The sequence below is a fragment of the Protomyctophum bolini genome (genome assembly GCF_963924005.1).
Source record: "Protomyctophum bolini genome assembly, chromosome: 16".
Classification (NCBI taxonomy): Eukaryota; Metazoa; Chordata; class Actinopteri; order Myctophiformes; family Myctophidae; genus Protomyctophum; species Protomyctophum bolini.
This window is the reverse complement of record NC_137877.1, coordinates 30,770,536-30,876,530: the sequence shown is the minus strand read 5'-3', so window position 1 is coordinate 30,876,530 and position 105,995 is coordinate 30,770,536. Positions and strand designations below refer to the sequence as shown.

The following is a 105,995-nucleotide window of genomic DNA, read 5'->3' as shown; positions in this document are numbered from 1 at the left end:
AGTGAAGATGCCAAAAGTGATTGGCTGGAATGGCATTTGTGATGATTTGATTGGCTGAGCACGGAATGTGATGTATAATGATAAGATCAACCCTCACTTCACACAAGTGTTATTTTTAAGTGTCTAATTTGGTTGCCACTCATAAGTATAATGCTTGCTCAAAACATCACATAAGGCAGACAGACAAGTACTATAGACGAATAATTGGGGGCATGACGGAACGTGTCCGCAGATATTGTGCGCTGTGATTGGCTGGAAGTTGCGTCATTCTGCGCTGTGATTGGCTGCGCATTGCGTAACGGGTGCTATGAAAACTTTAAAAACCTGTCAGTCATTCGGTCGGTTACGCCTCCTTATACTGTATGGTTGCCAGTCCATTACGCCTTGTGACGTCATGCCTACAATCCCAGTTATGCCCATATATGGAGATCCCTCAAGTTCAATATTAAGCCTATATATGGCCATATTGTGACAGTCATAACCAGTGTGGTTGCCGTGACGCGAGTCACACTTGCAAATTAACAAAGTTGGTAAAACACATGGATCTCCATATATGGAGCTGACTATCATCACCTGGATCTCCATATATGACGATCACATCACTAAACTCATCAAACCCTGGATAGCCATAAATGGTTTGAAATACTAGATCTGCATATATGGAGCCGGCCAACTTTACATCTGATCTCACTGACACCACATTAATAGTTTAACTTCCGCATCTTAACTGTGCCGTATTAAGAAGCTCTGTTGTTTTAGCGCGACCTTGCACCTTGCCCTTAGGGCGTCTTACTGGTATACAAGTGGGAGATAGAGGGGGGAGAGACAGAAGGGGGAGAGAAGGGAGGAGAGCGACGGCAGCCAAGAGAGAGAAGGGGGAGAGAGAGAAGGAGCTGAGATTGGACTACAGTTGAAGAGTTGGATTTTCGATATGGCGGTCTATTAAAATATGCAAAATAAAATACAATAAAATCGGCTAATAAAAAAGCCTAAAACGGACAAAACATTTACAGGTCGGATACCAAATTCATACAGTCAGGAGGGAGAATTGATACAGGATAAAGAATAAACAAGTGAAATGGCAGACAAATTTAGAACCGCACACAGCAATATATTGAAACTGAAAATGGGTTCTCTCTCCTGACTGGATGAAACCGGCAACCCACCTGAAAATGTATTAATTTAAAGCGCAAATAACATGCATTTTAAAACTGCTTTTAATATTTAATATCATATTGTCTATGTCCCTCAAAGTTATTTCTAATGGTTTGAGCCTCAATCACCACTCTGATATAACCAGTCCTCGTCATTTCTTTCTGGACTTTGAAAGCAGTTTTAGCTCCAGTACCACAATGTCCTGAGGTGGTGGGGGTGCTGCTATGCAGATTTAATATTTGAGTCATTATAATACTGATGCTAGATAAAACCAGGCTTGTTTCCATTCCATGCCAGCTTGGAAAATCATCAATGGTGGACATTGTAAACAAAGTGGAAATGCAAATTTGGAACTGAAGACTGAAGAAGGAGGAATTATACAAAGTAGGGTGACATTGATGACATCACGATGACAAAAACAGTCGAGCTGTTCCTGATAGCAATTTCCATTAAAGCACCTATATGATATGAAAGCCTGATTGTTCAAAATGGGTTATTTGTGGAGATAGAAAACACATAAGTCCCAAAATAAATTGAAAAAGTTGAATTTTATGTTATAGGTCCTTTAAAAAAAATGGTTCAGTAGAGCACTCGACACATAGACATTCCTTCATATTATAGCATATATTAGAGACTTGACTCACTCGTCTCCATAAAGCTGGTGACTGTACTCTGGGTGGAATGTCGTGCCTTCATCCTCCACATCCTCTGGAAAGCGAACTGAGGGGAAGAGAATTACAAATAAAATTCTACAACAAGCTGTAATCAATCGGGGGCGTATAGCACATAAGCGCATGCCTGACAGTGTCGTGAAAAATGAAAAAGCTGAAATAGCAGATGTACAAGCTTACGTGATACGTAAGATTGCAGATCTGCTATTTTTTATAGTATGAATGAATGAAGATGAATGAATGAGAGTCATTTGTGTATTTGTCATCTGTCCTGTGCATTCTTCATCACGAGACCAACAGACCATTTTTGTATTCATATATTCCAATGTTCAATGCCAAAAGCACTATTAAATCATTGATTAGAGATGCTCCGATAATCGGCCACCGATCGGAGATGGGCCATCTCGGCCGATATTCACTCTGATCGGTGAACGGCAATTTACCCTATATGTGATCGGCAAGTTACCCTATCTATAGAAACGGATCTTTTACACTATTTAAGTGGTATAAATGTCATTCAGATATTTAGTGTAATATCATTTTGCATTTTTGCGACAGGCCTAAACATTCTCCCTTGTGTGGGGAGGAACAGTTTAGACGTGGGATTATAATTATAATAATTTTGGAAATATTCAAATTTGCCTCTTACGCACAAGATCGGTATCGGCCATATCGGTATCGTGCGATCATGAGAAAAACTATCTGTGATCGGCCCCAAAAAACCTGATCGGAGCATCCCTATCATTAATCACAATTATTAGTGTGAGACCAAATCATGGATGCACCTGGGACGTATCCTCAGTGAAGTATCCCAAGGTCATCAGGGTTCAGGTCTCACAACATACCCCTCACTCAGGTGAGCCAGCCGGGGTGATCAAGTCCCGACTTACATCCCAGTAGCTACCCACGATCAGTCCCATTAGGGAAAGGCCAGGGCCACACAATCCGCCGCTCCATGAACTACTCTGCCGGGACTGGGAGGTCTGGCACGTGGAAGGACTACTAGGCTCTGTGAGTTGACTCCTGTCCGGACCCCATCTACGTCTCAACAGGTCCACTCCTGCTCTCACCAGGTGCAGCCAGGACCTCCCAGCACCAGACACTTCATTCAGGAGCGGCAGATTCTTGAGTGGTTCCGCAGGCTCCACCAGCAGTGCCAATTAATCATCAACTTAAATGTGTAATCATGACAGCCCTACATCTCTCACACACATTGATTGAATACATTATTAACAGTTTGCAAAAAAAAGCTGATTTAAATCCAAGAAAGCCTATTGGCTTGTTTCCATTGGGGTCCTTCTTACACACACACACACACACACACACACACACACCTGTTGGTATATAGTACAATTTAAGTAATACCATAACCATGATATTTTGTTCTTTATGGCTTCATTTTCTCATACCTAGCTTTAGACAGATAGCTTCATTGGTGTCACACTTGTACTCGGCAAGTTTCTTCTCCATCGCGTTCATCCCATTCCCTATGGACAAAACAAAATACAAACATGAGCCTGAATAGTCCTGACTTTTCCCCCTTTTGGGGGGGGGGCGGGGGGAGACACCGTATGACATTTCAGGGCTTCGTTTATAACTTATATTTGGATGGATAAATGTGGCCAATACATTTGTCAACCCCAAACAGTGTGACGATGCTGTTGCTCTTCGTAGAGAAGCTTAGAGAACAATTCTATATGGCGCCCCCATGGTTCTACACACACACACACACACACACACACACAACCATTAGCTAGCCGACTATCAACACATTCAAACATAAAAGACGTTTTAAGCACAGGTCAAATTAATATAAAGGTACCTGGGGTCTACGGCCAGCTAGCATACTATTGACATTAGCCGATTATTGGGCCCGTTGAGCTTTTGAGTGTCTTGCTTGCGACTGTAGTAACGACAGCAGCTACTTAGCCTAGCTTAGCTTGCCGATAGAAAATGATCCCAACCCAGTTGTTTTGTTTGACAGTAAGGCTAACTTCGCACTATCAACAAGCCCGACAGGTAAAAGCAGCATCTATGATACATTGCCATTTGCCAATGACCTAAACGACTGTAACAGCGTTGTTAAATGTACACGTTTACCCCGACTTACCCGCCATTTCGGCACACAGTCAGTAGTAGTATACTGTATATGTTGAAATGTGTTGTGGTTGTGGTGCTCGCTGCTGCTCACTTGTCCTAAAAGACCCGCGGAATCGCTAGGGCTTCCGTATGTGTTTCCGCCGCTTGTTGCTGTGTTGTGTGGCCGGCTGGCCGCATGTGTGACGTGACGTGACTGAGGGCTTTCTCCTGTCCAATATTCTGAACTTTGACAACTTCAGTTCAGAATTATATATATTTATATATATCGTAGATATACTATTACTAATATAGACTTTAACAATCACAGGGGATCTCAACACCAGGCAGGCACTGAACTGAAGATCATAACATACTGTATACTGTATACTGTATTTATTTTAAACACGCCAAAGGTTGCTAAGGGATTCAAACAGGATGATAGGTGGGCATCTGGGCATCATCTTTTTTGGGAAGACTGAAAACTGGGCGCTAGGAAGAGTGGGCAGCATAGAGCTATAAGGGCAGCAGTGGGGTGAGGAAGAGGGTAACAACTCACCCTTTTTCCACCTCCGTCAAGAGTGGGCACTACATATTTGTACGTCTCTAAATGTTATGATGAATTGAAAACAGTAGACCCTCTTGTAAACAAGTGTAATGTTTTATGGTGTCGTCCACTCACAGTTAACAGTTTTTGTATTGAGTTGTGCTTGAAATGTACTGTAATTAATAAATCAATCAATCAATGAAATTAGAGACAGCTGGGCTGGGCACCAGGAAGACAGGGCACAGAGGGCAGAGATAGCTCTGGTGCATATCTGGCCAAAACCTCTACAGGATTGTCACATATAAACGCACAATTTACCCAGGGTTGCCAACATTGGACTGTCAGAATTCAGGAGATTTATGGTAGCCACGCCCCCAGCACCCTCACACAACCCACACACAACCCACACCCAATGAGGTGGCTGGCATCTCCCTTAGAGATAGGGTGAGAAGTTCAGTCACACGAGAGAGACTCGTAGTAGAACCGCTGCTCCTTCGTCTGGAATGGAGCCAGCTTAGGTGGTTCGGGCATCTGGTTAGGATGCCTCTCGGGCGTCTCCCTAGGGAGGTCCTTGACGCACGTCCCACTGGGAGGAGACCCCGGGGCAGGCCAAGGCGCAGTTGGAGGAAACACATCGACTCACTGGCTTTGGAAAGTCTAGGAATCCCTCAGGAGGAAGTCACAAATGTTGCTCTGGAGAGAGAAGTCTGGAGCACTCTGGTGGAGGTGTTGCCCCCGTGACCCGACTACGGATAAGCGGTTGAAGATGGATGGATGGATGGATGTGCACACGCACTGGCCTCGCCTTGTGCTATGGGGGGGGGCCCTAAAAAATTACTGGCCCATGGGGGCCCATGTGGGGGTTAATCCGTCCCTGATCAATAATAGGATCTATATTACATTGCTGTACCCACGCTGTACATAATTTGGCGTTCATATATTTGAATGGGTAAGGACTAGTATAAAAAAAATACAGGCAAGACTTTGATTAGGCAAACCCCAGTATGAGGCCCCTGTGTCGGGAGTCTTACCATTTATTTACTTGACTATACAATTACAGCATTTGACAGATTTAGTTTATTCTTACTTTGCAGATTTTACTAAATTCTTTGGCTATTCTAAAAAAGCAGATCTAATGTGACGGGTTATGAGCTTTTTCTGAAAATGTGAGTACCGGTACTTTAATTTGGTAATAAATAAAACATTTGTACCTCCCACACCACATGACATACAGCCTTGGGGCAAGGATGAAGGCTTAGGGCCGATTCATACTCCTATTTTACCGCAGAAATTTTCAGTAGCACGACTTTCACCCCCCCCCACACACACACACACACACACACACACAATTCAGGTGCCCAGTCATCATGGTGCCCAGTCTCCCTGGTGCCCAGATTTCCCTAGTGCCCACTCTTCTCCACTCTTAAGTGCCCACTCTTCCAGGTGCCAACACTTCCCTAGTGCCCACTCTTTCAAGGGGCCCAGTTTTCTGTGTGTGCCAAGAATGTTTTGGTGCCCACCTTTCCTGTTACCTGCTATTGTTACCAGTGATTGATTGATTGATTGATTTATTGATAAAGATGATGGTCATGCCCTTGGTAACATATGGTTGACAAACTTGACACCTGTTGGTGCCATGATCAAAATGCTGTGTTAATTGTGTTGAGTGAGTTGAGTGAGTGTCATGCTCGAAAAAGTCAGTTGAATTACCTTAGGCCTATAGTGTTTTTCTGCATGTGCAATGTGATTAGTCAGCCTATACTACTTCATGACGTTTTTTTGTGTGTGAAAAAGTCAAATCATCATTGAGTGTTTGCTCTGCAGGCTAATGGTACATAATTACTATATGCCCCTCCGTCCCTTAATATGGATGGATATTTCACAATAACAAGTAGGTCTCTAGACCGTCTAGCAGGCAGCTAGACTCTAGCTGATATAATTATTTCATTTCATGCATAATGCATTTGCTATAGCTATGCAAATGTTTTGCTTACAATGTGGTTATGTGGCTTCAAGCAGTAGATTCCGGTTTGGTTATACTTGTACAACGCGTGAGTAAAAACTCTGTAGGCTACAGAGCAGACACAATAGCGATAGTCCACGATCACAGTAGCCTATACAAGTGAGTCGTGACTGTGACATCATCCTCATCATACTGTCTGCTTCTGATTCAGATTCCTTTATGTCAACAGTCAAGCGCCTGCGCTAGTCTGTATGTGACGTCACACCCAGCATGGCGGTCAAGGTGACTCCGTCAATATTTCTTATCGGATATTTATTTTTTTATCGACAGTAACGTTGCTTATTGCTGTTGGATACGGAGGACAGCTTATCGCGGTGGTTGTTGCCTTTATTTTAACATCGTTACGAATTGCATCGTGGTCTTTGAGCATCTTTACATGTGCAGTTTGTGTACATCTCTGCTGGCCCATGGGAGACAACTGTGATGTTTACTCATTGTATCGGCTAATTGATCATTCATGTTTGATGTTCTCCTAAAAGGATGTTCCACGGTTAATTTAACATTCCGTTTTGTTCGTTTGGTGGACGCGTACCGTTACTATCGTATAACTATAACTGATCCTGCAGACACAGACTGAATGCTTAAAGTCTGAATCTATACAGCCCGGTGTTTTACTTATGAATAACCGGCAGAGATTATGTTTGACACTAGTGCCAAACTATAAAGTGTCTGTCTTGGTTGACAACCATTTATGTCATATTTCTACATTTCTGTTATAGGTGCAAGCAACCAAAAGAGCCGACCCTCACGACTTGAGGGCTATATTTCTGAAGGTAAGGTTACTCTACTGTGTGTGTGACGCATAGCTATTCATTGAGTTATACTTTATAAATTGAATGGATAATGGCCACTTCAAACGTACAAATGCATATTTATGCACACACATGAAGGGTTGAGTCGAGTGGGGTCATATTTGTGTATAGCTATAGCCTATAGTCTGTCTTTTGTGTCCAGACTCCAGTGGGGTACAAAGTAAGGAAGGTCATACAAATGCTTGACTACGGTATCCAAATGTGATGCAACAAAGAATCCCCCTTGCCATAACTTGATGACAATTAGCTAATTTGATTATCACCAGATATAAAAGTGTTATATATAATGCACTTTGAGCAAAGTCATAAGTCCTTGACATTGTGTGCACATTTGTTTATCCAATGCACACTATTGTTTGGACTACAGGCTACACACTTGTTGCTGGAAACAGAACTTCTACAGTCCTTCTACAGTTCCTCTGCACCATAAAGATGATGTTGTAATATCTAAATATACAGTTGGCATACAGGTGTTGCTATTAATGATGATCATTCTGTCCTCTTGCATATAACATCAACAACTAGCCTATAAAGCTTACTGCAAGAGGGTGAATGGACATACAATTATGTGACAGTAGAATGTGCTAATACATTGGTTGGAATTACAATTAATTTAAAATGTCAATTTAGGAGTGTGCATTGTAGTTTTAAAATATATGTGGTGTGGAGACCCACCCCCTACCCACCCACACATACATACACATCTATAGATATCTTTTGCTCTCAAACTGACCAGGGCTGGATTCTGAATGCCTGGCCTTTCTGTTAGTGGTTCATGCAGAAGAGCTATCTCTGTGCCAGAGCTATCTCTGTGCCAATTTGAAACCCAACCTAGACTCTAAAAATGACCTTTCGTCTTAGGGCCTATTTGAGGACTCAAGTTTAGCACCACAGTGTGTTGGTTCCATGACTTTCACAATACAGTTAATTTCTACAATGAAGAGTAGTGGTAGCCTACTTTTTGGGCAATGGATATACAATTGGCATAATTCAAATATGTATTGTATGTATTACAATGTATTGCATGACATCCATAATTTAAACCAGGGGTTTTCAACTGATTGTGAATGAGGAACCATGCACCACCCTGACTTAGAATCAACCTGGGGTGGGGATATGGGATATATAGTGCTTTTGTAACACTTGCTATGCATTCCATTTGCATTCCACTGTTTCTCAACCAATGGTCCATTGACTAATAATTTCCTAATAATAATGACTCAACCAGACATTCCAGTGCACTTCCCACTTCAGTTCACTGTTGGAAGGAAAATAAAAACTACATTACATTACTAAATGCATGGTCCACAGACCACCTGTTGAAAACACCCTGATTTAAACCATTAAGTAAGCAATTACGCTGTATTGTTTATTCAAGTTATTAAGTAAATTAACTGATTTAAGTTCAAACTCTAATTATCTATCTGAGCACAATACTAAGAACACCAAAAACATAATCATTGCTAGTGTGTGTGTGTGTGTGTGTGTGTGTGTGTGTGTGTGTGTGTGTGTGTGTGTGTGTGTGTGTGTGTGTGTGTGTGTGTGTGTGTGTGTGTGTGTGTGTGTGTGTGTGTGTGTGTCAGTAGCAAGGGCCTCTCTGTCTCTCCAGCACTTTAATAAACAGAAAATGCATGTTGGGATACCAATTTTATGATTTTCTGTATATTATAAAGCTTGAGAGAAGAGGAGACCCCTGTTACTGAACAAACACTATAAAGCAGGGGTCTTTACCAGGCCAAGGACCCCTTCGCTGAGAGAGAGAGAGAGAGAGAGAGAGAGAGAGAGAGAGAGAGAGAGAGATGATACAGGGATCCCCACTACTACATATTGTATAAAAATGGTGTTGCAGATTTAGCTTAAGTTGTTTGACACCAGGGTGTTTATTTGTTTACACATGATTTGTTCTATTATTATGTTGGATTGGATTCATCTGTTCAATAAAAGCAAAACTCTTAGTAACTCTGAGGATCCCCTAGGGGCCTAGGCCTATAGGGAACCCGGAACCCCCGTTGAAGACCCATGCTATAGAGTGTTTGTTCATTTCTACAGTCTATAATGATTACTGATGATTGGTAATGATTACTATCAGAATAGAGCTTGAACCTTTTAACAAAAAGGTTTCCCCCAAAAGTTATACTTACAATACCTTTAATATTCAATGCACTGTACATGCATCCTTAGCAGTGCGCACATATAGCTTTAAATCATCATACATTACGTTTTAGAGATTTCTGTTTGAACAAATGCATTGATCTCAACTGTATGTTTGTCTATATGCAGTATGCGAGCGTGGTGGAGGATGGGGAAAATTACATGACCCCCAAGGACTTTGTACAGAATTACCTGGGTCTGCATAAACAACCTCAGCACAATCCCAAAACTGTGCAGCTCATTGCTGGAGTGGCCGATACCACTAAAGATGGGTGAGTAACTCTAGTGATTATGACATTTTCGGAGTAATTCTTGAGTTCCTCTAAAACCATTAATCATGTTTTAGGTTCCCCCATTTTATGGAACTGATAATATTGGCACTAGGAATCAGGTTTTCTTAGTGTTATTCTTAACATGCATTTCAGCCAAATAAAATATTCTAGGTAAGATGAAAAACCTTGCTGTGTTATATGAAGATGATATATATATATCACACACACACACACACACACACGCACACGCACGCACACGCGCGCACACACACACACACACACACACACACACACACACACACACACACACACACACACACACACACACTGGCTCTCACCTGAAGAGACACTTACCTGTTAATCAGGATTACCTTTTACCCTTACATATGCATTTTTACACTGTACAGTATGTTTATATTATGTACCACTTTCTCCTTTCATGCTCTAGTACCCCTTGTACTCTGTATAAGAGTTTTAATTGTTGCTTAAATGAGCTACTGTTTCAGTGGGTGCTGTAAACTAGTGAACAGTAAACTCCAGGAGAGTCAGTTAATGATTTATTACAATGATGTTTACTTAGAGTCAATTGCCATCTTTATCAGTCAGTGTTACACTTGAATGATAAGATAAGATCCCAATTTAACTTTTTAGTGTAGTTGCTGTATGCAACACACTATTGTTCTCGGTCAGAGATGTGTTTTGCCAGCAAGGTGAACCTGCTTTTTGTTAAGAGAAAAGTGAAGCTTTTGGTCATGCTTCACACACTGTTGTCATGCCTCACATGACATCTCAATATATAATATAAATGGTAAGACAGAATTCAGTTTCCAGTGGATTCCTCGCAACTTGTAAATACAATAATTCACTGTACATGTGTTCACGTTGCTGCCTCAGATGTGTAATATTAGCATTTAGGTTTTCAACTTGTTAGTTTAGCAGCATTAAGGTTGTCCATTTTTGTCCTTTTTTCTTTCAGACTGATCTCTTTCCAGGAGTTTCAGGCCTTTGAGTCTGTTCTGTGTGCCCCGGATGCCCTGTTCATAGTTGCCTTTCAGTTGTTTGACAAGACTGGCACGGGGGACATCTCATTTGGTATGTGCGTGAAGATGGACATCACCACACTGGTGTAGGAGTGCACTTACATTAGCGTACAGCTTATTTACAGTGGACATATCATTTAGTTATAACCGAATAGAGCCTACATATTATGCATGATTCCAAATGAGTGTAATTGGTGTTAACATTCGATTTGTTTAGGAAATAAATGTGTATCACCCGGGAATTGATAGAAATAGAAAAGCATGCGATGGATTGAATGGTACAATTAGGAATTAGTGTCATCGGGTCTCCCCAGAAAAGTAGGTAAATGGTAAATGCACTGCATTTATATTTAGCTTCTCTCCAAAATGCTTTACATTACAATGTACTTCACATCCACCCATTCACAAACCGATGGCGGAGGAAACCATGCAAGGCACTAACCTGCTCATTGGGAGTGTTTAGCGATTCAATGTCTTGCTCAAGGATACTTAGACACTTTTGCCAGGAGCAGCCGGGAATCGAACGTGGAACCTTCGGATTCCAGAACAACCGCTCTTCATCCTGAGCCACTGCCGCCCCAGGTGGCTGTGAACACTGATTGGACACTTTTGTATACTATTTTCTATCTACTGTATGCTGGGACAGAACAATAATAGAAACTAAATCCAAAAGAAAGTACGCACTCATCTCTATCTCATCTAGCATCTCTAAAAAAACATTCAGGTGCTGAACAAAAAGATACATACAGGAGAAGGAGATGTTTTGTTTTCCTGTGGGAGCTACTAAACAGTGTGCAGACTACATCTCCTTCTACAGAACAATAATTGTACAGTATAGTCCCAGTGATGATGGCTCTGGAATGTACGTGTAGGCGTGTTTCAGTAAGCATTATACAGTATATAGATGACTCTGGGTTTCAGGTCGTTCCGTAGCATCTGCAGCCAATGAAGAATGCGGTAGACTGTTTGTCTTTCCTGGGCGTCTGGTGCCCAGTGAGCGGTGCAGAGGCCAGCTCCTTGTGTTCCTAGGCTATGATAGTGGGCAAGCGGTGGGGAACACCACATTATAACCACTTACATCTGACGAGACTGCATGAATCCAGCATGTCACCAAAACTGAGGGCCACAGAGGAGGAAAAAAGTGAAATGCTACGTATAATTGGAAATTGGTCTATCAGGCAGCCTTAAAGCTGCTATAAGCAATAATATCAACATTTTAATGACCTTTCTTTTTTTGTCTTTTTTGGTACAGCCAGCAATGGGTAGAACGCAATCTGCATTCAAAGATTCTCCTAGAAGCTTTGTCATTGGTTGATTTGCATGTCTACTTCCTGATTAGTTAATCATTGCGACCGGGTTTTCTTCGACCAATGACAAAGCTTCTAGGAACATCTTAATGCAGATTGCGGCCCCTAGATGTGTCACAGAGACTACATTTTTGGGAGCGTTCTACCCATTGCTGGCTGTTTGACTACAAAAAAAAAGGTAATTACAATTTTGACATATTATTGCTTATAGCATCTTTAAATCCCACACAGACTCCCTTAATTCCATATTATGACTGTTTCTTCAACTTGAGCCCACAAATGACACACGGATGAGGCAGGCTTATAAAATCTGTGTATCTTGCATGATTTTCCATCAGTTATCTGTTGTTATTATTCATTCATTTCTCATTTCACCAGAAAATGTGCGTGATATCTTCAGCCAAACCACAGTCCACCACCACATCCCCTTCAACTGGGACTGCGATTTCATCAGGCTTCACTTTGGCCATGAAAGGAAGAGGCACCTCAGCTATGCAGAGTTCACCCAGTTTCTGCAGGTAACAGGGACACAATATAGACCCATGTTTTCTGGAAAGATTGTTGTCTATATTTGATATTTCATGTCTTCTATGTTCAGCAGTGGTGGACCACCACTGCAATACTATAATTTTGCCCCAAAAACAAAACAAAAAGTGTTTTCCTTTACAGTCTTAGTATTAAATCTTGCATGAAGTTCAAATTGGGACCAAAACCATGGAACCAAAACCAGAATGACCACAAACTATCCCTGTTATGAAAAATGATAGTGTACTACAGTCTACAGATGGTGTGACCTACAGGCCACACCATCATATAATGTGTCATATTGTGCAGTCCCTCCAAGATTTCACAAAACAATAACAACACTATTATTAGTTACTATAAAACCCACAAACAATTGGCACCTATGAATGTTCACAGGAAAATTACCTCAGCAAACAAGGAATACAAAGTATATTGTAATTGAGTGTAATGAGAATTTCACTGGCTTATGTTCGATCAACCAGTTAGATTATAGCTAACGCGCCGACAAACATTCTGAGTGATGACCTGAAGAAAGTGCTCTCTTCGAGGATCACATGGTTCTCATTCACAGGACACAAATGATGACCAAATTATCTGATGGAGCTAAAACTCATGTTAACCGTATGTCACTGCTCAATCTCAGTGACCAGAACTAAACGTCAAATGACAGACCTTCTCTGTGTCTCTCCACCACCACATTCCTGGTATCTCAGTCGCTGAGTTTCAGTCAGATACTCTTGACTATGAATTTGGGTATTCAAACTGTTTAAGGGAGTTTTTTCCCTTTAACGGGAGCTGATTGTACGTCACTGAAACGTCCACCTTGTGTGTAGGTTTTCATTTAGCTCAGCAGTCAGCTCTGTAAAGGTATAAGCTCTATGACCCAGGTGTTTGGTTGGAAATGGATGTATGTGGGCCTCAGAGTAATGCTGGGTGGTCTCTGTCTGGGTGAGAGTAGTTGGACAGACTAAAACCCTTGCTCCGCCATGAGTGTGGGATCCCTCAGAGCACTTTGTGGTTTATCATAGTTGACTAGGGCTTCCCACCGCTACACCAAGGACCCTTGTGTGTGCAAGTTTGAATTTAGATCGATCAATATTATTTCCTTTCCTCTGTCATGTTGCACCCGATTCCATTTAGTTCCTCTGATGGCAATTGGTTTAAGTTTCTTCCTTCAGCAACAATCCTGAAAATATTCTTGAAACATTTCTTGAGTCCAGTCTCCAGTGGCTAGATTTGGTATCATGTACATATTTCAAACACACTTTGCCCTGCCACCTTGTGGTTATTCTATTATTGCTGCAACTGACCGGCCAAGTTGCATTTCAAATCTGCATGACATAATAAACAAGGATCTGATATTTGTGTGTTGGACTTAATGACGACAGTTTAGTGACCAACTAATGAACAGTATAATATTCAGATGAAGAAAAGCACTGCAGCTGACCTCTCCTGTTATAGGGTGACTTATGCAGATGCGAGCAGAGATCTCCTGGTTGTATGCGATGAGCTTTGACAGCAGACTTGACCCTGGGTCAGTCTTCATCTGCATCCCCTCCTGATTGCACGGCTGTCATATTGAATCACTCTCCTTCTGGACACACTTGCCGCCCATCCCGACTTTCACAAGCTCTGCTCGGCTCTGGCCCGAGATCAGTCTATGCTGGACATGGTTTCCATTAGTCTCCAGAGAGACAGTGGTGATTACAAGAGGCCAGTGTCGTAACACTGTCACATCTGATGACTTCCACTTCGCTAAAAGCAATGTCTAACGCTGATATCGTTAGACTTGCTTTCTCCAAATGTTCTATCTCACCGCTGTTCTGTAATGCAACGCTCCTCACCACAGGAACCCCCCGCCCCCCTTTTTGCTTACTTTGTTAGCTGACAGATTCACCATTTCTCTCTCTCTCTCTCTCTCTCTCTCTCTCTCTCTCAAACAGGAGCTGCAGTTTGAGCACACTCGCCAGGCTTTTATACTGAAAGACAAAAGCAAGAGTGGCTCCATCACTGCCATGGACTTCAGTGACATCATGGCCACCATCAGACACCACATGCTGACCCCGTTTGTTGAGGAGAACTTGGTCTCGGTGAGTTCCAGAAAGCAGCACACCTGTCGTTTCAGTGTGAAGGATACAGGGCCCAATGTAAAACCACAAATTATGATTCACATCCATGTTAATAGTTTTGTATGTTGACATGTTGAAGCTGTTCATTACATGCATGGGTGATTTTAGTGGAGATAATTAAAGTTGTCGCCAAAGCCAAATCCATAAGTGATCATGCACCGGAAATAACAGGTGTTCAACAAATGAACGCAATGTTCTCATTAGTTGCGGGATTCGTTGTGGATTTAGGTTTTTCACACCCTTTGACTGAAATTTGCAGTTGTGTCTGCTAGCGGGGTTTTTAATCCCTTTCGTTTTGTAAGTAGGAAATCAGTCATCTTCAGCAAGTGGTTGTATGACAAAGTATGAAAGATGGAATTAGCCCTGAATGACAGCAACCTTGGATCTTCCCGCCAGGCCGCCGGTGGCAGCACATCCCACGTGGTGAGCTTCTCCTACTTTAGTGCCTTCAACGCGCTCCTCAACAACATGGAGCTGGTTCGCAAGGTGTACGGCACCCTCGCTGGAACACAACGAGACACACCGGTCACCAAAGGTATTACTGCCCTGGCCTGAACGAGTTGCTGCTGCACAACACACATGTATACGGCTGTCACGATTACACATTTAAGTTGATGATTCATTGTTACACAAATAATTGTGATTTATTTGTGTTCATTTGCATTGGAACGTTGGAACAAGTTGTATTTCCGCTTGTCTTTTAGGCTTCGTAATCACAAACTGCACAGGGCAGATATGACAATTAAGTTAAATTGACAAAGAAATCACTGACTGACACATTTAACATTAAAAAAACCTTTCCAAAAAAATGTACAAAATAGTTGATCTACAAGCTTGTAGACCTGCTATTTCTGTTATTTTTGAAAAGAATGTAATGACATTTTTCAACAAGCAAACGATTGACGATTATGGGAAAAAAAATGCGATTATCTCAAATAGTGACTGGCCTACCGATGTATCAGTAACAGGAGTTATAAGCGTGTGCATTCCATTATGTTGTATGCAAGATGCTACATTTCATGATGTTTTATGAAATGTCATCTGTTGTGTGAAATGTGGCTTTGCGGTCATGCTTCAACTCTTTTGACAGAGTGGTGTCAGGGAACACAGGGAACATTATACCGTAGCACTAAATTCATAAGGTAAATAAACATCATAATGTGATAAATTGGTTCATCCCTCCCTTATGCTGTATGTAGATCTGTGGAAGTGGTAGTGAACTGTTAATCACGTCTCCTCCTGCCCCATCTTTCCCATTGAGATGTATACTTTACCCTGCTTCTGTGCTAGCTGTCTCTTCATTGTCCCCTGCAATCTCTCAGTTTCCCTCATGTAGGACAGACTTGGGTCAAATAGTCAGTCAATTATTCTTTATTTCAGTTTGCTGGGTTATATTGCATTTCAGCATGAGGTGGCCTAAAGCAGTGGTTCCCAAACTCTTTCATGTCAAGGACCCCCAAATTGACACCAATTATCCCACGGACCCCCATTTGAAAAGATATGCTAGGGACCCCTATAAGAGAAGATTTGCAGTGATTCTCAAACCGTTTAATTTCAAGGACCCCCAGTTTGACATGCATTAGTCTACAGACCCCCATTTAATGGCATTTCTATTCCTGAGATCCCAATGAGAGTGTACAAATGGAACCTTATGGGTCTGTAACTCTGAGATTGTACAAATAGAACCAAATGGACCCGTAAGGGTATCATTTAGGGGGAGACCCCCTGGAACTCCCTCAAGGACTCCTGACCCCACTTTTGGAACCACTGGCCTTGAGCAAGGCACTGAGACTGAACCCCCAACTGCCCAGTGAGCAACAGTTCCCAAGTGTGTGAGTGTGAGTGTGAGTGTGAGTGAGTGTGTGTGTGTGTGCCAAGGCTGTACCCTAGCCATTATTTTAGGACTCGAACTTCGGCAGGAATTTTCGAGTGAACATTCGGACCAATCATGACATACACAATTAATTTTTCGGGCCAAACAAAGAATTAGAAAGTAGATAAAACGGCAGGTTACAACACGTTTGGTTCTTCTTTGTAATTATTTGGTCCAAAATATTGTGTGTGTTGTCATGATTTGTCACGATAAGAGTTGGCTTCGTACGACGCTTAAAGGTCTTTAAATAAATAAGTTTTGAAATGCCTATGGAGAAAATGAAATGGAGAATTTCCTGGGCCACTAGTCGTTCTGAAAGGGGGAGGGACTGCGACGCTCTATTGTGCAAAAGGATGCCTGTTTAACAGATGAAATGTAAGCAGGGCACAGCAGGGAATCGAACCCCATCCCAGTAAACCAGGAGCTCCATGCCTGTGCCAAAGTGCTTAGTTTGCGACGCAACGCAAAACACCTACTCTAGTAGGAGCCCTACCCTACCAGCCCTACCCTACCAGCAGCAAAGAATACAAAAACAGATACTTACCGTGAACCATCACGTTCTTCTGCAGATGACAGGCAGTGTCCACAAGTTAGGTGAAATGAGGTGAAATGACAGAACCGGCCGAAATTGTGGCAGTCGACGCAAAAGACGCAACGCAAACGAGTGCAACAGCAGGCAGCCCGACACGACGCAAACGCAGCAACGCAAACGCAAACGAGAGCAACACCATCAGTACCCTGCACACCCAACACCAGCGACAGCAAAGGACAATAAACAAGATTTGTACTCACTGTGCAGCAAGCAGCTCTTCCCAGCAGCAGCTATAGCATACAGTTCCTACCTCAATGTCTTGTGCAGGGAGGGGGGCATCGGTCTGGGACACTTCACATGGGCTCCAGGGTGGGGGTCCTCGGGAAGCCTAAATTGGTGGGGCTGTGGGGCCCACGGACATGGCTCGTCTCAGGGTCCAGGGCTTGGTGCTGCCTACACCACTGGTGCAGTGACTCTTCATATTCTGGAATTACATGAAGAGAAAAGATAAGCGTCATGCAGGCATACATCACATTAGAAACACATGTGGCTGTATAGCCTTGTCAGCCCCCACAACCCATATTTTACAACTTATCATCCCTCCCCCATTATTTTATAATATATATAATTATATAACATGACATATATATTATAATAGAATACATCAATATTAATTATTAAACCAAAAGTTCAAACATAAATCAAATGCTTTCAAAATAAACAAACAGTTAACCAGTTGATCCAAGTTAATGACACCAAGCCTATATGACTCACCGAAGAGTAACCGGGATTGTCACAGTGAACAGGGACCTGCTGCCATGCTGCTGCCAAACATTTCAGCCATCTTGCATAGGTGGGAGTGGGAGTGGGGAGTGTAGGAACTGATGTCACCTTTATACTGCCTTGATTGACAGTTGACATGGGTTGCCATTTGCGGGTTGCCATGTTGGCTGGGTTACACTTACATTTTTAATATATACATTTTCCCCCAACTTTTGAAATATGTTTTCCCTTCAGCTTTGAATGAAGTTTAAGCCCAACATTGTATTGTGCGTTTGTGACAATACCAATTTTATATTGAAGATGAAGTGTTAGCATGTTTAACCAAAGTGGGTGTGTGTGTGGGTGTGTGTTTGTTGCTGATTGGCTGCAGGCCCATCACCAAATTAATGTGCACAGGGGATTTTGGAGAGGGACAGCACAAGGAGATAGACATAACTTCTGACAGGAATGCACGAGAAACTTACTTTTTAACATATATAACATTCTCGCCGAGATATATTTTCGAGTTAATAAAAAATGATTTTTTTTAATTTATTTTTTTTATTAAAAAAAAGAAAAAGAAAAAACGAATGGTTCGAACCCATTAATTAAGATTTGAGTGCCAACCCTAACGAGCGAACATTCGAACCTTGAATGTTTGGGGACAGCCTTAGTGTGTACGTGTGCATGTGCGTGTGCGTGCGTGCGTGCGTGCGTGCGTGAGTGCGTGCGTGACATTAACCTCACCCATCTTGCCCCGAGGTGGGTTAGACAAAACCACCAGATATTTTCACTCTTTGACCCAGGTCGGAATAATATTTATAATTAATAAGTCTGTATTCCCCCTGTATGGAGAATTAATGTGTTTTCCATGGCTTTCCTTGAATAAGAACCTGTTTTAACTGTGCATGACACCATTTCCTCTTGTCGTCATTTTCATACAGAGGAGTTTGTTCGTGCGGCCAATAGGTTTGGCCAGATTACACCAATGGAGATTGACATCCTGTACCAACTTGCTGGTCTGCACTCCCACTCTGGGTAAGGTTCAGAATCACTCTGTCCTTGAGTACACATTAAGTATGTTTTCTTTACTACTGTCCCTGCAGCCCTCATCATTCAGTGTGTGTGTGTGTGTGTGTGTGTGTGTGTGTGTGTGTGTGTGTGTGTGTGTGTGTGTATATATATATATATATATATATACAGTTCCATTTCTGATTATCCCTTGAATGTGATAAAAATGTTACAGCCTCATTTATTGGATGTAAATTCTAAATTATTGCCCATTCTGTTTAACAACAGTGGCTCCACTGGTTGCTTTACAAGACAAACATAAAACATGGATGCAGACTTTATGATGCATCAGGCCAGTGGGGAACATTTGCCTCTTTGACGCGAATGGTAACAGAACACTATGGTTTTACTTGTTGGATTGCGGGCGCCTATCCAGTTGTGTTTGTCTGTTGTTTATATAAACTCACGTTAAAGAGGCAATAAATTAGAAGTTATAAGGCCATAAAGGGTCTGTGGAAAATGTTACATCACCTGCTTGTGATAGACACAGGGCTATGGCTTATTTCCTGGCGTAACGTAACCATTCTCCCATGTTCAGACGGCTGATCTATACGGACATCGAGAGGATAGCGCCGTTGGAGGAAGGAGCGATGCCATATCACCTGGCGGAGGCCCAGAAACAGGTATCTCTCAATACCCCTCACCAGAAACAGGTAGACTGTGGCTGACATCTCTCCATACCCCTCACCAGAAACAGGTAGACTGTGGCTGACATCTCTCAATACCCCTCACCAGAGACAGGTAGACTGTGGCTGACATCTCTCAATACCCCTCACCAGAAACAGGTAGACTGTGGCTGACATCTCTCAATACCCCTCACCAGAGACAGGTAGACTGTGGCTGACATCTCTCAATACCCCTCACCAGAGACAGGTAGACTGGCTCTCAATACCCCTCACCAGAGACAGGTAGACTGTGGCTCTCAATACCCCTCACCAGAGACCGGTAGACTGTGGCTCTCAATACCCCTCACCAGAGACAGGTAGACTGGCTCTCAATACCCCTCACCAGAGACAGGTAGACTGTGGCTGACATCTCTCAATACCCCTCACCAGAGACAGGTAGACTGTGGCTGACATCTCTCAATACCCCTCACCAGAGACAGGTAGACTGTGGCTGACATCTCTCAATACCCCTCACCAGAGACAGGTAGACTGTGGCTGACATCTCTCAATACCCCTCACCAGAGACAGGTAGACTGTGGCTGACATCTCTCAATACCCCTCACCAGAGACAGGTAGACTGTGGCTGACATCTCTCAATACCCCTCAACAGAGACAGGTAGACTGTGGCTGACATCTCTCAATACCCCTCACCAGAGACAGGTAGACTGTGGCTGACATCTCTCAATACCCCTCACCAGAGACAGGTAGACTGTGGCTCTCAATACCCCTCACCAGAGACAGGTAGACTGTGGCTCTCAATACCCCTCACCAGAGACAGGTAGACTGTGGCTCTCAATACCCCTCACCAGAGACAGGTAGACTGTGGCTCTCAATACCCCTCACCAGAGACAGGTAGACTGTGGCTCTCAATACCCCTCACCAGAGACAGGTAGACTGTGGCTCTCAATACCCCTCACCAGAGACAGGTAGACTGTGGCTGACATCTCTCAATACCCCTCACACAGTACTCACATTTTGTACTTTGTAAAAGTATCAATACGGCAATGTAGAAGTACGCTATTCAAAATTGACTTGAGTAAAGGTACAACAGTATTGGCATCAAAATGTACTTAAAGTACCATAAGTAAAAGTAGATTTTCAAGGTTTAAAATATCCAAAAATCTTCTGAAAATAGTAGTAAGATATTACTCAAAATCTACAAAGTAACTAGTAACTAAAGTTTAATTGTAGTGGAGTAAAAGTACAATATTTACCTATGAAATTTAGTGGAGTAGAAGTGAGAGTACTGGAAATTGGAAATATGCATAACAAATACCTCAAAATTGTACTTACGTATAGTACTTAAGTAAATGTACTTAGTTACTTTCCACCACTGCCCCTCACCCACTTTTTTATCTGGGCCCTGTACTCCTTTAGCCTGTAACCCTCTCCGAGAGAGGAGTGAGGAGACTGCTCAGTGACTGAATTAGCAGAGTGCCCGTGTTTCTTCTCCCCCTTGTGAAGTGCATTAGTAAAACTCCCAGATAAAAGTCTACCAATTATAGGTATAAAAAGAGGCATGGATTGTTTGCGATACTGCTATCCCTGAAAGGATTTTATTCAGCGGTGCTTAGACGAACACATCACACGCTATCATACATCTGAGGAGCTAATAGGATGCTTTTATCAGTGTGGGTCTTCGGGAGTCTTAGCCTTCGGCAAAGTCTGTTTGGAGTGAGAGCAGAGTGCAGGGGTGGTGGGTGAGTAGGGGGCGGGGGGGTGAGGGCTGGAGGCGCGGGGTGGGGGTGATCTGGATCTGGGAGAATGAAATGGTTCCTGCCTCAAACCGGATGACACGGTCCTCCGTATCAGGCTGTGGTCAGACCTCTCAGGCCACTCGTGCACCCAAGAGTTCTGCTCAGCGTTCTGGAATTTCATTCCGGCAAGGGTGGCGGGGGGGGGGGTCTGGGGAAGGACGGACGTGGACATGTTGCAATTCTCAGGTCTGCCCCCCCAGTAGGAAGAGGGATAATCGTTTCAAACCTTTTGATCAAGACCTCAATCTCGTTAGCATGCAAGTCTCAGTGGAAGCAGCTGGGGGAGACGGAAGTAGCCTGATCTGCTCTCCGCTCCTCTTAAACTCCCCCTGGCCTGGGCATGCATACTATGACTCTGAGTCTTACTCTAGCCGTGTTATATTCATGTAGATACTTATCTGTACATGGAAAGGCTTGTGGGACTAATCTGTTCCTCTGCACCACAGGGAAAACAAAAGGGCTCCACTCACGACATCAAACACCAGAACAGAGATCAAGTAGATAGGGGAGAAATTATGCTTTGTTGTAAAAAAATAAATAACATAAGACCTTTAGCCACTATAGCCCCTTGCTAGCCTCATACTAATCAATTGTCATCCCTGGAAAACTGTGAGGAGTCCACGACCATACACACTCATTTACTGTATCCAAAAGCTGGACTGTCTGTGATATATAATACTGGCTGGTGAATTCGACGTTAGAGCCTGACAGCTCTGCATTCCATTGCTCTCCTCCTTTTTTGAGTAGCTCCGTCGCATTTTTCCTCTCTCCACAATGTATCTGGTTCACTATAATTTAATAGTCAGCCGATTCATGGTTAGTGTCGTGATCCCTCGTCTTTCTCCAGATTCATTTGACCGCCGGTGTCTTTTCTCCTCATACAGCACGGTCACGATGCGCCTCGGGCCGTCTGGCTCCAGGCGGCTGAGTCTGCCTACAGGTTCATGCTGGGCTCAATCGCCGGAGGTGAGTGACATGTCTGCCGTGGAGCCCCCCGGGCCGCCGAGGGGTAACCCTAGCTGGGCTAGACTGGAGCGTTGAGGCCCCCCGGGGCTGGCTATTGTGCTGTAGGGAGAGGGGCTCTGATCTGAGACTCCTGCATTGTGGTGCTGTGCCACTGGTGGCTCCAGGCTGTCTTTAGGGTCTGAGCCTTGGAATGACACAAATCTTCCGGAACCGTACTCTGGAATCTCTCGTCTAATTACACTGGAAGGAACTGATACAAGGAACCTCTGACATACAGTAACTGCCCCTGAGATAGGAACATAATTGGTCTTTCTGTGTGCGTTTGCATACAGTAATGTGCCTAAGCGTGTGCATGCGTGTGCACATATGCTCATGACTGCAGTCTGCAGTATATCAATCCTAATTGACCTTTGGCACTCAAAGTTGTGCATTCAGGTGTTGGAGGGGCATCACAAAATGGACAGTGAAACCTCCATCTCTTTATAGTTATAAATAATCAACCTTTTCTCACACTTTGTGCTGATGAACGATGCCAGCAGTTTTTGCATGTTTGAGCAAAGTCATTACTTTGATGTCAGACAAGACATGGCAAGCCAGTGTGTCTGAAAACAGGATTTAGTGCAACCTGCTGTAGCTCTGCCTCCTATACAGTATACTCCCTCCCTACTGTCTGACCTGAATGGCTGTGTTCATGTACGTTATACACACACAAACATGCACGCACACACACACACACACGCACACACAATTTTTAGCACCTGTGTAGCAACACGCACACACTATTTTTAGCACCTGTGTAGCAATAACTCTCTGCCACTACTACATTCTTACTCATGTGACTTGTTATGTGACTACATATGTATTATTGTACATTATTGATGTATTTCACAGTGTCTCAGGAAAACACACAGAATATATCACATTTGTAATCATAGTGTGTGCAGAGTGTCTATTAGATGGTCTAGAAATGAGGATGAAATCAGAAACAAAATGTATATCTTGCAACTTAATATCGATTGTCACCAGGATACGGCAGGTGTGATGATTAATCCATAATAATGTCTTTTAGCCACCGGTGCGACGGCCGTGTACCCCATAGACCTGGTGAAAACCCGCATGCAGAACCAGCGCTCCACAAGCTCCTTTGTAGGAGAACTGATGTACAAGAGCAGCTTCGACTGCGCTAAGAAAGTGCTGCGATACGAAGGCTTCTTTGGCTTCTACAGAGGTAATAACACACTTATGTTACAGAACCTATAGAATCAGAGTGTACATATTGTATATGGGGGTGTTCTGGTGGGAAAGCATCATGAGTTGTCAGTGTGCTAATAATATCAGCGGCGTGGTTTGCTAATTGATACCAGAAACATTTGCCCCCTCCCTATTCAGCGTGTAATAAAGCAACAACACCCAGGGGTCACGTTTTCATTATCTCTGTACTGAGGGGGAGCTCCCAGAGGGTTCATGTAGTAGCACTGTCTGATCTAGCTCCGCCAGCACGGTGATAGTGCTGTTGAAGGCTTGTGATATACAACACTACCCTCAGCCCTGGAGCCATTCAAATGAGGGAAGTCAAGACTGCCATCTACTGCTGTGTCCACTACGGCGGCTCTTTGTTGCTCTGCAACTACTGCCCCCACCCCGGCCGCCTGATGTGCGCACGCACACACGCACGCACGCACGCACGCACGCACGCACGCACGCACGCACGCACGCACGCACACACGCACGCACGCACGCACGCACGCACGCACACACACACACACACACACACACACACACACCCTTCCTCTATCTCTTCCACACGATGAGAGAGTGATTGACTGAGAGACAGACACGCTTGGCTGTTTTTTGGCTGCATACCAGCAGTGGTCACTCAGCAGCTCCTTCAGAAGTTTATCTGCGGCCGATGAGGGACAGACGGTGAAACAGTATGGTGGTTATCGCCGCTGTAGACCCACCCACCCACCCTCACTCCACTCTGCTCACCCCTGGCCACACAGCTCTCTCTGTTCCCCCACCACAGTGGGATCAGGCCTTGACAATGCTGATCCCGCAACACACCAGTAGTGTCATATTTTGGGCTTTTGTTTGTTGTCAATGGGGTCTTTGTGCTTAGATTGGGGTGCATCAGATGTATGAGCCATATCTGTAAATATTTATGGGGTTGTTTTACCTGCACAAGAATCACACAGATTATATTGTACCAACTGTCAATGGATATATTCATCTCAAGCCAGAGTTGCTGTGTCTACCTGTCGGGTATTGTAATGGTGTCTGTGAATAATATTTTGCAGGTCTCATACCGCAGCTCATTGGCGTGGCCCCGGAAAAAGCTATCAAACTTACGGCAAGTCTTTCAATGTTTAGCTCAGAATGCCCTGGGAGAAAAAAAACGAAACAAAATGTTTGTAATGAACAGCTATGAATGATAAATAAATAGTGCATTGCAGAAATACACTATTCAAATTCAGGATGTGGCTGCAATCATAAGTTCACATTAAAATGCTGTGCTATCAAGATTGTGTCTCAAAACCTTTTTTTTTCCTTTTTCTTCAGATGAACGACTTTGTAAGAGACAAGTTCACCACAGAGGATGGAACCATCCCTCTGTTTGCAGAGGTTCTGGCTGGTGCAACTGTAAGCAGCCTAATGATATTTTCAATTCTATCTATGGAAACAAAGTCGTATGCACACCTGATCGGCGCAGAGACGGGTGCGTAGACAGGGATCAACGTAGGTCACTTTATTCAAATTCTATCTATGAGAATACCCAAAAGAGAGGTTTCTCGCTTAAACTTAATACATCTAGCCTAAGAGAAAGAAAAGCATTTTATTATTTTGTTGGATTATAATATTGCTTTGAAAAGTTTTCTTCAGGATCCCCATTAGCTTCCACAAAGTGGTCGCTAGTCTTCCTGGGGTCCACACAAAAATGTATACAGTACAAACGATAATAAAAAATTAAAGCAGACAAAATCTACTTACCAGCAAAAACAGTGAAGTCGCTCTGCATTTAACAACTACCAATAGTCACAAATACAGTGTTTACACAAAATACAAAAAAATGATGAAAACAATTACATCAATTTATGTTTAAGAAAATGTGCTTCTGGTGTGTGTGATTTATGGGGAGCATATTCCAAGCTGAAAAAGCTCTATGAAGAACAGTTCTCATCATACTATTTTGGTTGTGGTTTGGCACCACCGAGCTCACTTGACGAGTGTAATGTTCAGGACATAATCACGAATAATTTCGTGTACGCTCCTTGTTTTCAGTTTATACCAATATTGAGTAATTCCATTAAATCAGCGTGTGACTGATTGCAATAATGCAATAATAACAGATTGACATCCCAAATTCGTTATCTGAAGAGGTAAGGTTGGCTCGGGTTCCTGAACCCTGCTAATTGTGCACCATTTAAGAAATTATGCCTGTGTGAACGGGCTATTTTTACCTTTGCTAATTTGCCCCCGCTGTAACATATTCCAAGTACATCATTGGATTAAGGCAGTAATTCCCTGGTTCTCCCCACGCCACTGACTGGGCTGCTGTGAAGTGAAACAGGCTCTCCACGGAGCCGAGCCCGCAGGTTGCTTGGCGGAGGAGCAGGGTCTGCGGGGTTGCGACCTCTGTCAGTGTGTAATTGGAGGAAGGGGCCCTGGAGGGCCTTGGATGGAGTTGGCTCTAGATCAGTGTGATTGAGTTTGACAACATGGCACATACCTGAGGCTTGGTCTGCCACAGGCCTGCGGACGCCGCGCAAGGACACGTCTTCACACAAGGACAGCACCGAGGATGCTTCCACCACCCACTGTTGAGCACTTGAAATAGAAAGGGATACGTCTTGTACACGTCCTGCCCCCTTTTGACCCCTGAGATTTCTGTATAGAGAAGCTTTTTTCGTAGGAACTGTTCCACCTCCTGACGTGAAGCGCAAAAGTTAAATGTCACATGAATCTGAAGGGATGGCATGTTAAGTTATCTTACCCGGCAGAATGAGGAAGATAAAGTGATGGCCACAAGGGGGATGAGTGCAATAAATCAGAGTAGCGGATATTCCCCTTCCACTTTGACTAAATGTGCAAAAGGCTTTTTTTAGATCATTGCTCGGATGTTTACAGATAGGACCCCTGCTCTGAATGTCACCAGCAGCCATCCAGGGGCCTGATTGAATTTGGGGTGGGTGATAAATGTGCCTGAGTCAGAGCGGGCCGTGCCTCGGGGGCCCTGCTGCCTGGACCATGATGGACCCGGGTGATTCCACAGTCCCCCTTGGGAGCGGGGTGAATTGGGGAAGTGTGCGGGCCGAGGCCAGGCCAGGCCACTCACCCCTCCACAGGAGACGCCTCGGGGGAAAGGGAAGGGGGCAGAGGGCTGGGTGCCGGGGTCAGAGCCTTCCAACCATCAGCCAGGGCTTCTCTTCACCCCGGTGCCTATTTCAACCTGACCCGACTGGCTCCTCTATCAATGCCTGCCTTTTTCTCCCCCTGTCAAGGCCATTCTTCTGATAACATGGGATCAGATCGAGAAATAAAGTATCTTTTGTGCATCAGGTTTACCGAGATGATTTAAAAAACTATTTATCAGGGTGAAATGCTTACACATCACAGATCATTATCGCCCTCACCCGAGCTTGACCCCTCAGATGTGGTTAAAGTGGTAACCTCGCATAATTACGCCAGTTTCACAGTGGGTTGACCGACTCACTCACACACACACACACACACACACACACACACACACACACACACACCGCACCGTTACCGTTAACAGCAAACGCATATGAACACAGTTGTTGTTTCCTACAGGCCGGAGGCTCGCAGGTCATATTCACCAATCCCTTGGAGATTGTAAAGATCCGTCTGCAGGTGGCTGGAGAGATCACCACAGGTCCCAAGGTCAAGGCCCTGAGTGTAGTGAGAGACCTGGGCTTTTTCGGCCTCTACAAGGTAAGGTCAGCAGGTCTCCATCTGCAGAATCCATAAGCATGCATGTATTCTGTAGCCCTGTCAAGCGCCAGACATTGGCAATGGAAGTTGCCCGTTCATAACACAAAGTTACACTGTCTGCAATTCACTGATGTCCATGTGTTGTTAATACCAACGCATTGATTGTATTAAACACTATGACATAGCATTGAATGTATACATTGAAAATGTTACGGTAGCTCAGTTTATATACCATCATTGCAGTTTACTCATTGTTTCCTAACACGGCATATACCAAGTGTTGTGTATACAAATTCATAGTGTACCGTGTACTGTAGGCATAATTGAGTTCAGAATCTGGAATTGAGGATTACACAACCCTCTGACTCTTGCAATTTTCCAAAACAGTGTTTAACATGCAAAGTACACAGCAGCCAACAACCAACAGCAAATTAGGGAGGGATTATGCTCTGCTACTGCTCCCCTCCAGATCCTTGTGGGTTTTCTTACATCTTGAATCATGTGTTCATAGTCCATATTTTAATGAGTAGCAGACAGTGTGGGGCTTGTTAAAAGACTTCCTCTCAGTAGATGGAGCCAGCAGTCCCAGGCCCATGGTAAATCTGTGTGTGTGTGTGTGTGTGTGTGTGTGTGTGTGTGTGTGTGTGTGTGTGTGTGTGTGTGTGTGTGTGCGCGCGCGCGCGCGCGCGCGCGCGCGCGCGCGTGTACATGAGTTATGGGGGCCTAAAGGGCCACAGCTCTGCCTGGGGGCCTTTGGCTCCTACTGTGACCACCACAGCTCCCTGTGGGTTGGCTCAGACAGCTCCCAGGCCAGATAATTCCCAAGGCGAAACCACACACGCCTCAACCGCTGCCTGTACCCCTTTAAGTAGGACCACAGTCCACTCATGTTTTATATCAGGGAACATACAGTAAGACAGGAGGAAGGTCTGCAGCTGCACTTTAGAGAGCACAGCATGAAAGCTTAGAAGACTGGGCTTTATGAAGGTATGCATGGGAATAAGAAGAGAAGATGCCCCACATTGTGCTTCACTGTGCCGTCTCTGCCACTCACGCCAAAATAACCTGTACAATGTACTGCTTTCTGAAGAGCACTATGCATGATTACCATTCTCAGGCGTAAACGGGAGCATAGTGTTGTTTCTTTGTCACTCTGTCTCTCTCTAGTCAGGTGTTAACCCATTTTGACCTGAGATCAGGTTCTAAAAATGTCCTGACAGTTTTCTGAAAAAGCTGTTTCTATGTCAGTCGTTCTTCGATTTTTCAAAAATAGCAGACCTACAAGCTCTTAGCACGGCACTCGGTGCCGCGCTATGAGCTTGTAGATCTGCTATTTTTCAGTAGCTAAAGAATAACATAATGCTAACACCAAAAGGGGTTCCCGCCCAAAATGGGTAGTGTTCACACAGGTGTTGTTGTCTCTGGTTATGCAGTTGTACAAAGGAATACTTTTGTGTGTTTGTGGCAGGGAGCGAAAGCGTGCTTTCTGCGCGACATCCCCTTCTCCGCCATCTTCTTCCCTGTGTACGCCCACTCCAAGGCGAAGCTGGCGGATGAAGATGGCAGGTTGGGGCCACTGCAGTTGCTCTGCGCTGGAGCTGTTGCAGGTAACAAATACATCTGGAATGCTCTGCCCGCTGACATTCAAAGTCTTAGCGTTAGTATACTATATGAATGCAAACAAACGTGACTTTGTTTTTCCATGTGATGTATGTCCATATTTTAGTATATGAATCATATGTAATATATCAATATTGTGTTATTACAATAGGTGTTATTATTATTGGTGTTTTTCACTGGCTGACACTGTAGTCCGGCAGCCGGGGGTGTGGAGTGGGAAATATAGTTTTTGTTATTGGCCTAAAATATTGTCTATATACATATATTCATGAATCCACTTGCTGATCGGTATTGAGCAATTGTTTTTTTATAGGGGTTTATATGTGACCATACCATTAACAACCTATATAAGGCAAAATTGTCAACATTTCATTATGCTTTAAGTAATATGTGACATGTCAAACTAGGGTTTTTCATGATTCTGAATCCATTCCACCTTTCAAGCATAAGTTTTGCACAAAAAACACTCCTTGGGATAAAAACGGCCATAGCAGTCATAACAAATGTGATGAGGTCCGCACATTTTGGGCACATTTGGGCTAAAACGGCCATAGCCACTTGCGTTTGTGTTTTTTTGTGCAAAACTAATGTTTGGAATGGATTCAGAATCATGAAAACCCCGTAGTTTGACATGTCACATGCTACATAAAGCAAATTTAAAATCTTGCCTTATATAGGTTAATGGTATTCTCACATACTGTATATCCCGCTCCATAAAAACAATTTCTCAATAGCAAGTGGATTCATGAATGCATGTATGGACAATATACATACATACAGTATTGTCCATACATACATTACATACATACATTAGGTGATAAGCATTATTTAGAAATAGCAGATCTACAAGCTCATAGCGCGCCACCAAGTGACGCGCTACAAGCTTGTAGGTCTGCTATTTTTTGAAAAATCGTGAAAATGTGCCACAAATCTTTGAATATATATTCTTTCAGAAGACCTTTTATTTATTTCGACGTCAGGCCTAAATGGTTTAAACAAAAGAAGCTGGTTGGCTGCCGTACTACTGGGTGATTACGCCTGCCTTGGAATACGTTATCATGTCCCCGATTGGGGTTGCCCACTGATATGTACTATAGATCAATCTCAAGTGTGCAATTTCTCCTTTATACGGTGTGCACGTGTGTGTAATATATGTACAGACAGTATACACACCCACACAGTATGTCGCTTCATAAAACTGTACTATAGCACTGCAGCGGGTTGTCAGGATGCCATACTATTTATGCATAATACTGTATACTGTAGCGAGTCTATAGTGACAGTGCCTCATTATGTCGGTTGGTGAAATATCTCATAAAGGAATACCGGCTGCTTCGCTGGTGACCCCTGCTGATGTCATCAAGACCAGGCTCCAGGTGGCAGCCCGCGCGGGCCAGACGTCGTACAGCGGAGTCATCGACTGCTTCAGGAAGATCCTCCACGAGGAAGGCTTCAGGGCGTTCTGGAAGGGAGCAGGAGGTAAGGAAGGCTTCAGGGCGTTCTGGAAGGGAGCAGGAGGTAAGGAAGGCTTCAGGGCGTTCTGGAAGGGAGAAGGAGTTAAGGAAGGCTTCAGGGCGTTCTGGAAGGGAGCAGGAGTTAAGGAAGGCTTCAGGGCGTTCTGGAAGGGAGCAGGAGTTAAGGAAGGCTTCAGGGCGTTCTGGAAGGGAGCAGGAGGTACCGACTCACGCATGCATAATGCACCACAGACAGTCCAACAAGTGGTTTCATGACTAGGAAATGAGGTCGCATACTGGGAGTGGGGACACTGTTTATCAAGTCATTCGAGAAATATCAAACCCTACAAAGTGTAATTTTCAGACTTTCCCTTCCATCAGCCCGTGTCTGCAGGTCTTCGCCACAGTTTGGCGTGACCCTGGTGACCTATGAAATGCTGCAAAGATGGTTTGAGGTCGACTTTGGAGGACAGTAAGTCCACTTTAACCTTAGCGCACCCACATTATATTATTAGTGTTGTTCACCCATATCATGATTTCGCCATGACCTTGACCTTAAACCTCTCCTCCGCAGTCGTCCTACTGGTTCTGACAGACCCACACCCAAGTCCAGGATTGAGGATCTTCCAGCTCTGTCGGCAGACCATGTTGGAGGCTATCGCCTTGCTGCTGCTACATTTGCCGGCATAGAAAGCAAGTTTGGTTTGCACCTTCCCAAGTTCAAGCCCTCTGGAGCCGTGACAGCCGAACCAGCTGAGCACAAAAATGAGCCGCAGGCCTCGTAAAGCCCAAGTTATGCTTTGTCGCACGGCAGTGTTGCTCGCTGTAAATAACTGCTTTTAGTGACAAAACGAAGATGCGTTGTGTTTGGTGCGTACAAATCTATTTTAGGCGAGCGATGCACATTTATCACTTTAAAGTCACTTATGTATGGAGAGCGACACCATCTGAAACAATGTATTTAGCCAACGCACATTTATATGCCGACAAGCGAGGGCTGCATGCTCCTGAAGTCCAAAGTCCCAAAACATTTCCCAGCCTTTATCCCTCGAAATTGGTTGTATTGAAAATGGAACACCACTGCCCTTTCATTTATATGCAATTGAATAGTTGTAATAATACTTTGAATGCTGCATGAATATGGCTTTCATAATTTACTTTGCATAGCTTGCACAAGTTTATTGTACATATTGTACTTCTCTGTGAAGGGACATTATGGCATTATGGACGACTGTTATTGTGTTTCTCTATGCGAAGCTTTGGTGTTCATGTGTGAAACAGAGTTACATTTCAGTGACTTGAGAGAATGTACAGATGTTTTCAAAGTGTTTATTTTGAAATCATAAACTGGGTCTTGGGAAATAATTTAAATGTATTTATTGTATTTTGTTGAAATAAATCGTTTAAAAAAATTGTTCTGACTGTGTGAAAAGTACATTCTCAAATTTGATGTTTGGAGATTCTTTAGGACACAAATATGAGACTTGTATGCCGAGAACGGCACGTCATACTGTACAGTAGAAATGGAATTAATTCAGAAAATACAGCATACACAGTATAATTGTCTTATCGAGTATACATACATCTCAAAAGGTATTCCAGCCCAATTATGGAAAACCTGTTTTAAGCTCTATGTAGAAGTAAAAACACATTCAACTGAGGACAAGAGGCATTTCAGTGTTTTATGAACCGTTAGCTGCTTAAGTAATCTTTTAGGATAATTAAAGGACCAATGAAAAGAGAATGAATTATGGTTCCAACATGTTTACATTCTTGGGTGTAGTAATGATGTGATAGATTTACTACAGCTTAAGTGGAAAGACTAATGAGTAGTACAACACATTGATATTTGGAGTAAGCCCATTGATAAATGGATTATGACACTGAACCTACACAATCCCACATCATTGGCCCATACAATACACTTACAACAGATAGTGGACCTTTAAGGCACCTGGTTGAATCTCCGAACAAAGGTTTGTATTTGGGAGTATGGCTTCATCTCTGGTACTGTCTGAGGTGCAGGTGGTTCCTCAGCTGTATCCCAAGGAAGGCTGGTGACGAACCAACCAATAAAGAAGGCAAGAGTTTACAAAATAAAAACAGCAGTGACAAATCTAATTGCAACACTTTCAACCGTATACGACAACAACTGTGAACATTGTTGCAATAATTGAATATATGACATCTCCTTCCATCACAATGGGGCTAATATTCAAACCCATTCCCCTGGTCCCTATAATGACATGTCCATAGCAACGACATCAGGCAGCCAGGCGCTGAGCGGCCAGTTCTTCTGCGTCGTCTCTGTTCTCGTTGATCTCTGCCAGTGTCATAACAAAACGAGTCCACTCGTCATTCCGTGGAACAGCGGTTTGCTGGGGACACAACAACAAAGAGACATGACTCAAATTCCAAACGCATCCCTCACCGGGGGCATGGGATCACGGGCAATCTCACAACTGACGCCGAGACCTAACCCCGCTCTCGCAGATCAGGGTAGAGAGAGCGGCTCTCTATTTGTAAGCCTATAGGCTCACATACTCAAAGAAACGTTAAGTCCTCAGGGAGCTGCGCTCTTACAACAGTTTGATTGTTGTCTACATACAATAGACAGGCCTGATTTACACTTAGTTGCACGCTGAAAATAGCTGATCTACAAACTCATAGTGCAGCACCGAGTGCCGCGCTACGAGCTGGTAGATCGGCTATTTCTGGTGTGTGACACTCCTGCACAACTATCGGTAAAACAGACTTAAGTCTACAATACAACTAAGATCACTTTATTGAAATCCAACTTGGGTAACAGCCAACGCATAGGCAGTTTTAATGATTACTGCCAATCATAACTACAACAAAGGTCATACGTGTGTTAAAACACTGGTTCGCATACATGACAACTATACGTTGTTTATACACTGCTCTGACAATATCCTAAATGGTCAAATAAGTGATTGATAGTAACACAAATACCCATAAAACTGTCAGTTCTCACCTCTCCTACATCATAGACACGAATTTGTCCATCAGAGTCTCCCACTGCAATCTCTTTGCCAGAGTGAGACCACCTGAGTCTGTTCAGAGCAGGGTTTCCTGGTACTGTGACGCTGGCTGTTGGGACCTGAAACGATACCACCCAGTTCATTAAGACCTGAGACCAGATGTCAGTGTTTCTCAAACGTCTTCATGTCAAGGAGCCCCACAGTTACAGTATATGGATTCTGCCGCATCTGAAAACATTTTGTTCCAGGGGACCCCCCGGAAGCAAATATTTGAGTTATAAACGTTTGCTGTGAAAGAATATATATATAAAGATTTGAACACATTTTCACGATGTTTCAAAAACAGCAAGTCTGCAAGTTCGTAGCTTTTTATCCAACAGATAAAGTTTAAAATAATGGTTAAAGTGGTTACAAGCTAAGGTGACACACATCCGCTCCAGGTCTTAATGGGTTAAGTACGATGCCTAGACAGGGCTGTGCAGCTGTTGTATGGGACAGGCTAACATTCAAATGTTCATCATATGATTTGCATATGGACGGCATATATATTATACAGAGTTCTCGTCTGCTCTAGAAAGGGATCAAATATAGTCCGATACATTACATGTGTGTGTCTAGCGGAGTCCCAGTACCTCTGTGTCATTGTTGAGGTTCCACAGGTCAAGATGGCCAACCCCATCCACGCAAGCAAACAGAGCAGGGTGAGTGGGGGACCACATGACATCATAGACGTAATCCGAATTATCTTCAAATGAGTACAATGGCTTGTTATTCTGCAAACAAATGTTAAAACATAATTGGAAAAAATCTATACAAACTTCACTTTCTCCTCCTATATGCACAATATATAATAAATAAATATATGATGCCAGTTACAGCTCAATACATACAGCTTTATGGAGCTTCTCTGTATCCAATGAATAAATAGCTCAATTGGCTCATACCTTGGTGCTCCACAGCTTGACTGTCCAATCGAAGGAAGACGTAACAAAGAGGTGGGAGAAGTCCATGGGTCCTGCTGCTGTGTGGCAGTCGATCCCAGTGATGGGTCCATGGTGGCCTTCAAACATCTCACTGATGCCTGCTTTGCTGTGGGCCACAACAAACAATTAATGGCAAGATCAGACCAAATCATTGCGTTATTTTCTTCTAATTTCTCACGCTACAACACAGAACTCCTTTACCCTTCAAGATCAGACTATACTAAATTAGCCAGATTTTGACATAATCATGCCATTGCAGATGAACGTACAGCAGTAGTGCAATTTCTTTAATGTTGGTAACGCAAGAATAATTGTAATAATTTATTTGACCAGGTATTCACTTGATATTCATGATGTGGCCAAAATAGCAGTATTTAAAGGTCAAAGACACAAACACAGACAAGAACATAAAAGGAAATGCAACGCAAGGGGATACAGTTGAGCTGAAGGGGACAAGGAGGAAGGTGAGGCTTTGCAGGAGGTTGCTGGGTAGAGAAAATCACATTAAGGAATATAAATATAATACATATTATACAGTGAAACAATAACATTATCCCATCCCATTTTATTTTATTGTCAATGTTGTGTAACGTGGTTATACACAGCTGGTCGAGAGTTATTACCAACTGTGCTCAATTATTGGGAAAGACAACATGGGTAGATTTCGCAAGTTAAAATGTATCAACATTCTGAATGCCTAGTCTAACATGGTGATCGCTGCTAAATTCCAAACTGTTGCATAGTCTTTGCTCGCCATAAAATTACATAAACCGATAACAAGCCCTCATACGTGCACTTTTGATGCACGCTGAGTAAGATGCCACATAATTAGTCAGGCTCACAATATTTGAACATAATACCCTGTGCATTGTACAAGAACAACCGTCAATTATAGGATGAATAAAACCCCCAAGTGGAAGTATTTCACATTACATTATTCTTGTGAGTCAATTGGGCATGAGGGAACGCAACAGGCTCAGACGGACCTCTGTCGGACGTATTCACATTAAATCATTTTATCTCTATCAAGCCATTACCAGTAGCGCAGCAAGAAAGGCACTGCCTATGGCCTCTCATCCACATGTTGCAGAGCTGTTACCAGACTATGGCTCTGATAATTACGCAGAGAGGTAAATACTCAGCATGAGTGATGCTTATGCGTTATTAACTGGGATGAGAGTATCATACCATTGTAAATGAGGTGGAAAATGATTCCCTCAATTACAGAGGTGATTCTGCTATGCAAAGCCTAGCAACCATCCCCTCTCTGTGGTTTCGGTGTATACTGCAGGACTTGTCACACGTCGGCAGTGCTGATTGGAGCCATGCATCTCTTTAACAGTGGACCTGGGGTTTGCTGAAGCCCAACTCTTTCTCGAATGACGGCACCGTGGGACAAACCTCAGTTTTCGAGTCTCCCCGGGACAACCAACTGTAAACAACCTCCCTTACTCTGAGAAGAAATCCTCAAAAGAGAGAAGAAGAAAAAAGAAAGGGGGGAAAAAATGATTTGTTTCCCCCTGCATGTGCGCTGTGTTTATGTTGAACGACCTTTACAAACACCACTGACAGGCGGAAAAGAAAAACAGGATGGCTGGGCAGGAGTGAAACCTCAAACAGCCAGATCAAGTGCTGGATTCACGTTGGCGTTGGGGAAGTGAGTGGGGTATATTTATTTGACACACTGTTGGGGCCTGGGTGGGGCCTAACAAACCACCTCAGTTTCCTGGCGGTGTACAACGGGGGGGAGTGGGGCGCCGGGGACGGTTGTGAGAGCGTACCTTCCATGACGACATGACATGTAGACAGAGCCGTCCTCACTGCCCACCACAAAGTTGTTGACATCTCCGAGGGGGAAGGACATGGAGGTGACAGCTACGGTCTTGGACTGCTTGAAAACCAGCTCCATGCTGTCCTGTAGGAGGGAACATGGAATAACATCCGTTAGCCTTAATGGTAACACACACACATACAATGCCAACCACAACCTATAAAAATCACATGACAGCTTGTTAATGCATAATCCAAATTCAACTAGCACTATATAAAATATTAACATCTGACATTGCGGAGGCTTGGTGGCAGAGTTGGAATGGCATAGCCAGCAAAGTTGTATTGACTGAAGTTTTAAAAAGTGAGGTTCTAAGGGAATACCAAGGTGGACGGCTAAAATGCATGGGTCTAGTGAAAACATTTGAGATTTAACATGTGTAGGTGAGACAGGAAGTGTAACTAAAGTTCCCGATGAGGAAAAGTCACTATGCAATGTTTCTGGAACATTCAGTGACCCAAAAAAAGACGGTGGCTGTACCTGGGGCTGAGACAGCATGTCCAGGCTCCAGGAGCAAATCTTGCCATCGGTGGAGATGCTGATGAGGTTGTGGGCGTTTTGGGTGCCAACCACATTCACACAATATACTGGGTGCTGTACAGAGAGCGGGCAGAAACAAAGATTTTGTACTGGGCATAAGACAAACACAAGACCAAGAAAGAATATATCATATCAGCTGTTCATAACGAGCTGGCTGAACAGCAGCTGGACCTATAACCAGTACCCATGCTGTTTTTTGTTCTCTTACTTCATCTAGTACGTTGAAATTGCATGAATGCATTTATTATTGTCTCTGCCAGACAATAGCATGGGGAAGACTATGTTTAGTCCCCTGTCCGTCCGTGTGTCTGTCTGTTACCAGCTAATCTCCGGCACCGTTGTCCCGGACTCCCGGTCGCTACGATGCCAATTCTGAACCGCTGCCCCAAATTCATGAACGCAGCGTGCAATTTACGTGAAAGTTTTGCACATTCCTAGTACTGCTAGACAGAGGAATAAATCCCACCATTTTCACATTGGCCTGTGAAAGCGCCACCAGCAAGTGTATTTTTTGCAAAACACATTTTTTTTAACAAAATGCCTCAAATCATGAAATTGCACCCTTTTCACATTGGCCTATTATAGTGCCACCAGGAGGCCACAATAACCTACCTGACCTGGCAGAGACCTGTGCTCCAGGGAGCACCTTTTCTAGTTTGTTATATATTTTCTGTAGGTCTCTGCTACCACCCCCGCCCCCTCTCCTCCTCCTCAACACATGGTACTCAGTATATACACACATTTACACTCAAAGGACCACAATGGGAATAATCTCTAAAACATTTTTATGCTTTTGACAGATATGTACCAATATATGGCCATGTATAAGCATTTTTGTCAACAAAAACACTGAGCTTCTTAGTGTACCGTATGGGCTGCTGCTGACAGGGGAGTCCTCTGCACTGGGGTCCTCTTGTTACTCCGGTTGTCCCACAGCACGATCTGTCCTGAATATGTGCCCCCCACCACAACATTAGGGTGGAACTTGGCGAAGGCAGCGGACATAACAGCAGACTGAAAAATAAAAAGCAATTCAAATGAATTAAGGGGGGAGGGGTTGCATCAGGTTGAGTCTGTCCTGAGACAACCCAGTGACAAGTCTGCAGCAATATACCACTGTGTCACTTCCAATCAAAAGAAATGCTACAGAGAGAAACTCTCTATTTCAGGATGACTAGTAATGTCTTAACCCATTCTGACCTGAGATCAGATTCATACGAGGTTTCCACTGGAAACACACTGGTCTGATGAACCCATTCTGACCTGAGATCAGATTCTAAAAATGTCAGTCGTTCTTCGAATTTTTCAAAAATAGCAGACCTACAAGCTCGTATCGCGCCACTCGGTGGCGCGATATGAGCTTGTAGATCTGCTATTTTTCAATAGGTAAAGCATAACATGATGCTAAACACCAAAATGGGTGCCCGGTCAGAATGGGTTAATATAGCTCAGCCTCCAGCATTGGCCAAGCTGAGGTACAGCACACTGCTTATTTTCATTTAGCTTCAACAAATCTTGTGTTTTCCATGACTCACACCTCAATACTGACAGCACCAAGCAGGAACCGCAATCCCTGGGCCGTCCATCAGGATATATTGTGCATGGATTATGCTGACAATATTCATGCCACTTTATTCTGAATGAGTCCTTGCGGTCACTAGGTGGCCTATGACCTTCTGCAGCTCTGTCCATCTTAACCCACCCCATAATAGAGGAACGTGACACATGGGTGAAGAAAATTTAATTTCAAGCCCACTTGGAGGCATGGAGAAAAATGCGTTCACACTTCTGTTCAGTTTTATTCCTCTGAGCAATGTGCCTGCCTCTACATCCGCTCTGGAGGGAGCAACATGTGGTTCTACTCAACTTGTCTTGGGCTAGGAACCTCGGGGCACGCAGTGTAAAAAGGCCGGCCAGCAGAGGGGCTCTACCGCCTCTCCTCACTAGCCCGTCTGAACACAGGGCCCTTGTTTAGATGCACACGATAACCACCCCGGTTCCACACACTTAATCCTACTGCAGCACTCAGGAGTCATCTAGCCCCAGCACTACAGGTCTTCTCTGGCGCCTCACTAAACATGTGTTTGTGGACAGATGTGGAGGTGGTGGATGCCAACCTGGTGAACTCACAATGTGGATGAAGAGAGAATGAGGGGCAGGGGATGTATAAGGTGAGAGACGAAAGGGGAGAGGAAGAGCGGGTGGGTGGGGGGAGTTGGCAGGGTTCCACACTTGTCAGAGAGAGGGAGCCACCCATGATGACTGTGTGTGGAGAGAGGGAGGGCAGGTTTTGAAGACATGAGGCTACATTTTGCTTGTGTACCTGACAATGGAAGACATACTCTGGCGTTGGTTTCTTGTACTTCATGTTCCATACCAAGGCAACGCCGTCCGGCTCATGAGGGGCTTCTTCGTTGTTATTGTATGAGGCAACCAGGAGTTCAGGATACTGGTGACAGAAAAATCAACCCAAATTAATGTCAAGAGGAAGTAGACATGCCCCCCAGGCTTGGCTCCATGTGAACAAGACTATAGCAGTCCTCAGTGAATGAGTAAGCACCCCTTCTTCGAGATTTATGGCCTGGTAAACAAAATCCCCCACCCCTCGTACTCTGGTAAATAAAGTTTATATTCCAGCTCATAAGTTTGCCCTTAAAACTACATTTCTGTAAGTACAGAAACACGGTCATTAACTTCACCACAGCAGGTTGTAGATCAGTGTTGGAACTGAAGTCGTCAGTGAATTCTAAAGTACACTGGCTGAAATGGCTGAGGAAAGAATGGTTAGAAAAGCCTTCGAAACACTACCCAGATGTAAACAAACCATTAACCTCTGCTGCCTCTCATATTCAAACTATTGAGCTTTACAGTTTGTGAATACACAATTTCAATTCACAAGGGTATGCATATCGCTCTGAGCGAGCAATGTTGTGAACAAAGGGTTGGTGTTCAATCAATGTCAAGATTCATTGTGGAACAGAGAATTAAATGAATACAGACACAGGAGGAAACAAATCGTTATGGCCTCCAACTAAGTGACAATTTGTGCGTGACATAACTTCCAGTTCCTGAGGGACTTGTGGCTTAACGTAAACTGTCAAATTCAAGCTATGTAATCATAAAGAATTAGTGCTCTGACGAGGTAACTTATTTCAACAACTAATTAGCACTGTCTACGCATATTCCACTTTAACAGAAAACCAAAGAACTCCCACAAAGATGAAAAAATAGTCACCGTGATCATTAATGTATTGACGCTTAAAGGGCCAATTATTTCTCTGGGAGAATTTGTTCTGCCAATGATCAAGTTATATTCAAGAGTTTTAACACATTCACCTGAGGGGACCAGTCCAGGCAGGTGACAACACGGTGTTTAGACCAGTGTTCATCCATGAAGGTCCTGTTTAGAGACAGCTTGCATCCAGCCAGGATTTCCCTGATGAAAAAATAATTATCAACCAATCAATACCTCTTCTCAAGAGAACAAAATGAGAAGACAAAACTTTATTTTGGGTAACATACCCTTCTTTCTCCTCCAGGTCACGGCCGCTGTAGTCAAAGAAGACATCCACGTGCTCAGACAAAGCTCTTTCCACGATGCGAGTGGTGTGGTCAAAGAATGTTATGAACTCCTCAGAGTGCAGAATCTGCAACTTTTCCTCCTCTGTCAGCTCATGTGGCGGAGCTTTACAGACAGATGCACAAACAGAATCAATTGATTATTAAATGCAGTCCAGTTTATTTCCAGACACGACTGAAAACACACTGCTTCCCCAGACTGTAATACTTATACTGGTATTATACAAAAGCAACTGTAGGCTTCCCAAGTAGACATGATACGGTTCAATAAGTCTTAGTTCAGCCAGTAAGGGTGGTTTCTGAATAAATCATAGTATGCTACGGTACTTTCTCAGACGCGGTAGCCTACCTTCCTCCTCTTCATCATTGACTGGTTTCTCAGTCTGGGTCTCAAGCACTGGTTGTGGTGGAGCAACTTCCTCCTCTTCCTCTAACTCTGTTGAAGAAAAGGTGAACTTGGGTTTAATCACTGGATCAAGAAATGAGCCATGTAAACAGACTATCTAATCTGACATTTAGCTCTGCAGAGATTCAAGTTTTGTGCATAAATAGTAAATAATAATTGAATTGAAAGTGGAAGGAAGAACAGACAGATTAATAATCATGACAATTATCATGTAAATTGGTGTCCACATAAAAAGATTTAATTCCTTTTAAGCACCAGCAGCTTCAACCATTTCCTTCTTTCATAAAGCTCCACTCTGTGATTACTGTTATGGCAAGTAGAAATGGACCAATTCTGTATCTCTGCCTAGCATTTGTTTGGTTTGCCAGAACAATGTCGCCTTTCAGAGAGAACCTGTCCCTCTATAGTAAGAAAGTTTGTCACTTGTGTAGGAGGGTGGCGACACCACGGGTGTCTTGTCGTCATAGGGACACCCGTCCCCCACCTCCTCCCAATCTCAGTTAATGAGATCCAGCCATTCAACAGGGAGTGCAGTTGTGTGTGCAGTGAAGCCATCTCCACCGTGTCCTGGTAACAAGTTGCCCCCCACTAGGCCAAGGGGCAGCAGGGCAGAGGGTGTGGAGCAGCTGCCCGGGGCCCATCCTATTGGGTCTGACCAGCTGACGGCATGGTGCAAAAGCAGATGGTGGCGCAGGGAATTGTCTTGTTTCTCCCTCAGAGGTGGCATGAGGATGGCACAGAGGTTGTTCCGCCTGGCTGACCCCAGACAAGCTTCTCCCTGAACGGCAAGCTCATGCAATTACCATCCCAGCAGGGGGCTTCCTTCGGTTGCTATTCAGCCACAGAGAATGTACAAAAATACATCTTGTAGGGCTGACCAGCTGTCAAACTGAACACCGGCTTCATAACGGATGCTTTTACAAGCAAACATCTTTCAGTGGTCATAAATAGGATACACCTGGATATGTAAAAAAAAAAAAAAAAAAAGGAGAAATATTTGTCTGGTTCCTTTATAGTTAGCTGTATAGTTCATCTCTGGCGACAGTGCTACATTTCTTGCACACTGAAAAAAACGAAATGATAATGTCATCTGTCACTTTGACCATAATGTGACGTGATGCGACGTGATGACAACACCCCCCCCCCCCCCCCCCTCCCACACACGCACACACACACACACACACACACACACACACACACACACACACACACAAACGGTACTGGGGAAATAGGTTATTGGGGTGTTCTGATGAGTTTACAGAACTGGGTTGATGACACACAGGCCATTTCAATGAACGGCCATACTCTGGAACCAACAGGAGAAGGTTAAAATCTTTCCTTTCAAGGGCCTCAATCAGGCTTAAAGGAAAACAGTAATCACTGTCTTTCAGCCAGTCCTGGCCGTGCTCGTCAGTGCCTTTCCCCGGCGAGGCAGCCAGAGCAATCAACCTGCCAGACATTAGGAGCGGACAGACAATCTGAAAATAAAGGGTATAATGCACCTGCCAGCCAAAATTGCCATTTGGAGAAAAGCTAGTGATCCTGGTGACCCCCTTTGGGGGTAGTGGTGGGGGTGTGGTAGCATGTAGGGGACGGGGACGGGTGGTTTGGGGATGGGGGGGGCACACAGAATTCACCCGGATCACTGATGTCCTATACACTGACACCTCCTCTCAAAGCAGGCCCAATTATGGCTTTTGTACCACTTAAGGAATAAAAGCTTTTTTTTGGTGAGTTGGTGTGTGTGTGTGTGTGTGTGTGTGTGTGAGAGGTGGGGGTAATCACTGGTCTTTGTCAATGGACAATATATATTAATGTAATGCAAACACGACGTGCATCCAACTGAGTTTTAAGTACAAAACTAAATGACCTTTACTCGCTGCTGCAGGTGTCTCCTTCCATCTATAGATTGACACAGGACAACAAAGAGGTCTAATTTCCACAGTTAAAGAACATTGCAGGATGCTAAATGACTTCCCAGCACACAGTTCCAAAAAACACAGCGATGCATTATTTTCTTTCCTGAAATACAGTAGTTCTATGGAAATATATTCTTATTAGGGATAATAAAAAACAGCTCAATAACAGTGGCTGCAGCAAATTAAAATAGTTAACCTTAGAATAAAACATTATTACGTTATTACTACTGTAGCACTACAAATTGAACGGAAAGATGTCAGCTTGTCAAAGATGCCGGTCATTCTGAAGAGCAGACCGATCAGATTCAGTCATCTGCAAAATGACAGTTTTGCTTTTTCCACTTTTCCATCGCAGGTTAGTGATCTCTGCAGGCACATAAGATTCGAAGACAAACGCCAGAATAACCAGGAAATCCAAACCTGGTACTCTACACGTAAAGAAAGAAAAGCAGGTGCGCTTCCTCTGAAAACTGCCCTTGGTTGAGGCAGTGGTTGCTCAGCTTTGAAAATAACTGAACTCATAAACCAACTAAGTGGAAAAAGCGGCACTCCAAAATAAAAGATGCAAGACTGGCTCAGATGCAATTTCTCATGTTTATTTGAGAACGCTGGTGCGTTTCAGCAAAGCCTTCTTCAGAGCAAGCTGAAGAAGCTCTGAAATAGAACGCCGACGCGTTTCGGCACTGAAGAGCTCTGAAAGAAATTACCTCTGAGCCAGTCTTCCATCTTTTATTTTGGAGTGCCGCTTTTTCCACTTAGCTGGTACTCTACAGTTAAGGCGTATTAAAAAAAAAACATTTCACCTCATGACATGTCCAAAATAGGGAGGCCAGGGTTAAAGAAGAAAGAGGAGAAATGGAAGCACACACACAGACAACAATCATCTAAATTGTACTAATCATAGTACTAATCATCAGATGCATAAAAGGTTAACACAAGAATAGCGCTTGAAACAAGGGGGCCATTAGGTTCCTTTGTGATTAAGTTTCGTCCTGCAATGAATCTTGAATTTACTGAAATACTCCACTCCCTCATATCGAGAAGCCTTTTTAAATACAGCTCCAGGCAGACCAATCGATGAATACCCCACATATCTTTCTTCATAATGAGAAGTAAGCCTCAGTTTAACGAGTGCTTGCCTGCACTGCATTATTATCCACAAGTGCATTATGTAGCACTGAGGCAGACATTAAATGATCTACAAGCTTGACTCAAGGCATACTGGTAGAAAAGGAGTTTGGAGGTCTTCACGGGTCTAGCAAGATAATATCCATACGGGTTTTCGGTTTCATGTTTTATTATGAGAGTGGTCACAGATTGGCAGTTCCAGTGGAGTCTGTATTTCATGGGAAGTTGGAAAAGAAAAATAAAATAAATAAAAGTCCACTGTAAACTATTGATCTTTATGCTGTTTATGAAGAGGGGGGGGGGGTGTTTTAACTGGACAAGTGGCAATAATAACTTAGTGTTACTCCCCTCTATAGGGGGTTTCCAGCAGACAGGGAAAGGCAGCGGCTCCCTCTCATGCCACCGCCCGCTGACCTTGAGAGTGTCGTGCCGCCACCTCCTCTCGACAACACGCTGAATCGCTCAATCAGAGCGCTGGTCTCGACGCCACAGCGCATATCAAATGTGTGTGGAGGGGAGCGAGCAGGGACGGGGATGCTGTCTCATCGAGTGCCAGGAGTGATGGCGTGAACACGCACAATGTCACTGAGTGCGTTTTGTTATGTTGCCTGTTCGGCGAAGGGAGAAGACAGGGAAGTGAGGGAGTTGATGAAATGATTACATAGTGGCAGATAGAGGAAGGGGGCCCTGGTGTTGAACAGTCGGCAGAAACGGTCCTCATTTAACATGGACATGGTTTTACACTGCCCTGGAGAGTGTGTGCCACCAGAAAACAGACAAGAGGTTTCAGTCTTTATCTCTGCACAGATATTTCCCACAAAAGTATTTTACACGCTCTATATACTTTGTCAAATGACGAATAGCGAAAACAGCCGATCTAGAAGCTCACCTCCGGATGTGACATGTTGTGAGCTTAAAACTTTTGCAACTATTTTAAACTTTTGACAATATAATGACATAATGACCCCTGAAAATGACCTGACGACAAGTACCTAAGCCAGATAACTATAACTATATACATTTAAGAGAAGAGTGTTACCTGGCTGCCAATAAATTGGAAGAAATTAAAAAGGCACATACCGTATGGCACTCACTAAGGCAGTAGTAGCCAACAGTGTAACGGAAAAAGGGCCTGGCTTAAGGCCCATAATGCATTATTCACTACATGTCATCACACTGTGCAACAAGGAGGAACGGCGGCACATTCAGAAATATTACATATTCCATGCCACATGTGGTCAACATGTGGATCTTTGTAGTACAGTAGTTCAAATATTCCCTTCTTTCTCAAAGAGAACAGACAGCCACATTAAAGCTCCTGTGTGCAGCAATTACATACATATTGACATGCTTCAGATGCAGTGGGCAGATGTATAAACAGTCCTTTATATCTGCCCCTCAATCTCAGTTATCTTTCCTGTATTGGCCTTCTCGTCCTGCACATTAATTGTAGCAGAGGCCTATTGGTATAGAGAGAATGTGGGGTCCAGAAGAGCAGGCCTTGTGAATTTAATCTCCCCTTTGACTTCTTATGTTTCCCGGCCCCTACAATTTTCCCTGACTTTCATCTCTGAGCTTGGTGAGGCAAAGATCATTTCTACTGCTTGCTCACTTCCTGTACCCTCTCGTATGATCATACAAGGCAGGCTTCTGGCCACAACATACAAGCCCAAATGCAGGCAGAGGGACAGACTCCCCCATCATCTCCGCTAACTCTCTCACACGCGTACACACACACTCTGATGTTATGAGTCAATATTATCTTTGAAAGGTACTGGCTTTGTATTGGTATAAACTACTTACAGTGCTTTAAAGGGCCACTTCACCCCTTTTGCAACCAGAGCTTATTTTAATGTTTAGGACACAAGAAACAATTTCCTGGGGTTTTTATGTGTGTAATGTGTTGGTTTTTTTTAAATATTTTAGTCATGACGGCATGTTTATGACCAAAAACCTTGTATGTCTTAAAAGTGATCAAAAACTGCGAATTAAACAATGAAAAGTTGAAAACATAACTTGTGTAACTCGTGTTTGGGAGGGAAAGAGGTCTTTAGGTCACACACACACACACACACACACACACACACACACACACACACACACACACACACACACACACACACACACACACCCCTTGGGATTGCATTAATGGACAAACTTAAACAATCTCATAGATGTATCACCTTCTTTTGGCTGGGTCATCACAGGTGTCTGGGTCTCTTTGGTGTAGGACACAGTTTCACGTGGAGGGAAGTCCACTTGAGTGATCTTGGTCATTCCCAGTGTGACTTTTAGAGGTGCACGCCTAAAAGCAAACCAGAACTCAAACAATGCACAAACCCAAAACAAACAGAGGCCACGGGAGACTTTCAACAGGCCACCGTAAATGCACACAGAATACAAAACAAATACTCACACCTTGTGAGATAAGATGATCTAGGCACAAGCATTGATTGAATCAAGCCGTTTGTGTGGAGGAAAAGTGCCATTAGGTTTGGCCAACACCAAATAACGTATAGTCTGAGTCTGAGGCATACTGGCGCATGCATGACTTGACTGTCTATGTTCTCTAGTCTGTATTAACATGATGAGGTACGGTAACCATGCTGTAGATAGAGAGAAGGGGAAATGACCAGGAAAGGAGAGAAGATAGTGTCCAGTACCCCAGCTCAGAATCAGAGTGAAGTTGAAGAGTGGACGGATCAGAATCCCAGTGCAGTGTCCTGGTTAGTGTCACAGCAACAAGGCGGCATTAGTGAGCGAAACAGGAAGGCAGGCATAAACCAAGAGAGGACATAAATTAGAGTTTAGGCACACAACATGCTGATTGGACCAGAGATCACAAAGCAAATGTACTTTTAATCTAGTGTCTAATCTAGGTGTAAATTAACTCTGAAGACCTGCTAAAAATGCATGGACACACAAACCTACTGAGTGGGATGACATCGGGTGTAATGCGCAGCCTGAGGGGCTGATACAGCCTTAACTATGTCACACCAAAGGCTCTAAGTCTTGTGTAGATTGAGAGGGAGAGACAGAGAGAGAGGACCCTTAGGGAGAAAACATGACCTCCATGTGCGTAGGAAATGGCCATGCTGGTGAGGGAAATGAGTCAACACGTAGGGGAAAGAACTCCCTGGGCTTGATGGGACACTGGGGGGGCTAAGGTTTCAGTCCAGGGAAGGGTCTGTAATTGCGGGTTAAGAAGTCCCTCAGGCATCGCATGATCGCAGGAGCCTGCTGTTTCATTGTTCATTTAGGATTCTCCTAATATAACAGCACAAATTAAATAAACATGCACACCCTTGGCATAAACAAGTCATCATTCAGTGTAATAACATTAAGCTCTGTGCCAAGTTTTGCCCTGGGTGCTGGTATTGTACACAAGCTTTATAATTGTGTGTGTTTGGATTATGATGCAGTACTATGCAATGCTTACAAAGCAAAAGGCTAATGGAAGGTGATATGCTGCTCAAATAATGTTTCTCTACATCCTGGGTAGATGAATTGTTGGTCAAATATATGCCAATGAGTTGTTGTATGACGTATGTATGACGCAAGAGCGTAAACCAGATTACAAAGTCCTCACATAAATACAAATCTGTAAAAAACACTAACCCTGGAAAAAACATTCATGTTTTGCCTAAGGTGTAGTGAGTCCCTAGTTCGTGACACAATTAATAGCCTTGGCATCACTCCCACACTGTGGTGTGCTAAGCAGATGAAGGCTCCATGCTGGAAGAAAGCAAAGCATTTTTACCATTAAAGCATTATGATGAGGTGTGCATACCTGGGTCCCACAGCCCCATCAGAGTCTTGGCTTCCTGTTTCGCTTGGCGTGCCCACCGATTTGGAAGTGGGAGACATGGGAGGAGGGCCTATATATAGAAAGAGGCAAATTGGTCTAAGTCTGATAGTGTATAATAATTAAAAGGAAAAATAATGCTTAAAAATATGTATTGCTTTAAAAAGCTCTTAAATAACTCAAGCAGTAAAAAAAAAAAAACTAAAACACTGACACTGTGCTAGATTAAATCTATGATGAAATAGTTATTTAATTCCACTGCCAAATTATTATTTTTTTAATTCCTGACCCATCAGTTCTAAACAATTTGACAGAGCCATTTGCTGCCACCATTGAAGGCTTCATAATGATTCTTTAATGGACCTTTTCTGCCACCTGCTGTTGGCAATGTGAAATGTCCTTTCTGGTCATGAGGGTTGTCTGTTTTACAAAAAAACAGTCGCTTACACCGGACACAGGCGGCAACTTGCTGTTCAACTTGCCATCACAGTTAGTACCAATGGCATCAAAAGCAAAAAGTATTGTCAGCAAACTTTGATTATATAATGTTGCCTAAGTAGTAAGTACCTAAATCCGGCCAGACGCCCACACAAAGAAAGAACATGCCATGCCAAGCCATGCCATGTCATTACATTAATAATACTAAATACTTTACTGTGAAAACGGCACACAACCACACAAACCAACTCAACATCAATGGGTAAAGAGAGATGGACAATCACAACAAACAGTAGCCTAATCAGTAATCATCGTGTTACACCAATATACATACTACCGGTAACCGATAAAATCAATAATAACTAAACCGATAAATCAACAAATGGACAACATACAACACTAAGCCCCACAACATAATCCCCAAAGTGCATTCCCATATTCAAATGACATAAACAACAATAAACACACTTGTGCCCAGGGGCATACTGGGAAATGTCATTCCTCCTTCTAACCAACCATCCGTCTGGGACACTACATCATGGTTAACATACAATAGAATAGATATCAATGTATTCGTGATTATTTGTTACAAACCTGACAGCCCCAAACTAAATCTGAGGTTTTGCCATGCTCATTTCTATCATTTCTATATATATTCTATTTAAATCATAGTAGTCCCGAGTACAGACTGGTACAACTCTTGGCTGCGCAGTGAAAGGACAGCGGCAAGAGGGGTCAAAGCTGAATTTGGTTCAACTTTGAACGGGGCGTCAGAAGGTGGGAAACCTGCTGGACACCAGAGCACAAGTCTGACAAGCCACAAGCCACTCCTTATAGAAGTCAATGGGACTTGCCGCAGGTCGGTGTCCTGTGTGAACGGCCTGTTACTGTATACCATGTTTTCCTGCTTCAGGACATATTCTGGGTATTATAATATCCACTCCTGGATATTATTTTGTGCTATTATTCTTTCATCAAGGGCAAGGGGGCTCTGCTCCTGTTGGGATATAGTGGAGACAGTAAACACACTTCAACTCAGGTGACTCACTATTATTGTGAAATCATTTACAATTTGTGCCTGCTTTTGAGTTTACTTTTAAAGTAAAGTAATTTCCCTGCGAGACAACAAAATAAGCATCCAACCTGGGGCAGAATATCGATCTTCTCTCTGTTCTGTATAAGTGGTACAATCTCTGAAACCACCAATACAGAAAATCACTGCTTTCAAATCTGTGAGTAGAGCCCAACCATATATTGGTCTGGATGATATTTAGGAGGTCTAAAGAATTACATGAACTTTAGTTTACGTGTATTTTAAATCTCTGCTTGTATAATTCACTTTTCATAATACTAACTAAAGTTGTATACTTATTTGTTTTATTTTTGTTATTTATTTTTAGTTGTTTGTTGTTTTGTAACACTAAATATTTAGTAATTATGATGGACTAGGACTCTCCAATATCGGGATCAGACATCGACTTGTTGATACGCATGGCAATAACACCAAGTACTGAGAAAAGTAGATTCAAGTTTTATGAGGTTTTTCAGATCTCACACCTCAATGTAAATCGGCAATTGCCATGATCATTCTGAAGGGGAGAAACTTACCAACAGTAACATCTGGATTTATGCCCATGCTCTGCAGGATGGTGTCAGCTTCACGCCTCTTCTTCTCCAGGTCAGACTCATCAGTGAGTGCCTGAGCGACATCTTTCTTCTGGTCAGCCTGGGAACATGCTGCTATGTTAGCGTCTCTACTTGAGAATACAAGCCTTCGATCTGAATTTATTACAGCGGATTGTGGGTAATAGAAAGGGAAAATGTGAGCTTCACAAAATTGTACAGAAAGAAATAGATGACAAGTCTTAAACGTTTTTCATCCCAAGGACTCCTTAACGGAGACATGAAGCAGGGATTCCCACACTACATATTGTAGAAAATTGTGTTGCAGATTAAACTTTTCCATAGATGGCTTCATAGACTTGTTTGACAGCACTGTCATCAGTGTATGTTGGATTCATGTTAATGTGTATTTTCACAGCAGTAGCAGTGCTACAAGCTGACAAAGCAGGTTAGGATTAGCGTTAGAGGCATTGTGAGCTATTTTTGACCAAAGTTCTCCTCAGAATAGGGATGCTTAGGGTTCAAGTGGTTCATGTAAAAAAATAAGTATCCTATCACACAAAGATTTGGCGGCCCACCTGTAGTAACTCTGAGGACACCCTAGGGGTCCCGGACCCCCTGCTGAAGACCCCTGGTCTATGATATAAGAATAGTGTCAACTCTTTTTGTTTTTGTCACCTTGATAAAGCAAAGTAAAAGTTAGGTTTAATAATGTTACCTCCTTCTTCTTGCGTTCCTCCTCCTTCCTCTTCTTCTCCTCTCTGATCTGTGCCAAACGTTGTTTCTTCCTCTCTAGCTCCGCTTTCAGCTCACTTTTGTCCGACATGATGCCCAAGAGCTCTATACAAACAAAACATTCATTTTGGTCATCACCTTCTTTGGCCTTCTCAATTGAGCAGCAATCCATACGTTATATGTCCTACGCGGGTTTTGAACCCAGGTCTCCAAAATGAGACCACATTTCTACCGCTCAGCTAGCCCCTTTCGGGACCCTTGTTTATCTTTCCTGTATTTACTGACATTCAAAATACAGAAACGGTAAACACAGGTCCCGAAAGGGGCTACCACTCAGCCACCATCCCCGGGAAAGTTTCAGGCAGTGAGTACTTGAGTAGTATTTGTCAAACATTTACCCAACATTTAAATGTCTCAGTGGAAAAGTATAGTGTGACTGAGCAGACCATTGCAAATGCAGATGTTAGTTAAATTGTATTAACATGTGCTCTGATTGATTGATTGATTGATAGTTATTAACAGTTTGTAGAATGGGTACAGTTCAACAAAAGACCAGGTCAATACAAAATTTGCCACGAGGATAATCATAAAACCAGAAAAAGCACTAAGACTTGTTTACATGAACAGAGTCTTCCATTTTCAATTAATCAGAACATTTAAAGACAAATATACAGTTATACACTTAGATACAAACAAATAAAAAATCACACAGGTAAAAGAAAAATAGGAGGTGGGGCCCGGGGGACAAAGTCTTTCACAGGGGCCAGTTTCGAATTGCAGCCACCCGTAAGTGCTGTTTGAGAGCGATTTTGAATGGGATTCACATTCCTTAACGGCTGTTGGTAGGGCGTTCTACATTTTTGTGGCAAAGGAGCTATTAAAATGAATTTAACCATATTATTATCATACAGGTTATCCTAATATAACATTGTATGTGTGGTTTAAAATAAGTTCCGGATTGCAGCTTTAAGAAGATATTCGTCTCATTGTCAACTTATTAAGTAGAATTTTCTAGTCCGAGCATCACCTAGCCCCTTTCGGCACCCTCGGTTACCTTGGGTCCAGAAAGGGGCTAAGCATCACCTGACAACTTCAGCTGAGCATTCTAATGACTACAATGCCTACAGCCTCAGTCAGGAGTCAGGACGGAGTCAGGAGTCGGACCACCATGCATAGCATAGCAGTGGTTAGCCCTACAAGCTAACGATAGGTGATAGCCAGACTGGAGTACACGTGAATGGATGGATGAACACATGACATTTTGCTGTTGCGGACTGATCTCTGACCATCCTTATCAGCATGCACTATTGATGGAATCAAATAATTAGCTTGTGTGGCAGTTCCAACATGTCAGAGCCCCACCCTGTATGGTAGCAGAAACCACAAAGGTTAGCCTAGCTTTATAACTTATTTCATTCCGATGTGATCAAAATCTAACGTGACACATCACATGACAACATGTGAATATTTCATTTAAACTAATTTGACCCAAAACAGATCCAGAAAATATGTAAATTATACGTTGGCTAAGCTACGGCCACATTCAATTTATCTTCAACGCTGGTCGTTGAAAACTGGCTAAAGTTAGCTAGATTATCTATTATCTATACCAACAATCACACAATGTTGGATTTAGCGATTTGAAATGATCAGTTGTGGTGGGTAATGTTAGATAGTCAACACAAACCTTGGATTCCGTTTTCAGGTTGACAATGACAACAAATCTTTTTCCTGAAACACAGTCAAACACCATCCGATGTGGCTACGGACCAGGAGGAGGGACAAACAGAATCATTTCGCGTACACAGGCTGTACTGCAGCTCTGCCAGCAGGGAGCAAACCTGCCCCAAAGATGGTTCAACATACACAGTCATCTGAGGACAATCACTACCAGTGCAAACATGGATTGAATCACATTAGTGCTTTAGTTTATTTTCCCCATTTCGAAATATACACACACAGAAGGAAGACATGGCAGTGTATCCCAATCCGTGCATATCCACGGCTTCCCAAGCCGTGGATATGCACAAGTTGCGTCTCTCTCTCTCTCTCTCTCTCTCTCACACACACGCACACGCACACGCACACACACACACACACACACACACACACACACACACACACACACACACACACACACACACACACACACACACACACACACACACACACACACACACACACACACACACACACACACACACACCTCAGCATCTCCATAAAGCCTGTCAACATAAAGAAACACAGTGCTCTAAAATCTGATCCTGCAGGACTTGGCACCTGCCCACAATGCCAAAACTACTAGTAACTGGTGTACTGTCCATGGTATTACTATGATTGACTGATGAGCCAACTGGCCTGAATACAACATCTGAATCTGTTGTATTGGCCACAGGATGATCACCTCAATGCCATGCCCAAGTTGTTCAATAGTAAGTATAGTAGTAGTCCAGACCAATTATTGCATGCACAAATTAACATAGGATGGATGGATGGATAAATTTCTTGTATAATAAATACTTTAGTGGTTTTATGTAATACTAATTTTTAAATATGGATTTTTGATTTCCATGACCTGTATTGTATACAATAATAATCCAGATTAAAACATAAAAGTTTTGAAACATTTCCCTTAATGCGCAATATCACTTTTTGGATTATATTACGGAATAAAATTCAGGTAGGCTACTTTAAGGTAAACAGTGGACACCTTTCAAACAGCTCCCATGCAGTGAACACCTTTTAAACAGCTCCCATGCAGTGACAAGTCAATATTTTATTGGGATATGGAATGTAGAGAAATACAGAAAATGATAATGCCATCATGGTATTAGACCACAGCTTATTCTTTTATGAAAATAGTATATTTCAAGCAGTAGCATTCAGTATAACAAGAAATAAGAGACGCAATGCCAAAAGTATTTACGTTGCATTCAGAGACAAAGCAGCATTTAAGGTGCTATTTAGAGACAAAGCCATTTAGCAAGAATGATATCTGCCTTTTCTTTGACTTTCACTAAACCTTGTAGACGGATTGAGCTGATGGGTTTGCGGTGCATCACTTGTCCTGATCAAAATCATCAGGTTTATTACTCCTTCTCCTGACTTCCCCACATGTCTCTGGGTCTACGAGTTCAGAATCTTCAGACAGGGCTGGTCCGACTTTAGTGTTGGCTTCCCCTCCCCCAGTGGTATGTAGAGAGTCCAGGGACTCCAGGATCTTCTGGTCACTTGGCCGTTTCCAAGACGCTCGAGTGGCAATCCAGAGGACGAGTGCTCCAAACACCAGAATAAGAATGCCCAGAATGTTCACAAAAGTTGCCTCTGGAGGGGAGTCCTTATACTTTGGGCCAGTCCTTAATAATAGAGACCCCCCCCAAAAAAAGGTGTCAGTTTCATAATAAGACTGCATACTAATATAGATGGAGTTCTGTTATTCAAGAAAATGTATTTTTATACTGTCAATGTCAATACTTACAGTCCAAAAATAAGTTTCTCTGTGATGCCCATTAAAGCAGTTGCTAGAACACTGGCAAAGATGAAAAGGCCACTGTAGATGTGAAGGGGCATAAATGTTGCTCTCACGGCCGCAGGAGTAATAGGTATCAAGTATATCCCTATACCTAGAACAAGCTGCTCATGGAGGGAGCGAAAACAAATATTCACAAATGATGTGAGTTAGTAAGGTCCACTATTTGATAGAATAGGCCTACTATGATGTAGCTACTGTACCTGTAGAGAGTATAAGATGACAGCGGCCAGTCCCACCCAACTATGTAGGCTGTACATATTGGGGATCTTTGCAGCATTGTGGAAGTCAAATACTGCTACTAGGGCTACCACGGTCAATATGAAGGCTAATGAGTGTAAGCCAGCATGGGTAAACTTCATCACTAGTTTACTGTACTTCCACGTCCATGGGAGTCTGTACACGATAATGGCTGAAAGAGAACAAATCTGATCATTTGTCATATTATTATTCCAAAAGTAGCCTAAATTCCTAAAGAAGAAAAGCCTACATTTAAGGATTGATTGTGGCATTTAAAAAAAACTAACGTTAATAACTTAATATAGCCTACACGAATGATTATTTTTAGGCTCTCGACCGTAGGTATTATACCGGTATAGTGACTAGTCTGAACAAGTTTGTTTGATCTTAAGTCACCTTTAGCCTAAAGGTGACTTAAGATCAAACAAACTTGTTCAGACTAGGTAAACCATTATTCCGTTTATTAAATTGGTGAAAACGTCACATTACATTCGTGAATTTGGGGTAAGAAATATTCCTTTTCACAAAAAAGATAAATAAGGTCTCACCAATTCCCTGCAAAAATATCAATCCGATAACGATTAAGACCGGATGCCAGTTGAATTCGGCCAGTCCTCCATCCCATGCTAATCCTTCTTTAAAGTTGAACACCCAGATGAACACAAATGTTATACAGGCAAAACCAATAAACGCAGCCGCAGAGATGAGGAACACGAACTGCGTAAAAGCCTCCATCGTCACCATCAACAGATTCAACATACGACACTACGCTACTACACGTTTAGTACACACTAAACACAGGAACGCAAAACATCCAGCTGGAGGAACTGCCTGCTGCTCGATCACAACATTCTACAAGTCCAGCTACTACACTACTACTGTCAGCGGGTTGGGTCTTGCTGGTCACGTGACAGAAGTTATGAAAATGTTCGTATTAGTTTGCATTTATGATGACGCGAGGTAAACCTCCAGGTGGAACTTGAATTATGTTTCTGTACTTTTGAATGTTAAATGCTTCTATATAAGCTCGCTTATTTGCTCAATTCAGGTGGATAATTAATGTACATGTAACAACTGAGATTCCTGTATATAAATCTCTTGAGCATCGTTGAAGACCAAGACCAAGGTACAGTTTTGCTGTGTTGTCAAAGTAGGACTTTGTAAGCTAAACAACAATGTACAAAAGCAGTGCCAGGAATTTACAGTGCAGATATCTTAAGGCAGGACAACCATGCAGATAATGTAGGCAGATTGGGTAACATGTTCATTGATAAATCATCAACTAACATAAGCAATTACAGTACATAATTTCATCATGTCTTTATAACTTGAGCCGCATTCCTGTCACAACCCAGCAGTTGCAATGTTTCGTAACATTTGTGGCGGTTACAATAAATTACACAATAGGATGTCATGTGCAAGATTTAAATTAAGCCACACACTTAATTTGTGTGTATAATGTCTGTGTGTAATTTTTTATGTGCAGCACGTTGCTGAAAATGAGCACTTGTGCTCAGCTACTACCCTGGGTAAAACTAAAATATAAATAAAAAGCCATTTCAACAAACTGACCCAACTGACCAGTACAGTACACAATTTAAATATACGTGCACGTCGCGCACACATCCACTCATTTGAGGCTCGCACAAACACACACACCCTATGCTACTTAAAACAGACCCAAGTTGAAATGTACTTGGTGTGTTCCTTTTTGACCTACACTAAGGGCTATATCTTGCGCCACCCCTTAATCCTTATCCCTAAACTTATTTGCCATTTCTTACTATTAAAAAAAACCTTTTAAAATAGTTCAAATAGCTGATCTACAAGCTCACGTGTAGTAGATCGGCTAGTTGAACTATTTTAAAATGGTTTTCAAAATAGTAACAAATGGGTGGCGCAAGATGGAGACGTAAATCTCCTCTCCAAAAATAGCCGATCTACAAGTTCACAATGCATGCGAGCTTGTACATCAGCTATTTTTGGCAAATGTTCCACCCAGAATAGGGATGCTGCATGGGGTTCAAGTGGTTAAATATGAAGTAAGTTGTTTATCTCTCCAAATCGGTAAATCTTGGGACAAACTGTATCTTAGGGGGAAAGATTTACATATTTGCCTACCATAATATGACATAAATGTGAGGTGCACTAACTTAACAATGTATAATTCAGGGGTGACCTGAGCCAAAAAGTTTGAGAAGCACTTACAAGATACACAGATACACTGACAAGATACTGTACATCAATCTTCTATAAGTAAAATGTTTGTACAATATATCTTGTTAGTTTGGCTTTTTTGAGTGGCAATATTAGCCTTTTGCAGCATTCATACAGTAATGTATATAAAATAAAAGCCACTCTCCCAACGATCAAAACCAAACAATTTTGTTTTAATCTCACTCGGACAGTGTACAAAAACTACAAATGTGACCAAAACTGTACTTCCAATCTGTACTTCAGTTTGCAATGCAACAAGAAATGTACAGAATTTATTTGTATTAACATTTGCTGCTGTACATTGGATAGCCAAAACATACTATTAACAGTGATTAACATAAATGCTGTAATGAGAAAGGCAGCTCCAAATGTAATTGACAACAAAGTTGAGTAAAAAACACTCTTCAGAAAAAATATCTGCAATATAAACATCTGCAACATCCTAATGATACAGTAGAAGTCCATTGTAATTTTTACATTCAATTCCAACAATTTTCACTAAAGCATTACGATCCATTAGGGTGGAGTTTGTAGACATGGCAGCAGAAGTGATTGTTCTTTTGTTCAATATGAACAAGTGTATCTCTGTCAAAGTACAACTCATGTTGGTAGGTCTGGAACAATAAAAATGTGGGCAAAATATACGTAAATGAACAAATACACAACAGACTTAGAAATTAAAATTTCTTTGCAGAAGGCTGGGAAGACGTCAGCCACTCACCTCATCCCAAGGTTCCTCAAGAGAAATTGTTCGTAGTAATTCCCCACTCTTGTTGTCATGAAGCCTCATACTGGCTCTTCCTTCACCCCCTTCGTCAGTCACTGCAACTACTGCAAGAAGGTCCAGCTCATCCTCATACTCCAACATACGGAAGGTCTGTTAAGTATAAGATATTTTTAGGGGACTATAATTTCTTTCAAAGTTTGCAGGAGTCGCTAGTTTGCTTTTAGCAAAAAATGCCACAAATAAAATCATCTGTGAAACTTTGCATGCACACTCACTTTAGGGCAGCCAAGGAAGAACCTCCACCAAAATATTTTGACACCATAAACAAACCCCATGAGCCCCTATATAGGCAGGACCACGGCCACGTCACTGACTCAGACATATACATAAACAAAACCGATACTAAGGCTGTACCCTAGCCCTATTTTTAGGACTCGAACTTCGGCAGGAATTTTCGAGCGAACAACCAAACCATTAGTTTCTAATTATTTAAAAAAATAACCTTCGAGCTCCGAACCTCCGATTGCTTTTTAACCTGCTTTTAATGACTCAAATATTAAATAATCTGCATATCAGCACCCCCACCAACTCAGGACATTGTGGCATTGCAGCTAAAACTGCTTTCAAAGTCCAGAAAGAAATGACAAGGCCTGGTTATATCAGAGTGGTGATTGAGGCTTAAACCATTAGAAATAAGTTTGATGGCCATAGAAAATATGATATAAAATATTAAAAACAGTTTTAAAATGCATGTTATTTCTGCTTTAAATGTTGCAATAATATGTGTGTTATGCAATTAAAAGGCTTGGCTTTGTACTTAATATTATTATACTTAAAATATTATTTTTGGTCCTCCAGTATCAGAAGAATACGGATACCTCTTGTGCTGGGTCATCATCCAGTTGATGAAATCTCCTCTTCACAGTGCGGCCAGAGGAGGTGACAGTGACTGTTGAGGTAGCCTACAGCAGGTGGAGAGCAGGTGAAATGAGCAATTTCACATACAGTAGTATGGACAAATACAGTAACTTAGTAAAGCACTCACATTGTTATTTCGAGAAGCAGTAATGGAGAAGTCTTCGGCTACCTCACATGGTAAACCACTGTTGAGCTCATGTCGAATTTTTAGCATGCTTAAAAGAAAAATACAATGTTATTTGTTGTACATTATTATCAAAACTGTTATAATTACAGATGAACTTCCAAATTAAAGCAACATTATTACAACTGAATTAAAGCGTTTTAAGTTTAGTTGGGTCACCTTTCTTTTGATGAGTAACTGCACAATATGAAGACTTTTTATTTATTTATTTTTACATAAGCCCAAATGGACATTGCTCACTTTGCTCAATTGAAGGCAGGTCTGTTTGGTACTCACTTAATGTTGCTAGGGCCGAAATGAAGGACTCTGCCTGAGAGATCTGTGTGGAAGTATATTGCATCACTCTCAATGGAATACCCTTCCATTTCTTGTATTCCATTGATTGCCTAATTACACAAAAATAAAAACTCTGGTGAATAAAATATAACAAAATATGTACAGTAGTCAACAGTAATAATACAGGATATTAACAAACGTGTGTGTGTGTGTGTGTGTGTGTGTGTGTGTGTGTGTGTGCGTGCGTGCCTATTCTACAAATATATAGTAGCTATTCCTACACAATTGATTTATTTCCATTAGATATATTTGGTATTATCATGTTATAGATGGTATTGTGTTAGCACTATCTCTGCGGAACATGTCCGAACAACATTTTGCTGCTTGTATGAGTAGGTTGCAAATACATCCTTCTTGATTCTTCATTTTCATTTGTCTATAGATTTCGGACAGGCTTTTGATGCTACGCCACACTGTTGAATACAATGAATGTCAAAGACATCTGTGGCCCTTAAGGCCAAACTGCACAAATGCAACTGCCTATTGGGGATAACGGTTGTAAGCAGTTGCATGGCGAATCATTGGTGTGGAGTGGGCTTTAAACAAATGTGATGTGGAAAAGTCTCTGACCAACTCTCAAACAAAGGAAAGGGGAAGCTTGTTTTTGAGTATACTCAGAATGTATGATGAATGTGAATTATAATAATTTATATAAAGAATACCAGAGTGTCATCTGCCAATGAGCAGATGTGGTGGGTCCCCTCGTATTTCTTCTGAGGTGGTGTATATATGTAGTGCCATGGGAAACCTCCAAACTCCACCATGCCATCTCCACCATATTGTAGCTCAAAAAGCACTGGAAGACTTTCTGTGCAATAATGAGGAAGCAATCTATTGTGAATATTATATTATAGATATTAAAGATTCAAGAGATCATCATTTCCTTCAATTGAACTCCCTTTGACAAAAGCTAAATTTGCATAATTGGATTCTGAAATGATGTTATCTCTTGCTCGTTCACAAACTTAACTTGAGATGTTTTCTTTTTATCATCTCATGTCTAGGATTTTAAAGACACCAAAATCATGATACATGCTCTTATTTCTTCACACGATTGCAATGCTGTCTTAACCTTCAACCTTATTTGGGGTAATTTTTGTCTACTCAGGCTTTTGGGAGCACCCTGGACAGTTTTTAAGTTGCTTGATTCAGTATGATTTTCATTTGATCACGCACGCTTCCTACCCATTGTAACTTCAGACTCTATTTTACAACAAAAACAATAATACAATGAATGAAAAAAGTAATCAACGGCCCGTCACATATTAGGAGAGCAGTATGAGTCACCAGAACCAAGGACAGATGTTTGTTTTTGATGACAATTATGGTTAAAATGGAGTTTGAAGTTACAATGCGTTTGTATTGTATATTTATGTGTTTTCATAAGTTAGTGCCCTATTGTGTCTTATGACAGTGTCACACGAAAAGTAAAAGTGGTTGATCATGTATAGATATATACTGTACATACGCCATAAGCTTTTATACATATTGAACCAATGAAAAGTATTAAGAGGCTGTGATTAATTGGAAGTTTGTAACAATGTACTTACACCGACACACACCGACAGTGGCAATAAATACTTTAATATATTACAGGATATCGTAAAATACACTGAAGGAAAGAATAAATAAGAAACATTGTCCTACCTTTTATTTGGATATTCACCGGAATACCACAAGGAGCATTTCCTACTATTCCCCCCCCATTACAAGGGCTCTGCTCTCCAAGTGTCAATTTATTTGTCATGTACTAGGAAAAGGAAAAACATTAAATAATATACAGTACATCAGATAGGGTGGGTAGCCAAAAATTGCTAAAGAAAGGACAGGTATCATATATCTTTTGATGTAATAAAAAACTAATGTCTAAGAAAATCATGTTTCAGTCAGTCATAAATGTACAGTATGTCATTGGCTTTAAAAAGATTACAAATGAAGTATGTACCTTATTTATGAGGTTTTCAAAGCTATACAGCTTCACTGACTTGTTGTAAGAGACAGCAAGGATACCTTCAGACAGATGAACTTCAGTAACACCGTTCCCAAATACCTGAAAACAAAAACATTGTAAGTCAAATATAACTCTCATAAATACACGGGGAGGTAAAACAAAACGGGGAAAAAGTGCATACCGTTTTGTTGATCTCCATAATGCCCACAATTTGTAAGGGGAAAATATGGAAGATGGCAAAGTGCAACAGCGTATTTTGACTGATACCTGCCTGTAAAATGTAGAGATGAAAAGATAAAATCACATTGATTGTCATGAAATGTTTCACATCACAGTTACTTGTGTGAGAACTTAATACAATTTGAGTGATTGTACCCCTCCAAACTGGGGGGAGTGGGCTTACTGTGAGTGTGTGGGTCGTGCAGAGTCACTTGGGCTTACTGTGAGTGTGTGTGTGTGTGTGTGTGTGTGTGTGTGTGTGTGTGTGTGTGTGTGTGTGTGTGTGTGTGTGTGTGTGTGCATGCATGTGAGTGCATGCGACAAACAAATAAATGAAATGACCTGTTGTGACCAAGCCACTGTGTGTGTATGTGAGTGAGAGCCTCAGCAGGGCCGACGTGACCCAAAATAAGTGGGCAGATGTGTTATTTTATTGTCATCATTGACTAGTTTGTCTTCTAAATGTTAATTTCACTGTATGTGCTAGAGTAAAGCAGAAGTTACATTGAATAAAAAATATATATAGATATTTACCAGTCGTGCTAAAGGTGTTGGTTTATTCAACACTGACTTCACATAAAATCTCTCTTGAGGAAGATCCCATGCTAGGTACCTGACAGAAACAGTAAGGTTGCAAAGTTTACATTACAGGCAAAGGCAAGATTATTTGCACATTTCAACAAGGCAACTCAATATACTTTACTTTAAAACTTTACTTTACTCAGCAAAAGAAACACAATATGAAAAGACAAAGTAAAACTGAATTTAACTTCCAATAAAGGAATTAGGAATACAAAACTCAATAGTATGAAGAGATACCTAAACTTGTAGTCTGGTGAGAGGTAAACTTTCTGGATGACTTCTCCAGTTTCAGATGAAAGACGACACAGCCAACTATTGGCTGTCAAAGTCAGGAGGCAGGGTTTATGGTCAGAGGGACTGGGCAATGTATTTTCCTATGGGAAAATGGTAAATGGTAAATGGTGCATTTATATAGCCCCTTTATCCCTTGATCCAAGGCGCTTTACATAGATTGTGAATTACACTCACCCATTCACACACACACATTCACACACCAATGGCGGCGGAAACCATGCAAGGTACCAACCAGCACATCGGGAGCAATTTGGGGTTCAGTGTCTTGCCCAAGGACACTTCGACATGTAGACAGGAGGAGCCGGGATTCGAACCACCGACCCATGTATCATTGGACGACCTACTCTACCTCTTGAGCAACAGTCGCCCCCTGGCCATTGGCATGGTCAGACAGGTAGTAACTAACTATAATTTGCAACAGACATGGTCATTTAATACAATATCAGAGGCAGAGCAAAACTTGTGGGAATCAAAGGAATATTCAAAAGTAATGTGCAATTTCACTTACAAGTGGGCTCTGACACAATAAAGCATCTTCAATTTTCTCTGATTTGGAAGACGGTTTGGACAGCTTGTACAGCACCTGAGGCACTGAATCAATACTTTAAAAGAAAAACAGAAGATTTTTGTCTGTCAAAATCTAAATATTGTCCAGTTATTTACCAACTATAACAACCAGAAGAGAAAACACCCAAACATATTCTTACCAACTGTAACAACTTTGGAAATTTTCAAAGTACAGTTTTCCAAGCTCATAGCGTACAGGAGATTTTGAGGTTTTGCTCCAAACTTTGATGAAGTTTTTGTTGTCCTGCAATACAAAATAGACATATAATTCAACATTATCAAAATTAAAATAATTAAAATAGCACAATTTATAATGTGTGTCCATTACCTGGAGGACAAGACTTCTCATAAGTTTCACATTTTGTGTTGCTAAAGTTGCAGCATCAAAGACCCCTCTGGACCTTAGGTCCAATAGCTCAGTGATACTCATCTTCTTTCTTCGTTTTTGTGCTGGCAGCACTAGGGGGCATTTAGAGCGGGCGGAGTGCTCATGAGAATCCATGTGTGCGAGTGACAAAACGCAGCTATAGAACAACCGAAGAAGAAGGAACTAAACAAAACTCTGGTAAGCACATTCTGAGATAGCCCCTTCAATAGTAATGTCCATCTTTACACTTTTAATAGGATCGTTCAAAAACTATGCGGTGTGGATGGTTTAATTCTAACTAAAATGTTAAATGTATGTTAACTGCGATTACTGACTGTTACTGAGTCTGAGCAACATACCGGTTGCTCTTTTATTACGCTTGCTTGCAAATGTGTCACTTAAAGGCAACAACACGTGTTAGCGACAGATTAGGGTAACTAGATTTAAAAAAGCAATTGGCAAAACAACGTTATATTTGATAATGTCCAGTTGTCCACTCCACTGAGCCTCGATAGCAGCTAGCTAGCTAATTTAATAATAATAGTGGTAGACCTGAGACCACACTTCCGCTCAATTTCTGTAGTCCATTTCTTCTTCTTATTCTAGTTTCCGCCAAACTGGATGCCTTCCGGCATATTGCTGCCCTCCACAGGTTGGAATTAATATATCCCCCCCCCCTTCAGCACTGATGTCTTCCACCTTCAAAAACCTCCTTGCTGCGTCCAGCACCATCTTTATCCTCTCTGATTTCCATTTGATTTCAGCTGCATAGTTCACAAACTCCATAGCTATAAAAGCCCCAAAACTAATTTTGTCCATGTACATATTCCTCTCATCTCCATTCTCCACTCCTCCCCCCCTCTGGTTCCTTTTGCTCTGCCACATGTTTCTCCCCCTCCAGTCTCTTGACAGCATCGGCATAATGACAGTCCCCTTTCTTTCCTCCAAATCCTACTCACTGCCACTTCCTTCACTCTTTTAGGGCATTGCACTGCTCCTGAATGATGGTCTGGGGCTCCGTAGTTTACACACTTTGGGCCACATGCCCATATTTGTCTCCACCAGGCCGAAGGCATGGGGAGAGAGTATGTTTTGCACGTGTGTCCGTCTGTCCTTCTGTTACCAGCTAATCTCCGGCACCGTTGGCCCGATCCATGCCAAACTTTGCACACACACTCCCTGAAGGCCATTGACGAACCTCTGCCCCAAATATAATAGTAATTTATCAATATAGAATCGATAAAATACATACAAAAGTCTAAATCTTAGGCTAGTATGGGTGGTTTCCAAGTCAGTTTGTCATAATTTTACACCAATAAATTAAAGATTTAAGCCATTTGGGTATTTCATTTATTTGTTTATTACTAAACTTAAATTATTATTTAGAAGTAATTCTGTATGCTTGCTTGTGTATTGTACTTGTCCTAAATTCATTTACCCGCTTTGTACATTTACAGATTAAATGCATATATTTCAGAGGCTCTGTTTTGCCTCAGTGGCTAAAGATATATGCAGATTCCCCATGAGATATTATAGCACTGGAGGCAGACCGACTGCTCCCCTGGGAACAAGGATTTTGACCAACCCAGAAGACACCTTCAAGCACAACATGTGGTTAGTATTGCAGTTCAGGATAAAGGCAGTGGGATAACAATATACCTTACTTTTCTGTGGGTGTATAATTGTACGTTGCAGTTTATGCAAACCATTGGAATCTTGGATCTCTTGGATCTTGATTATGGTATGAGTGCCGGTTCTAGGCCTTTTGTGGCCCCAAGCGACATATTTTTATGACCCCAGGGGGGGTGCTAGCCCCCCCTGGGGTCCAGAAAAAATTGTAAATTTGCCATGAAAATGCTTCAATCTGGTGCACACATAAAAAAGAAAAAATCTTCTCCCTGTGACAAAGGCCCCCTCAGTGGTTGAGGCCCCAAGCGACCGCTTCGCCCCGAGTATAGATATACAGTAGGACTGCTATATTTATTTTATTTTGTTTTACCAGTGGTGCTTGTTATGTATTGGGCTAATGCATCATGATCAATGTTACTGTTATAGCAAATTAGATGTAGTTTATAGCCCAAATGCTAGTTTATGTGGGCTTTGGGAAATAATAATAAAAACATTTATATAAAACACAACTGGTAGATTAAGAACTGTTCGCCACAATAATTGGGAGATAATTTGCCTTAATGAAATATACAGTATATTATGTTATAGGGATCATGTCAAGTGGACCGATGAGGAGAGGCAAAATGCTTGTCAAAAGGCAGAAGCAAATTCTAGTGTAAAAATTCCTCTAGAAGATCAAGGTAACAAACTTTTTTTTCTCACAGCATTTGAGTTACATGATAAATAAATAAAAAAATAAAAATAAATACCTACATCACTTTAAAATTGCATCACATTACCCCCACAGGTATATATGACACAGAAGCTTATCAATACTGGGATAGATTTTATCAGCTGCATCAGGACAAGTTCTTCAAAGATCGCAAATGGCTGTTTTTAGAATTCCCAGAACTTCTTCCTTTGGAGAAGGGGTGTCAGGGTGGGCCTCAGACATTATGCCTACAGCCAAGTGGGTCTGGCAGGGACACGGAGACCATGTACGAACAGCATAAAGTTCCAACTGAATATGAAGGTGCCATACGAACAACCTCTTTCCCTGGACAACATGCCACGTTTCGAATCTTGGAGGTTTATATTAATCTTTATTTACCTTGATTTATGTTTCTAATGATACACAGGAATGATACAATACTGAAGATTGTGTATGAATGATTTAACCTTTATCTTTGCAGGTTGGATGTGGGGTTGGCAACAGTGTTTTTCCTATTGTTAGTTCAATTAAGTGAGTATATTTTTGTTCATATTTGGGGAATATACTATAGACTACAACTGTTCGGCACGGGATTGGACTCCTGTTTTATAAACATTGGGCCACAAAAAAAAGTTTATATAAAATGTGTGCTTTTTTGGAAGAAGAAATTTCAACTATTATTTTGACTAACTCTAATCCAACTTTCCTAGCTTCAAAATAAGTTAGTGAGCATGTTTTGTGCTTTTTATAGATGTAATTGTTCAAATATGAAATAAATTATTTGAACTGTCTTGGTGTGTGCGACCCACTACCGTTATTTTGATATGTTTTGAACAGGTAGCGCACCTATAGTCAGAGCGTGTTGGTCATGTGAAGAGTAATCTATAGATGTAAATACTAAATATTCAATTTTTCAGATTTTCTTTTATTTATTTTTTTCTGGTTCCAAAATGCTTTTATAGCATGTCAAAGTGAAATAAATAGTGTTGGGTCTTATAGCTGAGGTGGTTTAGAAAAAAAAAAGATACCAAGCATTGGTAGGTAAACACTTTGTAATTGTGATTTATAAAGGAAAAATCTAAATATTGACAAATCAATCAATCGTCAGGAATGATCTCGCCCCTCCTGCTAGATTGTGTACATTTGTAAACCCATTTCCTGTAGCCTGTTGCTACTCATGGTGTTAATTACTTTCGTTTTTTTAGTGGTGCAACAACCAGAAGCTAAAGTTGTACCGCTCTCTTTCACAGACAAACTGGGGCATTTGTATACTGTTGTGACTTTTCTCCTCGAGCCATTCAGCTGGTCAAGGTATGTTTTTGAGGTATAAAGTAGCTATACAGTATACTGTACCATCATCAACCTCATTATCTTCGCCACACCGGGAGGCAATGATTAGTTTCGCCGTCTGTCCGTGTGTCTGTGTGTGACGGTGAGTCTGTGACTAAACTGTGAATAATCAGCGACAACCTGTTTGGAAATAATGCAAGTAGGTCATGAATGACAATTATTGCGAACGCAGTGAGCACTTACTATGAGACCTAGCAGATCATGTCTGTCTGTGTGTGTGTCTGTCTGTCTGTGTGTGTGTCTGTCCCGCTATACGTCCAAATATGGAGTGTGTTGCATCAGCAATCACTCAGCTCCATATATGGGCACAAAAGGGGCCAGGTCCACATATACAGTAACAGCGGGACAGACACGTCACACAGACAGACAGACAGACATCTGCAGGGTCTCAGCTGCGTTCGCTTCCCGCGTTTGCGTGTCTTACTGGTTAATATATTAAAATTGTCCCATCTTACCTCCCCATGAGTTCAGTGCAATTGTTGTGTAGGCCTACATAGATTGACGAGCAAACATAAATATACCATTAACTACTAACTACCCTAACCCAAGTCTATCAGTGTTTATATCTTCATGCAGTTCAGTTACAACTTCAACATCCTTCTCCAAATGTACTCCTCATTCCTCCTTTGCACATCTCCGTCTCAACCGTGCCTCTCTTTTTATGATCTATTTTTGGGCGTTTTATGTCTTTATTGATAGTACAGTAGGTAGACAGAAAATGGGGAGTGACACTCAACAAAGGCCGTCGGGATCGGGACTTGAACTCGCAACGGGCTGTCAGGCTACATTGGAGTCTAGGTGCCCGGACAGCTAGGCCAACCGTGCCTTTCTTGCTTTGTCCCCAAACCTAGGCAGATCCTCGAGTCTAATCTAATGTAGTAATTTTGGGGCTTTTCTGCCTTCATTTGCTGCCATGTCACTCGTAATGAGAATCGTAGCATCCTCAATTCTGCCACCCACAGCTCCGCCTCCTGTCTTTTCATCAGTGCTACCATTTCCAAGCTGTGTAAAGCATGGCTGGTATCACTACCGCACTACACTACTGTACATCTTCACTTACTCCTCTCACTCTCTTCTTCACCTCTCTTCCGCACACTTCATTACTTTAGTACTTTAGTTTACCACAAGGATTGAAACTCCTTAACCTTTACCACCACTTCTACTTCTTGCATGGTCATGTATATGCATTTTTGTCAAAATCAGTCAATCAACAAGTCCTAACAACATTTTGCTACTTGTACCTGTATTAGTGACAAATACAGATCCCTCTTGATTCTTCAAATCACCTGCCTTTACTAGTATGTGGTTTAAGTATTCCACCAGTTTAAGGACATTCTAATTGAGTAATATATGTGTTTTTTGCTCCTATAGAACCATCCAGAATATGATAAATCTGCTTGTCATGCATTTGTTCATGACATTTGTGAAGAGATTGCCTCCTTTCCCTTCCCACCACAGAGCCTGGATGTTATTCTGATGGTCTTTGTGCTCTCTTCCATTCATCCAGATCGGTAGGTGAAGGTTAGAACTAGAAGACAAAGATAGGAACGACTAATGTCATTTATCGCCTGTCAGACCCCAGAACACCGCAGCCCCCACTCAAATAAGCAACTCCTCACACCATCCCCACCCCCTTTCCTTTGGCTTTGTCTGAATTTCAACACTAAACCCGCAAAATCCCTGGTCCTATATTACACACTGTTCATTTGCACTAGCTTCATATTAATTTAAAAATATAAAATCTCTCTCTAGTTTGTGTGTCATCAGCCTGCTTGAATACTGGTGCATTTCTTTTCAGTTTATATTTGATCCAGCTTTATATAGGCTGACCAACTTTAAATCTTACCAATATTATCTGGAACTGTAGTCAGTGAGGGAAACTAATTAAGCCTCCACTTAAGCCTAATTTATACTTTTTGCATGAGAAATAACCGATAATTGCTCACCAGAAATAACTGATTAGCTGATATTTGACACCTTAAATAATACACTATCCTACGAAGAAACATATTTACAAATTGTAGGCCAACCAAAACCATGCAGCAGCATACTTATACTGAATTTTGCCACTATTTCCTTTTCCTTACAGAATGCAAGGAATTGTGACCAGACTATCTCGATACCTCAAACATGGAGGTACATTCCTCTTCCGTGATTACGGCAGATATGACCTTTCACAACTTAGGTTTAAGAAAGGTGAGTCTCCAAAGATACACGTCACACACACACACACACACACACACACACACTCTGTTGCCAAGCTGAACATATTGCAATGTTTGTCTCTGAAATTATATGACTATTCTATTTCTATTATGTATTCATATGGGTGTACCTTTGGTACTGTATAGCATGATATATTGTGAAATTTACAGTGAATATTTCCTCTTCTCATCAGGACAGTGCCTATCAGAGAATTTCTACACACGTAGAGATGGAACATGTGTTTATTTTTTCACAAAAGGTGTTTTAAAACTCCTTAATTCTGAAGGATGCTACATTTTACCCATAAAGTTATAACATGTTTATATAATATAAAAATATTTATACAATATTTGTTTTTGCAGATGAGGTTCATAGATTATTTTCTAATGCTGGACTGGAACAAACTCAGAATCTAGAGGATAGAAGACTCAAAGTGAACAGAAAAAAGAAAGTACTAATGCATCGAGTCTGGATACAGAGCAAGTACAGGAAGTTACATCCACCTGCACTGTGTTAGTCCCCAAAGAGAAGGGATCAGTCCAATGATCCAGAGCCTGTCTGCAAACGAATCGCTACAATTTAAGAAGAGTCTGACACTCACACAACCTGTGAGTCACACAGAAAGGCACCAGATGTCGTTCCTCCAAAGAGCATACAAGCGTTTACCAGAAGTAATAAACTTGTTTGATATGTTTTGCTGTTTGATGATTTTTCTTTTATGTTATCTCAAAGCGGTCCTCTTGAATTGTAAGAAACATTCATTATGCAATGATGTTTTCTAATAAAACTTGTACTTTACTCACCCACAGTATGGAACCTTATCTTTTCTATTTTACTATTTTGAAGTTTGGAGCTCTGGTGGAGGCTGGAGCTGTTGCCCCCGCGACCCGACTGTCTGGGGGGGGGGGGGGGGGGGGGGTGTAAATATGCTATGTAATATTGCAATTTGCCAATTAGAGCTCACAGAATTTGTCAGAGCACTTTTCTCAAAGGTGCTACACAGATTTACGAGGTGAATTGTAAAACAAATACAGACTATTAGTTTAAGGCCCTGTTATTTCAAAAATAGTAATTTAAAAGGCAAAAAAACATCCTCGCGATAAAACTTTGCACACGATGTTGGTGACGTTTCAGGTCAGTTCACTGCTCACCATTGAGCTACTGCTCACAGCAGAGTAGGTAAGTCCATATACTTCGTCGTGCGACTGTTTCGCGCGCTGAAAATAGCCACTCTACAAGCTCACAGGTGTCGTGGATGCGACTCGTTGTGGGCTTATAAATCGTCTCTTTTCTGTGCGCGACACCGTCGTACGGCGGAGCATAAAGTAGGCAGTAGAGGTAGCCCGGGAGGGATCTAGGACGCACTGCTGAGGTGTGAAGAGGTTTGTGGCGAAATAAAGGATACATTAGTTAATCCGACTTGAAGCTAGCAGCTGTACCAATACACGACTAATGCCACTGGTCAATTAGTTGGTTCCATACGTACTGAGAAGCATATTAGCGAGTCAAGCAAAAAAATCTATACAAAAAAGTACCTTGATGAGTGTCAAAAGTAGTGGAAGTTTGGAGGGGACGCCATCTTTGGTCCCAGCGCTCCACGTCCCCAACACGGATTGTTTTTTCATCAACATATCACGGCAGTGGTGAAGGCCAAAAGGAAGGTATAGTGAAACACCACTAGGCGCATGAGTAGTTTCTTTAATTTTGCATTGAAATAAAAATTGGAATATATAAATAAGAGGGTGTTAAAATGACGAGCTGGTGGTCCAGCAGGCTAGCTGGCGAGTGTGTTGTAGCTAGCTATATGAAGGCTAACGTTAATTTATACCTGCTCGCGTAACTCGCTCGACAAAGAAATACACATTTTTAACTTGTGGAAGTGTCGACGTTCTTCGCGTCGACACTTCGCAGTTTTATGTGACCTCGTTTCTATCGAGCGGCATAGTTGCGCGACTCGTATAAACTAGGCAATGTTCCACTATCACGTCAGCTACAAAGTCCATATTAAAGCCTATTGGCTAGCAGCTAGTAGCAGTGAAGCTATGAAGTACTGTCACTGTGGTCAGGCCAGTGTAATCATATAGACAATGTGCATAAAGAACTGACAGGTTACTGCCATAACCACTGCATTCAGGCATTGCGATGCCATGGCTTGATCTTAATGGTGTTAAGCAATTTCGCATGGTGGTTGACGTTTTCATTGGCATGGTAGCTAACTAACCAAAATAAATAGCCTTGCCATTACCTCAGATCTAGACTTATACTAGGTTAACTGTGCTGTTTTCTTGCCTATCTTTAATAATACAATGTAGATACCGGTTGTGTGAGAGAGAACTCTCAACGCCGAGAGCTGGAGAGCACAGGGGGATGTGTGTTGCCTTGAACATGAACAGTCAGCTACTGCTGCTGCTGTGCACTGCTGGCAGCTGTAATCAGTGTCTGTCTTAATTTGACACGTAGGGATAAGTAGCTGTCTGAACTCTAGAGTCTAGATTCCCCCCACCAAAAGTCAGGTCACATACATTGGATCCGTGCTGGATGCCCTATTCTTTGTGTTTTGCGCTGGCTGTGCTATTGTGTGCCATCATGCCATGCATGTGCCATCTCTACGCAAGCACCACGAAGTGATGTTGCCGTTTAGTAGTGCAATTGTTGAATTAAATTATCCTTAACAAGTATTTTATACAAGAACAACTTTACCGTTTAAAATATCAAGATGGCGAACTTCTACGATCATGATGCTACTTGATAGACCCTACTCCCTAGCTATATTCCTTCGCATTTATCATCCATGCATTGATAGATTTAAATCAATAGAGACTGTCTATGACACAGTGAAATCAATTACCTGATTGGCCAACATATTTGAGAACATGACTTTCTTTTCGTTGCATGATTGGTGTTTTTGTTTTGATCACATTCTGCTGGCTCATGCCCAAGAGATTTGAATGACTTTCCAAGTGTCTGTCATAAACAGGTGGTCACTGCCGAACAGCATGGAGTTAAAATGACATCGACAGCGAGAGTCCTAAGGGTTCAACCGCTTGCTTCTGCAGGGGCTTGATGATAGTTGTGAATATGTTATTCCCAATTCATGTTTGAAACACTGTCATCCTCCTGGCCAGTAAACTTGGGGGCTGTGTATTGTATTTCAGACATAAATAAGTGAAATGATCATAGACTCTGGTCTGGCACTTATGTGCGGAATTGGGAATGCATTGTTAATTGTTTTATTTTTTTGTATTAATGAATTACAGTTGTACACTACAGTTATGCTGGCGTTAATACAATAAATGCATATTGAGTTGCACCTATTTTTGTATACCGGTATTCATTTCACAGATTGCTATATCATATTTGCTAAAACTTAAGGCTTAGTTGGTGGGACAACTTAGCTGGTAACTTGGCTCATAGAACAAAAAGTATTATGATTTTTGAGCTTTTGTTTTTCTTCTAAATTGGAGGCTGAGGCTATTAATGACGTAGTGGAACATAGTTTGATTGCTGAAATATTTATTAACAGTTTGCAGAATTACAGTACATTTTAAGCACAACTCAATACAAAGACTAACTGTGAGTGGACGACCCAATAAAGCATTACACTTGTATTACACAGAGGGTCCACCTTGTTCAATTCATCAAAACATTTAGAGACGTACAAATAGACACTTCTATATAGCCAAAGAACAGAACAGGAATTCATCATAAAGGAGGTAAAAAGGGAAAAGAAATGTATACAGTGAGGGGAAAGGGGGGGGGGGGGATGTGGGTGTGGACTTCGTTATCATTAAGGAAGTATTTAGACAGGTACATGGGTATCTTGGTGGTGTATCGAATCTTGTGGACCAGACCCATTGCAAGATGCTGTACTCTGTCGTCGACCCTAAGCCATTCCAGCCTGCCATTCCAGCCTGTCGAGGTGGGTTCGGGGGGTGAGGCCAAGTAGGAGCCTGACCAGTTTGTTTTGGGAAGTCTGGAGCCTTGTTTTAAAGGCCTTTGAAGTGCTGTGGTACCAAGAGGTGCATGCATAGTCGAAGAAACCTTGTACGAGGGCTCTCGTTGGGGTCTTCAAGGTGTTTTTATTGACCAGTGAGGAGATCCTGTAGAGGAATCTTGTTATTTGTTTGACTTTTTTGATTACGTTGGTGGGCATCTTATCACCGGAAAGATTAGCCTCCAGGATGGAACCTGTAGTCCAATGGGGACCTAGTGCTTGCATTGTCAACGTAAGGTGCACTTGTTGGTTGAAAGTAGAGGACGACTAATATCAACAATGACATTATGACAATCAGAGGTGGCCTCTGAAAAGTTTTTGATTTATTTTGCATTACTGTGATTGTTGATGTTGAACTTCTAGTGATGGCAGGAGAATAAGATAGGGCTAGATGCTGTATTTGTACCATGGCTTTGTAAAATGGAGGGGGTCCATCAAATTAATTTTATTTATAACAAAGAGCACATTTTGGGTAGACCTACAATTTTCTTCAGATTTGTTTGGATGAGTAGTTTATTTATAAATGTATAAATGAGAAAAAGAGGTTGCGCATCAGCAATGGTTTTCAGTTGAGTGCCAAACCCAAATCCAGTATACATCAAAAAATAGGAATTTAAAAAAATCCAAAAAGGTAGCACATCCAAAAATTAAACAAGCGGTGGACAAAGTACTCACATTTCCATTTCTCGTAAGCGTGTGTGCCAATAACGAAATGGAAATGTGAGTACTTGCTTAGTACAGCTTGATTAATTTTTGGATGTGCTACCTTTTTTTAATTTTTTTTAATTCCTTTTTTATTTATTTATAAATTGCCAACCATAAGTCATGTATGACGGCAAGGCATGCAAGCATTATGCTAGTTCGCTGCTCATGGTCATTTTGGGAATAATATAGAATCTCCATTTCAGTTCATAGATTGTGTTCCATTTCCTGTTAGAGTGAAAAAGCTTTTTAATTGATTAAGTGTGTGTGTGTGTGTGTGTGTGTGTGTGGTGTGTGTGTGTGTGTGTGTGTGTGTGTGTGTGTGTGTGTGTGAGATGAATGCTTGATCATTAAGGTCGCATTCTCACCAGAGAGCTTTGCTGCGATTAAAACGAATCCTGCTGCGCATTTTCAGAAAGTGCGCTTCGTTTGGCAGGTGTGAAGGCTCTTTCGAATCCTAATGCGCAACAAAGAACCGCATTTTACTCCGAGCAAAAACGGGGGTTTCGCTTCGCTTCCAATCGCGCTTGACTACGATTCGGTGCAGGTGTGAATGCAATCCGCAGCAAATACAGGAAATGAAGCAAACATACGTCAGGCGGGTGAGGAGCTGAACACAGTTGGAGACGGAGAAGGCATATTTTACGCAGCGCAAAGATGTCCCGTTACCGTGGATAGACGTGGTCGAATGAGGAGAGTGGAGACTGAAGCCCTGATCGAAATGAGGACGAGTACATTAATCAATTGCTTAAGAAAACACTGCAGTGCAGTGTAATAGTATTATAGCCTACAGAATATTCTGTCTGTCTGTGCGTGCCGTAAACATGGAGTGCTGTCACTGCGTGGGGACTAGTGGGGAGTAGGAACTTTCATCTCGATAAACTTGTAAACATTTTGCGCTGCTGTCTGTTATATCAGTGCGCTCAGCGCTGTGCCTCCATGCCCAAAAGAACAGTGCGTGCGTGGCTGCGTGCTTATAGTGAGAGAGCGAGAGAGGGGGGGGCAGTCCCAGACCGTCGGCACGACACATAATGCACGTTATGAGTATAATTATCACCATAGATTTATCATTTCACTGTGTAGGCTAGTTTATGAATGTAACACATTGATAAAGGTCCCCCCTGCTGCGTTTCCAATTGCTGCGGATCATGACAGTGTGAAGGCAAACCGTAGCCAATTAAATATGCAAGAATCCCATTTCTCCTCCCATACGCATTCGAGTCTACCGAAGTATTAGGTGAGAATGCGACCTAAGACTTCCAATCCAATTACTTTACCTCCTTATTGTTTTGATCATAGCTGGCATACTTTGGACACTGTCTCCTTTGAGTGCTGTATTTCACAGTATACGTAGCCTATAAGATTAGTTTGCGCTAATTTATTATTAGTTGGAGTGAGTTGTCAGCTACTGGTTCATGATTGATGTTGAGTTGACATTAATTAGCCACAAGGAAATGGGCATTGTGTACATGCACTTGCTCACCTTGTAGGTAAAGTTTTCCCACATGGTGGAAAATAACTGATCTCTGTCTATTCTAGAAGGAACTGAGTGAGAGTAGATATTTCACTGGATGTTTATATGCCGTTTAACCTATTTTAAAACAGAAGGATAATAGTTTCCGAAATATTAAGTAGATTAATTGGTAACTTTCACTTTTTTTTGTAGCAGGCTTTTAATAACCTGCTTGTTTGCCTCTCTGTTACTAATCTGTGTAATGATATTTTGCTATGACCACACACAGTCATTAGGTGGAGTATTTACTCTGGGTCTACTGCATCATACCTGTTAGTGTTACGTGACATTTCTCAAGTTACTTCATGTTGCAGTGAAATACAGAAGCCTATCTTCTGGCCACTGTTATGTATTAACATTACACTATATTACAGTAATGTTGTCTGCAAGTTGGGAATCTTTTATGTTGCTTGTATGTGATAGTATAGGCTAGCTGATGGATTTAAATACATTTTAATTGTGACATTGAAAATACATTTTCATTGTATTGTTGGCTGACCATGTAGCAGCGTTTTGGTTCCCATTAGCTGTGATTTCTATGTCAACTCCCTCGAGCCAAATTGTACTGCATTCATGTCACCTCTGCCTCACAGATGTCTGAGCTGATGATGTCACATTATTCTTAGGAGTATTTCCCTACATGTTAGTATATCCTGTGTTTCCAAATCTCCAGAGTGGGTTTTGTTTGCTCTTGGCTTTCTTGTCCACAATGCAATGTATTCCTTTTTAATTTTCTTGACGACATATTGAAATAAGGTCAGACGCATCTATGTGCTGCAGCAGAGAAGAGATGAGCAGCATTTAATGAGATACCTGAATCTTTGCTTATTACTAAATGTCTGTTAGCATGGCCTTTGCTGCACGAACACACAATTAGCCTATTATTTATAAGGTACATACTACATACATGGTTGAAGTATAGATAAATCATCAATGTTTAATATTTGGTCATCAGCTAGCCTCTCACCACTTCAAAAGATTTCATAATCCCCTACTTGCCGCACTGTGTGGATACGTGCTGAGGCACCCTAGCCCTTTGTAGATTCAAAATGGTGCTCTCATTAGAATAGAGGTTATGTCAGTAAGCACTGAGTGATCAGACCTCCTCTGAGACCCAGGGGAGTTAGCCATCTCACAGGGGAAGAACTGGCATCACTGCCAAGCAGTTGTAAGATTGCTGTTCTAAAAAAAGTATGGCATGTTTGATTCCTTTTCACTCTTTGACTTGACTTCACATTGACATCACATTTTAAAATTAATGTTTCGTTTTTTTTTACTGCTAGGAAAAGATGTTGAGACAATAGTAAAATCAAGCCATACTAACAATACTTATAACTAACTAATATAGTTAGGCTAGTCTTTAAAATATACACTCAACAATGTAAATTGTCGCTAACCTTCCTAGGCAACATGGAGGAGCTGCACAGCCTGGACCCCCGAAGACAGGAGCTGCTGGAAGCACGCTTCATGGGCGGCGTCAGTGGCAGCACAGGGGGCAGCACTGGCAGCACCAGTGGGGGAACCAAAGTAAGTGCATGTGTGTAATGTCTACCTCGCCAACTTCATGTGGAAATTGCTTGTCAGCGAGTTGAATCATTACTCTATACTAGACAGGTGCCCAATAGGCCTACTCGGTGACCACGCAGGTCAGGAACAATGTATACCGAGAGCAAGTTGGGAATACATGCCCCTCCCCCGTTATGCAAGACCCATTGTACTTGTTAGAGTATGTAGTGTGGTACCCGAGGGCCCAGGGCTACTCGGGAACGATGGGTTGGATAGTCAGGGAACCCAGGCACACATATATTCGTGTTTGTCGATTATTTTGTATTGTTTTCACTGAATTGCCACTTGGGACAGACTGACACACATTCAGTAATGAATAGATAATGTTTTTAGTGTGTGTGTGTGTGTGTGTGTGTGTGTGTGTGTGTGTGTGTGTGTGTGTGTGTGTGTGTGTGTGTGTGTGTGTGTGTGTGTGTGTGTGTGTGTGTGTGTGTGTGTGTGTGTGTGTGTGTGTGTGTGTGTGTGTGTGTGTGTGTGTGTGTGTGTGTGTGTGTGTATGTAATCACACCCGTGTGAAGTGAGGGGCGCTCTTATCATCTTACAACATAATGTTTGTTTTAGTCCTCAAAACAAACATTACATTTCTCTTTAGCGTCTATGGCGTAGTAGGGGCTAGCGCCCCTCAAAAAAAAAAAAGTGTGTGTGTATATATATCACGCATACCACACACAGTTATCGTCTCTTATCTCTTTCAGGGCTTGACAAACAACGAATGTTCAAATCACAGCTTTGGCAGCCTGGGATCCTCAAGTGACAAGGAATCTGAGGTATAGTTGGACACTTCTGACATTGATTTCTGACTGGAAAACATTCCCTTTGGATTGTTTGATAAGGTTCATTTTCATTTTGCAAGTGGAGAGAAAACAATTTGCTGCAGTGCTCCTCGAGGGGAATTTAAAAAAATTGTGGGTGTGTCATCAAAATGCCAGTGTCATTGTGAGGGCAGTATGTCACGTCTTAATTGGGTTAACAGAGTACACTGTATACTGTACACTTGAATAGATCTTTATGCTACCCTGATCAATATGTACCTGATTAAAGGCATCAACACCATGATCTTGCATTTTCTGACACTGCTTCCATGATGCTCTCACTCGCTTGTCTAACAGTGGATACCTGCGCTGCTAATTCATGCCGATGATGGCATTCTTATTGTACTTGGTGATATGGCTTTTGGAGGCAGGGTAAGTTGGACACATGATTGTGGGGGTTGATGGAAGCCCCCATCTGTGACATTAACCTTAACAGTCCAGAACCATCACATCATGAAACGCTTGCCGCTGCAGACTGCAGCCACTTTCACAATGGCCGACATGTACGGTGGTTTACTGTGTTGTGCGCTTTCTCATAGACCTCCCAGTGTCTAGTTCATCCTCCAGGCTGGTGCAATAAGTCACTGATGGCTGGGTCTCTTAAATTGAGAGAAAGAAGGGAAAACTGAGTCTAGCACAGTAAAACGTGTTTGGCCTCTTCTGCCACTGAGCTGCTGAATGCGCACACATGTCACCTACACAGATGCCCCCCATACGTCACACGCTCCCTAACGATGCTCTCCAGTGACACACTCAATCACACCAGCACCTGTCAGCAGATTCCTCGACTGCACAAGGCTGGCCTAATTCTCTGGGCCTGGAACTTTGTGGGAAAATGTAGTTCTACTTGTTTGTACATGCAGCATGAGATTTTGGTAGGGCTGCTAAATGTATCAAATTTTGGCCTCCCAATAAACATCATCGACTGATATTGACATTTAAAATGTGCTCTGCTGCAAACCATATTAAGCAAAAGCAGTGCACATAAAAGGTGTGGCCTCGTTGGGCCATAGATTATTTGATTATTGGTACTAGTCATTGTCAGTCATTTCTTTCTATGTTTAAGTTAATCGTCATATCTGCCGGTGGACATTTTTGTTTACAAAGCTTAAATTGAAAATATAAATATAATTTAGACTTTCACACATGCACTGTGCAGTATTTTGGACATTTGCCAGACTTTAAACAGAGGGGCTGAATGTATGAACGCAATATTCCAGCTCAGTAAGATTGGACTTGCAACAGACTTTATGCTGGTAGGACCCTCGACTTAAGTCCAGGTAATGTCCGATTTAGCTCAAGCCACTCTGTGTGGACGCTGTGATTGTCCGCTGAATTTACTTTTAGTGAGTGTACATGTTCTATTGTCGAGGCGAGAAGAGCCTCCCCTCATCCCAAGGTGTTTGGAGAGACATGGTTGAAAACCAATTTATTGTTTCATTAATTTCAAGTGTTTGAGTTTGAAGTATTCACAGATCAAACTTCCATGATCAGTGGCTCAGAAGCAAAACTAAATACAAACTCTTCCCTGCGCAGTGTGCACTTGTCTGTTCCAGCTCTGTGGACTACTCGTTGAGATGAAAACTAGGTTGTTGTAGCTCATTGTCTGTCTGTGCGGAGACGGTGTGCGGGACCCCTTTTTTTTGGGTCAACTCAACTGTTTTGGTCGCTCGACTCAACTGACCAAAAAAATCTGAAATGTTTTGCTGTAAGTGAAGACTGTTGGTCTTCTCAAGTTCATTTCTCCTACCATTTCCATTTAATTATTTGTGCAAAAGGCAGGGCTTGACATTAACCTTTTGAGGCACTTGTCCTTCGGACAACTACATTTCCCATTCACTTATGTGTATTTGGAATACATGAAAGGTATGTAAGATTACAGACATTCTAGGGCTATTAACAATATTGGAAAGGTAATGATTAGGAAAGCCAGACAATAATGCCAGACAATAAGCGAAAACTAGAGTCACTTGTCCAACGGACAAGTACAATTTTAATGCACTTGTCTGGGAAGATTTAATACTTGTCCCAAAGCCTTAATGTCAAGCCTACTATGTCTATTAGGCCTACTATGGTAGCAAAGATGTTGTTTGTGTTGTGCATGGGTGCATCAAAGAGAGACCATGCCAAGCGATACGATGTATCCGTCATCTTCTGTGGAAGGGAAAAATAATGAATTTGATCCCAGCATCTCCCTCAGGCTGTGTTATATTTAAATGGGAGTAGCTAATGTGTGTGTATACTGTTCAGACTCCAGCCCTCACCTTATCAAACAGGCTATTTACCTTCATGTGTGAACGCATCTGAAACTGACATGCTACATGTGTGAAAGGCCAAAACCGGACAATGTCCCGACCAGATTCCCTGTAAAAGTTTTCCAATGTTCAAATTAGAAAGTGGCTTATGTACCAATGCCGAAAACTAAATGTCAATTGTCAACTAAAATGACAATCCTGACATTTGTTTTCCTAGGCCATACACTGAATTATGGAAGATTTTGATGCACACCATGGATGTCAAAGCAGTGTCACATTTATGTGAAAGTGTGATTAAAAAAATGTGTCAACCGTGATCTCAATATAATCATGATAATCATTTTGACCATAACCATCTAGCCCAAGATTGTGGTATTGTTTACTATTTTGAATGGACTCATTTAGCCTCATTTGCATTGAAATAGAAATTTGGTTCATGTAAATTATGTACAGTATGAGATTACCAGCTCTGTGGCCTAGTGGTCCTTAGATTGGGAGGTTGGGAGATCAATCCCTGGCCTAGTCATACCAAAGATTATGGACTAGTACCAAATGCCTGGATTCCAGTCCATGTGATTGTCCAGGGGGTGTACTTGTACATCAAGCTACCTGATGCTACAGAAACAGGAGATTGGCTCCTGTCCTATGGGGCACTTTGTTTGGAAATCATTGGTGGTTCCCAAGGTCACTTAATGTATGGCAGTTATTTTGTTGATGCAACATGTACATTGCCTGATCAGAGTCCATTGATTTACTAAGAAACTAGAGCGTTGCCCATTGGGCACGATACAAGTTGGAAATGCATCTGTATCCCTTTTATGCCTGAATATGGAGTCTATGCAGATACCAGAACAACATTGTGATGTCAGAACAGGCCAGCTCCATATATGGTACAAGTGTGCATTTCCTCTATTTAGACTGCAGAGCCCATTAGTAAATTAATTTCCAAATTGTAAAACGCCTCTGTGATCAGATCTATTGTTTACACTAAGATTTGTCTCTTGTCTGTTAATATTTGTTTTGCCATTAAATTAAAGGGCTCTCTCTCCCCTCTTTTCCTTCATAGGGCTCCGATGTGAAACGGGGAAGTTCTCCTGCTTATTCGGTGGGTACAGTTTGTAGGAGGAGTAGTAGTTACAGTAGATGGTACAGTATATTGACAAATAGTCAAAAGAATTAAACAGTAATGGTTGTTAAATTGAATTCTCCTGAAGACTCCTGAGAAGAAGCAGTCGGAGTCATCCAGAGGCAGGAAAAGGAAACCTGATAACCAGTCGGAGAGCAGCCAAGGTATGTTTCTTTTTTTCAAACAAGCTTTTAATATGGTTTCTGGATCCTTGGAGTATGATTGAAATATTTAAGTAAATCACAATACTCTGCCTTCTCTCTCAAAGGAAAATCTATTGTGCGAGGACCCAAGATTAGTGATTATTTTGATGTAAGTCCAAATCTTTTATAATTCACACATAAAAAGGAAGTGCTGTATGAATGTTGTACGTGCCATCCTGCCATGATTAATTTTCCCCAAGTCATGCCGCTTTTCAATACATAGCCCTGAATTGCCATGCCTCTAATCTACTTTACTTTGTTTATTTTGGTTTTACTCTTTCACTGAACCCCTATCTTGGTTAATAAGGGTCTATTCTCCATTTAGTTGCTCTTAGAGCTGATCATCTTTATATTGACCCATTTAGACCTGGAACACCTACTGTATGTTGTTATACCTTTTCAAGCCGGGAACACCTCTGTGTAGTTGTTGCTATACAGTAGTGTAGTAGTGATGCGTGGATCACCCGTCCCAACAAACAAAGCCAGATTTTCAACACACAAACGAGCCCAATCAATTGCTTTCCAGAGAGAGGGAGTGTGTTGTGGACCATTTTTGAACAGCCTACATCAGCAGCATTTCATTCATAATTTTCCTTGTAGCCTACTCACTGCCCTCTCGGAAGCGGTCCAAGTTAATTTTCATTGCTGTTGCAAATTCCAAGCTATATACTGTAGGCTAATCCAGAATGAAATGATCCAAGAGATCCAAGAAGTTGCATCAATCACTCATTTATTTTGCAGCGTCGCATAATCCTCGCCCGCCTGTGATAATTGCGTCTGAATCTATAACCCATGGAACCGGCGGGCTACGGGTCATCACTAGTATACCATATAGCAACATTATTATTAGTTTTTATTTTTTGAAAAAAAAAGAACAAAAAAAACAGTAACACAGACAATCCCCAATCCATCCATCTTCAGCCGCTTATCCGTAGTTATGTCGCGGGGCAGCAGCTCCACCAGAGACCTCCAGACTTCTCTCTTCAGAGCAACATTAATAACTTCCTCCGGGGGATCCCGTGGCGTTCCAAGGCCAGTGAGGCGATGTAATCCCTCCATCTCATCCTTGGTCTGCCCCGGGATCTCCTCCCAATGGGACCTCCCTAGGGAGACGCTCAAGAGGCATCCTAACCAGATGCCCGAACCACCTAAGCTGGCTCCTTTCCAGGCGAAGAAGCAGCGTCTGTCCCCCGAGTCTCTCTTGCGTGACTCAACTTCTCACCCTATTTCTAAAGCTGCGTTCAGACTTTAATATATATATATATTCGCCTCGGTTCGTCCCGTTTGTGCTGCCCCAGGTCGCACAATTATCGTCTTTGCATTGACTTTGTACGTAATCGTGCCGCTCTAACCATTCAAGTATGAACGCACCTTAAAGGCCAGCCACCCGTCGGCGAAAACTCATTTCGTCCGCTTGTATTCGCGACCAATCCCCAATGCAGTCTTCTAATACACCAGCAATTACACATAGGAGACATCTTCACAAAGGGAAGATTAAAAAATACAAATATTTAAAGAAAATAGCGTGTCGGTGTGACCACAGTATTCGTGACTCGCAATCTTCCATGGAGTTTTCCATGGATGTCTGTTTGTCTGTCTTGATGCTAGCGAGCATTCTCTGACCAGTCAGCGGTCAGCAGTGTTGCAGTACAGTAGGTGGTACCAAAAAGGTACCAGTTTAAGGCAATAAGGAGGGTAGAGCCATGGCGAGCCGGGATTATGCAAGCGGCCTAAAATAAAAACGCTGTGGGATAAAAGAGGCTGTATGCATATGATGTTGCAAAATGGCAGGCAAAGATCTTACTTGTCCCTGTTGACTTAAGTTCCAGGGAGGAAATGGGTCCAGTCCAGTGAGAGGTCTCCCCCCTGCGATACGCTCACCCCAGAACTCACATTCCCACTCCACTCAGGGTTCATCTGTAAGTGATCACCACAGCATTCACAATCCACTCTGTCACTCCATTCCATTATTACTCCATGAAAAACTATTGCCCTCTTTGTTGCAGGTTAGACAAAATAGCTCATCTCCTACAAGTCTGTCTTTTGGGGACCATACAATGCATCCAAAGCAACTAGCAATCAAATGTGTTCAGGTAAGGATGAGGATCTTGTCAAAAGTTGGCTCTAATCAATTCTTCATATTATCTAATTGTATGCTAATGTTTTTGCAACAAATTCTTACTTGTGCTGCTGCTGCTCTACCTTTCAGACTGACCTTACTGGGCTGAAGTTGGCTGCTCTTGAAAGTAATAAAAATCTAGACCTGGAGAAGAAGGAGGGAAGAATAGATGATTTGCTACGGGTAAGGGATAAGGATAGTGCTGGGATCCGTTCACCCATCTTGGGCGTGATCTACTGTTGTGACAAAATCTACTTTTTACTACTACTACTGAATTGGGCAAGCTTCTTATTTAAAGTTTGCAAACAATTGCAACAAACTGAGCACAACAAGGATCATTGGTTGTATCTCCACATTATGTATAGCTTATGTAATGAAACAATCGGTGGATCAGGAACGTAATTGTCTACTGTTTTTGTTTTCTGCTACATAGGCAAATTGTGATCTCAGGAGACAGATAGATGAACAACAAAAATTACTTGAAAAGTACAAGGAACGCTTGAATAAATGCATCACCATGAGTAAGAAGTTGCTTATAGAAAAGGTATGTTCAATGTCGTTCATTGTGTGTGTGTGTGTGTGTGTGTGTGTGTGTGTGTGTGTGTGTGTGTGGTGTGTGTGTGTGTGTGTGTGTGTACAAGCTTATTTGGTCCTTATAATTATCTGATTATAGGGACCAAATGATGACCACATAATGATGTTTTCCAGAGTACACAGGAGAAGCAAACATGTCGAGAGAAGAGCATGCAGGATAGACTACGTTTGGGTCATTTCACCACTGTGAGACATGGAGCATCCTTCACAGAACAGTGGACTGATGGCTATGCTTTCCAAAACCTTGTCAAGTAAGACCCTCTTAAATAAGATTGAGGTTTACATTTTTCTTGGAAAGAATTGGTCCATTAGTTAGGAAGTGCTTTAATCGTTTTAATTGTTTTGCTGATCCAGACTTATTTGGGCTTTTTCCAATTAGGTGCACTGCAAATGCTGTACTCTTCAATATTTTAAGACGTTAACCGTGGGTGGACTAGATGGTACAAAAACAATATTGATTTTGTCCCCTCTTAAATATTATTGCATCCACAGACAGCAAGAGTGGATAAACCAACAGAGGGAGGAAATAGAGAGGCAGAGAAAGCTCCTTGTCAAGAGGAAACCCCCGTCCTCCAACAGTTCTCAATCACCAACCACAAATTCTGAGCCAAAGCAACGCAAAACCAAGGCAGTGAATGGAGCAGAAAGCGACCCCTTTGTAAAGCCCAGTCTACCTCAGCTGTGAGTTTAGGCCTTGGCAATACCATGGCTATAAGACAAATCGACACTATCCAGCCAACATCATCATACTGTACTTATACAGTATTTACATTGTTCTTGGTTTATATCCTGTTGAATTGTGATGGTCAATAAAGAAACAATTAACCCTGTGTGGTGGCTTAGTAAAGATTAAATCTGAGCTGAAGAGAGAGAAATCCCTCAAGCCAAATTTCTACCAAACAGCCACATGGTAGTTGTATTACCTTTTTGTAAAGTAAATGTCTACACTGGAAGATATTAAGTGTTTCATATACTCCTTTCCAAAGGTTGACTCTAGCTGAGTACCACGAGCAGGAAGAAATATTCAAACTCCGCCTTGGACATATTAAGAAGGTTAGTCGAATTCTGAACCCACTTTTAAAAAGAAAGTTTATTCTTGAAGCATGAATGGAGGTAGCACCATAAAGTGTTAATTCACTACATTATTGAACAATCCATCATCATGACAGTGTAACATGATGTTTGCGTGAGTTAACAGGCTGAGGCTCTGCTCTTGGTTCTGAACGTTAGACCTGCCCACTGTACTGCTGGTTGGTGATTTTACCATGTATCCTCGATTCCTCGCTATTTGTTTCCATCAACCTCCCAACTTGCTTTTAAATCCTCTCTCCTGGTTATGTGAAGGGCCTCACACACCGTCTGCGAACGCAGCGCGTCAAAACACCCTCCGTTATTTTCAATGAACCTATCGCACACCGGCGGCGTTCCGACGCGCGCTCACGCCTCGCCTGGCACTCCGATACGCCACCGTTCTATTTTCCACGTCGCGTCGCTGCGCACCCGGTGTGTGTTGGGCTTTAGTCACTCAGACAGCCTTGCTTCAAACTGTCAATGGCACATTGCTGTGGTCCGTGGCGAGAGAGCAGACAACGAGCCAATCACAGTGTTAGACCTGACTCCTGCAACACGTGCATGCATGGAGAATTGGAGATGGTGTCCAAAGTTTATTCTTGAAGCATGAATGGAGTTCTACAAATAGTGATGAGCTGTGGTGTGTAGGGAGGGAGGGAGTGAGAGACGCTGATGCATTTGAGCTTTTCTCGTGTGTGTGTGTGTGTGTGTGTGTGGTTTGCGTGTCCAACTATGATGCAAGTTCTAAGCAAGAGACTGGCTGAGATGGAGATGTACCGATGGAGTTGATGACTCTGCTAGATGAAATTTAAATTAGCTGGTCTGCCAGCCTGCAGATGGATATTTATTGTTTCTGTTCTTACATACACACATTTGATCATCCTCAAATGCCTAGTCTCACGTACTTGGCCACTTCTAGAGGATGATATGTGAATTACTCTTTCCTCGCCCTACCCTACCTATGGCTGACATTTATCTTAACCAAAATTTGGTGTCCAAATGCTGAATCAGCGAAAAGATGCGGAAATAGACGGCCCTTCAGGTTCCAGAGACGGCCCTTCAGGTTCCAGAGACGGCAGTAAAACGTTCAGATACAGGGCATAGAAGTACAGAAGGGTAACTTCACAATAAGACAACCTAAGACATAAGGCATGTTGGGATTTTAGGTCAATGAACTTGCTAATCTTTATTTTAACAAGGGCAATGGTTTAGAACTGATGGAGTCAAATGAATACTCACAAGTTGATCAAAGTGACAGCCCCTCAGCAGACCATACCAACTCTGCCATTAATATTGAATACAGAACTAGTCATAGACTAGATGGGGTGTTTGATGAGGTCTGATGTTTTGCTTGTATGTCTGTTTGCGTGTTTGAATCATTTATAGGAGGAGGCTGAGATCCAGGCAGAGTTGGAGCGTCTGGAAAGAGTGCGCAACCTTCACATTCGGGAACTGAAGAGAATAAATAATGAAGACAGCTCACAGTGAGTCTGCGTCTCTGCACTGATGTCGGGTCTGGATGTACTCCTGTATGCACAGGGCCAACGGTCTGGATGTACTACTGTATGCACAGGGCCAACGGTCAACGTGATTTTATAGTTTACTATAAAATGTGCATTTCTCGTCAGTCTGTCCGTCACCCACCCCACGCCTCCATATATGGTCGTGCCGTGTGACATCAGGGATGGAGATCCCTGATGTCGTCAATATTGGCCAGCAACTGACCTCAAACCCTTATATCTCCATATATGGAGCTAACCTGTTCTGACATTCCATATGTTGATCCTTCTCCATCCATCCTTCCTCTTCGATGTCTCCCTTTTGACTGATACCTGTCCATTCAAACTCTTGACGGGCCCGCCCCAAAGTTATTAGTGCACTTGCAGCCGGCGAAAACTAGAGTTCGCAACAGGTCTGTATATGAAAACGTTTCAAGAGACTATGACTAAAACTAAAATAGAGATGTGCTGCCAAAAACAACACTGCCGTCAATAAGACATGTACTCTTGACGCCAGTCAGTCAGTCATACATAATTTATTACAGCCAATTCTAACGTATAGACTACTGTAATTCTAACGTATAGACTAATGTAATGTAATGTCACCCAGAGTTCAACATAATTTAACCCATTTAGTCCTGAGGCCCAAAACTTGCTTCTAAATCCTGATGGTTTTGTGAAAAACCTGTTTCTATGTCAGTGGTGCTCAACTTTTTTCATGTCAAGGAGTCGGACCCACCAGAATTATCTGTATTTGGTTACGGACACCCATCTGAAAATATGTAGTTCCATGGACCCCCCCCGGGACAAGACATTTGATAGGCCCGTCAATAAGACAAGACATCTGATAGGCCCGTCACTAAGACAAGACATGTACCAGTGTTCTTTTCGTCGACGAAAAATGTTCGTTGAGGAAAAATGTTCGTCGGCGAAAAATGTTCGTCGGCGAAAATTGTTCGTCGACGAAAAATGTTCATCGACTACCTTTTTTCACTGACGAAAACTAAATGAAAACTAAGCTATGATGACTGAAACTATGACTAAATATGATATACAAATATTTTGTCAACAAAAATAAACTAGACTAAAATTTCGTTGACGAAAAATGTTCGCCGACGAAAATTTTTCTGGCGTCCTCTATCTATCCTGGCCAGCCGGGGCGCCTGATGGAGGGGAAAAGAACTGGTTGGAATAACGTGTTCCTTCCACGTGCTATGTCTGGCCAGGGAAACTCCCCCCTGTCAGGTGAAAAGAAAAAGCTTGGACTCCTCATGCATAGAAGGAAGCATGAGGTCAGTCCGAAGCCCCCCAGGTTGGCAGACGAAGTGTAGCGCCCAGGATTACATTAGATAATTGACACTGGGTGAAAATGGGTTGCAAAATCGTGAGATAAAAAATATTTTAAAAAATAATAAAAAATATCCTATATTAAAACGGGTACTCTGACAAAGCCCCCGACACTATGGCTCAGACATATCAGTCGGATCGGCGGTGCCACGTAGGTGTGAGGGCCGCACAGCAGTGATTTGAGGGCCCAAACCTCTAGTATCTCAGAGTTACAATCTGAATCTGCAATCTGTTACAAATGGATATGGAACGAATACTTGAAGATGTGCTATGTATGTTGTTTTTTATTATAAATTCTCATTTAAGTCTATCTGTCTGCCCCCCTCCAAAAAAACCAAAAGATTCAAAGACCACCCAACACTGAATGAGAGGTATCTGCTCCTACACCTTTTAGGGAGAGGAGGCTTTAGTGAAGTTTACAAGGTGAGTGGTTGAATTCATCGTAAAATTAATACTACATTCATCTAATATTTACTGTGGGCTTGTCTTTAATTTGGTTTTTCATTTAAGTTAAGTTTTTGTTTTTCTCCTTTTTACAGGCTTTTGACTTGATTGAGCAACGCTATGCTGCTGTGAAAATCCACCAGCTCAATAAGAACTGGAGAGAAGAGAAAAAAGAGAATTACCACAAGTAAGACTGAACACGTAACCATGGGTCCATTAACTATTAACTTTATTTACATGGCAATATATGCAGACAGTAAATACTGTTCTTTGACTATGATAAGTCCTTTAACACACTTTAAGTATGTTGTTTAGTATTTACCATAAGCTTAATGTCTAGAATTATGTCAATCTAAAATCTTTCATTACAAGCCACTGGTAACATTGGATAACATACATTACCTCTTCATCTTCAGACATGCATGTCGAGAATACAGAATACACAAACAGCTGGACCATCCCAGAATTGTCAAACTCTATGACTACTTCTCACTGGACACAGACACGTAAGTCACTCTTACTTTCCTATTCAGAGAGTTTCTGTATTCCACAGTTCAGAAATGTGGGGAAATTAACACTAGACACCATCCAAATGCGGGTACATTTTCACCCTGGCTAGTAGGGCAGTCCCTACTTTGGCAAATAACCAGCCATCATTCAAGGATTTTCTTCTATAAAAAAAAAATCCTATTTGATTTTAAAATAGGGTTAAAATAATTGGGTTAATGCCCATGGCTTGTTACTATTCAGAGAAATATTATGAAGATTTATTTGTTCTGTTCTCCGTGCAATAGTTTTTGCACCGTTCTGGAGTACTGCGAAGGCAACGACTTGGATTTCTACCTGAAGCAGCACAAGCTGATGTCTGAAAAAGAGGCGCGGTCCATTGTCATGCAGATAGTGAACGCACTGAGATATCTGAATGAAATCAAGCCCCCCATCATCCATTATGACCTCAAGCCAGGTATGCTCACTCACTCACTCACTCACTCACTCACTCACTCACTCACTCACTCACTCACTCACTCTCTCTCTCTCACACGCTCACACGCCACACACTCACACACACGCACAAGTGATCGTAAATGGCTAATCCCAGCGTATTTTTGGTCGGAGCTTTGATAAATGTCACGGCTGAAACCGACCGTCATTTAAATAACACGTCCTTAAATATTCCTTGAAACACCCGATTTTGCAACATGAATAACTGGAATACAACCACAAACAACACACACAGAGAGATGCACACATGCAACTTGCAAGCCCAACTCTGTGTTGTGTTTATTAAATAAATAAAGATATATATTGGTGAACAAACGCCTGCATGAATTAAATAATAAATAGCTGTAGGCCTACTGTTGTCTGTTTCCCTCTTGCCTCGCTTGCCTGTCATGTCACGCACGCACGCACACACACCTACTTGCATTTTGTTACGCTGGAAAGAAATAGCTGTTTGCCAGTAGGATTATTCCGTGTGGGTACAACCTTTGTCAAGTCAAGGTTACATGAACCACACATCACAGTTGCATCGCCATGAATGGAATACGTTTGTAGGCTACCGTATATTTATTTTACCCATTTGTGCGCAGTGCATGTTAAAGCAGTCATGTAGGTAGGCGATCCCTGTGAGACTGCTGTGAGTGAGTGATGCCACATAAATGAGAGAGAGCCTGGCTAGGCAGTCCTAATCAACGTTTATTGAGTGATTGATGAATGAATACATTTAAACATATGGATGAAGGCTGGTGTGTGCTGGCCCTGGGTGGGACTGGGATGTGTCCATGAAAAGCTTTAAACGGTGGCGCCCGCCGCGGTCCCGACTCCCGAAAATGATCTCTCATAAGCGCTCGGCCTATCTGATCCAGATGACTAAATCTGCAATTTATCTGAATGACTGTTAAAGCACTTATTTTAATGGATGAATGATTAAGCCCCTAACGCTCCTATACCATTGCAAATACTAAATAGGCAAGCCATATGCTCGTCATTGTTATGTCACTTGGAAATAAAGGCGTTCACGACATGTCCATTTATGCCAAAATAAAAATGTTATATTATCACAGGGATTATTTATAGACTCCCGTAGTCAAAATCATTTCACATGTTTTAACAGAGCCAGTAAAGCAGTTTTATTAACCATCTAAACTTATAAAGACACATCGTCGATGTATGCCTTATATTTTTTTAGATGTATAATATTTATTAGTTTTATAGCTATACATTTTAGGAATAAATATGTTTAGATGCCTGTCAGCTTGTCAGATAATGCTGCTCCGCTTGTCTATACGACAGAAAACGGGTGCAGACAGAGCATATGACAGCTCTGGACCTAAAGCGAGTGTTGGCATAGGGTATGTCAAAGTCACGTTGGAAAATTGCAGTGATCTTGGTGTATGCCCATGTTTGGGCATACGTGAAAAAACACATCGATGGGCTGAAACAACCGTTTAAAACATTTCGTTATTTGGCAGACTGCATTCAGTGCGTTAAATTAACATGGAGTCTCGTCCCGGATCAAACGAAACTCCATTGGTAAACGGCGATGCGTGTTCTCGACCAGGACTGTCTCTGTATGTTGAATTCAATGCAGAGCAGCATACCAACCCGATTTAAAAGGTTTTTTTTTCAACCCATCCATTCATTTCATCACACTGTCATAACAGACACCTGTAGGTTACCGTGACCACCGTTACATTTTCCATACAATGTTCAGAAGTGATTTTTACCGAAGCTCTACTATAAATCCCACAACTAAACAGTGGGGGATGTCACAGACGGTCAGACATAAGGCGATATGACGTGGCAAGAATCGTGGCACTCAATCTTTAAAATTGTGTGATCAGTCAATATAACAGTAAACTGAAGTAATATTCTTTGTTCCTTCCCTATTAAAGGCAACATTCTGCTGGTGGACGGCAACGCTTGTGGGGAAATAAAAATCACTGACTTTGGCTTGTCCAAAATCATGGATGATGACAACTACGGTGTAGATGGGATGGACCTGACGTCACAGGGTGCTGGCACCTACTGGTAAACCAAACGCTCATTATGCATGTCCATATTATAATACACTAGATTAAAAAAAACAGCTAATTTGTAGTGTCTAAACGGGTGGAATTCATAGATTAAACGTGATGCGGACATGGATGATTATGACTCCATTCACAACAAATGTTGATCTTGATTGATTTTGTTTATTAACATATTAAGTTAAAGTAACCCCCCAAGGTGATTCCCATTTGCTGTGTAAATTGAAAATATACACAGGCCTGCTGAATCCATTGGATTTGGTCAACAAACTATTGAAAATTATTATATAATATTAGTGCCAGTCACTGCTAGGACATTGTCAAACTGGTGTGGAGAATGAGTGTTGCTGCTGAATAAAAATATGCCCCCCAGCACTTAATAATAGAGTTTAACTTGTTGCCAACCAAACTAGTAAAATGAATATAAACACAGTATATTAACATGCAATTGATAATATAATGTATTTTCAGTGTAATATGACATTAAATGTCCCCTAGAGGGCAGTATTGCCTTGTTGAGAAACATTAGCCTTGACTGATGGCTCCTTTCTTTTCTCTGTGGCCAGGTACTTGCCTCCTGAGTGTTTTGTGGTTGGTAAAGAACCACCAAAAATCTCTAATAAAGTGGATGTGTGGTCCGTGGGTGTTATCTTCTTCCAGTGTTTGTATGGAAGAAAGGTAAAGATGAAGCCTTATCTATTTTCCTTTTCTTCTTCTTTTTATTGTTTATTTTCTGTGATCTTCATAACAAATAATGACAAATACTTCCAGCCATTCGGCCACAACCAGTCCCAACAGGACATCCTGCAGGAAAACACCATACTAAAAGCTACCGATGTTCAGTTCCCCGTCAAGCCTGTCACCAGTAATGAAGCAAAGGTGTGTGAGAGCGAGATTTAATTTGAAATTGTCTGTGTTAAAGGTGCAGTAAGATAACATTTTAGTTTTCAGTAACAGTTCTCCCTCAGCTTTAACTTTTTAACCGAAAATATTGTTTTAACCGAAACATCACTTACACAATACACACTACCTTTTAAATATTTGACGAAACAAAGAAAATGCTGTTTATTTTATTTTATTGCTGTCATATCGGCTGAAGTGATGAAACTTGCGTCTCATCCCTTAGGGTTTTATAAGGCGGTGCCTAGCCTACAGGAAGGAGGACCGTTTCGATGTTCACCAGCTGGGCAGTGACCCCTACCTGCTCCCTCATATGAGGAGGTCTAGCTCCTCTGGGAATTTGCAGTTGGGTGCTGGTGGTTCAGGAACGCCCATGTCCAGCATCATCTCATACTGACTGCTTTGCACTGTGAAGGAAAGATTGACAGACGGATGGACTGACCAGCCAACTGCTCCTGTGACTGCACACACAGCTCCTGCACAGGTTTGGGGTATAAGGGTCACTCGGAACAGCCAGGCTCCATGCAGCTATATGTATGGAAGGAGCAACGCATTTGGGGACAGTGTGGTGAAGAGGTTTCTGACAGTTCCTCTTCGGAGCCGTGCCAGGTGTCTTAATTGGCGTTTCCCACGATGTGGATGATCAATGGCAGAACTTGAATTTATGAAAGGATGTTTTTAAAAGAACATGAGTAAAATGGACCTTGTGAAGGTCTAACAGAGCACTGAAACTGATAAAGTAATCTTGAAGAAAATGTGACTGGACACTTGGTGAGTTTGGAAAAAAAAGCCTTAAAGGGCTGAAGGGAGACCTGGCAGCCCCGTGTTTAGATGACTTAACATGGTCCTGCCAGGGTGCAAAGGATTGAGCTGCTAGGAGTTCATTTACTGTAGGAGAGGACAGTCATAGTTTATGTAGGTCTACAATGATTTCACTATCAATTTGGCTCTTATGTTTGTTTTTTTGTTTTCAGAAAGTGTTAGGCTTTAATTTGAGTTACACTTAGCCATGAGAATGTATTGTTTAGCATACAAGTGGCATTTAGTGTCCTATATAGGCCCAGGCAGCATACTAATGTTTAATGCACAGAATAACCAAATGTAGAAAAATGACAATGTACAAAATCCTATGCAGGAATTGTAATAAGCAGATTAATTGAGAAAAATTGTATATGCTGTACAGGAGATGTTTTCAATTTTGAATTGCAGCAGTACCATTCTGTACAAATGTTTAACATTTCCCCTGTAAAATTTGTTTCATGGAGTGTTCATTTTGCTGCTCTTGATGTTCTTACTTTTTAAAGGGCTGTATGATCCATTTTGGGTACAAATTGTACAGTTCTGTTAAGACTAAATGATAATAAATACAGTAAAGTTAAATCAATGAATTATTTAAATTTTCAACCCAAATACCAGTGCCAGATTATGGTATGGGTTTAACTATTTGAATATTGCACATTTGCACTTGACGATTCCTTTTGCCTTCTCTCTTGTAAACTTACACTGACACCTTGTGGTTTCCAAAGGGACTGTATTTTACTTTCAATTGACTGTTGAGCCAGAATGTGAATCCAGTTTTGTGTATTGCTCATTATATACATTGGTGCATGACCAACCATTTCAAATGTAACAAAAGGCAAGAGACAAGGTAGAGAAAATACATCCTTTAATCAAGAACTCATCTATAAGTTAATGTACAAGACGTTTAGTTTATCCCCCATACTCGACTCAGTTGATCTGGTAAGTGCCAGTGACTTATGTGCCAGACACCTTACCTACAAACCCTAGATTAGCCAGGGGATTTGATCAAAAGTAAATGTTCAAAGTGCCCATTCTAACTTCTAATTCAACAGCAACGCTCTGTCTGGTATAGTAAACCATCACCAAGTCACTGAGTAAGCAGCCTTTGTCACCAATGGTTCCTAAGCCATGTGGCCTATAGGAGAAAGGCATTCATGAAAAGGGTGTTATGTACAGTAATAAATTGGCTAAAGTATGAAAATTGTACAGATTTTAAGAGCAGGCAAACCAGATTGGGAGATATGTCTGCTAGGAGGCCTCAGGACACTGCAACACCTGTTAGTTAACTACTATTAACCATGTGGCTCATGGTGGAACAATATGTGTCCTGTGTGATGGCAGGTGTTTTGATGGTCGATTCTATAGGGGGCAGAACAAAGTCTGATGGAGACAGAGTAACGCCAGGAATTGCAGGAAGCTGAGAGGGCAGCATGCCTGGCAGGGTGAGGGGAGGAAGAGGACCCAGTTGTGGAAAACCTGTGGAATACAGCAGGAAAGGTAATTACACAAAACTTAAGATGAAAATGTCTCACTGTAATGCCTACAGGCCTTTTTTCAAATCAACGTTAAAATTCTGAAGATTGATTGTAGGCTGAAACTTCATCATTAAAGTTAAAGCATATAGGGCTAGAGTGTACAATACTTTTCCTCTCGTGTTGGAATACGTGACATTTACAGCACATTTAGAATTAAAGGTTGAATCCAACCCGGCCGGGTACATTATTCATGCCAGCATGTGTCCCAAAGTTATTCAAACTGGTCAGAACAGGTGATCGTAAAATCAATTGCACATTTTAAGAATCTGACAAAATGATAGTACCTGCTTGTGGTAATCCGCTAACTCCAGGTAAAGATACTTTGCCCAAATCTGGCAGCATGATATTTAGATTTGGCAAATTGGGTAGAGGTGGTAGACCACCAGGTAAAGGTATTAAACCTATGTTAAAAAAAAAAAGCACAGTGGGTCAGTGAAATGCTATGAGGTGTAGCAAAGTCATGTAGAATAAAATCTTAGCTGGTGATGGCAACCAGAGCTGCATAGATGCAATCTTTTTTTTTTTTTTTTTTACTAAACCTGGTAATGTGGTGGAAATATTGACAGGAGGTGGAGGGGTCAGGGATGAGGTGACCGGGGTAGGCAGTGTTGGTATAGTGGGAACTCCTGCATTTGGGAGAAATGCTGTTACCGTCACGTATCATTGTTAAAGAACGCTTTTTTCTGTCATGGTTCTCATACATGGTATGTGTAGTACAACCTTTTTTTACTTAGGTCTGTTAAGTTAGTAAATGCTCTTCTCTTGCTTGCTAAATGCTGATCCTAACAATTGGTTTGAAACAAGATTTGAATATATAATGTGAAAGGCAGCAGCATACCTGTTTGCACAGCACTAAGGATAGTGGGTGAGGCTGAGCTGACTGACAGGCTTGCGAGATGTTCTTCTAATCTGGTGACAGTTACAGAAGATGGCACGGCAGGTGGAACAGTAGGGCTGATTGCTGAGAGCTGCACCTATAAAACAAAGTGTACTTTTTTTTTGGCTCTTCTGTCTTTGATAGTTGAAGTGAAGCTGGACAGGAATGCGGGAGGGAGAGAAGGGGAGAGACATATGTGGCATGTGCCTGGACCGCTAGGCCAGCAGACGCCCCAAACAAAGTGTACTTTGTATAAAATGCAACTCAGCCTGGATTCTGCATTCCTGCAGAAGCTCGAGATTATGTTAACTGTGTGGAAAGAATGGAACAAGCTGACAATGTCTGACTATGTATAGTGGATAATCAAACTACATTATTTTTGCATACCTCTGTAAAGCCATCCTTGAGTGGAGGAGATGGTTCACTGGGAATCGGTGCAGGGAAATGTATTTTCTTGCCTTCTTCAAACGGTAGTGTAGGTATCCTGTGCAGATAGCCATAGCCAATCCCACATCCGAGGCTACGTATAGACACAACATCCACAACGTTTAGGAGACTAGACAAAGCGCCTCATTTGTATTTTATTTTATTCTCATTTTTCTTTTAAGTTTAACCAATGTCAAACCGGTCTTCCTATTTTGGGCATTTCATGCCATTCATAGGCAACATTTTCAAAACAAATGGAAGCTCACAACATGTCACAAGCTATATTGGTTATTTTTGCAATTTGTCGTAGGCCTACAACAAAGTATATAATATAGGGCTTATCTGGTTTAATCATACATTGAGTGAAAAAGGTAGCACTACCACCAAGAAATGACAGTCATATTATAGCAGCTTGTGGCAAGCAGCCTAAAACCCTTTAAATGTCATTATCATAACTCTTGCATCTTACTAAACATACCCAAACAAGAGCAAATTAGATATGTCATTGACTGACTGGGATACTGTTTCTGATGCATTTTTTTGTAGATCTGTGTATATAAAACATATCTCCTATCGAAGCTCTTAACACCGACATTGTTCATGTGAAGCAGTTTGTATATTTGATCTATTTATCGGCTAAAATGAATAGTTTGTGTCAAACAAGCTGTGGCAGTCCTGTATGTATGTCTTGCCCGCCTCGGGATACAAGAGTAGGCACTAAGGAAGAGTGGACACAGTTGTCACAAGTGGACACTGTTGTCAGGCCACGACGTCATGTCACCCTATATAAAGTGTGGCACAGACTAACCCAGAAGTGTGCCAAGTCAGAAGAAGCAGTAGAAAGAAGATCAATATAATAATATACTTCAAGCAATATAAAAAGGAGGTACCCTAAGATATTGGGCTCAAGCCATGCGACTCCCTCCCCTGAACTATAAAGCCCAGCCCTTTGACAGCTCCCTACTGATACAGGAAATCGTCATTACATTACAGGGCATGCTTTCATTAACGGGCTATAGTATGGGCACCACCAATCTTGACATAAAATAACAGGTGTTGCCAATGACAGGCTAGGCTACTAATTACAAATATCGGCAGCAGTGCAGTGCCCTTCTCTTTTTGGACCAAAGGGCTGTCTAGTATGTACCAAACAACACAAATCATTTCTCATAAACACATGTAGGCTGTTATACACAGCTCAGTGATACACAGCTCAGTGGGTTTAGCACGCCTGATCAAACTCCCAGAACTACCCACCGAAGCAGCCACCACTAGGGAAGAAATCGATCCGAATCCCCGTGACCGATCTAAGAAGTGAATCCGATACCGGACCCATGGGGGACTGTTGTCACGGAAACGGTCAGTGGCGTGACGTCAGGCCACGACGTCATGTCACCCTATAAAGTGTGGCACAGACTAACCCAGAAGTGTGCCAAGTCACAAGAAGGAGAAGCAGTAGAAAGAAGATCAATAATATAATAACATACTTCAAGCAATATAAAAAGGAGGTACCCTAAGATATTGGGCTCAAGCCATTCGATTCCCTCCCACAACGCCTAATTACATTACTTGAGACAGTTTTCCATATTAATACATATTTTATATATACACACATTTAAAAAATGTTGACCAAATTGGTCAATTTTACATCGGACTCCACTCTTCCTTGATGCCAAGTCTTCCCATTACTGTCCCTCGACCTCCGCGGCGGAGGTCTTCTGTGCCTAGACTGGTCGCGGGGAGCCGGACAGACTCCAGCACGACCCACTGTTCTAGCATCACCGTTTTAACTAAGCCAGTGAAAGTGGCCTGAGGTGCGCTGTGGTCAGCTACTGTGGGCAGAATAGCTCGCTTACAGCGTAAAGAGATCCAGCACACGGAATCTGTGACTGCCCCTCCAGAGTAATAATAAGCAATAGTGGACAATGGGAAAAGAAGCCTGTCAGTCATCCATTCAAACCAATGGTCAAAAAGCATCACAGGTCCTTTTTTCCCGACATGTGTTTCTAAACCAGCTTGCTGTTGGTAAAAATCCATACAGATGATTGATTAACCTTATTGTGATGTTATACCTGCCTTCTCCACCCCAGTCACAGTTTGGAGTGATGACCACCTCCCGGCAGCTGTCTGTGTCAGTGTTGTAAACATAGAACTTCAGTCCCTTCCCATCGTGACTTTCAATGAGGGAGTACAGATCGTCACTCTGTTGAATAAACACAAGTTAAAATACTGTATATATGTTAAATAGGTATGTCCTTGGTAATAATTGTAGTTTCATCTTATTTGTATCCTGTTGCAGCAGCTACCTCATTCATTACTGTGTCGGCTCCTATAATATAGTCAGTGAAGGGTCTCATACCGGCCACGGCTGCAGGGGAATTGGCCTCTACCTCCTGGAGACACAAAAGCATACAGAATAGCATGCAGTAGAATTCTTGTTCTAAGCTACAAAAAAACAACAAGCATCAGTCTAAGAACATAATTTTAAAGACCATGTCAGCAGTCAGAACAGCTGGAGAAGAACACACTCACCAGAACATGCCAAACATTTTCATTAGCTCCTTCAAAGCTGCAGAATCGAATGCTGACCCCCAGCAGCCCCTGGCCTCCCCACATGTTGCTGGGTGTGACCATTGTCTCTCTCAACTCCAGTGTCTTGCTGCTGTACACCAACATTTTGACTGGTTTCTCCACATTGATCTTCAGTATTTCCTTTAGGGTATCATTGTCTCTGTTCTGTCACAGATCAACAAAGTCATGTTGTTAATAGTGATATAACGTGTTACTATTTGAAGTGGCAGATCTGCCAGCTGCTTACGATCAATTGGTGAAATGGTGATTTAAATGCTTTACCAATCTATTGTCACAGATAGAAATAATGAAATCAAAGAATGGCTCCAGTCCTGCACGGTGACCAGGGGAATTCTCTTGCACCTGCAAAATAAACAAACAATGTAAAATGTCATTCAAATAAAATGCATAAAATAAATGTCTGTTCCATAGGTGATAGCACCCCACAAGGTATTATGATAAATTCTATATTCACAAGCTACAATTCTCTAAAACATTGCCCAACTTCTATTTTTATTTGGATTTGGAATTTAAAATTTGAAATGATAACTCTTTATTCCCCAAATCAACAAGTTAATTTTATTGGTTAATTGTACTGTTGTTGGTTTTTGTGTGCTGCTTGATTACCTGATGTGTTTTGTATGTGGATTTCCAATAAAAAGAAGGGGGAAAGCTTAGCACCCCACAACTCTATTTACAAGAGCATTTAGCCAGTATTGTTTTTATTTCTGACCAATTCTGGGATTCTTGGAATCTTTTTTTAGAGAGACAGGACACTCCCCCAACTCTCTGGTGCGTCTGTTTTTATTCCTACTAACAACATTACAGTTGTCAGTGGTTCTGACAAGTGGTGAGTGTTGCTGGTCTTGAGAGATACGGAATTCTGACTATTCTGCTCTATTAAATGCCTTCATTAGAGCTCTACTACTCTAACGGCAGCAAAGGGCATTAGGGCTATGGACCAGAGCTAAGAGTCTATCTGCTATAAAACTGTTAAGCCATAGGCTACCACATAACAGCCATCTAATAGGCGCATATGTCTTGGGAAAAAAATCATCAGTTACAAGTTCAACAACCAACATCCACCGACGCCCCGGCTTGGTGCCCCCACACGTAGCGACGCTCCTTACTGGTTTTTTTCCCAGGGCTAATGTCAGTGAACACATGACAGTTCTAGGATGCTAGCTATCATGATGGGACCATAGGGGGACCATATAAACAGCCTAGCTTTGACCCGTAGCCCTAATGCTGGCACTGGCAGCAGCAGCAACGGCATTAGGGGCGGGCTATGGACCAGAGCTAAGCCGTTCCGTTCACTGGTGATGATCGAAGAGGTCAGTTCGAATGGGTGAGTCGCATCTGGTTAGCAGACATACGTCTGAATTAAGCTTCTATATAAATTACAAACATTCATCAGTTGCAGGCAGGTGGCGTGCACGTTTGCTAGCAGCTAGCTGGTAAGATGACCAGGTGTGGTACTGGTAAGTTAACTTGACCTTAACGTTTAGGTGACAGTTCTGTTCTCTTACTCTGAGGACGTGGTAACCTTCCGTGCCCCCGCCGGGTATGTCGACACTCTGCGATCCACCCATGTCTCCCGACTCCCTGGATGTCTGGATCCCGGATGGCTGCTTGCTTGTCAACTTCAAAACAACCACTACAGTACACTGACTGACTTGACTGCAGTACGTACAGCATTGGTGGCACTGCACAGTGGTTTCTTACGTTCCGGGATCCAAGTACTTCCGCTAGTGTGTAGTGTACCTGACCGGTCCCTGACCTGTACATTATTTTGTGATTATTATTATTAATGATATACCCCTCCCCCGCGTGAATGACATTGACACACTCATTTTACCAGTGACCACCACTGACGTTCCCAAATGGTCCGGGGACCCATAAGGGTCCTGAGGAAGTATATATCTATATGTATACATATATATGATATACATTTAGGGTCCCAGAGATAGAAATTCCTACGGTTCGAGGATCCAAGTACTTCTGCTAGTGTAGTGTACACTGAACCCTGACCTGTCACATGCTACTTAAAGCATAATTCAAATTTGACATTTTTGTCTTATACCCCAACGTTCAACCCCTGAATTGGTATTGGTACATTTTTGTTTAGGAGGTTGTACCTGGCCTGGTTCTGCTTGTGAAAGGAATACTGATATAGAATACAAATCAACTTGCTATCGTCATATTTGTATGCATTAGCCCAGCCTACCAATGTAATTGATAACTTGAAAACTATTTGACAGATCTCAGCCTTTGATTTGATCCTATCATGTTGGAACACAGACAGGAGAGAATGAAGCAAGATCATCATAGCTATCATAAAGATTGGTGGATTAATGAATGTGTAATTGAGTATCTCTATAGTGTAGCAGGGCTTATCAAATAATTTGAAATAAACTCGTCCTAGAGTGTGACTCTCCTCATCAATCATGAGCCATCCTGTCAGTCTCTCCGTTTCTGTGAGTCTCCACCTCGATACCTCTCTGGTCCAAGGGGAATGTCACGTTGCCCGAGGGAAGAAGATCTAGCATCGTTGTGAAAGCAAACATCTTTTCATGCTATGGTCTAAACTTACAACTGTACTACTCACAATCAGTCATTCACTACATCCTATCACAGGGGATTGTTATAGATTTTTATAAACTTGGAAAGTGGGTTGTCTATTATAATACATTCAGTCAGGCACGTGCAGAGTGTTAGAGAGGCAGGGGCTGAAATCCCATAAGAGGGCACTTTTGGCCCAAAATAGCAGATCAGCTCACAATGCGTTGAGAGCTTGTAGATCAGCTATTTTTGGGATGCAACCCTGCACTCTTTATCTACTGGAGATGCGGTGTACGACATGGATTTCTAAACAAATTAGTTCAATGCAAAATGCTGCTTCAAGTTCAGGAGACTTTGAGAAAAAAAAACACTTCTCCTGAATGCTGCCTTCTGATATGGCATGGAAAGGAGAGGAGGGCATTTGCATTTCTTTCACCATAGTAAATGCTGCATTCGTGGTCTGGAGAGGGCAATTGTTTTACAGACAGGTAAACGGGCAGCCCCCTTTGATAACTTTGTGTGCACGTCCCTGCATTCAGTAGTACATCGTTTAACTTAACTTCTTGTAAATAGTAGGTAAACAACAATAGTATAATTTATATATACCCTTGCAATCAGTCATCTCAAGTCTAGGTCAAGTTCTTTGAGCCTGTTATTCAGAGAAATAAATGTGTGAGAAATATACAGACTGCAGTGACACTATCCCCACAAAGCAGATAAATAAACTCTGTATTTCACAATAGCTTGCTGACGCCCTAAGTCTCTACAATCATCGTGCCCGCTCAGGGCCATTGTGTGTAGCTTTCTCAGATTTATGCCTATCCAGACCTCTAAAGAATTGACAACTTCAAGAGCAAGGCAATACTGTACATTTAATCTGTAGCCGATACAATCTTGGAACTGTAACATGCACTAACGCAAGACTAACGGAATCGCTCATGATAAGAGTTACAACATTGTAGATGGCTACTGCATGTATTTCTGCCGTGTGAGACCATATAGTAGCCCTATGTTGTGAAATTACTAAAATTCACATGCATCATCATCCCAAGGTAATGATTAAAATAATTAGTTTATTTTTCTTCTTTTTTGAATAATCAAATACTCTCTGAAATGTGATTATTAACCAGTTTTGAAGAGGAAACATTTAGTTTGTTGTCTGTATGAGAGATCTTCAAAGTATTAACTATTAATCTACAGCTTCATCTATGCCCTTTTACAAACTCTTTCTCAACATACAGTAGACCTAGCAAGAAACTCGATCAAAATGAGCTGTAGCCACAGTTGCACTTAAACCAAGCAATCCCTATTCTATTATGCAAAAATAGCAGATCTCCAAGCTTTGCATTGTGATACGATGTGAGCTTGTCTTCGGCAAAGTGATTAATGTAGAGAGGGAGAAAGAAGTAGAAAGAAGGGCCCCTGTCAATGAAGTATATAGGGTTAAAGTGGTTTTTAATGGCTTAATAATATGCAATGTGAGTGCTCATTCTTTTTTTACTGGATGAAAAGGTTTTATAAAGACAGCCTGTTCTCGGGAATATTGTGTCTTGTGGTTTGTGCTGAGAGGGACAGATAAAGTGCTAAGTGAGGTAGAAAGGCTTGTGTTAAAATGACAGCGCAGCAGAACACAGCACTGGTACAAATTATTATGGCATTATTGTTGTTGTTTATCATTTTCAGTTCAGCATCCAGACACTGATTCCATGTCCTGCCCCACAACTCAACATTCAGAACAAGAATAATTATATTTTGCTACTGCCATATACTGTACATACCACACATCTGAGGGCAATACATTGAATTATTGGTCCAAGGGTGCATGGGCCTTTCCTTTTAGAGTAGCCTACATAAACGCAATCAGAACTCAGATATCTGGTTAGATGCAGTGTAATTACTTCTGAGGTTAAGCGCATCACAAAACATCTGAATGACACAAGTTATTGTCTCTAGTGTGGACTATTAATCTCCCGCCTCAGAATCCGCTTTTTGCCTAGACTAATCAAGCCATGTACCGATGCGGTCAATAAGAGGAGGCTATTTAGATAATTGTAAGCCATGATAATTACTTCAGGAGTAAGAGTCGCTTAACTGTGTGACAATGGATGCGTTTGTCAGGTGTAAACACAGTGAGATCTATACAGTGGGCTTCTGGTTGTCTTGAAGGGAAGACATCATGAATAAACTATGATATTAATTCAGAAGTTCTTTCACTGGCATATTTATTGGCTTCAAAATCTAACTAAGAAGAGAAAAAAGTTTGTATAGAACTATGGGTTTATTCAAAATCTTAGTTGTATGTAGGTATGCATGTTGTATGTATGGAATATGCCGGTGCATGTGTGTGTGGTATAGAGAGACGGGGGAAGGGCTGGCAAGCAGCCCCGAGTCAATATCATCATCACCATTTCATTAGACTTGCCTTGCACAATGGGAACGTCAGTATCTATCAGGAAGCTAATGTGGCAGTGATTCCCAGGGGTAGGAGATATATCTGGTGCATCAGGAAGCCAATGACTAGATTCATGGATGTATAGCAGAGGGGAGTATCACAGCTGAGAGAGGGGATAGACTCGATAGAGGCTGGGTGACCTATGCTTAATTTATCCTGACTGTAGTTGCGCTCTGGTGTTGCTTGCCAGATATAGCCAACCTACAGTACAACCTCATAACTTGTAGTGCTGTGAGGCGTTGTGAGCTTGTAGATAACCTATGTTTGGTGTGTGACACACACATGCAACCCAGTATAACCCAGGCTTATTGTGTGGGATGAGCCTGGGACATGCCGGTGTAGAGAGGCCACGGTTGCATGCCTATATCTGGGCATGCATGATTATGTGTGCATGTACTTGCATGCACTGTGCGTGCGTCCATGCATGTGATGTGTGTAATGGAGGCTGCTCAACCCAATACAGAGACAGATATTAGGGATTTCACGGTCTGGTGTTCAGAGTGTGTGCAGACACAGAGAGGAACTGCAAAAACAGAAACCAGTCAGGCGTGGTATTTTTTTTAAAGGCTTGTATTGCATTTGTTCAAAGTTTAATAATGCTTGTAATGAGAATTGATGGTCTTCTTCATAGTTGATTATGGCAATGAAGTACAATGAAATGCAATGAAATAGTGATTTCATGATTAGATTGATTCTCCTGATTAGACATCAAGAATAGAAACAACAAAAAAACATTTTGAGGTTAAGAAACCTCTTACTAGACTGAACTTGATATAATATGAACATAATAACAATAAACTAATTCCTAACTAATACCTCACCTATAGTACTATTAGGTAGTAATACCTATAGGGATTGTGTAACTTAACATTTTTGACCATTTATTCAAGTCTTTGTAGTTACTAGACTGTGAAAACCATAGGAGCTATAGGCCCAGCTTCATTTAGCATTCAATTATTCAAAATTATTGGGACACCTGCTTCCAAATTAGCCATGTAATTATGCATCTGCACAATTAACTTTAGACAATATTATCATCGTCCCCTGAGCAAGAAAGCAAGCCATGGTGGTGATGTCCTTTCGGTTGTGGGGAAAGAAGTCGAGGACTGGGTTATGATTAACCCATTATGCCCGGGTTATTTCTTCAGTTTCCTGCAACTTTACAAAGCAGCCTGTGACATCAGGTCCATAATGATCGCTGCACTCAGCCATGAAACAAAGGAGCCGTGTGTGGTGGAGGATGGGAGCAGAGCCATTGAAATAGCCAGCCCCTCTATGGCTGTGTTCAAATAAAACGCATTCAGGCAGAGCCTTGAAATTGGCTCTGTGGGGGGAAAAAATGTTAAGGGAGCCCAGACCCAGTCTAATGCATTTTATGATAAATATCTTAAAAGTGTGAGTAATGAAAGAAGTGTAAGAATCAGTAGGAAGCATGACATTTCAGCTGTAAGATGATCAGCCAATAAAACGTCCCTCAGGGGTGATTAATCGGAAGATTTAAATGCAGACATTTTCTCCTAACTGGCTCTTGTCGCTGGTTTGATATGATGATTTTACTAACAACCTAGAGAATATTAGGCTATAAAACGATGGGGGATTATTTTACCACACGTGATATTTGTCCTATTAATTTCTGTGTATTTGTGCAGAGTTTGAACATATTATACACATGAAGACATTGCAAACACAATGTTACTTGAAACTTTACTATTTAATATACTCCAAAATGTTGTCCAAATATGTTCTCAAAATGGTATGTGCAATGTAAAAGGAGCATGCTAGTGAAAAGGTACATTAATTTGTCAATTAAGTATGAAATTATTTGTAGCCAAACATTGTGCGGTAACTCTGCGGTTTGATATTAGTAGCATTTTATTTCAACATTATGTATAAAGCAGACTTAACTGATGCACATTTATTTGTAATGTCTTTGTTCGAGGCGTGACTGATCACATGAACTCTGTAGCTTACAAAACATTTGAAAAAAAAAGTCGTCACAGATGTAAAGCTGATATCTTTATTAGTGCTGTAGATACAACACAGTAATACTTTGCAAATGATGGCATGAGGTTAAAGTGCCTACATAAAAATTTACGAGGGATACTGCATCCCAAATATTCAGGAATGTACAATAGTTGAGTTTCTTCTTACCACAGTAACGGACACTGTGCATTGTTTTGTGCAGGCAAATTGCGGAATGACAAATAGTTCCTGCTACCCACATTGTAATTCATCAAGGAAAAGAAAATGATGCATATATACTCAACATGTTAAAACAATCATGTATATTTTAGTCTACATTTTTAAAATGTACAGTTTAGTAGGTTATATAGGGTTGAATTATCCCTCTCATTAAATGAAATACTTCAGTTCACATAGAGCCAATGCCCTTTAAAGATATATCACATTTATAGTACAAACAATCATCTGTCCCTTGAGTAAAAGCTGCTCCCGGGTCATGGTTTAGCATTGTGCTTTTCAACTTTAACAAAGCATCAGATTCAGCAGTAATGGCAGCACTGCTAGTGTGCAGCATCCAACATGAAGCCATGTGACTTTACAACATTCAGTCAATGTGACTCACAATGACATTGCACAGATACACAACATAGATTGCACTAAGGTTAAGGGTGGTAGGCTAAGTTACAAGTTCCTACATAGATATCTTAATCCATCCATATAATAAGGGCCATGTACATATACCTATTTGTAACTTTACCCTTCTTTGGTTCACAAATACACTTAAATAAATACCTTAATGTTATTCAAAACATTTTGATAATATACATTGGAGTCTCCAAATATAAATGAGGCTACATTACAAATGGAATAGAATACTTGTGACCTATTCACACGTATAATCTCTTGATATAAATAAACTCAATAATCTATTGCATACTATAAGATGGAATTTAAATATTGGATTTTCTTACTGTAAAACTAAGACACATTTGTCACAAAGGCAATGTAACAATACTATACACAATCTACACAAAAAATCATTAGCTCTAAAAACAGCGATCGAATACAGTACTTGTTACAATGACTTGTGTTACATATTCCCACTTACATAATATCAAAGGGAATGAACAGCTAGGATATAATGTGGCTGTGCATTTGGATTGATAGTTACTTACATAGACAACACGCAGCACCAACAGTCAGTACACCAATGTATATTACATTAATATTGTATGTAAATTTGTAAATTTCCATTGTGATTTTTTTCCCCATCTCATTC

At 41.8% G+C, this 105,995-nt stretch overlaps 8 protein-coding genes across 11 annotated transcripts in view; 3 read left to right on the top strand and 5 right to left on the bottom strand.

Moving 5' to 3' along the window:
- The window catches only part of hat1 (histone acetyltransferase 1), a 20,550-nt gene extending 16,527 nt beyond the window's left edge, over nucleotides 1-4,023 (bottom strand). The window contains exons 1-3 of the mRNA XM_080784962.1: nucleotides 3,937-4,023; nucleotides 3,236-3,313; nucleotides 1,800-1,875 (exon numbers count right to left, since the gene is read on the bottom strand). Coding sequence (XP_080641088.1) covers nucleotides 1,800-1,875; nucleotides 3,236-3,313; nucleotides 3,937-3,943 — 161 coding nt within the window. The 5' untranslated portion in view covers nucleotides 3,944-4,023. The remainder of the gene's footprint in view (nucleotides 1-1,799; nucleotides 1,876-3,235; nucleotides 3,314-3,936) is intronic.
- Nucleotides 4,024-6,606: 2,583 nt separating this feature from the next.
- LOC308330442 (electrogenic aspartate/glutamate antiporter SLC25A12, mitochondrial-like) lies at nucleotides 6,607-31,775 on the top strand. The gene is made up of 18 exons (XM_080785293.1): nucleotides 6,607-6,694; nucleotides 7,192-7,245; nucleotides 9,565-9,707; nucleotides 10,684-10,799; nucleotides 12,433-12,572; nucleotides 14,523-14,669; nucleotides 15,105-15,243; nucleotides 18,820-18,913; nucleotides 19,485-19,569; nucleotides 22,253-22,334; nucleotides 23,404-23,562; nucleotides 24,632-24,684; nucleotides 24,894-24,974; nucleotides 27,147-27,287; nucleotides 28,756-28,894; nucleotides 30,228-30,386; nucleotides 30,743-30,833; nucleotides 30,936-31,775. Exons 1-18 carry the CDS (start codon nucleotides 6,683-6,685, stop codon nucleotides 31,144-31,146), a joined length of 2,046 nt encoding a protein of 681 aa, XP_080641419.1. The 5' UTR covers nucleotides 6,607-6,682; the 3' UTR covers nucleotides 31,147-31,775.
- A 134-nt stretch (nucleotides 31,776-31,909) lies between these two features.
- dync1i2a (dynein, cytoplasmic 1, intermediate chain 2a) lies at nucleotides 31,910-52,114 on the bottom strand. The gene is made up of 16 exons (XM_080785294.1): nucleotides 52,038-52,114; nucleotides 50,334-50,455; nucleotides 49,601-49,718; nucleotides 47,540-47,627; nucleotides 45,933-46,054; nucleotides 40,646-40,732; nucleotides 40,240-40,402; nucleotides 40,054-40,153; nucleotides 39,041-39,166; nucleotides 37,585-37,731; nucleotides 36,658-36,771; nucleotides 36,128-36,261; nucleotides 34,308-34,452; nucleotides 33,996-34,136; nucleotides 33,357-33,482; nucleotides 31,910-32,739 (listed from the first exon to the last, which is right to left on the bottom strand). Exons 2-16 carry the CDS (start codon nucleotides 50,439-50,441, stop codon nucleotides 32,626-32,628), a joined length of 1,833 nt encoding a protein of 610 aa, XP_080641420.1. The 5' UTR covers nucleotides 50,442-50,455; nucleotides 52,038-52,114; the 3' UTR covers nucleotides 31,910-32,625.
- Nucleotides 52,115-53,111: 997 nt separating this feature from the next.
- cybrd1 (cytochrome b reductase 1) lies at nucleotides 53,112-54,959 on the bottom strand. The gene is made up of 4 exons (XM_080785724.1): nucleotides 54,668-54,959; nucleotides 54,083-54,291; nucleotides 53,829-53,983; nucleotides 53,112-53,706 (listed from the first exon to the last, which is right to left on the bottom strand). Exons 1-4 carry the CDS (start codon nucleotides 54,876-54,878, stop codon nucleotides 53,409-53,411), a joined length of 873 nt encoding a protein of 290 aa, XP_080641850.1. The 5' UTR covers nucleotides 54,879-54,959; the 3' UTR covers nucleotides 53,112-53,408.
- A 1,565-nt stretch (nucleotides 54,960-56,524) lies between these two features.
- On the bottom strand, nucleotides 56,525-63,036 carry dcaf17 (ddb1 and cul4 associated factor 17). The gene is made up of 14 exons (XM_080784997.1): nucleotides 62,443-63,036; nucleotides 62,255-62,358; nucleotides 62,056-62,149; nucleotides 61,491-61,627; nucleotides 61,206-61,284; nucleotides 60,634-60,723; nucleotides 60,447-60,551; nucleotides 60,149-60,251; nucleotides 59,164-59,309; nucleotides 58,442-58,551; nucleotides 58,109-58,196; nucleotides 57,942-58,025; nucleotides 57,058-57,213; nucleotides 56,525-56,950 (listed from the first exon to the last, which is right to left on the bottom strand). The coding sequence occupies exons 1-14, from the start codon at nucleotides 62,614-62,616 to the stop codon at nucleotides 56,843-56,845; spliced, it is 1,578 nt and encodes a 525-aa protein (XP_080641123.1). The 5' UTR covers nucleotides 62,617-63,036; the 3' UTR covers nucleotides 56,525-56,842.
- mettl8 (methyltransferase 8, methylcytidine) lies at nucleotides 62,607-69,085 on the top strand. Of its 3 annotated transcripts, none has more exons than XM_080785002.1 (10): nucleotides 62,607-62,679; nucleotides 63,939-64,095; nucleotides 64,699-64,790; nucleotides 64,991-65,178; nucleotides 65,283-65,332; nucleotides 66,052-66,112; nucleotides 67,523-67,662; nucleotides 68,241-68,347; nucleotides 68,550-68,615; nucleotides 68,719-69,085. In XM_080785002.1, the coding sequence occupies exons 2-10, from the start codon at nucleotides 63,944-63,946 to the stop codon at nucleotides 68,871-68,873; spliced, it is 1,011 nt and encodes a 336-aa protein (XP_080641128.1). In that variant the 5' UTR covers nucleotides 62,607-62,679; nucleotides 63,939-63,943; the 3' UTR covers nucleotides 68,874-69,085. The 3 variants fall into 3 exon arrangements, with proteins under 3 accessions (XP_080641128.1, XP_080641127.1, XP_080641126.1); XM_080785001.1 differs by having other exon boundaries at nucleotides 64,898-65,178; nucleotides 67,610-67,662; XM_080785000.1 differs by having other exon boundaries at nucleotides 64,898-65,178.
- Nucleotides 69,086-69,548: 463 nt separating this feature from the next.
- Nucleotides 69,549-92,910, top strand: tlk1a (tousled-like kinase 1a). The gene is given in 25 exon segments (XM_080784996.1): nucleotides 69,549-69,937; nucleotides 69,939-69,979; nucleotides 69,981-70,008; nucleotides 70,011-70,017; nucleotides 75,971-76,092; nucleotides 76,827-76,898; nucleotides 80,265-80,303; nucleotides 80,413-80,488; nucleotides 80,593-80,636; nucleotides 82,351-82,446; nucleotides 82,534-82,620; nucleotides 82,737-82,829; nucleotides 83,080-83,190; nucleotides 83,355-83,491; nucleotides 83,733-83,921; nucleotides 84,227-84,293; nucleotides 85,698-85,795; nucleotides 87,499-87,580; nucleotides 87,697-87,788; nucleotides 88,018-88,107; nucleotides 88,396-88,565; nucleotides 90,496-90,631; nucleotides 91,197-91,308; nucleotides 91,402-91,509; nucleotides 91,757-92,910. Coding segments are annotated over 25 exon segments (2,310 nt in total). The 5' UTR covers nucleotides 69,549-69,895; the 3' UTR covers nucleotides 91,928-92,910.
- Nucleotides 92,911-93,179: 269 nt separating this feature from the next.
- On the bottom strand, nucleotides 93,180-99,545 carry LOC308330221 (Golgi reassembly-stacking protein 2-like). 2 transcript variants are annotated; one of them, XM_080784998.1, is made up of 10 exons: nucleotides 99,270-99,545; nucleotides 98,023-98,103; nucleotides 97,702-97,905; nucleotides 97,476-97,562; nucleotides 97,242-97,372; nucleotides 95,131-95,263; nucleotides 94,705-94,840; nucleotides 94,406-94,492; nucleotides 94,151-94,267; nucleotides 93,180-93,807 (listed from the first exon to the last, which is right to left on the bottom strand). In XM_080784998.1, exons 1-10 carry the CDS (start codon nucleotides 99,330-99,332, stop codon nucleotides 93,614-93,616), a joined length of 1,233 nt encoding a protein of 410 aa, XP_080641124.1. In that variant the 5' UTR covers nucleotides 99,333-99,545; the 3' UTR covers nucleotides 93,180-93,613. The 2 variants fall into 2 exon arrangements, with proteins under 2 accessions (XP_080641124.1, XP_080641125.1); XM_080784999.1 differs by having other exon boundaries at nucleotides 97,702-97,900; nucleotides 99,270-99,298.
- Between the last annotated feature and the right edge of the window lie 6,450 nt (nucleotides 99,546-105,995).

Bases quoted from the DNA above. Each gene is read 5' to 3' on its own strand.
- LOC308330442 (XM_080785293.1), top strand. The intron at 14,670-15,104 runs GTGAGTTCCAGA...TCTTCCCGCCAG, and splicing joins TTGAGGAGAACTTGGTCTCG to GCCGCCGGTGGCAGCACATC. The intron at 27,288-28,755 runs GTAAGGTCAGCA...TGTTTGTGGCAG, and splicing joins GCTTTTTCGGCCTCTACAAG to GGAGCGAAAGCGTGCTTTCT.
- dync1i2a (XM_080785294.1), bottom strand. From the start codon at position 50,441: ATGTCGGACAAAAGTGAGCTGAAAGCGGAGCTAGAGAGGAAGAAACAA. The intron at 49,719-50,333 runs GTAACATTATTA...GCATGTTCCCAG, and splicing joins AGGAACGCAAGAAGAAGGAG to GCTGACCAGAAGAAAGATGT. The intron at 40,154-40,239 runs GTATGTTACCCA...TTTTTTCATCAG, and splicing joins GACCTGGAGGAGAAAGAAGG to GGAAATCCTGGCTGGATGCA.
- cybrd1 (XM_080785724.1), bottom strand. From the start codon at position 54,878: ATGTTGAATCTGTTGATGGTGACGATGGAGGCTTTTACGCAGTTCGTG. The intron at 53,984-54,082 runs GTACAGTAGCTA...CTCCATGAGCAG, and splicing joins TCATCTTATACTCTCTACAG to CTTGTTCTAGGTATAGGGAT. The intron at 53,707-53,828 runs GTAAGTATTGAC...TCTATTATTAAG, and splicing joins GAGAAACTTATTTTTGGACT to GACTGGCCCAAAGTATAAGG.
- dcaf17 (XM_080784997.1), bottom strand. From the start codon at position 62,616: ATGGATTCTCATGAGCACTCCGCCCGCTCTAAATGCCCCCTAGTGCTG. The intron at 61,628-62,055 runs GTAAGTGAAATT...ATTTTCCCATAG, and splicing joins TATTGTGTCAGAGCCCACTT to GAAAATACATTGCCCAGTCC. The intron at 58,197-58,441 runs GTGAGTACCAAA...TTTTCTTTTAAG, and splicing joins TTCGGCCCTAGCAACATTAA to CATGCTAAAAATTCGACATG.
- mettl8 (XM_080785000.1), top strand. From the start codon at position 63,944: ATGCATATATTTCAGAGGCTCTGTTTTGCCTCAGTGGCTAAAGATATA. The intron at 64,791-64,897 runs GTAACAAACTTT...TTACCCCCACAG, and splicing joins AATTCCTCTAGAAGATCAAG to GTATATATGACACAGAAGCT. The intron at 65,179-65,282 runs GTTTATATTAAT...TTATCTTTGCAG, and splicing joins CCACGTTTCGAATCTTGGAG to GTTGGATGTGGGGTTGGCAA.
- LOC308330221 (XM_080784998.1), bottom strand. From the start codon at position 99,332: ATGGGTGGATCGCAGAGTGTCGACATACCCGGCGGGGGCACGGAAGGT. The intron at 97,906-98,022 runs GTAAAGCATTTA...GATCTGTGACAG, and splicing joins CTATCTGTGACAATAGATTG to AACAGAGACAATGATACCCT. The intron at 94,493-94,704 runs GTATGCTGCTGC...TCCCAAATGCAG, and splicing joins CCTTAGTGCTGTGCAAACAG to GAGTTCCCACTATACCAACA.